General features: G+C 47.0%; 1 protein-coding gene across 3 annotated transcripts; it reads right to left on the bottom strand.

Annotated features, from left to right (window-relative positions):
• Positions 1-30,024: 30,024 nt before the first annotated feature.
• Fndc1 (fibronectin type III domain containing 1) lies at positions 30,025-106,413 on the bottom strand. Of its 3 annotated transcripts, XM_013126842.3 has the most exons (23): positions 106,129-106,413; positions 88,860-89,054; positions 85,582-85,668; positions 84,895-84,963; positions 73,521-73,727; positions 69,654-69,752; positions 67,308-67,425; positions 64,504-64,691; positions 63,439-63,546; positions 60,242-60,430; positions 56,252-58,690; positions 54,271-54,371; positions 52,080-52,191; positions 50,712-51,155; positions 44,980-45,048; positions 43,018-43,161; positions 40,469-40,699; positions 38,214-38,322; positions 35,769-35,848; positions 35,427-35,456; positions 34,161-34,322; positions 33,175-33,297; positions 30,025-30,762 (listed from the first exon to the last, which is right to left on the bottom strand). In XM_013126842.3, exons 1-23 carry the CDS (start codon positions 106,226-106,228, stop codon positions 30,647-30,649), a joined length of 5,520 nt encoding a protein of 1,839 aa, XP_012982296.2. In that variant the 5' UTR covers positions 106,229-106,413; the 3' UTR covers positions 30,025-30,646. The 3 variants fall into 3 exon arrangements, with proteins under 3 accessions (XP_012982296.2, XP_021080300.2, XP_040584034.1); XM_021224641.2 differs by lacking the exon at positions 60,242-60,430; XM_040728100.1 differs by lacking the exon at positions 69,654-69,752.
• Between the last annotated feature and the right edge of the window lie 37,766 nt (positions 106,414-144,179).

Genomic DNA, 144,179 nt, shown 5'->3' with positions numbered 1-144,179 from the left:
ACATGCAAATTAACAAAATCAGAAATTAAAAGAGGGACATAACAACCGACACTGAGGAAATCCAAAGAATCATCAGGTCATACTTTGAAAACCTGTACTCCACAAAATTTGAAAATCTAAAGGAAATAGACAATTTTCTGGATAGATATCACTTGCCAAAATTAAATCAAGAACAGATAAGCAATTTAAATAGATCTATAACCCCTAAGGAAATAGAAGCAGTCATCAAAAGTCTCCCAACCAAAAAAAAAAAAAAAGCCCAGGGCCAGTGGCCTCAGTGCAGAATTCTACCAGAAATTCAAAGTACAGCTTATACCAATTCTTCTCAAAGTACTCTATGCAATAGAAGCAGAAGGGTCTTTGCCAAACTCTTTCTACGAGGCTTCAATAACCTTGATACCCAAGCCACACAAAGACACAACTAAGAAAGAGAACTTCAGACCAGCATCCGTCATGAACACTGATGCAAAAATACTCAATAAAATACTGGCAAATCAAATCCAAGAACACATCAGAAAACTCATCCACCATGACCAAGTAGGCTTCATCCCAGGGATGCAGGGATGGTTCAACATAGGAAAATCCATCAAAGTAATACACCATATAAACAAGCTGAGAAACAAAAAGCCTTTGACAAAATCCAACACCCCTTCATGATAAAGGTCTTGGATGGATCCAGAATAACAGGAACTTACCTTAACATAATAAAACTATATACAGCAAACCAACAGCCAACATCAAACTAAATGGAGAGAAACTCAATATGATTCCTCTTAAATCAGGGACAAGACAAAGCTGTCCACCCTCTCCATACCTCTTCACTATTGTACTTGAATTTCTAGCTAGAGCAATACAACAAAAAGAGATCAAAGGGATACAAATTGGAAGGGAAGAGTTCAAACTTTCACTATTTGCAGATAATATGATAGTTTACGTGGTGACCTGAAAAACTCTACCAGGGAACTCCTACAGCTGATAAATATCTTCAGCAAAGTGGCAGACTACAAGATCAACTCAAGAAAATCAGTAGCCCTACTATATACAGACTATAAAAAGGCTGAGAAAGAAATCAGAGAAACATCACCCTTTACAATAGCCACAGACAACATAAAATACCTTGGGGTAACACTAACCAAACAAGTGAAAGACCTGTATCTCAAGAATTTTGAGTCTCTAAAGAAAGAAATTAAAGAAGACATCAGGAAATGGAAAGATCTCCCATGTTCTTGGATAGGTAGGATCAACAGAGTAAAAATGGCAATCTACCCGAAAGCAATACACAGATTTAATGCAATCCCCATTAAAATCCCAGCACATTCTTCACAGACCTTAAAAGAATAATTCTCAACTTTATATGGAAAAACAAAAGACCCAGGATAGCCAAAACAACCCTGTTCAACAAGGCAACATCCAGAGGCATCACCATCCCTGACTTCAAGCTGTATTACAGAGCTATAGTCCTGAAAACAGCTTTCTATTGGCACAAAAATAGACAGATAGACCAATGGAATCGAATTGAACACCCCAACATTAACCCATACACGTATGAACACCTGATCTTTGACAAAGAAGCTAAAATTATACAGTGGAAAAAAGAAAGCATCTTCAACAAATGGTGCTGGCATAATTGGAGGCTGACATGTAGAAGACTGCAGATAGATCCATGTCTTTAGCCATGCACAAAACTTAAATTCAAATGGTTCAAAAACCTCAACATAAATCCAGCCACACTGAACCTGTTAGAAGGGGAAGGCACCCTTGAAAGAATTGGTACAGGAGACTGCTTCCTGAACATAACTCCAGTAGCACAGACACCAAGATCGGCAATAAATGGGACCTCCTGAAACTGAGAAGCTTCTGTAAGGCAAAGGACACAGTCAGCAAGACAAAAAGGCAACCCGCAGATTGGGAAAAGATATTCACTAACCCCACATCTCATAGAGGGCTGATCTCCAAAATTTACAAAGAACTCAAGAAACAAGTCTCCAAAACACCAAAGGATTCAATCAAAAAGTGGGGTACAGGACTAAATAGAGAATTCTCAGTAGAGGAATCTAAATGGCTGAGAGACACTTAAGAAAGTGCTCAACATCCCTAGCAATCTGGGAAATGCAAATCAAACAACTCTAAGATACCATCTTACTCCTGTCAAAATGGTTAAAATAAAAAACTCCAATGACATTTTATGCTGGAGAGGATGTGGAAAAAAGGGAACACTCCTTCACTGCTGGTGGGAGTGTAATAGCCAGAACCTGGAAGCAACCTAGATGACCCTCAACTGAAGAGTGGATAGAGAAAATGTGGTACAGTTACACAATGGAGTACTATTCATTGGAAAAAATGGAATTTTGAAATTTACAGGCAAACGGATGGCACTAGAAGAAATCATCCTGAGTGAGGAAACCCAGTCAGAAAAAGACAAACATGGTATGTACTCACTCATTTAAAGACTTTAGACATGAATCAAGGGAGTGCCAGCATACAATTCGATTGCCAGAGAGTCTGGGAACAGAACCTTCATCCAGCGACTGATGGAAGCAGAGGCAGATGCCCACAGATAAACACTGAACTGAACTCCTGGAATCCAGTGTCAGAAAGAGAGAACTGATGGGCAAAGGAGTTAAGACTGGGCTGGTTTAACACACAGAAATAATAGTTGACCTGAACAAGGGAGAGCTCTTGGACCCCAGATGGTTGTGTGGAAAGCATGGGACTGACCCAGACCCCCTGAATGTGGGTGTCAATGAGGAGGCCTGGGTAATTTATGGGGCCTTGGGTAGCATTTATCCCTGGCGTACAAATAGACTTTGAGTGCCCATCCCACAATGAGGGATGCTCTCTCAGCTGGTATTCTTGGGGGAAGGCCTAGGCCCTACCCTGGATGACATGACAGACTCTGGAGATCCACCATGTAGGGCCTTGCCCTCTCTGGGGGATCGGAGTGTAGATTGGGTGGGGCACTGGGGGACCTGGTGGGGAGGGATGGGGAGGAGTAGAAGGAGAGGGAGCTGGGATTGACATGTGAAACAAGCTTGTTTCTAACTTAAATTTAAAAAAGGAAAAAATCAATTGTCAATAAATGGTTAACAGACTACCCACTCTCTACTTTAGCTATTAAAGCATATTAATGCTAACTTTGGTAACAACAGGAACAAGTGAATACTCTTAGACTCTTCATCTGGAGAGGCAGAAGTTTAGAGTGCGTTGTTACAGATGTGTTAACACAAAAACCAGGCTCTCTGTGAATCTACTGTGACAGACAGACATCTGGTCAAATAATTTCCCCACGTGTTTCTGTGAGGGTGCTTCTAGATGTGATGGAACAAGCTGACCCAGTAAAGATGGCCCACCTTGGTAGACTGTGCCCATCTGCCAAGGGCCTGAGCGGAATAAGTGAACTGACCATTCTTTGAGTTAGAAGGAAATACTCTTGTCTGGCTGAGTTGATCTGGAACCCATGCTCTTTTTGTCTTTGAAATCAAACAGAAATATCAGTTCTCCCTGGGTCTTGCACCTACTGCTCTTCAGATGGAACTGCAGATCCCATGGAACTTGTTAGCTTTCATGAAATCATGAGCCAATTCCATCCATATAGATTTATCTATGCATAGATATGTGTACTTCATATTTGTGTAGAAATAGAGAGATGATAGCCAGATATTAGGTAGATAGACAGATAGCAAGGTAGGTGGGTAGATGGATGGATGGATCATAGATAGGTATCTATTCGCTACTGAACTGATTCAATTTCCCTGAAGAACTCTGAATAATACAACCACCTGATTTGGAGAAAACTAAGAGAGTAAAAGATCTTGATGAGGGCTCCCTGAAAGGCACAGCTACTGAGCAGACTTGTAAATTATCTCCAGTATTTGCCATCTCAGCCAATGGCAATGGATATCTGAATGAATATATGACAAAGGCATACATGTCGAAGCTGTGATTGGCCTTTGAATAAGTTCCAGGGTACCTGAGTAATCAAATTTCCAGAGTTGTTTGTTGCAGGAACATCTAAGCAGACCGCACTTCTCCCTGACAACCCAGCAGTTACATTTCTTTTTTATATTTGCAAAATTACACTTTTAAGGAAATGTTCAATCCATCTCAAAGGTGCTTATTAAAGACACTGTAGAAGCTAAAGCATGCATTTTGAAATTCAAGGAGTCAGAAATCTCTCCTGCATGTTCTCTACCTCTCTGAACACGAGTGCGCACACACACACACACACACACACACACACATGTATAAAGAATATGAATGGCCTTTTGGAATTTCAGTTAAGATGAGCTACACTGTAAATTTCTGATTAAGATATGGCTTCAAAGGTAACAGATCTGAGAGAAACTTGTCAATATTTTGATGCATACACATTGCAGCTAATAATAAAGAATATATCAAAGATTAAAAAAAATAGCTAACAACTAGGGTTTCAGACCAAGTACAAACATCGCTTATGTTTCTAGAAGGAACTGATTTCCCCCACTGCTATCCCTTTTATAGACCCCCCATCATCGATATGTTTCTGCCTGTGAGTTTCTACTGTTATGTAGGTTTTGCCAATCAAAAATATTTTTCAAAGTTAAAACATTTGTTTTACCCTCTTGTATTTCAGCACCTCATATTTTAGTATGAAAACATTTTACAAGAATCTGACCATATGAGTTTACAGAGAATTACTAAATGCTCGTAAGGGAGGGGTGGTTGTTGAACTGTGCACAGTGCTGAGGCTGGTGGAAAGGGCTAGAAGCTGGCTCCCGAGAGTCTGACAGAGTTTGGAAGAACAGCAGCCTAGGGCACAGGACAATGAGGAAGAGGCCGCAGCTGGTCAAGAGACACAAGTTCTAAGCCCCTGCTCTGCCACTAATGATCTGTGCTGTGCCCTGTAGGTCAGGTGACGTCTGCAAGCCACAGTTTCCTGTGGTATGCGATCAGGACTGGATATGTGGCCTTGAGCTTTTCCTAAATACTGCGATATTGTAGGCGGGCAGGATGACGAAGACGTAAATTAGCATTTTAAAAGATCTCAGCTTCTGGAATCCCAGCTTAGATAACACTGCCCAGAGCTCCTTTGCTATGACTTGATTCTCAGCTGACTGTGATACAATGCCTGTCAGCCTTACCCATACTCCACCTAGACACCGCTTCCACAAACAAACACAGAGACACATAAGCACTCACGCTCACAGGGCTGACAGCAGCCGGGAACAGCCCCTTGATGACTCTTGATTCACCTGTCACGCCAGTGACACCTGTCCTCTCCTGGAATGCTCAAAATGCATTTAGACAGTGTTTCTAGAAACTTTAGGGACCCAAGGATTCAAGAGTTCCACCAGGGAAGGATCTCAGAGAAGGACCATCCTAGTACACACAATGTCCTCATGGGAATGACAGAAAGGCATTCCTGTGTAGATTATGAGAGTGTCACATCTACATGGGCGAACCAGGAAAAGACTTTCTGACAATTCAATCCTGGGACCAGAACTCTGAAGTTCCAGTCCACAGGCACATCTTCCTAGGGTGTCACCTGGCTGGCAGAGCAGCCCAAGACCCTACAGGCTCCTGTTCTCTCTCTCTCTCTCTCTCTCTCTCTCTCTCTCTCTCTCTCTCTCTCTCTCTCTCTCTCTCTCCCTCTCCTCTCTCCCTCTCCCTCTCTCCCTCTCCCTCTTCCTGTCCCTCCCCCTCCCTCTCCTTCCTTCCCAGAACATGGATAACAAACTGAAAATGATGAAATGATACAGAGTACCAAGGCAATGATTTAAAAGATAACAGTCCTGTGTTTCCTAACCGCGGGACACAGTCTCCAGTCTTACATAAGCGCCCTTTCATCTCAGAGCTATGACCAGGTTCTAGGGGCGGGAACATCTCTACATCAGGAGATGACTGTTTTCTCTCTGAAGGAAGCCTCTGGGAGCGCTGTATGTGTTCTTGAGTGTCCATTATCCCTGCCCTTAGATGGATTTGTTTTCTTCTCAAGGGACAGGGCAGGAGTACCTCTGCTTTACACCTGCTATCTGCCGTCTCGTCCACAGGTACATCCGGGGGCTGGGGGCTATCGGGGCCCGGCATGTCACATGCATGTCTTTTTTTCACGGCCCCGCGTCCCTCTCTGGTTGACCTTCCTGACAGCGGTGGAGAGGCAGCCGTCTGTACTTGGCTCTGAGCTCCTGCCTTGTCTCTTGCCATGCCGCAGCCATCCAGCCGAGTAATGGAAACTCAGCTGACGAGTGGAAGACTTCCAGTGTAAATTTCCCTTTTCCCCGCCACAGTTTTATAGGTCTTTGCAAAGGTGCACTGATCAGCACTTCCGCAAATCGAGCTGCACTCTGACAAGAGCCCAGCCTCGTCGGAGGCTCTAAGTGTTCCTGTTGTTTTTAACGGTTTGACCATTCACCAAGCACATGATGTCCTTGTAACCCTACCTCATGCCTCAGAAGGAGGTCAGAACACCCGGGCTTCAGGGAAATTGGTTTGTCACATCTACATTCTCCAACAGTGACTCTCTGTTAACATTGACTCTCTGGCTGACTGAGATCACACCTAAGGGACAGGACTGGGGTGTTCTGTTGAATCCCCTGGGCGGGCGAGCGCTCCACAGGCTCTTCATCACCTCAGGCCCCTCTTGAAAAGCAAACACGGTATGTAGGATTTTAACCTTGTTCTCTTCAGGTCAAACCTCAGAGCTCTCAGACGTGAACTGATTTCCTCCACTTGGTCTTAACCCTTCAGGATGAATCGGACACGGTGAATCTAGAAGGCACTAGAGTTGACACCAAGAATGGCTCTGATGGACTTCTTCTCAGTTACATGCTCTACCTTGACCAGGGAGACTGTTTTGATCTAGAGGTGTGTCTGGTCTTCTACAGTGTGACCTCTTTGTGGGCGAAGCCGGTGTGCAATTATCCAAAGGATGGGTTTTGTAACTGAGTAGAACCATATACTAAAGACTAGACAACCTCCCAACACCTCAGAGGCTGCGGCATTCTGTGCTCTGGCCTTAGCTCACATGACCGCCAATGCCACTGCTGCCTCATCTGCCAAGGCAACACCTTCTTCCATTCAAGGTGACCCCTTCCTGGGTTCTTTTCGTTCTCTGTATCCTCTGGAGTCCACTTCAACAAAACTGATCGTCTGCCCCACAGAAACACCACTGCATCTTGGGAAGTCTGACGCTGTAATTCACAACGCTTGACTGTACTTACATGTTCTCATGTGGATTCCATTTCTCAGTCTCTAAACTCATGGTAGGTTGGGCTAGAAATTTCTTTGTTGGGGAACTTGTCCTCAGATTACAAGGTATCTAGCAGCACTCGACCTCTTCTTGCTGCAAGCCCCTGGCTTGTGCCTCCCCAGGGATAGCTGGCATTCCTGGGGAGACAGATTTGTCCTAGAAGAGGAGCACTTCATGGTCTCGAACCTCGTTTGTTGGAGCTGGCTTCCAGCTTTCAGCTACCGGTCTCAGTCCCATGATCTCTCAGACATTCCCAAAGGAGCATGGGAGCTTTTCCCATCATACACTTCAACCACTACCTGTTTCTTCTCATCCCAGCTCGCTCTTGTCCCAGGGACGCTTGCTATGCCATTTCCTGAGTCTCGTGATTATATTGTTTGTGGCCAACATAGCAAAACGGAGAGATGAAAGGACCTGTTCTGACCGAACTGAGCCTGGGACCCTGAGCTACATAGACATCCAGTCTAACTGGCGATTTAAGGACCCAGCTGCTCTGGCGTTGTACTAACTCGGTTCAGGACAGGCTTCGGTGAGTAACACGCAGTCCTAAGTGGGCCATGACCTTGCTATAAATTTGTTATAAAATTGTTATCACCCCAAAGATTCCTCGGTAGCCATTGTCTCCTTCGAGACCTGTGGTAATATACGAAATAAATATGGGATCTCAGATGGGCAGCGTCCATCTCCTAATGACGTCAGCTGAACCAACCAGATTATTCCTGCTAAGCGCAGTGAGCCTTGACCAGACTCTTTGTAGTTGATCACCTTTTTGCATATTGCAAAGTTCGTCACCCATTCCTCCCTTTCCACTCCCTTTAGTCACCATAGCAACCTGTATCCCATAACATGATGGCCAATCTTAGTGGCCAACTTGGGAAGAGGAGTTGAGGGAGCTGTCGCCATCAGATTGCCCTGTGGGTATATTGGTGTGACATTTTTCTCAACTGCTGATCTACAGGCCAGGTGTATGTGATGTGTCACTGTGCAATGAGACAGGAAAACGCCAACCCTTCAGAACCCCCCTCGGGAGCCCTGCTTATGGTTCTGGTTCTCTCACGTTCCCCATTTGAAGGACTCCTATATCATAGAGAGCATTAATACTCCTCTGTCATAGAAAGCATCAATACTCCTGTCATAGAGAGCATTAATACTTCCACTCCTCTCACGTTCCCCATTTGAAGGACTCCTCTGTCATAGAGAGCATCGATACTCCTCTATCATAGAGAGCATCAATACTCCTCTGTCATAGAGAGCATTAATACTCCTCTGTCATAGAGAGCATCAATACTCCTCTGTCATAGAGAGCATCAATACTCCTCTGTCATAGAGAGCATCAATACTCCTCTGTCATAGAGAGCATCAATACTCCTCTGTCATAGAGAGCATCAATACTCCTCTGTCATAGAGAGCATCAATACTCCTCTGTCATAGAGAGCATTAATACTCCTCTGTCATAGAGAGCATCAATACTCCTCTGTCATAGAGAGCATCAATACTCCTCTGTCATAGAGAGCATCAATACTCCTCTGTCATAGAGAGCATCAATACTCCTCTGTCATAGAGAGCATTAATACTCCTGTCATAGAGAGCATTAATACTCCTCTGTCATAGAGAGCATTAATACTCCTGTCATAGAGAGCATTAATACTCCTGTCATAGAGAGCATCAATACTCCTCTGTCATAGAGAGCATCAATACTCCTCTGTCATAGAGAGCATTAATACTCCTCTGTCATAGAGAGCATCAATACTCCTCTGTCATAGAGAGCATCAATACTCCTCTGTCATAGAGAGCATCAATACTCCTCTGTCATAGAAAGCATCAATACTCCTCTGTCATAGAGAGCATTAATACTTCCACTCCTCTCACGTTCCCCATTTGAAGGACTCCTCTGTCATAGAGAGCATCGATACTCCTCTGTCATAGAGAGCATTAATACTCCTCTGTCATAGAGAGCATCAATACTCCTCTGTCATAGAGAGCATTAATACTCCTCTGTCATAGAGAGCATTAATACTCCTCTGTCATAGAGAGCATCAATACTCCTCTGTCATAGAGAGCATCAATACTCCTCTGTCATAGAGAGCATCAATACTCCTCTGTCATAGAGAGCATTAATACTCCTGTCATAGAGAGCATCAATACTCCTGTCATAGAGAGCATCAATACTCCTCTGTCATAGAGAGCATCAATACTCCTCTGTCATAGAGAGCATCAATACTCCTCTGTCATAGAGAGCATCAATACTCCTCTGTCATAGAGAGCATTAATACTCCTGTCATAGAGAGCATTAATACTCCTCTGTCATAGAGAGCATTAATACTCCTGTCATAGAGAGCATTAATACTCCTGTCATAGAGAGCATCAATACTCCTCTGTCATAGAGAGCATCAATACTCCTCTGTCATAGAGAGCATTAATACTCCTCTGTCATAGAGAGCATCAATACTCCTCTGTCATAGAGAGCATCAATACTCCTCTGTCATAGAAAGCATCAATACTCCTCTGTCATAGAGAGCATTAATACTTCTACTCCTCTCACGTTCCCCATTTGAAGGACTCCTCTGTCATAGAGAGCATCAATACTCCTCTGTCACAGAGAGCATCAATACTCCTCTGTCATAGAGAGCATCAATACTCCTCTGTCATAGAGAGCATCAATACTCCTCTGTCATAGAGAGCATTAATACTCCTCTGTCATAGAGAGCATTAATACTCCTCTGTCATAGAGAGCATCAATACTCCTCTGTCATAGAGAGCATCAATACTCCTCTGTCACAGAGAGCATCAATACTCCTCTGTCATAGAGAGCATTAATACTCCTGTCATAGAGAGCATTAATACTCCTCTGTCATAGAGAGCATTAATACTCCTGTCATAGAGAGCATTAATACTCCTGTCATAGAGAGCATCAATACTCCTCTGTCATAGAGAGCATCAATACTCCTCTGTCATAGAGAGCATTAATACTCCTCTGTCATAGAGAGCATCAATACTCCTCTGTCATAGAGAGCATCAATACTCCTCTGTCATAGAAAGCATCAATACTCCTCTGTCATAGAGAGCATTAATACTTCTACTCCTCTCACGTTCCCCATTTGAAGGACTCCTCTGTCATAGAAAGCATCAATACTCCTCTGTCATAGAGAGCATTAATACTTCTACTCCTCTCACGGTCCCCATTTGAAGGACTCCTCTGTCATAGAGAGCATCAATACTCCTCTGTCATAGAGAGCATCAATACTCCTCTGTCATAGAGAGCATCAATACTCCTCTGTCATAGAGAGCATCAATACTCCTCTGTCATAGAGAGCATCAATACTCCTCTGTCATAGAGAGCATCAATACTCCTCTGTCATAGAGAGCATCAATACTCCTCTGTCATAGAGAGCATCAATACTCCTCTGTCATAGAGAGCATCAATACTCCTCTGTCATAGAGAGCATCAATACTCCTCTGTCATAGAGAGCATCAATACTCCTCTGTCATAGAGAGCATCAATACTCCTCTGTCATAGAGAGCATCAATACTCCTCTGTCATAGAGAGCATCAATACTCCTCTGTCATAGAGAGCATCAATACTCCTCTGTCATAGAGAGCATCAATACTCCTCTGTCATAGAGAGCATCAATACTCCTCTGTCATAGAGAGCATCAATACTCCTCTGTCATAGAGAGCATCAATACTCCTCTGTCATAGAGAGCATCAATACTCCTCTGTCATAGAGAGCATCAATACTCCTCTGTCATAGAGAGCATCAATACTCCTCTGTCATAGAGAGCATCAATACTCCTCTGTCATAGAGAGCATCAATACTCCTCTGTCATAGAGAGCATCAATACTCCTCTGTCATAGAGAGCATCAATACTCCTCTGTCATAGAGAGCATCAATACTCCTCTGTCATAGAGAGCATCAATACTCCTCTGTCATAGAGAGCATCAATACTCCTCTGTCATAGAGAGCATCAATACTCCTCTGTCATAGAGAGCATCAATACTCCTCTGTCATAGAGAGCATCAATACTCCTCTGTCATAGAGAGCATTAATACTCCTCTGTCATAGAGAGCATCAATACTCCTCTGTCATAGAGAGCATCAATACTCCTCTGTCATAGAGAGCATCAATACTCCTCTGTCATAGAGAGCATTAATACTCCTCTGTCATAGAGAGCATTAATACTCCTGTCATAGAGAGCATCAATACTCTTCTGTCATAGAGAGCATTAATACTCATCTGTCATAGAGAGCATTAATACTTCCACTCCTCTGCTGCAGCCTTGGTTGAAGTTGGCGACAATGGCTTCCAGTGTTGTGAATCTTGGCCACGTCTATTTATCCTTGAGGTCTTTTGCTCCTTAGCAGGACTGTGACAAAGCCTGGATTACCCACAGCTGATCCAGCATCTTCAACACCCTCATGCTCAGAAAGCTCATTATGAAAACTGATCACAGAATAGGCTTTCCAGAGTTCTGTCGAGTTACTCAGCAGTGAGCCATCGCAGAGCAGGACCTTGTTAAATTATTGCCTTTTATCGTTTCACTACTCCAGTAGGCCTGAATCCCTAAGCTGTCTGGGTGAGGACCATGTAAAGGACTCCAGGGATCCCCAACACAGACTAGCACACGTGGGTCCACACCAAATACAACACCCAGCTGACAGGAGCCTGCCCTGCCCCCTATGCTTCTCCAAGATCAAAAACCGCTTCACCGTTACAGGCGCCAGATGAAATACATGTTCATCATACGGTGAGTTTTACGGGCTGGGTGTTTCAATGAAGCACAGGTCCCAGCGGATCATTCTCATGACAGCAACAACAATAAACTCGGGCCTTGAAAAGCTTTTAATGTGTTACTGAGCTGGTGTCAGGAAGAAAATGTCAAAACACTAAAAGCAGACTGAAGTTAAAAATCTGGCCTCTGCGCCCATCAGAAGTTTATCCATTCCTCACTGTATATATACAGAAGTGACCTCACACTGTCCCATGCTAGCGAGAATAAAGAAATGTGAAAATAATCATGCAGGCTGCACAGAAGTTCCCCCAACAGGACGTCAGCAGAGAGTGAGAAATGAGCCTATCTAAGCGTGATGAAGCACCTCGCTTTCTCTGCTTCAAAATTCCCCAAGAGAGGTCATTTCCAGGATGTGTTGTTGTTATTTTATTTTACTTCTGCAGCATTGGGCACGAAACCCAATACCTCCTCCATGCTAAGATCCAACACTGAGGTGCACCCCAGCCCCGGAACCTTGTTCTAGCAAAGACCTGTACAACTGTTCTGAGTCAGGTACAGCTGATTCATATTTGTTAACATGTGTTTGCTCAGCTGGGAGACGGCCAATGATTCTCCCACCTAGGGAGCTTCCAGATTTGGTCCTTTGGTCACAAATGCCTCTTGCATGTACTCCAGGAGGTTCCACAAGACCGATATAGGGGTCAAGGGGACGACTCTAACCATCAGATTCAAGCAGAACCATTGTATTTTCATCCGTTATTGATATTAGTGTGCTGGTTTGGGTCATTATGGAAAAAATGTTACTAAAATGTGACTCTCTCTTTCCCTGTCCTCATGATGAAGTTCAAATTCCCCAAGAAGTTGGTTATTGACCAAGATCACATCATTTGTTAGTGGCAGGATACAGTGGAATCTTATTCTTTTGGGTCTCTTCAGTTTGCAGATTTATCTAGATTTCAGATTTCAGAACGTTTTGATTAATCTCCCAAATGCTTCTTTGCATTGCTACATGACTTCAAGATGTGAGTTGACTGGGGGAAAATTCACTAAAGATTCATGGGCCTTGGATTCTTTCTCAGCCAGCAGATCTCATAATCACCAAGCTACTTTAGTTTCTCAAAGCACAGAGCCAACCAGAATTATTCAACTTGGAAACACTCTGAGCAGTTATGCAATCTATCCCAGAGGTGGATATGAGGCTTAATTAGCGTGCTGATCCTGATCAATTGGTGCTGACTGATGGAAAAGATCCCAGGACCACCCTGGCCACAGAGATCATGCAGCAATGATTAGTAATATCTGTCATGTATGGGAGGGGAGTATGGTGCGAGTCTTCTCATCCCTGGCATTCCTTAAGTACTAAATTTGGCTTACTAATTACCTTAGAATTGCTCTATTTTTTTCCCAATCAGACTGCTAGTTTTCAAAGTCAGGGATCATGCCTGAAATGCCTAGTAGATTGCTATACACAATTGTAGGCTCTAACAAATATTAATGATAGAACAATAGCTTATAGCTGAGTTGAAGCAAACCGAATAAAGTGTAATTTTGTTGACTTAAACAAGAACATTTGAGTAAATACTCAGCAGAGAATGTATGCCTGCTCAGAAGCCAAAAATGTTTTCATCAATACTTTAAAATAAAATTCATTCCAGATTGCATCTGAGACTATTTCCCAAAAACTTGCTTTTAGAATTGACACACACGGTTTCCAAAATGGATAATTTTATTTTGTTTTTTGTTTTTGTTTTTGTTTTTTTGGTCTGCAGGGTATCAAAGCATACAGCATAGATCAAGATGAAATCTAAACAGAATAAATGCAGTTATTCTGTGCCATTGTCGGGGGCTGACTTACCAGACATTGTGAAGAACGGGGGTGAAGATGGTGGAGAAAGAGATACTCCAACATTTCTAGGAGGAGATTAGAAGTGGGTGATATTAATCCATAACACTATATTTTATAATTGTACTTGAGATACTTAATTTCTTTTAGTGTGTGTGTGTGGTGTGTGTTGGCATGTATGTGCAGTACCTGCAGAAGCCATAAGATGGCGCTGGATCCTGTGGACTGCCAAACCTGCAGTTGTGAGCCTTTCAATGTGGGTGCTGGGAACTGAAGATGGATCTTCTGTAAGATGGCTATGAGCTCCTGACTTCTGAGCCACCTCTCGGGTCACATTTATGGTACCATTTTCTTTTTTTTTAGTCTTCCTATTTTTAGAATTTTGCTAGCTTCCTCTTCTAGCTTTTCTCTTCCTCTTCTCAACACAAATGGAGAGGGCCAGTTGGGGAAGGGTGTGAGAAGATACCGGGGCTTGGCTGGCTGGCTGAAGAACTGGCCCTTCCCCAACACTCTGGAAGAGGGGACGAGGAGAGGTCACTGACGGGGAGGGACACTGAGGCTGAGGTGCAACACCATTCTCCTTGTTTTGGTCAGCTTGGTGCCCAAAGGCTAAGGGACCTTTCCCTGGCCAGCTGCTGTGCATCTGTGAGGAGCTATGACTTCTGGGCCTTACTTCCAAGTGCAGTGTTTATTCTCTTCTCCAGCATGACAGCAAGTACACATCTCTGGGAAGAGTTATTTGTAACTCTCATCTCCTGATGTGAAGGAAAACAGACCTAACTTCAGCCACATCTCTACCCCATTGGTGGCACAGAGGGAACCTCGGAAACTTAGATCCCTCCTCTCTGTCTCTGGAGCTATAGCAAGATTCTACAGGGGTGTCTGTCCACCATCCTGTTCATCATGTGAGTGGGAGGGAGACTGGGGACAGCTGAGCCTCGGTGTGGCCTGTCTAGTGAACCTGTGTCTGATCTCTACTGTCCCGTCTCACTGTGGGAGGATTGTTTTTTCACTCTTTGGGGGACCACCACCCAGCTCCCAAATAAATACACGGAGCTTATTAGCTTGGCTTGTTTCCAGCCAGTGTTTCTAACTCAAATTATTTCATTTCTCTTTATGTTTCGCCTCTGGGCTTTTTTTTTAACCTTTCTGTATTCTACATATCTTTCTTTCCTTCTTACTCTGTGGCTGGCTGTGTGGCTGAGTGGCTGGCCCTGTCGTCCTCCTCTCCTCTTCTCACTCTGAGCCTAGATTTCTCCTCCTATTTATTCTCTTTGCCTGTCATTTCCTTGACCTAGCTATTGACTGTTCAGCTCTTTACTATGCCAATCGGGTATTTTAGACAGGCAAAGTAACGCAGCTTTACAGAGTTAAACGAACACAACATAAGGGAATGCAATGCTTCTTTGTATCATTAGACAAATGTTCTGCAGTATAAACAAATGTAACACATCTTAAACACAACACCCCACACCTGTGCTGTCAATCCTGACAACATGTATCCTTTGTCCTGAATCATAAGGGACCCAAAGGCAATACTGCAAACCAAGCTACACTTCTAACATCATGAAGGTCTCTCTAGAACAGCACCAAACCTGTCTGCTGAGGTGTAAGCCCAGGGCAACTCTGGAAGAAAGGGTTTCTTTAATCTTACAGCTCCCAGGTTACAGGCCATCATTGAGGGAAGTCAAGGGCAGGAACTTGGAAGCAAGAAACGAAGCCGTGGAGGATGCCGTTCACTGCCTCACTCACCATGGTTTGCTTTTAACCCGCTTTCTTTTCTTTTCTTTTTTTAAATTTCAGCTTTCTTTTTTTAAAAAAAAAAAGATTTATTTATTTATTATGACTACAACATCCTGCCTCCATGTCTTTCTGCAAGCAAGAAGAGGACACCAGATCTCATCACAGATGGCTGTGAGCCACCATGTGGTTGCTGGGAATTGAACTCGGGTCCTCTGGAAGGGCAGTCAGTGCTCTTAACCTCTGAGCCATCTCTCTAGCCCCTTAGCCTGCTTTCTTAGGCAACTCAGAACCGCTGGCCTCGGGGTAGCACTGCTCTGGCCCCTCACAAACATCAAGAAAATGCTCCCACAGAGTTGCTTGATCTGATGGAGGTCTTGCCTCGGGTTCTGTATGTTGCCCTGGTCATGGCGCCGTGTATCGCAGCTGTAGAAAAGCAACTGTGACAATACGTTTTCTATGCTCTGGACTCCAATACAACAGGAGACAGAAACAACAAGCACAGCTCCTCTAGCTCCAGGGGTGTTGGCACGGTGGGCAGAGCTCCATGCTAAGTCTCTGGGGCAATTAGCACCCGAGTAAATCATTGTCAGTCTGTAAGACTGTGCAAAATTTGTCCAAATTTCTCCAAATCAACGAAAGCCAACAAGAACAAGAGAGCTTTGTTCAGCACGGGTTTCATGTGAAACACGACTTTCGTGCTTTCTGAACAGAGTTTCTGAATAAAATAAGATTGTTGTTCCATTTGCTAAGAACAAAATTATACTCAAACTTGGACATTTTAGTCTCCTATGAGTCACTCACTTCTTAGGAGCATCTCAGCATTTTCCTAGTAATATTAATACTGGATAAAATACAATGTTGCTAAGCCAGACTTGAGGGCTTCTCAAGTCAAAATAAAAGTTATATACAGAGAAATTAAAACCGAGGGGGAAGCAAACATTCCACTTTGAGCAGCCATGAAAAATGGGCTCTACAAACAGAAATATAAAATGTATAAATTTAGAGGCTCATGCAGCACAGGGATAGGACCCTGTTCACTCAAGGCTAAAATCCAGCTGTAATTACAAAGACATCCATCCTTGTCTGGTTTTTCTTGAGGGACAATGAGAAGACCTAAATACAGGGCCCCATGCTCTAGAGTCATTTGCTAAAACCCTCTGCCCATCCAGTCTACCCTTTCAGCATCCTGACCCTGGTCCTCAACCCACTGACCACTGACTCCTGGTCGTCCCTGCCTCCTTCCCCAGCCCCTCACACCCTCCCACCTGTGTCACCTCTCACAGAACTGTCCTAACCAGCATCTAAGGGATGGGTAGGCTTGTGAATTCTTCCACCACCCATGTTTTCTCTAGGAGTTCATCGGGGCTGTCTCAGGTTTAAGTTTCAGAAGCCCAAGTACGACTGACTTACACCCAACAGCTACAGTGGACTCAGCCGATGTTTCCTGGAACCTGTTTCTCTTCTTCTTATGTGTTACCTTTGGTATCATCCAGCTACGGGGAGATCCCTGCAAGGAGCGTCAGATGCATGTCCCTCTAGCCTCTCCCGGCTGGGGAAGTGGCCCTTCTTCATGAATTGTGGCTGAGAGAGTGGTAGGCTAGGTGCTCATTGGCTTCCTTGCAGTTGTCGACATCCTGAATCCTAAAAGGGCTGAGTCTCTCGTGTGCCTGGCTCTTTTCACATGTCCACCCCACTCCTGAAGCTGGAGGACAGGGGGCTTCACCCACATCAGATGCACCGTGGAGAATCTACACGGCTCTCTGTAGGGAGATTTAACCTGAAAACATCAGACATCAGCCAAGACGAGCGAGTGACTCTGTGGTACCAAAGAACCACTAAGGGACAGGCGGACCACAGCAGAATATACACCTCTGCCTCAGCCACACACACACACACACACACACACACACACACACACACACACACACACACACAGCTGGCAGGATGGCGAAGGACCTGTTTTATCACTTACCCACAATCCCCACAGCAGGAAAGGTCGTGCTGGGATGCCTCAGGGATTGTGCCTGGGGACAGTGCACTTGGCTTCTGCTGGCAAGGAGAATCAGAACATGGGGAATGTTACCACAAAGTCCATTCATTGATGAAGATGGTGATGTTCGTCACAGGGGAGAACTCTGGTCACCAGGGGCCTTCCTGTACAGGTCATCACGTGGACCACCCTCATCCTGCGGATAGATACAGGTCATTTTTGCGGCTGTCAACCCAACCCTATGGAGATGGCACCATCCACGAGGCAAGGACTCCTACTTTTTTCTCTTTCCAAACGCAGCCTCCAGTGTCTCTAAAAGGATTCTCAGGATTGTTGTATCTGAATTTTTCCTCCTTTCAAAAGAGAAAGGAAGCCAAGAGCTGATGGGAGCTATGGTTTTCCTCGTGATGCCTGGGTCTGGAGGGGCCCGCATGCTGCTAAAACGGGTCCTGGCATCCGATCAGCAGATCAAACACGCAGTAGATAAAGGGGGGACATTTGTGTGACTTGGCGTGCACTTAATGAACAGACTTCCCTGCTGGTAAATATAAAAATGGACACTTCAATTACACTCCAAACTTGGTAACAGGTTTTGATTCTTTCAAATAGAAGTAAATTTACATTAACCAGAGACCTACCTCTTCGAAATTCCTTTTAAAAACAGGCCTTTACACACTATTGCTTACCAATGCACAGTGTTCATGAATAACTATGGCGGTTCAATCTACACATGCTTCAACAGCGTCTGCAAATGCCCACAGCAAGTACCATTGCATGGGCATGCCTGGAAGACACCTGTGATGCTCGGAGCTCACTGCACGCTGTTTACTGGGTTAAACAGTTGTGTAAACAACTCTCAGGAAGGAAGGGGCACCCAGGAGGGCACCCTCAGAAGCCACTCAATAGCCCATGCTGCTTTTCCATGGAGATACCAAGAAAGGTTTGCAATTTCTATCTTAAATGCATAGGTTTTATTTCGGTAAATAGGTCAAATTTCTAGGAAATTATATAACACGAATCGGGAAGTTCAAATATTTAAATAGAGTGATATCTTTTCATATGTTTGGAAACCTTCGAAGGCATAGGTGGTCTTTCAGGGCAGATGGATGGACATACTTGTTTGTATAGGTTGTCATAGCAGAAACTAGGACAAATAACTCTAAATATGGATCACTCATAGCTGGGGACCACACTCATTGGCCAAATTGACCAAACTAGTAAGGTTAGAATTTCAGACTGAATTAAGATTCTTGTTATTCTCACATTTAAAAAAAAGTATGACTGGCCATTTTGTTTTGTTGAGACACTTTCTCTGTGTAACCCAGGTTGGCCTTCACGGCAATCTTCCTGCCTCTGTTTCCAAAATGCTGGAAGGACAAGGAAGAGCCATCCAGCTGTCTCCCTTCCCAACAGGAAAGGACTGGAATGAATAAGGTTGATTGAACAGAACTAAGTTAATGAATCCCAGATGGCTGCCAGCATAGTATCGAATTTCTGTGACATATGGATGACATTCAAGATGGAGGAACAGGGGCAGCACAAATGCATTGGGGTTTAATTATATTCAAACATATGAGCAAAGCTTCTGTGTGATTAATGAGCCCATAATAGTGCTAGGATGCCACTATGATGCACAAGGCATGGGGGGGCGGGAAATACACTTGAGAGCAAATGTATGAGTGGATTTCAGAGCCTAGGTGGGGAAAGCTGTTCATCAAACAAAAATCTCTGCAATTAATGGAACACTTTCCATAGACTCCTAAACACTCTGAGGGCTTCTTCTTCAGCTGACGTGATGGTATCGCAGGGAACCATCTTGAATTCAACACCTGGTGCAGCGGAAGTTTTGGGAAAGTGGCTTCGACTCTTCTGGTTCCCTGTGTTATGGATGATTGTGGGTTGCCGTGTGGATGTTAGAAACTAAACCCTGGGTCTTTAGAAGAACATCTAGTGCTCTTAACCACCGAGCCATCTCTCCAGTCCCTCCAAGCTGTTTAAGGGTGGAGAAACTGAGCTCAGGGCAGCTAAGCAAGCAGATAAGCGTGACTGCATGTATTTCTCTCTGCTCTTGAAGGCAGATGTGACCTGAGTAGCTGTATTAAGCAGGACCACCCTGCAGCTGAGCTAAATAATCCCTTTCTTCCCTAAGCTGCATTCTTTCCAGGGTGTTTTATCACAATCTTCGCAATGAAAATAGGACAGATATTGTATCAGGGAAGCAGGACCATTGCTATGATAAACCTAGCTTGGCTTTTTAGGCTTTTTAGACTCTTATGTGGAAGAATTTGAAACACTGGGCTGGAAAAGCCACTGGATGCTACAAGCTGTTCTTGTGGGAGCTTGAAGACAGCCATGCAGCTTTCTACTTGTCACCTCCCCTGGCTACTCCACCCTGTCCTGTTGTCATTCTCTCAAGAAACTCGTGTGTGTTTACCCTGTGTGGGTTAGCCTAGAATGCTCATGTGTGGGCCCTGTGTGAGTTAGCTTAGAATGCTCCTGTATTTACTCTATGTGTGTTAGCCTAGAATGCTGATGTGTGTGCCCTGTGTGAGTTAGCCTAGAATGCTCCTGTATTTACTCTATGTGTGTTAGCCTAGAATGCTGATGTGTGTGCCCTGTGTGGGTTAGCCTGGTTAGTTTAAGGTTGAGTCCCATCTCTTCCTTGTCCATGGGCAATGGCTCGAATCTTACACTAAGCTTCCCAAATCTTTGCTCTGCTGCTGTGATTCTGCTGTGTGCAAGTAAAACTTTGTGCTGAACCTGACCTTTGCTGTGTGGCACTATTCCTGGGGAGATGTGAACAAGTCCCCTCACTCCAAACAGAGAACTGATGACAGACCACAGTACTGATGCCACCAAAGTGCATCTTGGCTAACCAGTGAGTTTACCCAAGCAACTGCTCAGACACATAAAAATAAACACTAAGTTTTACAATATGAAACTTTATCCTCTGTCTGCTCATATGCTTACTGCACCAAAGTATCATTAGTGAAATGTCTTTTTAAAAGTATTTTAGAGCCTAGAGACATGGCTTAGTTGTAAAAGGCACTGGCTGATCTTCCAGAGGACCTGGGTTCAATTCCCAGGACCCACATGGCAGCTCACAGCTATGTGTAACCCCAGTCCCATGGGATCCAGCACCTTCTTCTTCTGGCCTCAATGGTCATTGCATGAATGTGTCATGCAGACAGACAAAACATCCATACGCAGAAAATAATAAATATTTTAAATATTTTACCTACTTGTTTTAAATGGATATTTGTTTTCTAATAATTAAGTTGACTAAGTATTTAACATGGTATGGAAATACATTTTTTCCAGATGTATGATTAATATGTATTTTCTCCAAGTGCATGGCTTGGTTGTTTTATTTTATTCTTAATTATATCTTCTATACAGAAGGATTCTGGGAACAGATACTTACAGCAATTTTATTCATAATTTAAAAGAACAAATTCCTGCAGTTTAGAACAACACACAGGACTCTTAGGCACATTGAATGTATGATTTCTCTTCTACCACATCCTGAAAAAAACATGAATTATAGATTGGTGGTTGGAGGGCAGGAGATGGAGAAAGGGGGTTATTTGGGGCAGCAGAATTGCTCTGCTGTGAGTGGTTACATGACCTTGTGCATTTGTTAAAACTTACAGAAGTGTGCACTAAATTTATGGTGCATACGTTTCCAAATAGTACATGAACACAAGCGATACATCTGTGCTTCAAAGGGACTCTGTCACTCAGTAGGCAGTTTCTGAAGTGTGCTGTTACTGATATGTGGACAGATAGATGAATAATATTCTCCTTGTCATTTTCAAACTGTGAGCCAGGGCACAAACCATTTCAGCTCAATTATAATTTAGCTCAGAAATAGCCTAACTATAGATAAGGCAGGACCAAGAAAACCCTCTGGACTGACTAACAAGGTCTTGTGCCTCTCAGACCATAATTTGTTTCCCATTAACTACAGCATTCCCAGGGAATAAGCAGCATTTTTCAGAAGGGAGTCACAGTCACCAAATAAATATTTCCTAGATGATAAGGAAGCCTGAAAACATTGCAAGTGGGATCCAGAGAGCATCAAACAGCTGTGCTTCCCATCAGATTAGACCATTTGGGATTGCAGTGCCCAGACAATATCTTAAATCTCACATTTAGTCTTCATTTTCCAATCTAGAATGAAAAAAGTTTTTCCACTTGTCCTAGTTTAATTTATCGAATGTTGTAACCTCAGACTGTGTACTTGCCTGACTGTTCATTTTCACTCATGCTCCCAGCACTCATGGCAATATCGGTGTTTAAAGACAGGTGAGCTGAATTAAAGACAGGTTGCATAGACGCTGAACCAAAGAAAGCCTGACAATTTCCAGAAGCCAGGCATCTGTGGGTCAGTGTCACCCTACAGGTGAAGGCTGTTATTGTCACTCTAACCCAGAGACATCCTTACCTCTACCTACATTCCCCAGTGATCCTCATTTGACTGACTATTCACCTGTCTGGTCTGTTTCCTTAGCTACGAATGATGAAACCAGTGAAATGACTTCACACATTTTCCTGGCCATCTGACTCCCAGATGCTCTTGGCCATTGGGAAACATTAGCAGGAAGTAGGGGGTGTGTATGGAAGAGAAGGTAGGGAAGAGGGCAGGAATGAGGCAGTCCGGGTGTCTGCCCTGCAAGGATGCCCCTTGCAGCACAGTTCCTTGAGCAACATCACTGTTCCTTTAGAACTTATCTTCAAGATGCTTCTAGATTCTTCTACCCCTCCTTCCTCTGGCCCTTTTGACTTTAAACAGTAACATCTCACTGATGTGGTACTCACCCACACCTATACAAACGGTCCCTCTGCTATGTCTCCCTCAGTCAGCCTATTTAGAATCACTTTGCATTTATTGTTGGGATGTGGATTCACTATCACCATACCTTATGAAATGAGTGTTTGTCTGATGCATGAAATGCACACATGATCTGTGTCTGTTAGCTTAATATGGTCCTAGAATATTTGCAGGAGCCTGACCAAGGTTGTAGAGATCAAGGCCAGGAAGGAACTAGGCAAAACCTGAGGCTTCCATAGGACAGCAAATACCCCTGAATCAAATGAGGATGGACACTTATGTCCCTGTTAGAGTTTCCCCTGCTGTCTGAGCCTGTGTCTTGGAGTCATTGTGGAAATCCTGGTGGATATTACTATTCCATAGATGAATGACTGGATGGATGGATGGATGGATGGATGGATGGATGGATGCATGGATGCATGGATGCATGGATGCATGGATGCATGGATGCATGGATGGATAGGTGAGTGGAAGGATGGATGGCTGGGTGGGTGGATAGTTGGAAGGATGGATAGATGGGTATAAGAATAGATGTATGGGCAAATGGATGGATGGATGGATAGATGGATAGATGATAATCTACACAGCAATTCTCTTCCTTTTCCTCTCTTTCTTTGTATCACTCTATAGAGGCTACCTAGTAGGCCCATCTAGAGTGTCTCTACTGTGGGCATCTAGTCCTGGCATCATCTTATCTGGATAAGGGGAACTAACTGCTTTTGCTCCTTAACAAAACATCTCTCTCAGAAGACAAGGTGGAAGAGTAACTCTCTGGCACCCCACGAAGTCCTGGGCTGTCTAACACAAGTACCAACTGAGCACCCCAGACTCAGTACAAGTGACTCATTGGTACTTTCAATAATTGTCTATCCTTACCACCCTGTGCTTTCTAGGAATTCTGTTCTACTCTACTCTAGTCTACTCTACTCTACTCTTGATTCTTACTCTCTACACTCTATTCTACTCTATGCTACACTTGACTCTAATCTACTCTACTCTCTACTCTCTACACTATACTCTACTCTCTACCATACTCAACTCTACCATAACCCTATCTTGTTTGTTTGTCTAATAACAGAAAGTTGTAGAAAGACTGTTCTTAGTTGTCACTAAACTAACATTTAGCGTCAGGAGACATAGTCTTGGGAACATCTCAGATACAAAGAAAGACAGAACTTGTTGCAAACACAAGGCAGTGAAGTGAAGCTAAGCTGTCGTTTCACTGTGGATTAGGGAGTGCTTCTCAAACTTCCTTCTCTAAGTCTTCCATGAAGTAGAAACATCGGAGTCATTTAGTAAACCCTGGAATTCTCAACACATCCACAGTGAAGTCATTTTACAATGAGCATGGTCCTAATAAGATAACTCACTTTATTTCACTTTCATTCAACTGATTATCCACTCTAGAGAGACCAGGCATTGCCTTCTGTTCTCTAGTCAGCCTGTGTTATACAGCCCCAAGAGACCTGGCAACACATTACACAGCATCTCCTGTCCTGAGACTGTGACTCTGCATTGCCTTAGTCATTTACTAACCCTCTATGACACTGGGCTGTGTTTTCCCATAGCACCCCAAGTTCAGCCTAATCTGAAACTGGGGTTTTTCCCATAGCACCCTGAGTTCAGCCTAATCTGAGACTGGGGTATGATTTAGGATCTGAGCGAAATGTTTGGAAAGGTACTTTACATTATTTTAAAGAGCAAATCAAAAAAAGTAAATCAACCAAGCATGACACCTTACCAAAAAAAGATGTCTGCCTGTCTGTCTGCCTGTCTGTCTGCCTGTCTGTCTATCTGTCTGTCTATGTCTATGCCTGAGTGAGTTTATGGCCATCAAATACGTGCAGTGACTGCAGCGACCAGAAGAGGGAGTCAGAGCCTCTAGAACTGTAGTTATAAGCAGTTGTGAGCTGACAGATGTGGGCTCTGGAACTGAACCTGTCCTCTGAAAAATAGTTACTTTTTCTTTTCTTTGAGACAGTGTTTCTCTGAATAGCCCTGCTGCCCAGGAACTTGTTCTGTAGACTAGGCTGGCCTCAAACTCAGAGATTCTCCTGCCTCTGCCTCCCAAATGTTGGGGTTAAAGGCATCTGCACCACCACCCAGCGACAGTTACACCTTCAGGAGATGGTTGGGGGCACTGTATGAGAAGTCACAGGTCTGGGAACTGGAGAGATGCTCATTGGTTAAGCACACAGGCTGCTCTTGCAAAGGAGCCAGGCTTCCAGCACCCACATGGTAGCTCACAACTGTCTGTAACTCCAGTTCCAGGGGATCCAGTGCCCTCCAAAGACATGGACATATACTCAAGTAAAACACCCATTTACACAAAGTAAAACAATCACAGAGATAAAAAAAAGTTACAGGTCATAGCCTGGCTCTTGCAGTGGAACCGTTCTGTAATTACTCATAATGACTAAAAGATCTATTTTCCGTGCTGAGAGAGGCTAACCCACCCTAATGCCATTCTCCACCCTAATGCCATTCTCCTCACATCTCAGATTCCCCGCCCTACCACAACTAACCCAGATACATGGCTTGAATAGGTCAAAAGGGGGGAAAAAAGAAAACCAACACTCATTTGGAAAATGCTGCAAATTATGTCTTAAGTAAATGACCATGTTAAATGTGCATGAAGCTGCCTAAAGGGCATCGTCGTTCCCAAGATCACAACATAAGCAAAAGGCTTTCCAAGCTGGAAGCATGGGAACCCAGGACCCAGCCACCAAACACAGAACTCAGGGCACAGGGAGATGGTGGTCAGAAAATAAACCTATTTTAAGACAAAAGAGCTTAAATACATGAAACACTATAATCTAGTGTATGTGGGCACGTGAATATATGTGCAAGTGTGGTAGAAGTGTGTGCATGTATGGTATTGTTCCTCGGGAGGTATCCATGTTGGTACTCGTGTGTGCTGTTTGAGTGTGGTATTCTTGTTTGTGTTGACTGTGAGCGCTTGTGTGTGTGGTCTCTCCCTTAGGTAAAAACTTATTGACTCAGGTAGGCTGGTTGGCCCCAGTGCTGGGGCTACAGGCTATGCTGCCATGCCCAGCTTTGCATAACGGTGCTTAGAATTCTAGCTGGTCTTCATTCGTGTGTAGCAGGCCCTTTACCAAGTGAGCTTGGGACCTACCTTCGAGACAGGGTCTTAGAATTCATCTGAAACTCACTAGTTCTGTGAGGCTAGCCGGCCAGTGAAGTCCCAGGTTCCATTCGCCTCTGTTTGGGATTAAAAGAGCATGCCATGACACACGGGCTTTTTTAAAAATGTGTTTTGTTGGTGTTTGGCTGTTTAAGTTTGTTTTGTCTTTGTTTTATGTGGGATCAAATTCAAATCCCAGCCAGCACTTTACTGAGCTCTCTCCCCAGACTAGTGCATGTTACTTTTAAATTAGGACTTCAAACATTGAAAGCTCAAACTCGTGGCTATACAGACTTTTCCCCAAAAGACCACCAGATCATACTTTTTTTCAGGCCTCCCACTGTTTGAGGTCTCCGGCCCAGGCTACTGGCTGTTTGTTTACATCTTCTGTATCGTTTACAGCACTTTTTACAGACCACTGCGGATTTACAGGCCACATACAGCAGGGTGGGCATCGAGCCCAGGGATCGCCACCCTTGGTTGTGTTTCCTCTATGGAAGGGCAGCTCACCGCTTACAGAGACACTCGCTCACTCGAGGTTGGACTCCTCCAAAATGTGTTGTCACTCTGGCCAGTTTCCTTTCCCTGTAACCCCTTGGGTATCTGCTCTGACATGTGAATTGACAAGCATTCTCTTTCATCACAGGCTTCCAAGGAGGTAAAGTTTTCTCTTTAGACAAAGCATCTCAGTGGAGATCATTATAATATGGCCCCGCATTTCATACCTTCCTCTGTCTTCAATGTCACCTTGCTGTCAATGGCCTTTCTAAAGTGTCACACCCAGAATTTGCACTTCTAAAAATTAAAAATGACCACCAGAGATTTATTCCATGTGTTCTTTAATTTAATCGGAATGGAATGTCACTGACAGAAATTTGGGTATCTACTTGATTAGATCAAGAAATGCCTATAGAACCAATGGCATGCTAGAGAGATTGTCTGCACTGGTGTTCCCCATGGAAGCTGGCCTGTTACTCAGTGGACTGATGGAGAAAAGCCACCCTCGGTGTGGGTGGACATCTTTCAGTCAGCTTGGGTCTCCGGGAAAACAGAGACAGAGGAAAGACAGCATGCTTTCATTCTCTTGGAGCTGGGCATGCCCCTTCTGCAAAGAGAACTCTGTGGTCAGTAGCTCTGGATGCCATTGGACCAGACAGGTTCTCAGGCCTTTAGTCTTGGCATGACACTAACACCCTTGATGTTCTTGGATCTAGATCCTTCAGCCCTAAGCCCAGGTGTACTGCTAGCATTCCAGGCTCTCCAAATTTCAGACAGTTGTAGGACTTGTCATCCTCTATAACCATGTAAGCTAATTGCCCCAGCCAAGACCTTTGATAGTATCTATCTAATGTGTCTGTCTGTCTGTCTGTCTATCTATCCATCTATCTATCATCTACCATCTATTGTCTATCATATCTACCTATCTTTCTTTTTAAAATTTTTATGTGTGAAAAAAAGAAACATGGTATGTACTCACTCATTTATGGATTTTAGACATGACTCAGTGGAGTGCCATCATACAATCACACTGCCAGAGAGTCTGGGAAACAGAACCCTCATCCAGCGACTGATGAAAGCAGAGGCAGATGTCCACAGACAAATACTGAACTGAACTCCTGGAATCCAGTGTCAGAGAGAATTGATGGGCAAAGGAGTTAAGACTGGGCTGGTTTAACCCACAGAAACAGTTGACCTGAACAAGGGGGAGCTCTTAGACTCCAGATTGATGGCTGTGTGGAAAGCATGGGACTGACCCAGACCCCATGAATGTTTGTGTCAGTGAGGAGGCCTAGGTAATCTATGGGGCCTTGGGTAGTATCCCTGGTGTACAAATAGACTTTGAGTACCTATGCCACAATATGGGAGACTCTCTCAGCTGGGACTCTTGGAGAAGGGCCTAAGCCACGCCCTGGATGAAATGACAGTCACTGGAGATCCACCATGGAGGGGCTCACACTCCCTGGGGATCAGAGTGGAGATTGGGTGGGGGACTGGAGGACCTGGTGGGGAGGAATGGGGAGGAGGGGAGGGAGAGAGAGCTGGGATTGACATGTGAAACAAGATTGTTTCTAACCTAAATAAAATAATAATAATAATAATAATAATAATAATAATAATAATAATGAAGAAGAAAGGAACTCTGGAGCTGGAGCAATGGCTCAATGGTAAACAGCACTTTTCGCTCTCAGAGGCCCTGGGAGCGGTTCCTAGCTCCCACATGACAGCTTACAACTGTCTAAAACTACAGTCCCAGGGGAGGCTCTGCAGGCACTGCAGACACACATAGGCAAAACACCCATTAACAGAAAATAAAAACCATTAAAGAAAGGTACCCTGTTTCTTTGCTTTTAATATCATCTACACCTATCCTAAAAATATAACACTAGATCAGTAGTTATTTATTGGACTTTTAGATTAAAGGATTTTAGTTATGTGAAAAAAATTTTATGTGTGTGTCTTTGAGTAAAAGTTCATGTGTGGCTGGTCCCCATGGAGGCCAGGAGAGGGTGTCAGATCCCCTGGATCTGGAGTTATAGGAGGCTGTGAACCATCCTAGGTGGGTACTAGGAACAAACCTTAAGTCCTCTGTAAGAGTGTCAAGTGCTGGTAACTGCTGAGCCATCTCTCCAGCATGCCTGCCTGTGTCTGTCTCTCTGTCCATCTGTCTGTCTTATTGGTTAGATCACCCTGGATTTGCTGCCTATGCTTCAGTGTCTGGGTCTCCTGTCACTAGCCTTCTACTGGTGGCAGAGATGGATGCCAGATCACAGTCTCCATACTTTCTGAAAATGGTTTCTGGGTTACTCTCAATCTCGCACCATGAAGCACATTTGATGCTGGCCAGTGCGGAGACTAAGGCATCTTCTTCAACAATCTACCTATTATGTGTGAGAGCCTCCCAAAACTACTTAAAGATTCCTATGTGGTTAGCAAACTCAGATTGGATAAACATGTGATTTTTGTCTCTCTAAAGTGGGTGAATCTGATCTTTTGATACTGCAATGTGATTTTTATCATCCACAAAGTTCACATTTGAGAACTGTACATCAGACCTACAGAAAATGCAAAAAACTTTCACAATGTTATATCTATGCACATTTGGGGGGGTTGCCCCAATCATAGCTCCTCGGCAACATCCATCCCAGGGACTACAGGCTGTTTTGAGAAGTTCTAGCATTGCCTTTGCTGTTGCCACTGGGCAGCGGTCGTGCAGAAATGTCAGGAAGGTACCTGGCATCACAAGCTGGTCTCAAAGTTATGAAAAGGCAGCTGTGTCTTCGTAGGTTTTACCTTCAGAATGGCCGGCTACAGGAGGTGTTACCTCAGCCCAGTGCAGGGTCTGAAAGCCACCAGCCCCTGCTCTCCTGCACCCATGGTTTGTGTCAGGAGTGACCCTGCCACCCAGCAACACTTTCTTCCAGCTCATCTTCTCTGCTGCTGACACTTCGACGCAAGAAGACAGGGCTAGCCGGGGACCACAGGAAGGACAAACACATTTACACCGTGGAAACAAAGGGTCCAAAGGAACCAACCCTCTGTGCCACAATCCAGGAAGATGCTTCTATTTCAGGAATAGATGTAGAGACCGAAAGAAAGGAAGATTGAACTTTTAAAGACATGACTTCAAAACCACATTGAACATAAAGTATTCATTCATCTAGAAGCACATTAAAGAGGCTGATGAGAAAGAACCCAGTCAGGAAGGCACGCGTTGTGTAAGCATGGGGACCTGAGTTCAATACCCAGCATACACAGACACACACACACACAGACACACACACACACACATACACAAAGACACACACACAGACACACACACGAACACACACACACAGACAGATACATACACACACACAGACACACACACACACAACAGACACACACCAAAACAAAACAAACAAAAACAAAAATGGGTATGGTGTCACATCCTTGCAATGCTAGTACTGGGGATGGGCAGGGTTAAGAAATGGTAGATTCCTAGGGTTTACTGGCCAGCCAGCCTAGACTGTAAATCCCAGAGTGGTCAGAGACCACAGATCCCTAGGGCTCATGACCAGCCCAGCTTTCAGTGAGAAACCTTGTCTCAGCCAAAAGAGGGATAGCTCCTGGGGGCTGATATCTGAGCTGTCCATGGCTTCTACACACACATCCACATCCACACACAATTATGTACCCAAGTCTACACACACACACACACACACACACACACACACACACACACACACAGGGAGAGAGAGAGAGAGAGAGAGAGAGATGCTTCAGCAAAGGCGATAAAGTCATCTATTCCATGATATTCAAAGACTGGAGGAAGGCACCTGGGTTGCTAGTAGTGGTATTTCTCATCCACACCTCCATCATGGCCTGAGTTGAACGGCATCTACTGGAAGCATGCATACCATTTCACAGAATCCTTATTCTGCAGAGAACCTGCCCCCGGATACCTCAAAAAGCTATTAACCAACAGAACCTGTGTCCACAAAGTCTTCACACATTCATCTAAAGAACAAATATAAATTTAGCAACTTTAATCAGTATTCTCGATGAGTGTAGGTATGTATATGCATATATACACACACATATATATCAAAATTGAGAATTTACAGATAAGATTTGATGCACTTAGCCCAGTGGTAGATAAGTCTTTCGTACAAATCTCAAAGAGAATGTGTTTCCTTTGGTAATGTCAGCAATTAGAGTCTACTTCATACGGACAGGTGTGAGGCTTAAACTCAGCTGATTGGAAGACGAGAAAAGCAGAGGGCATTCTGAGAAGTAAACACAGCATGCCAGTGCTGTTCCTTGGAGATCCTGGAGTGTCCAAATTTTGTGCTGGAAGAGTCTGGAAGTCACACTGGATCCGCCGCTAGCTTGACGTCTCCAGAACGTGTGATTACAAATAAACAAAGCGCGGAGAAGTGAAGTTTCAGCAAAACTGAATTCTATTTATAGTCCAGACCAAGAAATGTGGCCAAATTCCAACTGAAGAGGACCAAATGCCCTGTGTCTACCCTGTGGCCTCCTGATACCCTGGGGCAGCGGGCTTGGAACACTGTCTTTCTCTCGCCCACAGTCCCTAGTGCAAGTTAGTCAAGCAGACCTGGAGGGTAGACTTGCAGCGAGCTGACCCTGCGGTCACCACTTTCCTGGAATGGAGACTCCACACTCGTACCAGCCCACATAGTAGTAGGGGGTTCCAAAACCAATGTTGCCAAAGCTGACAGGCTCCTGGCGGTACTGCCGATAGTAGCCTGGAAAGGCAATGGAAAAGAAAGGGAAAGAAGATGGGTCAACTTCACTGACGGGAAAGCATCTCATCCTGCAGTCTGCTTTCAGACTCCAGAGTGCTAAACATTACACTATGGAGCCAACACGCACTCTGCTTTCAGACAGAAGGCTCTGGCGAACATTTCCTGGATGCTGTGTGAGAATGCACTGGGCCAGTTTTATGTGTCTTCATCATCATCATAATAGGTCTACCCTAAGCATGTTTCATCCAGTCCTCCTCTCGCTCACCGCAAAAGAATGTGATTTTAGCCAGTCACTAGCGAGCACTCACTGAGGAGTGAGGCCTGAGCTATCTAAACCACACAGCACTCACTCCCCTTTTGTTCTCTGGGTTCAGAGCTTCCAGCTTCCCAGAGTCACCCAGCTCCAAGATTTAAGCTTCAGAACCTAGAGAAGACTTGTACATCTTTCCAGAAAATTAAATCCGCACAATGCCAACTTCTTGATGTAGAAGGAGGCTTCAGTAGCCTTAAAACGTTTGGGATGACTTGGTTGCTCTCACATTAAGCCTTATTTACTTTACCCTTGTCAAATAATGGCCAGTTGCCACTCGACCAGTGAGCACATGGTTAATCAGTCATGGTCAGGGCCATAACCTTAGCACACAGATGCACCGACATTAACCAGTCATGGTCGGTGTCACAACCTTAGCACACAGACACAGAAGAACACAGGTAACACAGGACCGTAACAGAAGCTGCAAGGGTTGAAAAGACATGGAGTGTATAGATGTTGTATATTTATTGTGATGAGCTGAGCTGGCTGACATATTTGACTCAGCGGTGCTCTAGATGATCCCAAGGAAGCACTGTTAGACTAAGTATGTTATCTCTTTAATGTGGCCCCACCCGATCAGGTAAAAATATCAACCAAAATCAGAAAGACTAGAGAGGAAGTGGAGGGAATTGTGCTGCTATCAGTCTCAGTCAGACTTGAAGAATAGCATGAAATCCTCCCTGCATCTTAGTTGGCTTGAAAATGCTCTACCCTCCCCAATCTACAGTCACCTGAAGCATCTTTCTATAACACATCTAAATAGATAAATACCATTGGTCTGAGGCATCTCTCTATAACACATCTAAATAGATAAATACCATTGGTCTGAGGCATCTCTCTATAACACATCTAAATAGATAAATACCATTAGTTCTTTATTCTAGATAAAAGGTTCTAAATACACTTTTTTATTGCCTGTGTATTTTAATTTTTATAAAATGGCAACTCATTGTGTTAGTATTTTTGTCAACTTGACACAGCTAGGGCCATCTGAGAAGAAGGAACTTCAGTTTAGAAGGTATTTCCATCAGACTGGCCTGTGGGACTTTTTTTAATTAACGATTGATGTGTGAGGGCCCAGCTCATTGCAGGAGGTGCTACTCCTGGGTAGGGGGTCCTGGGTGTGTAAGAAAGCAAGCTGAGCAAGACAACAAGCAGCAGTCTTCCATGGCCTCTGCTTCAGTTTCTGCCTCCAGGTTCCTGCCCTGCTTGACTTCCTGTCTTGGCTTCCCTCGATGATTGCCTATGATCAGGGTGTGTAAGCCGAGCAAACCCTTTCATCTCCACATTGCTTTTGGTCATGGTGTCTTATCACAGCAACAGAAACTAAGTCATGGCACTCATGTAAGGCACACACATATTTCTTCCACAATTAAGAAACTTGATAGATCAGCACATGACATACCCTGGAGCTGAGTGGATGGTGGGAAGATGCTGGACCACTTCCAGCTGCTGTTGGTTTGCAGGGAGGGCTGGGCTCATCTGTGACATGCCACAGCTGCTAGCTGCTGTGTTCTCACCTCATAAAGCTTCCTCGGAGGGCTAGTGCCCTGGCCCTGAAGCCACTCCTGAGGAGGGTCGTGCTTACCCTTCGCGCAAGCTGGGCCCTCTGGAAGGACTCTACTGTGCGCTGTTCATGTTCATCCTTATTATAAGAGGCAATTCATACTGACTCTCCTAGAAACCTCGAATTCATATGATCAAAGAACACAGTTCCTTGGCAAGAGGACAGCCAGGTGGCATAATCAGTTGCTATTTACACAACCTGTTGTCCATCATTATTCGCCTTTCACACAGTTGTTTTCTCTCCCTGGCGACAGAGCTTGTTTCCGAGAACAGGGATGGGTCTTATATATGCCTCTGTATTCCCAGCTTCTCGAGGCCAGCATAAGGTGGAAGTACTCTAACTCCTCAACTCCTTATTCTTACCCTTTATGATCCAAAGTGCTCCCAACATTAATCTCTGAATTTTATGTCAAAGGCAGAGCTACCATGCACTTTTCTCATTATAATAATTTTCCTCTCTCTCTCTCTCTCTCTCTCTCTCTCATACACACACACACACACACACAGAGGATAAAACACTAGCTTTTTCTTACCTTGAATGGTGGGGAGGGCTTCTACATAAGACTGAGGCCCTGTTCTTCCATCCAGGTGTGAATCCACAAACTGACAGTGGTCTTCACCTCTTCCCCAGCTGTCTCCAATGCTGTAGAATGTGTCTGCATAAGGGCACATCACAGGTCAGTGAATACTGGAGAGTGTCACAGTTGGCTTACAAGTTAGAACGAGCTTTGGAAACTGGATTGGGGACGTTATTTAGATCATATGTCCCTAGTTTCCACATCTGAAAAATGTTTGTAACGGCACAAATGTCATTAAGTGTTGTAAGAAGCCAGAGAGAACTTGTATACTAAATACCTAACACATGCTCAGTAGGAGAGGACTTTGGACAGTACAGGCAGCTCTACTCTGCAAATGATGGACATGCTATTCCCCGGCTTTCAAGACAGAATGGAGAAAGACGTGATAGAGGTAAGAAGCTAAGCAGGTCTGTGTAATTAGAGGAAACGATTTCCACACCAGAGGGGCTGGCACGAGGCGCTGTCCGTGGTGCTGAAGCATGACTGCAAAGTGGACCGACATTGTGTGTTCCCCACAGGGGACTCCCGAAGACGACTGCCCAATCTCTCCCAGAGATTTGATGAGAGAGAAAGTGAGTGGAAGAGATGGAAAGAGATGAGAGGAGGCACACAGAGATGGAGACGTGGGGAGGGGGCCGACTATCTAGTGATGAGATGAGGCTGATAAATCTCCAGAGATGGGGGTGGAAGACTTTGTTTTGACAAGCTGATCCTTTCTGGCAAGAAAAATAAGCAAATCAAAAGCTAGTCAGGCCAGCTGGTTTCAGATTTCATTCCTAAAGTGCAGTGGGTAGGTATATATAAAGCTAGCGATTCCAAAGCAGAGTCTACAACACTGGTTTGCACCCACGGTTCCAGGCCTCAGACGTGCCCTGAGGCACCCAGTTTTCGAGTCAGTACCCAGCCGAAGTTTACCACAGCCACCCCAGCACCAGACATACCTTTGAGGTTGTCACTGAGGTAGATCTTATACCTCAGTGAGTTACAGAGAACGACTCCCACAAACTTTTTGTACCATGTCCGCTTCACGTACTGCCGGCCGTGGCAGTCAGTGTAGCCAGGGTCGTGCTTGAAAGCAAATGGGATCCAGATGGGCTCACCACCTTGACGACACAAAACGCATGCTCTAAGATACGGCCGTTACAGGGGTCATTGTCTACGCAAATCATCAGGAAGGTGGGCGTTTCACATGGCCTGCCTTCCTCTTGGGGCTTCTCTGAGCAAATGTGCATGCATTTGTGTTCCCTTTCCTTTTCAAATACTAGAATAGAACTAAAGTATTATGGGTTGGATCTAAAAACATCCCCCAAAGGCTCATGTGTTAGAGGGTTGGTCCGCTCCTCTTGGGTTTGGAGAGATTAGTGGATCAAGAAGGTCCTAGGGTCATCATGGGTTAGCCCACTAATAGACTCATGCCTGAGTGAAGGAGGGGGCCGGGGAAGGAAACAGGTAACAGCATAGCTTGGAAGGGGTCCCCCTTCTTCCTCCCACCTGCCTGCCTGCTGTGAAGAACAGCTTTGCTACTGATGTCCTTCTGATATAATGTTATACCTTACCCCAGGCCTAGGATTGAGGGAGCCAAGTGACTGCTCTGAAATCCCCAAAACTATAAATCAAGGTCAACCCTTCTTCCCTGGTTTTCCCACATTTTTGTCATGGCAATGAAAAGCTAACTAGCATATTTGAAGGGGAGGGTGCTTTTTACCCTAGAATATTTATTTCAACAAAGGGTTCTCAAAGCTAATGAAAGATGTAAGTCTCAAGGGAAAGCAGCTATATTAGCCTATTAGTACATGCCACCAAGTCCCTACACCTAGAGCCCCACCCTTATGGTCACTCTTTGTTCCCGTCTTGAACTCAATATTCAGGGCATTGATGTTGGGGGGGGGTAAGATACCCTTGCACACTTGTTTCCATCACATTAAACTGCTCAAGAGCCACGTAAACAAAGCACCTATTGTATAGGTGTTGGATATCCTCCATCACGATTTTCCATAGATACCAACAGCCACAGCCCTCCCAAGGCATTTTCAAGTCATTCTCTTCCACAAAGAGAATGGAGGGTGGATGAACCAAAGTTGTCGGAGAAAATCACCCAGATGTTAAAATGCCCCCACCATCTCTTCTTGTGGGGCGGCACAGTGACCGTACGGCACATTACACCCACGTCAACCAGAGCATCAGAATCCTCAGGTTGAGAAACTCACCTGGTGGCCTCACAACGAGCAGAGGATTGTCTGTGGACGAAAAACATAAATGACTGATTTTGCAGCATACATCACAGTTGTGAAAGTGCTGAAATGCCGGCTGTAACTAAAAGAGCGAACCAAACTGGAGCAGGGAGAAATTGTTAGTTTTCTCCTAAACTAGCAGCGGTGGGGGGAGGTGAGGACTGGGGGGGAGGGGGATGCTCGCTTTATAAAGAGAAACCTGAACCCACCCAAACAGAAGACTTTTCTTGCCTTAATTTTTACTGTGTCAATAGCTGTCAATTCTACTTTTGTATTTCACTTTTCACAAAAGCAAAACAGAGATGAGTGAACTCGTACCCGATTCTGTAACAAACGAGACCGAAGGGCTGACAGGTCCATAGCCGTGAGGGTTTTTGGCTTGAACTTTGAAGTAGTATCTGAAATCGAAAGAAAATGTCTTTGTAAAGAGACTGATTTGCCTTCTGAGTTATGAGACAGATGAGACAGATTCCCAACTTCCCAAGCATGCCTCTGTAGTAACTCTGGAGTCGTGCTTGTCTGTTTTCACACACACACACACACACACACACACACACACACACACACACACACTCATCCGTATTCTTTCCCCCTGAACTTTCTCAGTTGTTTTGGTGATCCATTGAAATGGCAAAATTAACACAGCACAGACACATGGCTGACAGCTTCCCCAAGTGTTTCTCCTGGAGCATACAGGCTGGCATGCGGTAACTCTCCCAGTCCGTCTTTTAGAAACCTGATTAAGACTCAGCTGCCAACAGAAGCTCCAAGAGGGAGGAGCTGGTACAACAAAACAGAGTAGAACTCAAATGTTAAGTTAATCAACATCTCAGCCCCCATGGTGGATTCAACCATATTGTGACTCGGGACTAGCAGGAAAGGCAGGCTGGGGTGGCCTTCTCAGTGGCACTAACAAGACAGCCACATCTCGAGCTCCTGGACCTCCGGGAAAGAGAAGAATGCCCAGGAATATCAGGCAGAGGAAAGCTTTCCTGTGGGGCCACACTTTGTCTCAGAACAGAGCATACTCTGGAAAGCAGGGTTTGAATGTACCAGCTCATCTAGAAGGAAACGGAGTCCCCAAGCATCTTACTTTGCCAGCGATGGCTATGGAAGTCTGTATCTGTGTTGTTTTTCCTTTTTAGCATCTGCTCCCTCACACACACAACCACCACACAATAAACCCCACGAGGACAGCACTGCCCACTGTATGAGAGCTGCATCTGGCTCATCCCCTACGCCCTAAAACCTGGCTCAAAGTAAACAGGAAGAGGCGCTTGGATGAAGTTTGGACCCAGAGACACGGACCGTCACCTGACAGTCAAAATGGCAGAATCCAATATGGCAGCAAGAGTTGTGGAAAGAACACTGGACACAGACAGGGGAGATGGGGCAGGGAGAGGTCAGGAGCGTAAGATCCAACTTGTGTTGCCAGTGGCTGTGTAGCAAGCCCACTGGAAGCCGCCGCCCGGCGTTTTGATTTGTGTGGTGGCTGTGCTGTGGACGTAGGGTCCCTGCACACAGTGAAAAGGCCAGCCCCGTCTCACCTGTCTCTGTTGCTTTCATTCCCTCTGGTTAATTTTCATGACGGGTCAGCATTCACTCGTTAGGGGAGCACGAAGCACTTTCTCCCCTCCCTGACTTACTGCTTCGTTTCATTTGCCAAGCTCTGCGACTCATAACATTTGATGGAAGCTCGGTTCCAGTGAGCCTAAGTGGCGCATTGAGATGTCACAGGAAGTGCTCCCCAGCTTTGGGGAAGTCTCCTGGCAACAGGGCTCTGGCCAGATTCTGTCTGCCACCCCGCCCGCAGCCCGTATTTGAGTATCTTTGAGTCATTTGTTCCTGCCTTCCTCTGCTCCTCTGCCTGTGGCAGAGCTTTGAGCTCTTCCCTGCAAGCCTGGCTCTGTAAACACTGTGGTACTGTGCTATCTGGACAGCCTGCAGAAGCCAGTCATGAGTTATTTGGGGATCCTACAGGCCCATTGATATTGTGCAATTGGTCACAGCAGGACTACCTGAAGTACAGCCATTGAAAATGCTATAAACCAGGGGTTCCCCCTCCTCCCCCATGCCTAGCTACTCAGATGGTCAGTCTACCAGCACACCACTGCCTGACCAAGACCTGCTCAGTGGATCACTCATGGTTTACCCACCAGGCTACTTTCTGATAGCCATAACTCCCAAATCAGGCGATACAACCCAATAATGCAGTCAGGTACTCCGTGTGAGCCAGTTTTGCCAGTCTCTCACTGAGTGTCATAAACTTTGGCTTCCAGAACAGTGCTCTGTCAGCCAACCACTGCTTGGTGATGAACACACGCTGTAACCTTTACTAATGTGTGGAACACTCCTTTCTAGAATGTTCTGAACATTTACATCGCAAAGCTTAAATGTCAGTTAACTAGTACATATGACAAAATACTGTCCCACCGATGTTACATAGCAAGGTTGTGTTTTAAAAAATGAATCAATTCGCTCCCAATATACAGAACAATTTCCCTTCCCTTATGGAAGGCAATGTTTCTTGTTTCCCTAAACAAGGAACAAAAGCACTTGTTAAGTAACAACTGCAACACATGCAGTAATTTCTCTTAAGCAAAAGACATGGTACGTGATAAGCCTTCATTGGTATCCCATGAGGTAGACCCAGAACTCAAGGAAATGGTGAGGCTTTGATTAATCCTTTGTTCCTAGCCGAGTGATACCGTGACCGAGCTCGAAGGTCTGGCCATTTGTTTGTAAGTGACCACTGTGTCATACCTTGTGTTTGGCTTCAGGTTCTCAATGGGCAGGTGTGTCACTGATGAAGTCTGAGTTGACCACTTGTTCCTGATGAAGTCCTCGTAAGAGGCACTGTAGACCAGGTATCCTGGAAACAGGAAGGAGGGAAACCCTGGTGAGTATCAAGGGACTGTTCTAGTGTTTTCCTGATGCTGCAATAAACACCATTACCAACAGCAACTTGGGACAGGAAAGCGTTTATTTCACCTCTCACTTCCAGGTCATACTCCACCATTAAGAGGAGTCAGGGAATTTCTTAAGGCAGAAACCATAGAGGAATGCTGCTTACTGGCTTGCTTCCTCCTCTGGCTTGCTCAGCTACCCGTCATATGCAGCACACACCCACCTGCATAGGAACTGTGCCACCCACAGTGGGCTGGGCTCTCCCACATCAATTGTCAATCAAGAGAATGCCCCACAGCTGTCTCTATAGGCCAATCTGATAGAGACAACGCCCCAGTAGAGACGCCCTCAGATCTTTCTGGGCTGTGTCAAGTTGACAGCTGAAGCTAACGGAGAAACAGACCACAAGAAGTTATGATTGGGAGGGAGTAATGCATGCATACAGCTCTGTGAGACCCTCAAGGACAGCAAGTTTCACTTTGTGACAGAATGGTAGAATTCAGTGACTTCTGGTGAATTCAGGCAGGGACAGAAAACTCAAGTGCTTTCTGATGTCTCACGGGTTCCATTCTTCTCTTCCTTTTCTACCTCCCCCTCATTCCCTGGCCTCACTCAGATCATCAGGGCTAATTACATCTAATAATGACTTCATAGAGAATAAAGAAGCGAGAGAAAGAAGAACAGTGCTCTGCACTTAGCATTTGATAAGACAGACTCAGACAAATGTTCTGTTTTTCCTATTAGATGTGGAAGATAGACGATAGATAGATAGACAGATAGAGTTAGAAATAAATACATATGTGCATGCATAGATAATGATAATGGCAGATGATACATAGATAGACAGAGTTAGAAATAAATACATGTATACATGCATAGATAATGAAGATAATGGCAGATGATACATAGATAAATAGGTAGATAGATAGATACATATCATATATATGACATGAAAGTAGCAGAAAGGGAGATTAAAGGGGGAAGGTAGGGGGTGAATATGGTACATGATACACTGGAATGAAAATGTGATTCTGAAAACCGTCATTGTACAATGAACACATAAGTAAGAACTCAAAAGACAAGTTTCTTGGTAGCGACATACAGTTGTCCTGTACGTGAAATGAAGATTACTGTCGGTGACTCTCAGGCATGCAGGGGGGGGTGTGTGACTGAGGGACTCACAGTGATCCTCACTCATTCATCATAGCTCACCTATGACTTCCAGGTGCTGACTTTGACCTAGTTGTTTAGAGACAACAGTTGTAGGAGGGATCTGAAGCCAAACAGCATAAGACAAGATTTTTGATACGCTTTGTCCTGCGTGCTCACCCATTCGCCAGTCACAGCAGTGGGGATGGCGCAGAGGAAAGAGCATTTGTCATGCAAGCGCAAGGATCTGAGTTCAAATTCTCAGATACACTTAGAGAGCCGAGTGTGGGCACATGCCTTCTTATAGCCCTATTGCTGGGGCAGGGAGTGGAGGCCCTCCTATAACCCCACTGTTCGCAGAACACAGCGATTCCCTTTCTGTAAGAATTCATTTCAACAGACTCAGTCTCCATTGCCATCTCGGCAGGGTCACAGAAACTCACAAGCATCTCATAGGCCAAGACCCGGGGGAGAGGCTCCAGACACTTAGGGTTGTTTCATTTGTCTCAATGCCCACATAAGGGACTGGGAGGCATCCAGGTTGCCATGGGAGCAGCCAGAAGGCATGGAAGAAAGAGACTAAGTAACACTCCAGTAGAAACCTTTTCACCATCCTCTCCTACAGGATTTCAGCTGATGAGTGGTTGCCTGGATATTTTCAGAATAATAGAAGGTTAAAGATACAATGACGTTTTTTTCCTATGAGGAAACAAACCCCAAGCAAGGTGATGTATTGTTAGATCAAGGCCATACAAAACAATCTGAGATTATAATTCAGGACTCTGGCTTCCATCCAGCATTCTTTAACGACTCACAAGGCTCCCGAGGTAACTTGTGTTCCCCACGCCACTGAAGACGATGTCCACCTTCCTCGCTTTACCTGTCCATCTGTGCACCCACCCACTCCCTTCTCCTCCCTCTGACAGACCCCTGGGAATGCTGAGCATCTGCCTAGGACACACCTGTGACCACATCTCCGGGGATGGCCTTGTTCCAGTCCACAATGACAAATGAGTGGCAGCCTTCCATGGCAACCACGGTGATGTTGCGGGGCGCGTGCTGAGGAGGGAGGTCATTCTTCGTCAGGTCATTCGGAATGAGTTCATCCAGGCTCTCCACTTGGAAGTGATCCAGAGCATCAGTCAGGGAACATGGGGCCGATGGGTCTTTGCTGAGGTATGTCACATAAGGAGCTGGGAAGAGCAGAGATGCCTGGTTAGAGTTGGTTTGATGCTGTTGTTTTTTGAGGGGTGCAGGGGGGGGCAGAATCACAGCAATGTGTCTCATGGAATCAGATCCACAATTTAGCCTGTCCCTGCCAAGACTCCAGAGACACTCGATGCTAATTCCAGAGCACATCCTTGAGCTACAGAGACAGCTCTGTGAATAAAGCACACACTGTACCACAGTAAGGGCCTAAATTCAATCCGTAGCACCCATGTGACCATGGAGCAGGCATGACAGCCTCCTAGAACCCTGATACTTGAGAGGCTAAGACAAGGGAGCCCTGTGGTAAGCTAGACTACAATGAGTGGCAAGCTTTGTGTTCAGCAAACAACACTGCCTTAGTAAATAGTGAAGAATGAGCAAGGAAGATACCCAGCACCAGTCTCTGGCCTCTCCACACACGTGTGCCCACACACATGTGCCCCCACACATGCAAATATGCACACATAAACACACACACTATACACTTATAACATAAGCAAAATCAAAGGGCAATCCCTGTCTCATTAACAGATCCATGTACATAATAGCTTGAAATCTGATGGTTGCAAAAATGTCTCATTGCCCCCATCAAAGCTGATGACTATAACCTCAAAGTGATTTAGAAAGATCCTCTGGCTGCAATTTGATGTAATATAAGCCACCAGCATTCTTCCATTCCTGTGCCCTCAGATTTGGAAAACTGTGAGTCAGTCAGCTAGCGTCCTCTCATTACATTTCTTTTGTTCCCTCAGCATCCTGAGGTCACATAAACAGATGGCAGCCGCCATCTCTCTCCCTAGGTGGCCTCCTGTAGGCCTCACAACCCTCTTGGAAGTTCGGAGGTAATGCCAAGGGCTGTCTGCAACACTGTTGCTGAGTTTCTCATTCTCACGTATGGCACGCTGAAGTCCTTCCTACCCACATGACTTCTACAGGAGACTGGGAATATGCAGGTCATGACCTGGTCCCCCATTCCAGCTGAGCCTCCGGGGAGGAGAATGGGCTTGCCAGTCAGGGACAAACAGTAGGCTCTCTGCTCCCCAGCCCACAGCTATTGTGACTGTATCCCATTCCAAGAGAAGTTAAGGCTTTATATACCCAGGACCCTCAAGTGTTCTCAACTGAAGCAACCAGAAATTTCTGAAGACCCGTGGAAAGGTTAATGGTACCACTAAATGCCTCTCCCACTTTCCGTTGTGGTATAGCAGGGGGAGTGAGAGTTTGGTGTGGACTCTCCAGGCTACCCAGCACCAGGCAAACACTGGCTCTAGCCCCAGGAATGCTGCCTTGGACTAGTGGGTTTGCTCTTTAACTTGTACGCTAAGATGCCCAGTCACTGACTCTTGGCTGGCAAGACTTCTCTGCTCATGGCAAGACATTTGTTTTGGAAACTGAAAAGTGTGATATTAATTTAAGCTGTAGCTTGTCTCCACTCAGTAATGTATTAATCCAACTGTCTCATTAATGCAGTTCATCAAGGGCATGGGAAAACACGGCTTGGGAAGGGAATAGAGCATAGTTCAACTGCACAGAATTTTCAACTGAAACTGTTTTAACTGCTGAGAAAGAAGAGGGGGAAATGAATTTCTAGAACCCAACTCTCCGAGGATAGTGAAGTCAGAGAAGATAATAAGACAGAGAGCTTTGGTTTCTGCAACATTGTTATAACTAGTGGCAGTTTTCACCAAGCTGCACTGTTCAGAATTCAGGAAACTGTGCAAGCCAAGGTCCAACCACCAAATGTCTTCAAAAGACTAATTAACCACGGGGCAGGGAAGATGGCTCAGTGGGTAAGAACCCCTGTTGTGTAAGCCTGAGGGCCTACGTTTGGATCCCCCAAAGCCATGTAAAAACTGGACACAGCTGTGCTTTCTATAACCCAGGTATTGGGGTCTGGGGACAGACAGATCCTGCAGTCTCCCTGGCCAGCCAGCCGAACTGAAATGCCAAGCTTTGGCCACAGTGAGAGATGCCACCTCAGGGGAACAAAGTAGAGTGTGATGGAGAAAGACACCAGATGTCCTCTGGCCACCATGTGCACATGTGTGGGCACATGCATGGGTACACTCACATGTATACACTTGCTGAAGTCCTCTGTTGAGCACCAACAGTTCCCTGGTTAGTGCGGGCTTTCGCAAATTAATGTGCATCTAAGTAAAATGGGCTCACTAAATTACTCCAAATGGAAATTTCACCCCAGGGAAGTGTTTTCTTAAAATGCAACCACCTTAGCCAGACCAAGGCTCAGATACACTGACTTCAAAGGCAAAAGTTAACTTCTGATTAAGGATGTGACATTCACCAATAAATCGTTTCTTTCCAGCCAGATCAAATTCTTCCTCTGGGAAGGAGCTGACCGTGCCTTGCTCTGGGATGACCTTTGGTGTGGCAGCAGTGGTGGAAGGTATGACGGTGGTCGGTGGCCTCGTGACCTCCAACCCATAATCTGGAAAGATAGGAAGTATTTGTAATTGGGTGCTGTCAAAAGAAGCACTGGATACTTAAGATCCAACTGTAAACACACAAATACACATACTCACACACAGAAACACCCCACACACCATACCAGATTCACTCCCTATACCATAACCAACACACACACACATTTAGACATATATACATGCATATATACATATCACACCATACATAAGCTATACCACACACACATATAGACACCACCTACCGCCTCGACATCACATACACCATGCACACGTACACAGATATACACACACCACACATAGACATCCATATATCTATACAACACACACAGACACACACACACACACACATATCCTCCTCCTACATACATACACACACCCTAGAAAACAGAAAATGGGAGACCCTCAGAATTTTCCAGACCATGTTTGTGCCCAAAGTTAGTCCTTACTTGAATTTCTTTTCCTTTTAAAGCCATAAAAGATCACATCGGAGTGAGAGAGACGTCTCCGTGGCTAAAAGCACTCACTGCTCAAGCAAAGGACCTGGATTCAGTTCCTGGCACCCATGGCAGGTGGCTCACAACCTTCTACACCTGCAGTTCCAGGGACCTGACATCCTTTGGCCTACATAGGCACCTGCATGCATGTGGTGCATGTAAACTCACACGACATGCATATGTTCACATACATAATTCATGAAAAGTACAATATAAATCAATTTAAAAATCACATCAGAAAATAAGTTTAAATTAAACAGAAAGCCTTAGGACTGGAGAGATGGTTTAACCATTAATTAAGAGCCCTTAACTGCTCTTACAGAGGACTCAGGTTTGGTTCCCAGAACCCACATCTGACAGTTCACAACTGCCTGTAACTCCAGCTTCAGGTGACCTACCACCCTCTTCTGGCCTCCAGAGGCACTGCACTCATGTGGTGTACATACACACGCTCAGACACCACACACACACATAAAATTTAAGAAATGAAAAATATTTTTAAAAAATCTAGGTACAGACTTTTTTGGGGAAGATACTTGGATTAATGCTCTAAAAAGAACCTTTTAATATTTAAAAGAGAAAATGAAACTGATCTCCAATTGCTCAAAGATAGACAGTGAGAGTTTCCCAAGGTGCTGAGAAATCTTTCTGGGCTTCCTAACACCTAATGTTTCTGTTTAAGATCACTTCATTATGAATTCAAAAACAGCATCAACGACAACGTTGTTTACGGGATTGTGCCTGACACCAGCGAATAAGAGGAAGTTAACCTTAGCTTAGACGGCAAAGGTCCACACCAGGTAGGCACGTCTCCAAGGTGAACTTCTCAACGGTAGGGGCAATTACAGAGGAGACAATACGACCCCAGGGCCCTGAGACTAAAGCAGGTGCCACTTCCTCAGGGGCTACTGTAGCAGGGTCAGGGGCATTTTGCAATATTGAACTTAACCATTGAAAAGTTTCCATAACGAGAAATCAACACATCTGTGGCCACATCTATGTTATTTAGTTAGGAAAGAGTGAGGAAGAACAGAGCCCAACTAAGAGGCTCTGAGCTGATTTAAGCCACGTGGCTTTGCCAATTGAGACGCTGATGAAGGGAAGGCTGGGCAGTGAGTGGCAGCACCAGGACTGCTTCAGCAGTAAGGGGGTTGGAAGGGACTTGCTGCTTTCCTTTTGATCAAATACGAATTTGGGAGTGACCCGGGAGAGGGGGTAGTTAACCCTCGCCCCGCCCCATCCCAGAGAAAAACGCTGTCAAACGCTTAAAATTGAAATGGGATCTTGAGGTCAGAAAACCAAGTGTGTGCTTTGGGATCAGCTCCGTACCGTCATCATACACGGCATAGTCCTCCTCTATGGGTGCTGCTGTGTCAGCCTCCAGCCCCGAGAAGTCATCTAGGGAGGAAGAGAGATGAGGACAGGTCATCACAGGCCCGTGGCTCTTCCCAGTGCTGTCTCAGAAGCCTGGCGACTCTTTCATCCTGAGTGGTGACCAGAAACCAGCTGCTGATCCCAGTATCTCCCCCACGTTAGCACAGGGAATGCCATCGGAACCCCAGAACTCTCTGGGCACAATGCCCCTTGAAAGGGGTGACTCCCTGATGCTTGATGGGCTCTGGGTGCTCTCAGGGTATGCTGTGTGAGTCAATCCCGTCACACCATATCCTTTGGATAACGGTGTTTATCACGCCCACTTCCCAGGCTCCACACTAGGTTCTGAGAGGACTTGTAGCGGCCCGAAGCTACGCAGGTGCTGAACAGGGAGCTCGAGGTTCTCCCTCTGAGCTCGAGGTTCTCCCTCTGGCTCGGAGACTACGTACTTTATATTCCATCACACAGCCTCTACTTTTCAGAAGCTGAACCAGCCAATCCAACTGTGTCTAAACCTGTGTTGTTTGACTCAACATTTCTCAGTGAAACGAAAGGGGAGCACAAGTATATAAACTCCCATCTCCAGGAAACTGCATTATTTTAGCATCAGATCTAACTTACACAGCAATGTTTCATTATATAACATACAGTGCCAAGGTGAGATCCCATAGTGGAGGGTGGGAGCAGTCTGCTGTCACCTGCTCATCCCTTCTGAACACAGCAGCAGGACACTCACAGCTACCCTCAGCTGCTCAAGACAGGCTCCAGCGTCCTTGCGCATCACCTTAGGGTGACAACCTGTGCTAACAGTGTCCTTAATAAGGCCAGTTCCAGATTATCCACCCTTCAGGGACAGGATGATCATCTTGTGAAACAAATCCCAAGCATGGTTATTAATATATATTATTAATATACATTATTATTATCCACAGGCTAGGGCAACATCAGTATGCCTGTATCCAAGACAGAATCACTTCTAAGTCTATTCAAATCTGTTTCCAGGTTCACAGTGCCTTAACCTTGGGTTTATCTTGCGGACACTGTGGTTCTTGACCACCATTTTACTCTCCTCTGAGAGTTTAGCTTTTTAGGAGTGCAGTGTGACTTTCCCGCTGATCATTTCCATTCCGTTTTCATTATATCTCCAGGCTTACAAAGAAATGAACAAGATGCGCAGTTTTTTCACTGTCCCGGGACAAACATGAACAGGGAGAAGCAGAGCTGTCTTTGTGGGTTCCCGGGTTTGTGGTCACTCCTTCAGCTGCTGAAGTAGCTGGTGCCTTGCAGGATGTCACAGGTGCCAACTTAGATCACCCCTTGCGATGACCAACACAAGGCTTCTGGTATGAGTGAACACCCCACCAAGTAATTTAGCCCATTTCTAGACCCAAATAAAATGGATTTGTTTCTGAGATACCACCATTTTCTCTCCAAGGAAATGCATCTTCTGTGTGCAATGACTGTATATCCACAATATCGTCAGAACTGATGACCATCCAACTGCCACACAAGACCATCTAGAACTCTGTAAAACTGGATGTCCTATAGCCCAGCCCAACCCCCACCCCACCCCGTCAAAAGTCTGATCTTCATCTAAAAGCAGCTTCCAGTCATCGACAGGTTGGTGTTGACAAGGCTTTTCAGTACCTCACCTGTGTTCACGTAAAAAAAAAAAATGAATGCATGATGTCTCCAAGGAATTAGGGCCTCAGCTCCAGAGACATTACAGTTTTCTTTTAAAGTTTGTTCTCCGTAGAAATTTAGAGAAAGGAAGAAAACACCAGCCTTGGGGTCTCGGGCACATTCTCACACGGTATGGCGGGCCCACTGCAAGTACATTCTGATTTTCTCTTGGAAATTTCTGTCAAGAGGGCGAACGTGGGAGGTTGGAACTGTTTTCTCTAATGATGAGTGTGTCTCTCCAACACGCGATGAGGTCACATTATAAATTCTTGAATGTTCGGTTGGCTTAGGGCACTTCCAAATGTGTGCCATTGCACCCAATCTACTGCAGAGAGAGCCTAGAAAACAAAGATCATTGGCTTTTACTTCCCAGCTAGGAAACCCAGAACGCCTGCATCTTAAGAATTTAGCTGCCTAAAGACGATAAGGTGGTACCCTGACAAGTTAGAGCCAGGACAGAGCCTACTATCCCTCAGCTCTTCCGGGGTTCATTCTGAGCAGAGAAGTCAATTCTAGCTAAAAAAAAAAATGAAAACGAAAACCATTGTCCTTGCGCGCATGCATGCACGCACACGTGTGTGTGTGTGTGTGTGTACATGGATATGTATGTGTGTTTTCACATGTGTGTATACACATGGATATGTATGTGTTCACGTGTGTGTATATATTGATGTGTGTGTATACACATGAATATGTATGTGTGTATTCATGTGTATGTGTGTATTGATGTGTGTGTATACATGAATATGTATGTATGTGTTCATGTGTATGTGTGTATTGATGTGTGTGTGCACATTGATATGTATGTGTGTATTGATGTGTGTGTATGTACACATGGATATGTATTGTGTGTTCATGTGTATGTGTGTATTGATGTGTGTGTGTGTGCGTGTCTGTAAAAAGAGAGGAACAAATGCAGTAATACACAGGGAACAAGCATGTAATGGGCATCTATGGTTATGGGGAAGTACAGCATCCGTAACAAATGAGGACGTATCCACAAATAACAGAGTTGCTGGCATGACTGAATGGCCCAAGGTTATTCCTAGAACATTTCTTGAAAGCAATTTTGAAAGGAAAAGAGGAGGAGGCGTGATTTAACCAAGGCAGCCAAAACTCGGATGTTTGAAAAGATGTTTTGAAAGCTGGAGAGCTGCAACAAAACACCAGGACTTTATAGAAGGGATGGAATGTCCCCTGGTCAGCTGAAGGGGGTGAGGAGAGGGGTTTGGAAAAGCCCCTCATTGGTGTCCTTCACAACCACCGTGCAGGTTCCCAGTCACAACCACAGCAGCAGAAAACACTCAGGCACCTAGGCTTGGGAGTGCAGCAGCCAGGATGGTGTCTGGCTGCTTTTAGCTGTGTACAGAGGGAGCCACGGTGTATGCACAGAGAGTGCATGTTCAAAACGGAACACCGCTTAGCACAACAAAGGCGGTAATGTGAAGGGAACACGACCGTGGAAGGCAAAGCCAGGGCGTAGGTGAGGCCCAGGAGCTCCTGTGGGGTCTGTGGGGAGCCAAGGAACAGGCCTTCTTCCTCTGGCGCTGGGGCCTGACAGGGACCACCCCTGCTCCAAGTGCCATTACAATGATTATAGCACATTCGCAATTGAGGCCATTACACGTGCTCAGTCAACAAAAAAAAAAAAAGGTGTGTGATATATAGTTGGTGAGCAGGCTTTCTAGAACAATCTGACTCTGCTGTTTTCAAATCTCCAGCCATCTTTGGGATGAAATTCCTTCACAAGAGGCAAGCAAGTACTGTGCCTGGCTTGTGGCCATATTTGATAATGCCATGTTAAACTGGAAACCAGTGGACAGGAAGCCATTTGGATCCCACTGTAAGTAACTCAGGAAGTAATAACCTGTGAGTGCTAGGTCAGTGGACCAGCTTAGTGACACAGAAGAAAAGCAACTCTTGGACGTGAGATGGAGGGAAAAAATAAAAAGAATCATCATAAGGGAGAGGACTCGGAGGGGTGGTGGACATGTCTGTGGTCTTGATGGCCCGATGTGTACACAAGCCTTCTCACCCAAACTCCTCAGACTGCGTCAACACGCACGACTCTTTATACGTCAACCACAACCCAGTGAGGGGGGGGGGTTTAATTAAGATATTAAGTAACTACAACTATAATAAAAGCAAGGAATAGAACATTGAAATTCTAGAAACAGATGATCTAGAATGCAGAGTTCACTGAAGGGTTCTAAAAATAAGGCGCAGGTCATAAAAAAAAATGGCAAGGAGACATGCCACTCTCACAGAGTTTAACTTTCTTTCATCGGACTTTGTGTCTATTTGTAGTTGATCTTAAAATGCTGCCTAGGGGTCCGTTAGCCTGTGGGTTGGACCAAAGAGTTAGAAGAGGGTTTGCAAGTGACATGAGCACTGTGCATTGTGACCAGCAAAGAAAAGTGTGAGCACAGATGCTAAGGAAAATCTACTGAATTTCATGCCAAATCAAAGTCTGGAATAGAAGAGTAGAAATGGAATAACATCCACAGGGCCTTCGAGATGCAGACCAAATAAAATGCAAACCAGCAGTGATGAAAGCCAAATCCTAGGCAATCATTCTTTTGTTTACAACCCGTATTAATTACTGAGCAATTTATCCATAGTTACAGTTTTACTTTCAGAAACAAACATATAAACATATGCAGAAGGAAGAAGAAATCACTTTAATGCTAAAAAGTTAAAGGTAAAATCCATGGGCCAGCGAGACAACTCAGCAGATAAAGTCACTTGCCTGATGACCTGAGTCGCCTCTCTGGAGCACACATGGGGAAGAAGAGAACTGACTCTCCCAAGTTGTCCTCTGACCTCCATACACAAACTCTGGTGCATGTGTACCCAACACGCCCCTCCCATAAACAAGTAAGTAAATAAATGTAAAAAAAGGGGGGGGATTCAGATTTGTACTCACCAAGAGAACATTACAAGGGTTCTCTCCCCCTGGTTTGCGCTTCCTTGCTCTCCGCGTGGACTCTCCAGTGTGTCTGGTTTTCCCATGAATTGTGCACCTTTCCATGCAAACAGTGCCCTCAGTCTGAACACGGCGTCCATGCTCCGGTTCCTCAGGGCTCCTCATAGGCAGCAACGCTCTGTGAGAATTCCTGGCTGGCAAATGTGTCCTAGGAGGAAGGGTCTTTGCCACCTTAGACTAACAAAAGATGCAGGCTTTACAGCCTGTGTGTGTCATTTCAGACCCAAGGGAAGGGCGTGTGTCTGTCCCGTCTGTGTCAGGGCAGAGCTCCGTCCGGGACAATCTGAACGGAAGCCTGAGAAGAGAGGCTGATGACGAGCTCTTTCCACCATGACCTGCACCTTCTCGGTTCCCGTTCTTCAGTGGAAAGACAGGCAGATGTCGGTAGTGACCAGAGAGCCCAGATCATCCACGGCAAAGCAGAAGTAGTGTGTTCTTCAGATGGAAACCCCATACTCTCAGGAGAAGCCTCATCGCTTGACAAGGGCATTCTTCAAAAGGAAGGCTGATCACTAGGCTTTGCTGCCTGGTGAATTGCTGGCTTTCCTGACAACCTACCAATATGTCTCTCTCTCTCTCTCTCTCTCTCTCTCTCTCTCTGTCTCTGTCTCTGTCTCTGTCTCTGTCTCTCTCTCCCTCTCCCTCTCTCTCTCACTCACTCACACACACACACACACACACACACACACACACACACACAACTCACAGTAGAAAGCACCTAGGGAAACACAGCCCAAACCAATAATATTAAATTTCAATTGTTAGATAAACAAAAGGCACCCTGAATTTTTAGATGGATGACAAATGTATGTACGCATACACCTACACTGTATATGCATCTCACACTGTATTTCTTAGTTACTGAACCTGACAACCCTGAATGTATCCCAAGATTCCTCTGCCTGACTGCCATTCTGCCCTGCCCAGCACTCACCCTGTCTGGCGGGCTCTGAAACCCGTTTCTGACTTGCAGTGTACTAGTCAAGTAAGCTGTCTACATTAGAGCAAAGTTTGTTACCTTCCTCAGGGTAGCACTCTGGGATCCCATTTGAGCCCATTATAAGGTTGCCGGCTTCATCCTGATGTTCCAGGGTCCCTGGGGGACAGGTAGGAGAAGGGGTGGTAGGTTCCGGGGTGGTGGTAGTGGTAGTTGTCCTCCGGGTAGCTCGGATTGTAGTCGTGGGACGTCTGGTGGTGGTTGTGCGGCGGGTGGTGGTGGTGGTGGTCCGGCGGGTGGTGGTGGTCGTTTGGGGTTGAAGGGTGGTGGTGGTCGTTTGGGGTTGAAGGGTGGTGGTGGTGGTAGGCACGGTGGTGGTTGTTTTGATGACCTCCAAACCCACCAAGGGCTTCCCTCCAAGACTCAAGATGGGTTTATCCTGGGCACTGGCCAGAGGTTTGCCATGTCTCCCCTGCCCAAAGAGAGGGAGGCCATCGGGACTCACCATAGGAGTTCCTCCCAGATCTGAAATAAAATCAAGCAAGAGACACACAACAAGGTGAAACAATCTTGGGACAGAAAACACAATGAGAAAGTGTCTTCTCAAAGCTCATGTATGCCCATGCTCTACCAGCAAAAGGCAGAGGAGTAACGGTGTCTGTCTGAGGTGGTGATATCTGGTGCTATTCAGAGAGACGGGCTTAGGAGATTGCCCATCACGCCTGCTATAGAACTATATAAACTCCTAAGGCAGTGTGCACCATTACCAGAGAAAACTGCATCTGTTGAGGGAAGCGGTCCTTTGCTCTTTGTTTCTACTTCTAGGGGAGGAAACATCTCAGGTTGGGCCAGGGGTCACAAACATTTCCACTAAAGTCCAGAGAGTAAGTATTTTAAACTTTGCGGGCCAGATGGAGCTGTTCAAATCGGTCCTCGTAGCACAAAACACACAGCAGACAATGCATAAGCAATTCATAAGCAATGAGGTAGATGATACATAAATGAGTGTTCCTGTATTCCAACAAAGCTTCTGCATATAGACGAGGAAATGTGAATTTTATAAAATTCCATGTTATTTTACCATATGTCACAAGACATTCTTCTTTTGGGGCAAGGGGAAGAATCATTTTAAAATGTAAGAACTGTTCTCACGGCCTTCCAGATCAGGCAGTGCAGGGGTTGGGCCTGTGGGCTCTACTCTTCTGACCTGAGCTCTAACTGGCTAAGTTCAACAAACTAGAGGACATTTCCAGAGGGGCAGTCTGCAGAAATAATGGTGATTAAAACCATAAGGAAAATGCTGTGTTCTGACCCCATTTGAGGACCTTCTTCCCACATAGCTAAGAGTGACAAGACCATGGGCAACCATTAGAAACAAGGGGTGTGGTGAAGACCAAAGCTGTCCCACAGCTCCCTCCACTTTTGCTCCTAGGAGTCAGTCTCACTCACCCACAATGGTGCGACCATCTCCCCCGAGTCTCACCCGGAGAGGATTGCCATGTGAGTCTTGGAGATATCTCCCTTCGGCATTGAAGACCAACCCACGATCCAGGTCCACAACCTAAGCCAAGACAACACAGATGGAAAGAGTTGCCGGGGATGCCCAAATGTTCACATCTCCACCTATGTGTACAGACAGGTGAGCAGCCACAAAAGGGAAAAGGAAGTGGGAGGGAAGTACTCTTGGCACTATTGTTTGCAAAGCTTGCAAAATCAGGGGCAATTACATCTTGTATTGTATTGCTTGCCTGTATCACTGCTTACCTACATGACACATAAACTGTTTTGCTTCCCAAATATGCAAAAGACATTCCAAGTATCTATTTTTAACCATTTAGTACATTGTAAACAGGAATGAACCTCGGGATTCACCAACTCATGGAAGAGCTTAAATAAACAAAGGCCCATCAGCAGCCAATAGAGCAATGTGTGAATCTTGTATTCACTGATCTAACTTTATGCACACCCAGGTAACAGGACTGATAACTCTGCAAAGAAACCAATGCGCATTATACATAAGTTTGAAAATGTCAAAGACACATGCTCTGGAAGACTGTTCACCAAGATGTCCCCAAGGGGTCACTTCTGAGAAGCAGTTTGGAGTAAACAATGTTTCCTTTTTCTTGTATTCCTTGTACTTAATGACTGAATGAACAGATATCACCAGTTACTTAAACACATGAAATGTTTTCATTGAGCTACTTATGTTAAAAATAAGATAAAATTTTGATTATTGAATTAAAAATATTTAATTTATAGAAATATTATAAAATATAGAATAAAAACAGGAATTTCTTATTCTAAGAAATGATAAAGCTTGAAAACGTATTCTTTTCCCTCTGAGGAAGAATGTCATGCTCTTCCCTGATAGTCAACTCTGATGGCCTCTCAGCCATAGCTTGGATGGAGTGTAGTGTCAAGATCTTTTCAATTCAGAACTACTTATAAGGCAATTATGTTCTGATTGACAAGGCTCTCATCTTTAGGTCATCTCTGATAAAATTTTCAGAAACTCTCGGTATATTTTTTAAACCTTTTCATTGTAAAGACTGGTAATTCCACAGTGAGATATTATTTTATTCTTTCAAAGAATATTTTCAGTCCTTGAATACTGTTTTTTATTCACTGTACTCAACCCACAAAAATCCCCTAAACATTTATCTTAGCTCCAGACAGGAGTTTAGCATATTTGTCTAAACAAAAAGCACTATGACATATTTTCAATTTCAGTCAGACACAGATCAGATCCCAAGGGATTAACTGATAAAACTGTCTACTTGGTTTAGAAATTTTTGTTTGGATTTAGTATTTCTTATACAAAGGATTTGAGACAACTAACAAAATACATGCAATATCTAATTATACACTAAGTGAAAAATTAAATACAGGGAGGAACATAGGAAAGGCCATTCTTAGACTCTAGGTAACTGCTGTGGTGGGTCCAGGAATTTCTTCTGTCTTCCTGACAATAAAAAAAAAATATGGATAACCCCACCCAGTGAGTTTTTCCAAGCCAGGCCTCACTGATCACCGAAGACTTTCTAGAAATTCAAAGTGATTATATTTAAGGTAGTTAAAACTAAAGATGAAAAAGAAAAAAGAGAAAGTTTCTATTGTGGAGTGACTGTCATATTTGCTAAACATGAGACATATCCTAAGTTTACCGAGTAGAAATGTGTGACTTTTCCTCTTTCTTAGGCTGTTAAATTCTTAGGTAGACAGGATGGGGCTCCTCAACCCCAAAGCAAGAGAGGCTATGAAGCAGGAGGATCTCAAGATTGAGGGCAGCTTGAGTACACTGAAAATTTATCAGGAAGAGAGGAGAAAGGATGGGAGAGGAGGAGAAGGAGAGGGAAGGGGAGAAGAGGGGAGGGGAAGAGGGAAAAGGAGAGGGGAGGAGAGAAAAGAGTAAGAGAGGGGAGAGTAGGGGAGGACAAGGGAAGGGAAGGGAGGAGAGGGCAGGGAAGAGGAGGGGAGGGGAAGGGAGGAGAAGGGGAGAAGGGGAGGGGAAGAGGAAGAGAGATGAGGGGAGGAGGGAGGGGAGGGGGGCAGACTGCTGGGTTATTGGCACACAGTACCCTTGGTTTTCTCTTCTTGACAGTATGAGAACACCTTGTGTGTGTAAAGAAGTTTACCTTACCCACTTTGTTCCTTGAGGACCATTTATAATTCTCTGTCCATTCGGTTTTCCAATACTACCAGGAGGTATGTTCTCTTCTACATTTGGTCTTCCATTATAGCCTACACAGCAGGGAAAAGAAAAAAGATGTTCCTAGTAAATTCAACCATCCTAGACCATTGACTTCATCAAACTGTAAGTGCACACACGTCGTCTCCAACACATACAAAAAGTGTTTCAACCAAGAGCATCTGCGTATTAGCTATTAAGATGTCGAGTGACAGTCTGGCAATGCTGGGGACTGAGGATGTGTCTTAGAAGTACCTTAGTAGTTCTAGTTTCATTTTCACTGGAAGAACCGGAAGGCACTGGAACAATGGAGATAATGTCTAAAGAGTTTTAAATGCCATCAAACAGGACAGCCATTTCCAGCTGACTCCTGTCCCAGGTGTCAGTCGTCATGTGGCGTTGTCCCAGCATGCTGGTCTCCACAGTACAGCTTGAGAAATATTTACTGAGTTGCTTCCAACCAGCTCTAGGGGACAGGCGGCCTTTATTCTAAACTGGGAGCCTCTGTGGCCCAGCCTGACTTCAGGAGAAGTGTCATGGCTTCTGACAACGCTGCTGGGCAGACTTGGTTCATGCCTTCCGTTGTATAGCAAGCAAGTCCGATTACATTGGGTTCTATTACAAGCATTAGTAAACTCTACACTTATCAGTGTGGTTGTCACTTAAAACAGTCATAGAGGAAAAACTATCCTCACATGGGACAATGCACCAAGCAAATTAGCATGCTGCTGGGCATGGTGACTCTTGCCTGCAGGCTCAGCACTCAGGGGGCTAAATCAAGAGAAATGCTGTAAGTTTGAAGGCAACAGCAGCTATTCAGTAAGTGCCAGGCCAGTCTGGACTACAGAGTGAGGCACTGTCTCAAGCATGAATCAATAAATAATACCACCAGATTCTAACACATTTGCTGAAGATGGTCTAAGAAACCCCAGTGAGGGAAGTACAAGTTCAACTGAATGCAAATCTATCGTAAATGCCTCGGACCCTGCTCTGCCGGTTCACGTGGACCCTAGTTCACAGCTGTCTACTTTTCATTGGCTGTTACAGAATTCAGGGCATATATCAGCCTGACCCAATGTCAGGCTATGATGATTTTACCATGTGCTTTCTGCAAGTTGTAGATAGCACTTGGTGAAAGAAATGTCTAAGCAATTCCTACATAAGACGTTTGCAATTGAGCTAGGGTTTATTTGGTTGAGTTATATATGCAAAGGATAAGGATGAAACAAGCAGAAGACAAGCCAGTACACACACACACACACACACACACAAATACACACATACATATATACACACACATACAAATACATGCATATACACACACACAAACACACATGCACACACACAAATACACACATACATATATACACACACATACAAATACACACATATACACACATACACACAAACACACATATACACACATATAAACACATACACACAAACACACACATACATGAATATAAGCACATGCATACACACAAACACATATATACACACATGTATGTACATATATATATATGCATATCTTATTACTTGTTGGTTCCTTAAATATGTTCTGCCAAGTGAATAACTGAAAATAACATCTGGCTATGACACATCTTCACAGATGAAGGGGCAGTTTGGAGGGTGACAGGATACTGGGCTTCATGTTAGGAGCCCAAGTGGAGCTCCGACATCTCCAGTCAATGTGACTTGAAGCCGGCAGCTCTGGCCTCTGAGGGTCAAACCCATCTAAAAGCTGAGGCCACTGTGCAAGCCAATCCCCGCTCCCAACACACAACCAGAGGCGTGAGAGCCTGCTTGGTTATTGTGGATGCTTAGTAATACAAAATAGATCTAAAACATACAGACAAAACCCCACTTTCAACCAGTAAGCACTTTTTAGAAAGAAACAGAAAAGGTTCGGTGGCTACAGCGTGTCACAAGTTACCTTGTGCGAGCACGGGTCTCGAGGGGGGCTGGCGCGAGACCGGGGTCCGGAATCTCCGCTGCATCCGTTGGCGCAAGGAAAGCATGGGCGTGGTGGAGGAGTAGCTGGGAGGGGCGCGGGTGGTATACCTTGGCCAGGAGTGGGTGCCGGTGGTGGGACTTGCAGTGGCAGGGGTTCGAGGCTGGTACCGGAGAGGTGGGTGCGAGGCCACTGGAGGACTGCCTGGGAGTCGCCTTCCGGTGTTCTCTTCCTGCACAAGGCTCCCTCCTTGGGGAGCCAGCCCAGCGGCAGCCCTGTCCTTGTCAAAGTTTCTGTCTGCATATTTGTTATTCCTGTGGGGGGAGGAAGGAGGCCACTTTGAAATTGAGGTAGTCAGAGAGTCTTCCTTGCCTTTTACAATTCCTTCCTTTTCCTCTTCCTCTTCATCCTCCTCAGTGAAGACTGACTGCTGAGATTCAGGTGGTAGCTTGGAAGGCGAGATCTTCTTCACTGGTGTGGTCTGGACCCCAGCCCTGCTGGAAACCTGAGCCTGGTGATAGGGGCTGCCAGGCCCCCTGGGTCTCACGTGGCTGGGCTGAGGGTTGTTATCACCGTTCCCCAGCTGGGAGCCCGCCTGCCGAAATCTGAAAGCGGAAAGAGTGGCGTCCTTGGCACGAGCTGAGTGGGTGAGAGCCCGGGAATCCGGGGCCTCCATTTCAGAGCTGTTGTCTTCATAGCTGCTCTGGGAATCCTCATCCTGACTCTGGGAAGCCGAGGGGAGCATCCCACGGGAGTTGAGTGTGTGTGAGCGGCCATGCCCTGTGCGATCAAGCAACAGCTTGGGTTGGGAAAGTGACCTGTCATTGTCGGTACTCTGAGAACTAGAAACCTCTGAGCTGCGGCCAGGTGCCAGTCTTCTGGGGACAGTGGACCCAGGGAAGGCCTGCGATCTCGATGCTGGAAGCCGAGCAGGGGACAACTGGCGGCTGGAGGACCCTGGGGATGTTCGGTGAGCATCCTCGTGGGTACTCTGCTGCAAGTCCTGTGTCTTGGAGGACACAGGGGATTTGCGCCCAGGATGTACATCTGCTCCAGCAGTCTTGGGGTTTTCTGGAATGGGCTCCTTCCTATACAAGCTGGCTCCTCTCTGGGGGCCTCTTCTCAGGGTGTCCCAGCCCCCAGAGGCTGGGTGCCTGGAGGAGGAAGGTGTAGGATCGGTGACCACAGTGGCTGGAAGAGGCTCTTCATCCTCGCCATCTCCGTAGACATCGGAGCCAGGCCTGGCGTGGGACGCCGTCTGGGAAGGAGTCCTGCTGAGGACTTTCGAAGCTGAAGTAGCCTGAGGAGACACAGAGGGCTGCGGCCTCAGTCCCCGGACCCTGGGGGATCTGTTTGGAGTTCTGCTGTGGGTAGCGAAGGGCTTATTCCGTGTCAAGCTGAAGTGTCCCAAGGCAGGCCGGGTCTGTTGGGTGTGAGCGGTGGCCTCAGCCTGCCTTCTGGTGTCTCCTGCGTCTCTGTCACCAACTCCCCCACCATCAGAAGTGCCCTCCTCCTCCAAGCCTCCTGTCAGGGAAAGGGGGTGAGAAGAGACAGTGGGTGACACGGTCGTCCGGGAAAGCATGTGGGAACCAGAGGCAGGGACGCCCTGGCGGTCCTTCCAGCCCCTAGAAAGCTGGGATCTGGAGTGTGGTCGGGAGGACCCTCTGTGCAGGGGGAAATGCCCTGAGGGCGGGGCTGCGGCACTGGAGTCCTCCTCGCTGGTTGAGGAATGGGAATTCCGAGAAGCCGATGACTCAGCTTTTGCACCTGGGAGCAGGCGACTTTTGTCCCTGAGCATGTTGGAAGCCACATGGCGGCTAGGGGTCGGGGTGGGTTTGGACCCGACTGGATTATTAGGTGACTGGGAAGAAGCAGCTGTAGCATCAGGCGAGCCTCCTTGATCATCTTCATTTTGGTTCACAGAATCATTGTCTGTGATGGGAGGCGTAGAAGAGGCCGTCACTGAAGGCTCAGCCCCTGGACGAGGGTGGGGAGCCATGGAGGGACCCCGCCTATCCATCCCTTCCTTGCGGGGCAGCACTGGCAGGCCAGCCCTTGCTGGAGTCCTGCCAGGAGCTGGAACCCAATGACCAGATCTACTCGGTATCCTCAGCGGTCGCCTCTGGTCTAGGGTCTCCGATCGTGGCGGACGAGGATCTTCAAGGGAGTCCAGTTCCTCTTCACCAGTGACTTCCTGGGGATCCAGCGCTCCCATTTTAGAGTGAAGCTGGGGTTTCCTGGGCGGCCCGCCATTAGCCAGGATTTTGTTCTTTAAGTCAAGGAGGACATCCTTGGCATTTTTGGCTGGGGAGGTGTGTTCTGAAGAAGTAGTGGCTTTGGGAGCCAGGGAAGAAGGCTGAGGTCTCTCAGGTTTCCAGCTGTTTCCCCCATCCTGGTGTGCCTTGGCCTCCGTGGAACCGGCTGGAACAGATTTTTAAAGGTGGGTGTCAGAGGAGGGTTAGGAGTCACCACCATCCTGTGTGTAAGAGTTCCAAACGTCTCACTGCAACTGACCACTTCTAATCCCTTAGAACACGAAAACATGCCCATCCCCAGCTATCACATTCTTTTTGTTGCTGTTCTATTTTACTTTACACAGCAGAGTTCTAGAACCTAGGTGTGGACTGAATCAGGACGTGCCACAATTTATCATTTGAAGAAATTCTAGAATGAAATGAGTGCTTACATATACAGTCAGCCCTCTGCAGCCCCAGATTCGGCCAATCTTACCTCAAAAATGTTTGAGGGGGAAAAATGTGTCTGTACTCATCATGTATAGAGTCATCTCCCCCTAAATAACGTGTGTTCACACAGCATTTCCCTATATTGTGTAAGAGAGGGGGAAATGTGTGTGCAGGTTCTGTGCAAACACTTCTACTTCAGAAAAAGGACTTAAATGTCTGCAGAGTTGGTAGCATTGGGGTGTGGGAACCCACCCCCAAAATACTGGGGGATAACTATGAGTCACTGGTTTTTGTGAGTGCCAGATCTTAAGCAGGACTTTCTTAAGCTAATCATCAGTGTGTTACCAATGTAGCACGGCTGTTCTTAATTAAGGTCACGTGACCTACGTTCAGCGCTACAGTGGAAAGATATACGGAACTTGCTAGTAACCGGTGTGAATACCAGGCTTTACACCCCGAAGCACCACAAGGGACCCCCGCTTCCCCTCCGCACACTTTCCCTTGCTCCCTCTCTCTGACTTAAAGTTTCTCTCATAACAGGTGACGTTGTATCCCCCAAATAAGGCTTAAACTTATGAGGCAAAACAGTATCTTAAACATGTCCTATGATTCATTCTGTGTTGACGGGAGAGCTGACTGAGGGAAGGGAAGGTTGTATTGGAAAGGAATTATACAGCAACAGGGGGACCTAGAGGGGACAAACATTTTTTCAGTGTCTCCCAGCATGAAACTGTGGGTCTTCTCAGCACACAGTGGAGAAAGCTATGCATGTCCAGAACAAAGATCAAGGAGCAACACAGGAAGCCTGATCCACAAACAGTCCACCCCACCTCTGGATCTTTGTGGACTTGTTGGTTTTAATGCTGATCAGACAAGCCAGACTATTGAAAGTCTTCTGAGAAATGCTGCACCACAAAATAGAGGACAAAGCGAACCCTCTAGTCCTTTCAGCAGGAGGCTAACAAAATGCCAGGTTAAGCTTACAAACACGTTCCTTCCCTCCCAATACAAGCCCCGAATGAGACACTAATACTAAAGTAATCATATGATTAATATATTGATAATACTGCAAACAAATGATTAGTATCAGTAGTAACATTTTAGCCTTTGGAAAGATCGACTTCAAAGGGGACTACAAAATATTTTAGAAACAGCTCTGCAGACAGACAACCCAGAAAAATCATCCGCAGAGCATCTCTTAAACCCAAAAGCATGATTCAGAGAACACAAAACAAATGGCAGGGGTGAAAGGAGAGAGAGAGGAAGAGCACAAACACAGGATGCTTACTTGTTGGCACAGTGACAATGAAGGCTTTGGAGTGGGGCCCCTGGCCTCTCCGGTTTGTGGCCCGGATTTTGAACAGATAGCGTTCCCCAGGCTGCAGACCATCCACCATGGCAGAAGTAGTGTGTCCAGAGAAGGTGAGGGACTTTGCTCCAAATGGCTTGAGAGCCGGGGCATATGAGAGAATGTATTCTGAAATGATTTGGCAGACGGTTGGAAGGAAGAAAATGAAAACAGTCCTGTATTCGGCAGACAGACTGTGTGGGCAGAATGGATTAGAACACACATTGTTGACGCTAACACCTTGGCGTTGCACACCTGGTCAACAGATGCAGCAGCAGAATGGGACGCAAGGGAAGTTCACACTCGTTAGAGCCCTCGGGGATTACAAGCAGGCAACTTGCTATTTAAGGAAGCACACGGGGAGGGGGCAGTTACACTTGATCACACAGACACACACACACACACACTAGTTTAGAGGGTTCTGTCTATTTACAAACTTTCTATAGTGGCATTATCATACTCCAATGTAAGAAACCAAGGGGCCCCAAAAGTGTCAACTCCCAGAAACTGATTCTGAGTAACTACTCACATCAAATTTCATTTACCAAGTGGAGTGGCTTTGAGTACATTAACTCAGAAAAGAATTCCATATTTGGCATAAAGCTTCCTTCTTGTAAGAATTACAAAAGTTCTTATTAACTGTATGTGGCTGAGATTATTTCATAGTATTTAAACCTGTGAAGAATCATCACTCATAGAGTGTGGTCCCTAATGTTTCCACTTTTATTGGCTTGTCTATAAGCACAGAATGCTCTTGGAGTTTGAAACCCATGGACAGTCCTGTATAAGGAACTGTTTCTTTTATTACAAGTGAATTTGCTTATATCTATATTTTTAAACTTGTTCTTTATTTTATATCTTTGAAATTTAAAAATATTGCATCATTTTCCCTCTCCCCCCTCCTGCCCTTCCCAAGCCAGCCATGAAATCATGTACATGCATATAACATTTGATAGGCTGAGAAGTTTGTATCTATATATTTAGAAATATGTACACGCATATATGCAACAATAAAGGCAAAGGCATATTTCACAGTATGATTTTAATGTTCAACAAAGAATTGTCCTTGCCTATTCTCTCAATGATTTAAAATTCAAATAACTTACCAAGCTAACAAGAGAATAGCCTCAGAAAAATCATGGGAATCACAGGAAAATAAAACAATTGCTCGAGTATGGAGGAATCTTCACTTTTTTCTAAAGTCTGAGCTTTTAAAAGTACACTAAATCTTTCAACTAGAAATGTCTTTGCACTGTCTGTTGGGCAAACAGCATTCTTTTCTCATAGAACTAGTCATTTGTAGTGACAAAGAGTGAGATATAAGATAGTCCCCATGCTACAAAACATTACAATTATGATTCCTTGGTGGATTAAGTACATTTAGAAAATGCTTAACCATGTCAGAATGTTACTGTCTTACTATATTTTATGTTTCCCAGACACAGAAAATGTCCCCCAATTAACTATGAATTTTAATCTCACAATTATACCCACAGGGAAACTAAACCAGGGTTAAGAAACACAAATCTTGCTTCTTCAAGAACTCAGTAGCTATTTTTTTCCAAGATTTGGCTGGTGACAGGTGGCTTCCCTCACGATTAGTTGTGATACACTCTAAGACATGAGAGAAAGAATGAGTGTTCTGAAAATAAATCCACTAGATGGCCAGTAACTGCTGTTGTCAAAAACTAAACATCTAGTCAGCCGAAAAGTTGTCTTGACTTCCTTTGAGAGGCCTGTCTGGCATCACAGTCCTTATACACAGTAAGCAAAAATCACCACTTAAAGGAACCAGTTAAATATATGTTCTCTTCATTTGTTCCTGTGTGGGATGGGGACAAGTTAAAAGAATAAAAATCTATTCTTTCTGAAAGGTGAAAAGGAGATAAGTATAGAAAATGTCATGCTCGCTGTCTTCCTGGAGCCCCATTGTCCTATGAAAAGGCACACTTCTTGTGAGCCAAGTCATCGTACGGTTGGATGGGGAAAAAAAAAAAAAAAGAACCATTCAATAGTTTCCATCAGGAAATTCTCAAAGGAAACCAGTCATGGTTTTCTGTGTTTCTCTAAGCCTAAACAAACTGCTCAGAGCTTTTGGATGTTTCAGAATTAAATTTGCCTCTCCCAAATCTAATGTGGTAGTTTGAATGTAATTGACTCCCATAATGTCATAGGGAGTGGTTCTATTAGGAGGTGTGGCTTTCTGGGAGTAGGCGTGGCCTTGTTGGAAGAAGTGAGTCACTATGGTGGCAGGCTTTGAGATCTTCTATACCCAAGATATCGTCCGGTGTCTCAGTTCACTTCCTGTTGCCCGCCCAAGCTGTAGAACTCTCAGCTCCCTGTCTGCCTCTCTGTCCCACCATGAAGATAATGGACTGAACCTCTGAAACTGTAAGCCAGCCCCAAATAAATGCTTCCTTTATAAGAGGTCTTGATGTCTCTTCACAGCATCCGAGACCCTAACTAAGCCACCTAGTAACGATAAAAAGGATTCCTTTCACTAAATAAAGATTCCTTCTTCCCTACCATGAGGCTATACTCATCAGTAAAGTCAGGCATAATCCAATGTGAGTCTTTAAAATATCTCCAGATTTCTGAAACTTTTACACTGAAATGAAAAGCTCTGTTTTCTTAACAGTCCCAACAGACTATTTTATAACTTCACTAGCTGTACACATCTCATTTTATTTTTATTCTTTTAAAACGCTGATAATCTTTTTCTCTATTTTTTTATCCTTTCCTTGACCCAAATAAATCAATATAGACTGAAATTTAGGGAACAAATCCACTTTCTGGAAGTCATGACTTAAGGTTTTCAGCCCCATTAAAACTATTTACGATCTCGCTAAAGATCTTTATGGTTCCAGCAGATCCCTGCCGGCTTCTCCTTTCAGGGTCTCTCAGGCACGATGGAAAACTCTAGATTTAGTATGGGGTGTAAAGGTTATGATAGCACTCAGTGCAGCCAAAAAACGTCTCCAGGGTGGCTATCCTGAAGTGCCTGCCTACAGGAAGATGAGAGGACTAACTGGCAGGTGATGACGTACCCCTGCACGATGCCTCCGGGTACCCCTGGTTAGCACCTAAAGGAGCATTGCTCATAAAAGCCTCTCAGAGAGCAAGGAGGGGACACCTACCTTTCACTCTCCCCTCAGTCTCTGGCAGTGCGTCCCAGGACACAGTGACAGCTGTGGGCTTGCCGCTGACTGGCCAGACCTTCAGGTTCTCAGGCGCTATGGTGGGAGCTAGAAGAAGATGACAGGGAATCGGGCATTTCACAAGGCCCTCGTGCACCTCCTGAATGGAAGTAGCGACAGGCCCCTCACAAGCTAGTCACTGAAGAGATGGTGTGTTCCCACTGATGGCACGCAAGAGATGATTCTACACTCCTTCTTGTAAAGTGACTTAATGTCACTTTCCACAAACTCAAGCAGTGAGTTTAGAGACATCTAGAAACAGGCTTTTAGGAATTCCAGTTTTCTCTTTTGGATCAGTATTACAGCATTATAAGTTCAAAATCTGCAACATCCTTTTGGTACAACTTTTGTTTTTTTCTGACAGGGACTCTCATTATGCTGCCCTGGCTGACCTGGAACTTGTTATGTAGACAAGACTAGCCTTGGATTCACATAGAGCTACCTGCTTCTGCGACCCAAGTGCTAGGATAAAATTCATGCCACCGTATCCAGCCTAGTACAACCTTTAAACATGTAGTTCTGGCTGTTGTTGAATTATAGCCTTGGTTATAGAAAAGATTTTTCCCCAAACTCAAATATAACCCCAGCCTCAGGAAGATCATACAGCAAAAGCTATGCCACCCAGGGACATCTATGGCCACAATAGCAACTTACATAAGCTATACACTGGAGCTTGGTAGTTTCAACACGCCAGAAGAACATGTTGGTGGAAATCCGCTATCAGAGTATAAAGCATGGACCCAACAAAGATGCTCCTCAACGTCTTTCATCTCTCTCTCTCTCTCTCTCTCTCTCTCTCCATCCCCTCCTCTCAATAGTTCTAAACCCAAACACTCTTAACTCTAATTCTAACTATACATACAAACTCTACTAGGAAGATTTACAGTTAGTGAGGTTTAAAAACTGCAGTGTCTCCCTGTGTCACCACTGACTTCTGGAACTGCACTAGGTCTCAGTTCAGGAGTGGCCCTCAGTTGAAACACCAAGGCCATTTCAGATACAAACCAGATTCCGGCGTTCTCTGGAAGATGGATGCACTCCACTTGCCGTCTCGTTCGCCTTGTGAAATCCGGACTGCGAACTCATACACAGTGTCTGGGAGCAGGCTGTCCACCAGTGCACGCCTGTTAGACACTTGCTTGTAATCCCACCTGGCCGACTCCCCCTTCTCTCGGTAGCGTACAGTGTACTGTCTACGAGACAAGAACATAACCCTCAGGCTGGGGCCCAGTCTTTGAAGCTGATTTCCAGCCTCTTTCCTGTTTGTTTCTCCCCAGTGACTTTTGGGAGTAAGCAGGGAGATATGAGGAGAAAAATCTAAACTTTCAACTGTAGATGAGGTCCCTGAAGCAGACTAAGAAATACAGTGTACTGTTGTCCAAGACTAAAAATGTCCCATTATTCCAAAGATCAAACAGGGAAGACAAAAGGAAGGGATAAAGGGAGGCAGGCGGAATTTATGAGCAACTAATTTCTCGGTGATGTGTGTGCTCGTCCACTGAAGGGTGGGACACGTGAGAACCCCAAGAGCCGGAACTAACTCCAGGTAGCACGCACACGCACACACACACACATGCATGAGCACAAGAAACCTCATTTCATGCTCAGTTGTACATGTTCTACAGACTCAGGAGAACAGGGAGCATGTGGTCTTGATAGACTTGCTGCTGTGAAATGGAACAAAAATCTGTAACAGAGCAGGACACAGTGGCTTAGAGAGGTGTGTATGATCTTAGAGAGGAGTGCATGATCTTAGAGAGGTGCATATGATCTTAGAGTGGTATGTATGATCTTAGAGAGGAGTGCATGATCTTAGAGAGGTGTGTATGATCTTAGAGAGGTGTGTATGATCTTAGAGAGGTGTGTATGATCTTAGAGAGGAGTGCATGATCTTAGAGAGGTATGCATGATCTTAGAGAGGTGTGTATGATCTTAGAGAGGAGTGTATGATCTTAGAGAGGAGTGTATGGTCTTAGAGAGGTGTGTATGGTCTTTGAGAGGTGTGTATGATCTTAGAGAGGTGTGTATGATCTTGGAGAGGTCGGGTATGATCTGCATGGGGAGACATATCAAATGTACTGATTCTCAAAAACCCCAGACAGCAGACATCCATGACACTCTGGGGGCAGCACGCCCTGAAGACTGGACCTCTTCTAATGGAGCTTTTCTCCATGGCTTCTTCCCAGTAGAAAGCCTTTGAGGCACTAAGAGTGTTTGTCTATTGAGGGATCAGGAGAGAGAGCTCAGTTGGTGAAGTGCTTGCAAGGCAAGTGCAAGACCAGAGTCTGAGTCACAAACGCCATGTTAAAAAAGGCCAGATGTGGGGTACATGCTGGCAACTCCAGTTGTTGGGAGGCAGAGACAGGGAGAGCCCCAGGGGCTTGCTGACCAGCCAGCCTAGCCCACTTGGCAAGCTTCATGCCAGTGATAGGCCCTCCCTCAAGACCATAAGCAAAAAGAAGACAAAGGACACCTGAGGAACGACACCTAAGGCTGACCTCTGGCTTCTGCATGCATATGTAGATGTGCGCACACATACACACACACACACACATACACACGCACGTGTTATTGATTATATATAGAAGGCAAGAGAAGGCACCAGCTGCAGACATGGTGCAGCAATTAGCAAAGTCGCCTTGCTAAGGAGAGCCTCGCTTCCTCTGGTTTTCAGCAAGATGTTAGGAACTACAGCCCAGAAGCAATCCTGAGCACTTCCTGTTGTGGGGAGTACATGGACAGAGAAACACAGTGGCTCTTCTGAGTCCCTCAGTAGAAACGTGTCATTCTACCAGCAGACACTCAAGGCTGCACTGTGCCTACTATGGATCACAGTGTATACACACAATCTGAGCATTATGTTTCTTTTATTTCAAAGTATGTCCCACTTTTCTGCTGTAGATAGGTTCAAAACTCAGTATGTAATAACCAGGCCATGAATCTTTGGCTTCTTCTTGGTTGTATAAACTATCAAGTCTTGGAACACAGAAAAAAAACTTTTACCCATATTCAGGGGGTTTCTCTGCAATGTGGCAAACCATAGAGCTGGCATAAAGATTATTCTAACTTGATAAATTGTCTTTGTCTGTTGCTACTACAGATGTGGATGAAAGACAGAGCAGCACAACATCACAAGCTAAGAGAAAATGATCTCTTGGTTACACGCAACAAGCAGGACTTGACACACTTCGGAGATCAGCGAATGTCTACTGAGGAGTCACGTGTTAGCATTAGACAAACATCCACCACTCTACATAAAAACCTGTCCCGCCTTTTCTCCAAGAAAACTCCTCTCACAGTGAATACTGCACAGAGGGAAACTGAGGCAGAGCAACAACAAACATAGGAGAATTCCACACATGAGACACAATGGAGCCAGTGAAATGTGAATTCTGTCCTGTGAATCACACACCCAGGCCCTGCTTGGCTTGCAGGAAATGGATTGCCACAGAGTACTAGACCATTCAGCAGCAAAAGAGGGGTCATCCCCCACAGGGGAAAGACAATAAAATCGGGCAGGAGAGGTGCCTCGGAGGTTAAGAGCACCGGGCTCTTCCGCAGGACCCGGGTTTGGCTCTCAGCACCTTCATCTCTAACACCAGCTCCAGAATATTTGATGCCCTCTTCCTCCTCTGTGGGCAGCAACCATGAACATGGCACACATACATACATGCTAGCAAAACATTCGTGTAAAAAAAGTGGAAATAAATACATCTTCACAGAGCTAAACAAAGAAAACTACTGAATTCATTCAAAGGCCAGAGAAGCCGTATTTCGCGTACATAAACACACGAAGCAAGCCTGTGTACCTGGATGCGGCAACTCTCTTCTGCTTTTCCACGAGAGGATCCACCCAGGCCACGAGCACAGACTGGGATGAGATGACCCGGACACTGATATCTTCAGGTAGGTCCAGCTCACTGTCTTCTGAAATGACAGTGGGCACACAAAACGTCTCCTCTCACCATCGGCTCCACACTGACTTCTTCCGGCCAAGCCCAGCCTAACTTTTAGTTGCTGGAGCTTCATTTAGGTAAAATGAGATGAACAGGTTACGTGATTGTTTTGTCTATATAGAGGGGATGCGATGGTTTGAAAGAAAACGGCCCACAAAGGGAGTGGCACTATTAGGAGGTGTGGCCTTGCTGAAGTAGGTGTGGCCTTGTTGGGGGAAGCGTGCCACTGTGGGGGCGGGCTTTGAGATCTCTTTTGCACAAGTTTCTCTCATTCATGACACTCACACAGTCTCCTTCCTGTTGACGGAAAGATGTGGGGCTCTCAGCTACTTCTCCAGTGTCACGCCATGATGATAATGGTCCGAGACTCTGAACTGTAAGTCACCACCCCAGTTAAATGTTTTCCTTTATAAGAGTTGCTGTGGTCATGGTGTCTCTCCACAGCATTAGAACCCTTAACTAAGACAGCGGGGAAATGTCTCTACTCTTTCTTTTCTTAGCCATTGTCTGGGAAGCAAGTAGTTCGCTACAAAAGCTGCCGAACCAATCAGCATGCAGAAGTGGTTCGCTACAAAAGCTGCCGAACCAATCAGCATGCAGAAGAGGTAAAGGGGCTGCTACCCCTTGGTAGAAAACCCTGCAGGGAGCTCAGTGCTTGCTTGTTACGCGCTGTAAATTTCTCAGAAACAACAAAACCTGCATGAGCGCATGCATGTGGGGCAGGAGGAGTTCCCTTTGTTATTCCTTAGAGACCGTGATGTGAAGTAAAACTTCTGCTTTAAACGGGGTTATGAATCTCACGGGAGTCCATGTTCTTCGCATTTTAGGTTATGTGGTTGCAAGGCAGATTAAATGTTATATTCAGATATAAGGTAGAGGTGCATTTGCCAATTTCTTACTGGGACTTATTTTTGTCACCAAAACTATAGCCACAAAGTTCACTGTCTTAGTTCAGTCTCTAACTAATGAAGATTCCCAAGGTGTCTTCAACTTTGCTTGTAACTCTCTTTTGTTTTGGTTTTCTTTATATGGGTCTTTTTTTTTTCAAAAGAATACAGATTTTACCTAAGTGGGGCGAGTTGGAATGGACTGTTAGAAAATGTGTCTGTCCCCTGTGATGGTAATCAGGGAATGATACAAATGAATCAGGGTTTACATGGGACAACTCTATGCACCATGTGAAGGCATAGTAGTTTCATTTTACACCGTCACCCCACTAAGGGACTGTGCCAGGGTTTTCCCTTTCCTGCTTAGTTTTTGTCAACCTGACACAACCTAGCGTCATCTGGAAGAGAGAGCCTCACTAAAGAACTGCCCTGATCAGACTGGTGTGTGGCCATGTCGATAAGAGATTATCTTGACTGATGACTGATGTTGGAGGACCAGCTGGGATCCACCCCCAGGGAGGTGGACCTATGCTGTGTAAGAAAGCTAGCTGGGTGTGGGCCAGTGGGGGACCAGAACCAGCATTCCTCCACAGCTTCTGCTTCAGTTCCTGTGTCACTGTCTGCCCTGACTTCCCTCAATGATTGACTGTCACCAAAAGGGCAATATGATGTTAACCCTTTCCTCTCCTGAGCTGCTTCTGGTCATGGTGTTTATCCCAGCAACAGAAAGGGATGAGAACACCTTAAATTGAGGTTCATGGCCAGAGAAGGTTTGAGCGTAATTTGTTGATATTATTAGTGATGTAACAAATACTCATCAATGGATGTGAGGAAAAATGTACTTCAATAAGTGCACAACGCTTGGGCTATCAGGGAACCCCAACTGTGTATTTCCAGATACTCTCCATGCCATGGCTTCTGCATACAGTGAGCTACGATGGCCTGTGTGTCTCCACGCTGCACCAGCAGGCCAGCCCTCTCTCTTGCTTGGTTCAGGGTCTCACTAGGGACAGTTAACAGAGGGACTAAGCTGTGTCTTTCCATGAAGTGATGTCTCACTCCCTCTAGCACTGCAAAGCAACTGTGCTAGGAAGTTATCCATACTCCTCAGTGAAGCAGACGTTACCAAAAGAATTCTCCTGTCTCTACGCATGAAGGAAACGTGTTCATTCCTCTGGCAGTCTGCCCTACAGGTCCCTTCTTCATTCCCTGTGAGACCCACCAGCTCATCATCCCACCACAGCCAGCATCACGTAGAAAGCAGCATTCACACCCGACCATGGTTTCACCAATTGCATCCTTGGAAACATACCTGAATTCTTGCGTTTTGTGAGGGCAGCCCTATAGACTGGCTGACTCTGCCCCTGGGAGTTGGTGGACTGCAGGGAGACCACATACACCGACTCAGAGGCTGTGGACCAAAGAGCAGGACATGGGACAGTGCCCTCATTCCTCAGGAACCTATCTGCCCTAACAGCTTCTAGGCCCTCCCCTCACCGGCCCCTACCACAACATGCTAAACATTTCATATGTCAGTCTTCATTTAGTCCTTATTATTCCCTGCAAAGAAGCCCCTATCACTGTCCTTACTTCACAGGACAGGATAGGATCAGAGGGGTAAGGTGACTGCCAACGTCATAGAGTAGTTGGGCCTTCTAACAGGTTCTACACGATTTTGGGGCCCTGGTTCTTATCAGCTTCAGATGAGGTAGGAGCAGGCCCGAGGCAGCTGTCACAGAGATACAGCAGAAAGTACCCAACACTAGAAGCACACTTCTCTCTGTGCCTTGGTTATTGAATACTGGGTGGAAATACAACCTCCAAACTGACACCAACATCACCACCCAAAGACCCCAGGGGAACCCCACATACACCCCATCAGTGCAATCCTTGGCTGGCTCATTTCTCAGCCTCTGTTGCATGAGAGCAAACTATCGTGCTTCACTTCCCAAGTCTCCCGTCTGGCATTTTCCTGAAGGTCTTCAAACTTGCGTGTCCTCCATCATTCACCACGGCTGGGGCCAGATGCTGCCGTCCTCTCCCTTCTGTGGTCCTGAGGCCCTCTGCCTGCAGGGCCTGCTCCATCCCCTTCCATGTGGCGCCTCCTTTGACTATCGCTTCGGCATTGCTACGTCTCCCAGGGATTTCACTGACACAGAAGACCACCCATAAAATGTGTTTAGGTTGTCTAGGGGTGAGATGCACCGCTGACAAGACTTCAGTCCAGTCTCCAAGGTTCCCCCGTGCGTGTCCACTTCCTGTAATGGCCCCTGGCCGGTGGCATCTCTGGGGCGAACAGTGTCAAAGTGTTTCTCGGAATCGATCACGAAGTCGGGCACAGCAGACCCTGGAGAATTCACCTCTCCCTCACCCCACCCTGCCCTGAAGCAAGCTTCTGGTAAGGCCTTCTCTTCACACAAACCCACCAGGAGAAGTCCAATCTGTTGATGGGATGATGACTCAAAAGCCAACACATTGTAGAACCCTTAGAGGGGCCGACCCTGTGAGATTACACTGGGCTTAGAGCTCGCGTGAACCTTAGGTCCAGATCTGCTCGAGCTGAGGCAGCAAAAGAGCAAGCTCTCATCATCTTCAGGTGAGCAGGGGTGTATGACTGCCAAGACGAAAAACTGGCAGGACCAGCCGTGAAGGACAGGGCGATGCCAAATCACGTTTGAGTGTCTGATGGGAGTGAGGCGAGCGTTCATGGGAAGCGCTCCACGGGAACAGCACTCTCCCACAGTATTAGACGTGCAGAGTGTCTCTTCACAGAGCACAACCAGCCTGGATTCTCCTGCTACCTTGGCTCTCTCCACATTTCTTGGAGCATTGGTGAAGAGAGCCAGTCGGTGTCTTTAGATGGCTCAGGGGTTCTGTGTGGCTCAGAAGGACTTGTGCCTCCTTGTGGGAACCATGTGGACACAAAGAATACCACACAGTTGTCTCATGCTGGAAGCACCCAAGAGGCCTGACAGACACTCTCCCGCAGTGTCCAGCAGGAGGCTGAGCATAGCATCTGATAAAACAGATTTCTGGGATGCTTCAGAAAGAGATGCATAGCCATCTGCCCAGGGTCTTCCTGAGTTCAAATCTGAGCTGCTCACACTGCAGCATGGTCCAGGGAGCCAGGACTGGGAGTCCTGGATACTAGCAGACTGTCTGCCTAGGCTACCTAAGGATCTATACTTATGCCCTTAGCAGATGAGCCCTCAGAGCAAACCAGGCCAGAACTCTGTGCCCAGGAAGCTGCTCTCACCTGAGCTCAGATCATTGTGCACCACGGCTTGGCTGTGAGTCTCTCTCTCTGTCTCTCTCTCTCTGTCTCTCTCTCTCTATCTCTCTCTGTCTCTCTGTCTCTCTCTGTCTGTCTGTTTCCTACATATCCTGACTTCACTCCCTCTTCCTGTCATCTGCATGCTCCTCACCTGTCTTGGAGAAGAACTCATCCTTATGATGGAGGTGCCGAGCAAGATGCGCTGTACCCCCTTCCCCGAGTTACCCTCTTGCACCCCACAGGCCTGTGGGTGCCTCTTTTCCTCCTTCCACCCCAGTCTCTGTTCCCTACGCTGCCACCCTCCACCTCCAGCCTGCACACCCCTGAGTGACGTGAGCCTTCATCTCCACTGTCTACACCATCAAGTTTGTGAGAGCCTGAGAGCTGCCTGACTACACTTGAGTGAAGAGATCAGATGTTTTTCTAGAATCTTCTGAGTGGGCCCAGGAAGCCATAGCCTCTCCCTTGCTTGGCCTTGGCCCCTTGAGAAATAAAAGAAGCATGAACCATGGGGGCTAAAATACTTATCACCGGTAAAAGAGCAAATGGGAGAGCATGTGATGGGGGAAATCCTTCTGTGTATGTGTCAATAAAGCACTGTTGGCCAATAAGGAAACAAGATAGGTGGGACTAGGAGTCGAGGAGGATTCTGGGAAAGAGAGGCATAGTCAGTCATGATGTAGGATGCTGGAGAAGTAACATGCCCGGACCCTTCCTCCGGAAATACTTAGATTAGCAATTATGGGTTAAATACTTAAGTCAGAGCTAGCCAGTAAGAAACCAATAAAGCGGCCAACAGCTTATAACTAATATAGCGTCCTGTGTGTTATTTGGGGGCTGAGACAGCAGCGGGACCCAAGTGGCTGGTGGGAAGACTACACATTATGCCCACGAGCCAAGGGGCTTTCCACCGTGAGTTCTAGCACAAGACGGTTGTGCTGCCAGGGCTGCCCTGCACCCTCGAGTCTCTGTATCTTGGCTTCCCTGGGAAGAGAGTGTAAAGGAGTCCAGAATGACAAGAGGGCAGGGCCAAGGACAACAGTGACGGGGCCGTTGGTCCTTCCTCCAGGTGCAGCATCCGCAGGGGCTACAGCATCTTCTCAGAACATCGCTTGTGCCCCTGTCTAGCTTGCTAGCAAAGGTTCTGACCTATTAAGATGGACCACCCAGTGTCCTCTGATCCCAGCAAATGTGCCCACCAGCACTCCTGGCAGGCTTCACTCGGCTGTCCTAGGGCCCAATCTCAATGGGACTCAGGGTTCAGGGTCTTGGGATTTGAAGAAGAAGCTGCAAAGAACAAAGTAATGAGAACAGGACCGCATTTTCCCTCCCCACCACTCTTCACCACTAGCCAAGTGCCCTGGCTCAAGGCATCTGTGTGTAGAAACAACTGAGGAGAAGGGCAGCCCTGCCACTGAGTAAAGGCTAATATGACAGAGGACACGGCAGGACGGGACAAAGAGGTGTTGTGGTTTGAGTGGGAACTGTCCCCATGGGCTTATGAGTTTCAGCACTTGGCCGCAAGCTGGTGGCACTGTCTCAGGAGGTGGCAGACCCTTCACAGGGTGAGGCTTGCTGGAGGAAGTGTGTTACCAGAGGCAAGCCCTGTAAGTTTTGTAGCTGGCCCCTGCTTCCTGTTCACTCTGCTTCTTGTTCTGCCAAGATTTGAGAAGTCCCCGCTGCACACTCCTGTACCCAGACAGCCACCTGCCTCCATGACTTTTCCTCTGTGTGGGGGTCCATCCCCTCAGCTGTGAACCAAAAGAACCCTATCTTGTCACAGCAGGGGGCAAAGCAACCTCAGATAATCATCATGGCGGAAGACGTACCCAGCTAAGACAGTGTTCTGTCTTGAACGAGCTTATGAATACTGAAGTGATAGACGTACTGGAATTTCAAACTCACCGAGCTTTTTAATTTCATGTGACCTCTCATCTCTGGTCAGTGGGACATAATTCATCTTCCGGCCACTTTCCCCATAGCCCAGAAGAAAACCTCGAGATCTGCGTGGACTCTTGGCTCCAGACAGGCGTGGCGCCTTCCATGCAACGGACAGCCTGTCGTCTGAGGCTCGGACGCGCAGACGTACAGGCTTGTTGGGCACTTCCTTTTCTTAAAAAGGACATGACATAGAAACGATTAAATGATGCAGCACATGGAGTTTACATATGTATGTGAAATCTCTGCACACATTGAGCCTCATCCAATAATTAATTGCTGGGCTTAAAGCACTCATTTGGGGTAGCCTGTTCCATTAGGTTCAAGTCTCCACACGGACTTCTGCTTCTTGTCGAGAGGTCTCCTGAACTTAAAATGAAAACAGAGCTTGGAGACGTTATGATGTTCCTTTTCCTCTACTTCCTCTCACCCCTTTAGGCCAGACAAGCTACATACTCTTTGGCGAGAGCTAGCAGTAGATATTAAGATACAGCAGAGTGGTTAGGTGCTGTTAATTACTAGTCTCCAGGAGGCTTTTTCTCTGTCATGCTGAGAAGGTGGCTTTCCTTGCTTTAATGAGCTAGATTAGCCCATTTCGACCTGCAGTCTCTATTCCCACCCCCATGTAAGCCCTGCCCCGTGACAAACCTTGGCTCTGCCCACCACTGCCGATATTGTCTGGCATTCTTATGAACAAGTTAGCCAGTTTCTAAAAATCTTGAACTGACTTGAAATGTTCCCATTGTTAACGCTCTCAAAGCAATGTGTCGTGGGGACACTAGTGAGTGTTGAGAGCTTTGCATGGGCACTGAGAAAGAACCAGTGTGTTGAGGGCTTTGCATGGGCACCGAGCGAGAACCAGTGTGTTGAGGGACAAAGGTTTGTGCGTCATGTGACCACCATGTCTGCCCACCGCTAAGTTTGATTACCTTCTGGCCCTCATCTGAGGATGCTGCTAAGTGAAGGAGCACCTCTCTGATCGCATCAGGCAGTGCTCCCGAGCATCCTCCCTTCACCATCTACATTAGCTCCAGCACCAATTCTGGCTAATTCTATTAGACCAGGAATTCCAAGCGCAGATAGAATCTGAAGACTGCCGTATGTTAGTTGTGATGGTTAGCACGCTTCACCAACACATGTGAACAGCCATTTCAGACAGTTACTCTGAACCGGCCATCCCCAATGCTGTCCTTCTAGGCAGAAGACCATGCTTTTGTGGGGTGCCTGGGGCTGCTTCATGAACCGCTGGTTACCCCCCCTTAAAGGCATCTGAGAACAGTGTATAAGTTATAGCCAAAGTTTCCTTCAATATACAAAAGTTTAAACTTTTTGTAACACAGCAAAATGGGATGAACATGGGACCTTGTAAGTCCAGGGGATGCACTCGCTGCTGCGCAGGTCCAACATTCTCAGCCTGCACTTGTTTTTCATCCGAGGAGACCTGGTGTCCCCTGGACTATTCTATGCTGACCCGTGATAAGCCAAAGACCCTTGAATTCTATAGGCATGGGATCAACAGAGAGGAAAGAATGAAGTTCCCAGAGCAGTGGGCTTCGTCAAGACCACCCAAGCTTCTTGGCTGTGGTGTGCATCCTGGAACTCCAATGTATGGAGTTCAGGCATTAACCACACGACTCTGTGGAAGAGACAAAAGCTGTCCTAATGGACTGTGAGGCTCCTGCCACCAGCAGCTGCCAATCTTCCTCCCAGGACCCTAGAATGTGGCCAGGCCCACAGAACAGCTGATAACCCAACACAACAGCCTAGGTTGGACGGAACCTTTAAGTCAGAACAGCCACTCCCATCTGTGTCCTGGTTGTCCACACCATGCCTCGGAGTCAGGAGGAAAGTCATTCGTGTCCAGAAACAAGCAGATAAAGTCACAGGGCCACTTAGTGTCAAGCAGGGGCGTGAGTCCACGTATTCATATCCCATCTGTTTAAACTCGTGACTAACTCCACATACCCTCCCACTAGCCACCTGGTCCCTACTGCTCTCAAGCGTGAAACAAGAGCTCAGTCTAGACGAGTTCCCCGAGGAATGGGCACACTATGCGCTGCCCAGCTGACTCTAAACAAATCGAACTGCAGTCTCCCTGCGGAGAAGACAAGAGAGAGTTTGGCCCAAGGCTGTTCTCAGGACAACAGGAGTGTGGGTAAAAGTCACAAAGAGAGGGCCCACAAAGAGAAGGGATGCAGTCACTTCTCCAAGGGCTTGATTCGATTCTCACGCACTTTGAAGCTTTCTTTTCCTTAGTATCTCAGCTTCTGTGCACTGTCAACCACCTTTCCCAGACCATCCCCAGAGCCTGCTTCCTACAGCAGACGCCAGCATCAGGAGAACATCCCATATGGTCAGAGTTCATTTGCAATTAAATTATTTATTTTCTCTACTCTGTGGTGCAGTAGGCTCACAAAAGCCCTCTGAAATTTTCTAATAAATTCTGTAGATCATTTATCTCGGAAACGGGAAGTCACAACTGCCAAGAGCAATCAGGCTCACAACCACCAGGGCAGAGCGTATTCATTTCAGAGTTGGCAGGGCATATTCCCCCATCAGCCTTAGCGAAACAGAGCCAGGTAAGTCACAGTTAGAGCTGGTGGGTCACAGAAGACCAGTGACAGCTACAGACCTGCCAGGCACAGAACGAAACAAGCACCCCCTGGCTGGAGACCAGGAGGCCAGGCAGGGCTGGGCTGTTCCCTCCTGATTTGTGTCATCAGCTTTGCAAGTCAGCCCATTTCTGAAGTTGTAGGGACTCCAACTTTTTTCACCATGATAGGAAAGAACAAAGGCAAACAGTCCTTCCAATGCTTTCCCAGATATAACTCCATGCCAGGTAAATATGGCAGGTTTTAAATTAGGATTACCAGACTCTAGATTCAGGGTCTACATCAAATCTACTACTTATGAAGGAACTCCTGGAACACTCTCTGACTACATCAGTTTCTTGTTCTGTGAGACTTTACATAGCAGCAGGGTATAGAGCTTATGTCTGTAAGCCCAGCACTTGGGAGCTGAAGTGAACTGAAAGCCAGCCTGGGTTATAGAATGAGCTCTGGGATAGCTTTGGCTCCAGCAATTGCCTCACCAGCTTATATCCTTCACAAAGCCATTCTTCCTGGGCAAATTCTGACACACAGACTCCTAAATCATCTCTGAATGGATTCACAAAACTCAACACAATCAGTATTTACAAATCAGTCATGTGTCACTAACAACCGAAACACGCCCTGGGAAATGCATTATCAGGTGATTCTGCCGTGTCGATGTTCTATGCCCACTTAGGTGATCATGACATCACTGAGTGACATAATTTCCAGGGCCTTGGTTGTATACGCAGCCCACAGTGATGCAGTGAGTGGCTGTACATACTTGAAAATCTCTTTAATGGCAGCATCCTCTCCACTAAATAACCTTGATACTTTTATTTCTTTACTAAATGAGTTTTGGAGTGATACTTAAATAAGATCAACTATTTAATAATTATAAAAAAGGGCTCTGAAATCTTTATTTTTGGGAAGGAACTATGAGGATATCATGCATCAGGAATTTATCTCTCCAATAACCACAGATGAAGAAACTGAGAGACAAACATGAGTGGAACCTTGCAGAGCTGGGTGGCAACAGGCACTGAGCAGGAATTACAGCCCTGTATTGTTGGAACTGTAGTCCTAGCTCACTGTGCTGTAACACATACCCAGAAGCTCCTGGCTGCTGCACTGTGAACATCCCTGTAGCCACACTAGCTTAAACACAGCAACCACTCCGGGAGAAGACCATGGTGCCTCCTGAATGCTTCAGGTGCAGTGGGAGTCCCTTCCCATTGTACACACACACACACACACACACACACACACACACACACACACACACTGTTGGTGAGATTCACAAGGTGTAGTTCTCTATCAAGAAGTCAGCCAGTGACATTCTGTCCCATTGAGGTCTACACATTGCCCTATTCCTTTCCAACTTAGAGGTGTACCAACTGATCCAAGTCTTGCTGGATGAAGTTCTTAGTCAACCATGTCAACAGATCCATTGGCTGACTTGTCCAAGGAGTCACTCAGAACCCGAAGTAGAGAAAGACAGCACACAGACATCCTGGCAGTCTCAGAGACACCAGAACAGTGTCTCTTGTCCAGTGCCTGGAGATGGGAAAGCATTTTCAGGAGGGGAAGAAAGATGCAGTCTAAAAAGCAAAACAGGGTAAAAAGGTTGAGAAAAGAACCTTGACATTCTCCAGGCTCATTGATGCCAGATAAGACATTATAGGTAACAGCAGCCAAAGAGCCTTCATGAAGGACATGAAACTAACTTCAGACACCCCCCACGGGGCCCTTCATTCAAGTCCAGCTCACTGGGTCTGTGGAATATGTCAGGAGACCCTGCCTTCCTGCTTCCTCAAATGAGGAAGCTACCAGAAGCCTGCCCATAACAAGGACAGAAAGCTATGCTGTAGTCAGAAGTGATCCCACAGGCCATTACCAAGGCGCCAGCTTCTACACCCAACAACTGGCTCCAACCAGAATAAAGGCAAACAACTTGAGCTATCCGGGAGCTACTCGGGATACAGCACTTGATCCCTTAAAACTTTTCCTCAAGGTTATCACAGGACAGCAGAGGAAACTGTCTCAGTCCCCCAAAGCCTGGGGTTACTGCGTATGCACAATCTGTCTTATCTCAAAATTCTCAAGATCACATTTGAATGTCGTAGACCACACCGCCAAGTGTTGGTGTTCACTTTACAATTGAAAACAGCATTTTTAGAGCCTAATCATTGAGAAGGGACTCCCTCTGGAGGTGGTCAGTTTTTCTCGTGCCTTTGATGGCTCCTGATCCTCAGATCCCTGGAGGCCTCAGTTTGAGTGACTCCATACATCGCAGCCAGGATGGCATTCTGTCAGTCGGCAGGTGGCTTTGCCATTGACCCCACCAGAGTCAACCATCAGAGGCTTTATCAATGCCAGCGTCTGTCTCACCATGTGGAAGCGAGGCCCGCTGTGCTGCAAGATGCCGACTCACCCACAAGTTATGGTGTGTTGACAGCAGACGACTCTGCACAGGTCTGTGGAGAAGTCCTTGCCAGGACGGCAAGAATCAAGAGCCTCTACAACTGCCTGTACAGATGTGTCTGTGTTTTCCTGAGTCACAGGTCTTCCCTGGGACTCTCACTTAGTAGGCAAGGCTAATGTCTGTGCCTATTTAGTGACAGCGCTTATCCATAGGCCCAAAAAACCAATATCTGATGCTAATATCCATGTCATTTTGATGGCATCTCACTTGTAAAAGGAGCTCAGGGTTAGCTCTTGCCAAGTCCAGTCTACTGGATTCCATTTCTGGCCTGGATTCCCATGAACACAGATAAAGGGTGATCTAGATTCTCAGCATAGCCAGATGTGAAGTCCCCCTATGCTCCTACTAGGTGTGTCAGACCCCACAGCTGCCCTAGATCCATCCGGTAGTGTGTTAGTTTCCAGGCACACTTCCTGACAGCTCACAGGGGCCACCAAAAGCAAAGAGAGCAATAATTCTTTCCTGACTTTAATAGATGATGCTTCTGGGCCCCTCAGGAGAGCCCAGGAGCAGCCTCCTAGACTATGAGGTCTAAGAGGGACCTCTGTGAAATATTCTAGGGAAAACCATGTCTCCTTTCAAAGGTTTGGTTTGGTTTTCTCTGGAATGGTTTTAATGGGAGTCTTCTTGCATTTGCTTCATCTAGGGGTCAAATGGAGAACCAGGTGTTCTGAAAATGAGAGGCCTGGTCTTGTTGGATGGATGCTTGGTTTCTTCAGCCTGTTGCCTTTAGCTGGTCCACCCTTTGCAATAAAATCCAACTGCAACTTATGAATAGCTTGATAAGAAGGAGGCATGTCTTTCTCATTTTTCAGGGTCCTAGAAAACATACACCAGGCTACCCCTCCCTGGAGCATGGCAGTATCAAACTCACATTTCTTTTTCACTTCTAGACTTTGAAAGTCAGATAGCAGCATATGGCCTCACAGATGTTGACCTCTGAACAAAGGTTGGCTTTTATTAAACAATGGTGGTCTTTCTAGAACATCTGTTCAAGGCTGCACCAGCAAGGACAGCCCAATCTCTCCAGCTTTCGGGCATGCTGGCCCTGGCCTAAGCACAGCCACTCACATGGCAAGAGCCACAAGCCCAAACAGACCTCCTTTCTTCATAACTTTTCTAGCCTCGGGCATTCCGCTTTAGCCACAACAGAAACAACCAACTAAGCAAGACAGCAAGAAGAGGCTACACTGGTTTTTCATGATTTCATGGTTAAGTCATTTCAGTGTCAAGGTATGTGTGCAACAGTACATGTGAACTTCCGAGCCAGGCATTGGGAAGGGTGATGAAGGGAAGGCTCCAAAGAGGAATCCAACCCCATATTTGCCCAGGGGTCTCATTGTGGTTTAAAGACACTCTGTGAAGGAAGCCAGTCTTCAACAGAAGGGGTGCCCCAGCCTTCCCCAAAGCAGGGAGAAGGGGAGATGGAAGTCCCCTAAGGAAGATAAGGAATGTTGTCTAATCACCTTTACCCACAGGAGAGCAGGAAGCAAGAGCACCTGATAGAAGGGAGAAGAACACAGGCCGGGAAGAGAAGCTGATAAAAATGGCTACCTTTTGCAACAGCCATCTTGGAAGAGCAAAATGTAACTATTGAAGGACAGACAGATTCTCAGAAGCAGCACTCAGACTGAGAAGCACAGCTGTGATGGTTGAAACAACACAGGTTGATTTAGCTCTTTGTTTCTCTCCCCTGGTCCAGCTATTAGAGGCCAAAGAGGTAGCACCAAGCAGCTGGGTGGTCCTGGTGGGACCAGTGAAGGCAGTTCAGAGAGAAGAGACAGTCTGAGTGCATGTCTGGGTTGAAACAGAGAAGAAACAAGCCTATGGAGGCCTCGGGACTCTACTGAGGGGAAAGGCCTGTAGAGCCGGGGCCTGACAAGGTCTGGAAGCAAGTTCATGGTGTGAGGGATAGAAGAAACAAGGTATCCAGTGTAGAAGAAACAAGGTATCCAGTGTAGAAGAAACAATGTATCCGGGATAGAAGAAACAAGGTATCCTGGATAGAAGAAACAAGGTATCTGGGGTAGAAGAAATAAGGTATCTTGGATAGAAGAAACAAGGTATCTGGGGTAGAAGAAATAAGGTATCTTGGATAGAAGAAACAAGGTATCCGGGATAGAAGAAACAAGGTATCCGGGATAGAGGAAACAAGGTATCTGGGATAGAAGAAACAAGGTATCCGGGATAGAGGAAACAAGGTATCTGGGATAGAAGAAACAAGGTATCCGGGATAGAAGAAACAAGGTATCCGGGATAGAAGAAACAAGGTATCCAGGATAGAAGAAACAAGGTATCCAGGATAGAAGAAACAAGGTATCCAGGATAGAAGAAACAAGGTATCTGGGATAGAAGAAACAATGTATCCGGGATAGAAGAAACAATGTATCCGGGATAGAAGAAACAAGGTATCCGGGGTAGAAGAAACAAGGTATCCAGGGTAGAAGAAACAAGGTATCCTGGATAGAAGAAACAAGGTATCTATCCCTACAACAGACGAGGAGTTCAGAACTCCAGCTCCAGCAAGGACCAACTTTAGCCTAACCCTGGATCTATGACAAGACATAGCAGTTAGAAACTAGGAGGTGGGGCTAGCAAATAAGCCATCATCATGGAGACTGATATGGCCCAGGATGCCTGGTATGTAATACTTACTACTAGATATACGTCCACATGTTCCTGCATTGGGGGAGCAGCTGAAAGGCCAGTGACTATAACCAAAGGGAATGTCTGGGCCACAGTGCTGGCAGCAATGACCAGAAAGGAATGGTGCACACCACACCCAACTTAGATCAAACTATCATGAACTACTGAAAGCATAAGCCACCTTCATAACTAAAATGCAATGCAAAGTTGTCATGAAGCAAAACCCAGACTTTGTTTCAGTTCTGGATCCAATTCAGCTCCACAACTTGAGGGGAAAGCACAGAAGACTGGATTTGTCAAAAGCCATAAAAGTTACTAAAATAGATACGAGCATACTCTGTGCTAAAATTAGCTAGGATGTAGCATGGTTTTCCAAGGTGAAATTTGGCAAATGAAGAGTAACTGGCCCAGCCACATCTGTGGACTGCTTAATATCAAAGTTGGGACATGGCACAGTCATGACCCCAGGGGCCTGCCTCTATGTGACCTGGTCACCCTGGAGTCATTTGGTACAGTCATGACCCCAGAGGCCTGCCTATATGTGACTTGGTCACTCTGGAGCCAGAAGTGAAGAATTCTGAAATAAATGATAGGCACCAGTATTCTAGAAAACAAACCGTGACATTGCTTCTCTGGGATGTGAAGAAGGTGAGACAGACTGACATCCCAGAAAGTGAATTCGGTACAAAGAACAGAGAAAACACTCAGATGCATGGGAAGAAGCCAGGCCTGTTGCCCAGGAACTGTGTTTTTTGCTTAGTCTATCATTTCTAAGTTCAAATTTTTCATATTTGTATGAATGACCAGACTCAGTCTCTTAAGTCCTATCCAACCTCCAGGACTCTCTAGGACATTATTCCTCCTCCTCCTTCTCCTTCTCCTCCTCCTGCCCCTCCTCCTCTTTCTCCTCCCTCCTCCTCCTATTACTTCACCATCTGGGCTTGATGATATCATCTTATCACCAGGCTTCCCTAATCTGCTTATTCAAGATTAGGATATAGTTTATTTCTTTAATAATTTGTGATTATTTCATTCTGTCCTCTCAAAATTCATATATTGATGTCCTAACCACACAACCTCAGAATGGGGCTATATTGGGATATAGGGTCCTTAAAGAGATAATCAAGTTTAAATGAGGATATCAGGTGTGCCCTCATCCAACCCAACTGTTGTCCTTTCAGAAGGAAGAGATATAGACCCACAGATGCTTGCCTTCTCTGGTGTGAGGTAGAAGAAATTCTGGGTGAATACAGAAAGATGAGACCATCTGCAAACACAGGGAATTCTTGGGGTTCAATCCCATTCACACTTTATACTCCAGAACCATTGGAAACATGTTTTGTTGTGCAAACCCTCCCCGCCCCCATTGGCGGCAGCCAGAGCCAACACTAGTCTGATGCATTGTGGTTCACTTGGCCTCCCTCTGGTTTTATTTCCCATTAGTGTGTACATTTCATGCCAATGAGCTCTTCTTGTCCCCCAGGCTAGAGACCTCTGTCCTATGCCTGCAAAACCGCAGGCACTGAAGGAATAGATTAACAACTTAAGTTCTATTTTTACATAAAGACTATTTGCATCTGATAGATCTAAGCCAGTAAAAGGAGGCCTTCTGGAATTTGAATTGAAATCCTTGTTTTCAACAGAATAAAGAATGGATTCTCCCTTGATTTCAAACAGAGCACTGGTGGAATTCCAGACACTGTCAACCAAAGCACCAACCAACTCCTGCAAGGCCTCTTGCCGAGTGCTGGTGCTGAGGTTGCATTATCTATTTCTGTTTTAAAGGCAAATGCCTTCCTGTGCACACAGACCTGCACCATTCTGAATGTCCCTTTTTTTTGTTTGTTTGTTTTGTTTTGTTTTTCGAGACAGGGTTTCTCTGTATTGTTTTGGAGGCTATCGGTCCAGTCCAGCCTCGAACTCACAGAGATCCGCCTGCCTCTGCCTCCCCAGTGCTGGGATTAAAGGCGTGTGCCACCACCGCCCGGCCTGAATGTCCCTTTTATTTGTCTGAATTATTATCCACTTAACCATTGCTCTGAACAAGAAATTGCTATTTTTTAAGTCTCAAAAGCAAAATATAAATAAAACCTTCATCCAGTGTATCTACTGTATACATGCTACCCCCTTGTTAATTACCTAGCAACTTTCTGAGTCATTAAATTGGCCCTTGCAAATATCTGGGTCCTTTTGTTCTAGTAACATCTCCTTACACATAGTATCCTACGATTAGTATCACCATGCCTAATTTATGTTACTTTATCTAGTCACCTGCACATTGTATCAGCTCATATTCCTACCCAGAGAAGAAGAATAAATAAAATACAGCAGGTTATTCTAAGAGGGATAGGAGAGGGCTGCCACATTCACGTTACTGCTATTATACATGGTTAAAACTTTTGTATTTATTATAGTTAGTGTTAAAGTCTTATTCTACCTAACTTCCAATTTCTAAATGACCATAAGTATGTAAATAGAGGGGAAAGCATGATGTATATAGAACCTGATACTATCTGTGAGTTCAGTTTCTGCTTGGATCCTGGAACACGCTCCCTGTAGATAAAGGGACTTTCTGTATTGCCAGTGTGCTAAATTTGGTCCATGGTTCCTAGTCTTCTCTCTCATGATCCTTTCCTACCCATACTATACTCTTTGTAATTCAATTCTCACTCTGTAGAATAACCTCCAAAACCATTTCTAACTCCTGTTCCCTCTTCCAGCTTTCAGCCCCTCATCTCTACCCAGCTCCGAATGCAACACCCCATAGTTGCCTCCAGCCCAACACACCTCAGCAAGAGCACATTGACTCCCCCGTAGCCAGCTTCTTTAGCTCGCTGTTTTGTTCTCCCCCACCCTTTTCCTGTATAAAAGACCTTGACAACTGTGTGCACCGGAAATACTGATGTGAGAAACCTATCATGGTCGTCAGCTTCAGCATATACTCACCTTTCTCTGGAAAACACCACCAGGTCAGTGGTGCACGAAAATAAAGCTTAGCTCTTTGCCCTGTTGCATTCGGGCTGTCGCCCAACTGCACCCTGAAATAACTACATTCCTGTGCACTATTTCTTTTTTACCATCAATTAGATGTCTTTAGGTAACATCTCATAACTACTCCTCTCTAAGTAAAACAGTATGATCAGACAATATCAGTGTCCACACAGCGACACACACACACATAGGCAAATTATGGGGCAGAGATGGAAGGCAGGGATTTGGCATATCACAGAATATTCCGGAGTATTCCAAGAAAAGTGCAAGACTGGAGGACACCGGGTGGCCAATGAGAGCCATTGTTTTTAAGGGTCTCAGTCAATCACGCTGCTCACAGACAAAAGGCTACAAAATTTCCAGCTGGACCAGTTCTACCATCTCGGCCACCACATTTGCTTCTTAGCAGGTGACAATCTCCAGATGTAAATGCAGACGCCGCCCACATGGGGACAGGAAGGCACAGGAAGCCACAAACAACACAGGCTGCAGTCTGGGCCACCAGCATGTGCATTAGTTTAGCGATGGGGACGAGATGAAGGCTTGTGAGCACATGTGTGTGACGGAAGCACAGCCCTCTGGGGAGATGTGGCTTCAGTGAAGACATGAGCGTGTGAGCACAAAGTACCTGTGGCGGTCTCATTAAATGGTCCCGGACCCTTAATGGGAAAACCATCAGTCTTGATCCATTCACCTCCTAAATTGGGGAAATGCAACTGGAAAGTTAGAAACAAGGTCTGAGGGCTTCTCGGACGTTCAGAGCATCCTCGGCGACTAGTCAAATACGTGGACTTTCGGGAGGGTGTACTCAGGCTGCCAACAACTCCACACCTAAGCTTTAGGGGCAACACAATTAGCTGTAGGGTCAGCACATGGCTCGTTGAGCCACGGTGAGAAACATCGGACAAAACGTTTGTACACTGTACCAAAAGTATTCCCAAAATGGGGGGGGGAAAGCAAAAACGCACACACAAAAGACCCCTCTCCCAATTTTCTGTGTTTCATCTTGCCATACGAGCTTACACGGTATGGATTGTTCAGGAATCACTTAGTCATCCTAATTTTAATTTTTATTTCTGTTTATTGACTGGGGTGTGGTCAGGGCACTATTTACAGAGGTCAGTTCTCTCCTCCCACTGTGAGGGCTCTGGGGGATGGAACTCAGGTCATCAGTCTTGGTGGCATATGCCACCTTCACTCACAGAACCATCTCACCAGTCCAACCATTCTGTTCTTATTGGTGTGGAGAAACAAGGAGGGAGGGCTCCCCAGTCTGATCAGCGAATCACAGCCTCCCGTTCCAGGTCAGACTTACCGGGTGGGCTCTCGGCTCTGTAAACGGGGCGGCTGACTCCACTGTGGTTCTCTGCGGTTACCAGCACAAAGTACACCACCCCCGGCTCTGAAACACACGGTTCACATCAAACCTCCCGAAACACACACTTCATTCATTAACCATCTCACTTACACCGCTCATAACCGAATACAAAAGCCCAAATACAGTAGCGAGCTCTTTGGTTTTACTAAAAATCGCCAGCATTCTCCCCCCGCAGCAGAGACATGGCTGGCCCTAGGAACATCATTAATGCAAAGTGCAGGCAAGTGGGACCAACCTGGGTTCCTACGCCATTGGTCACAGAAAGCGTGAGGTTTCTGATGTGAACTCAGGGGGAGGAATTAGGACTCACTGATCACGTGGAATCTGAACACAGTGTCACAAATTACTAGCACTGCACATGGAAGCTCCAAATGTGGAAAGATCCAGAAAAAATAATAATAAATAAATATCAATGAAACTCATAAAATCTTTATTGCTCTACATAAAGCTTCATGGAATTTTTCTTTTTCACAGTAAAATGTTCCCCAGGCTATGTCTGCATGTGGTTTTTGACTACTAAAAAAAAAAAAAGAGCTAGAAAAGTATTTCCTGGAATTCTGAAAATGATAATCTTGAAATAATTAGGCTCTGCCTTTTTACTTTGCTCTCAGGGTCAAGGCAAGTAGCAGAGGTCTCCTTAGCTGAAGCCCTGAAGCTTCCGGGATTCAAAGGAAACTGACAGGGCCAGAACACAAAGAGGACACACCCCGGACTTAGAGTGCTCAAAGCCAGAACTGAACAACACCAGTTTTCCTCAAAATGAATGGTTGTCTCTTGACAGGGGAGCAGTTCCTTAGAGAGGCTACAGTCTGTGAGCATGGGCAGAGATGAGGGCTGGGGAGAGGGCCGTTTGCCCTGTTGAAAACAAGAGTGGTCCTGGCATCTCTCAAAGTCAGGGGCATTCTTCTAAACAAAACCTCATTCAGTCCTTCAGCCAGAAGCTCCAGGTCATCTGGGACACCTGCTGTGCTCAGGCCTGCCTTTTGTTTCTCTATGGCAGGAGCTGATGGCTTTTAGGGTCTGGCACAACCTGCCAAGCCAATGGGAAAGTGTTCCAGGCCCCAAAGGAACACAGAGTTGTGCTTTGCCAGGCTCTCTGCACTCCGGACTCATCTGAATTCCCCAGCAATGGAGGCCACATGTCTCTGACTCCCGTCCAGTCAACTCGCGATTTACTTTGGAGACACTGTTTAGTGGGTGGTACAACTCTCTGTTGGGTATTTTTCTTCTCCACAGCAATCACAACAACCCAGCATTTAGGCAAATATGGCCCTGCTCGTGCCTTTGGCCTGTTAGGATCTACACTCAACCGCACAGCTGGACTGGGGGGGGCACAGTGTTTCAGAGGACTGTGTGTTTAGCTGGAGGCAGGCAGGAGGGAAGCTGGACACCTCGATGTCTGTTTATACACTTTCTGTCCAGTTCCCCCTAAGACTACAGTGGTCCCCAGCAGAAGGTGGAGAAGGAGTAAGTCCAGAGACTTAGCCAGGGGTGATATAGAGTTCATGCCATCATCTAACATGGCACGAGGGATGCCAGTGTTCTCCAACTAGCTCGGGGGCATCCTCGTGCCCGCTCTCAAAGTTGTAACCTAGCACGATGGTATGAATCTTAGCAGAAGAAAGGAGGGTTCAGAGGCAGCATCCCAAAGCCAGAGTCCAGAGCCCCTAGACCTGTAAAACAAGCACACTGAGGCAATTAAAATGTTCCCAATTGACAGAATCAACTGAAAATAAAGTTTCAGTTTCGTCAAAGGTTATACTGTCCACATGCCTGATCTTTTACATGCCTTCATTGGGACATGATTCCGAAGATGTTGGACAGCTCGGGAGCTGGGGTTCCCAACACCGTGCAGGTGAACACTTGCAAATAATAACTCTGTCCCTCCCAAAATCATAGCTACTAAGAGCTTGCTGCTGCCCGGGAGCCTCCTGGACAACAGGAATCAGGTGATACCTATGCCCATATCATATGTATCATATTGAACGAATGGCAAATCAGAGTGACAAGTTATAATTTTTTTTTACTGAGATGCATGATTTACTGGGGAGATGGGCTGCTCAGAGGCAAGGGTAGGTGACATCATTAGCGTTCATTTTCTGCAGTCATGATTTAATACTGCAGCTTTGTTTATACATCTCTCAAAGACAAGACAAGGGGTACCGTCCTAGCATCTTTGCTGTTGCTGTAATGATACACTTTGACCCAAAGCAACCTAGAGGTTGAAAGGGTTTACTCGTTTTTACACTTCCTGGTCACACTCCATCATTGAGGGAAGTCAGGACAGGAACTCAAGCAGACACTCAAAGCAGAAATGCTGCTTGCTGGTTCACTCTGTGGTTCACTCTGCAGGGCTGAGCTTTTTTACATGGCTCAAGATCACCTGCCTAGGGATTGTTGCTGCCCACAGTGGGCTGGGCCCTTAACAATTAATGCCCAAGACAATCTCCCATAGGCATGCCTACAGGCCAAGATGACCGTGGCAACTTCTCAGTCAAGGCTCTCCTCTAGACTGTGTCATGGCTTCTCCTCTTAGAGATTCTAGGCTGTGTCATGTTGATGGTTAAGGCTGAAACAGGTGCTACATGTGGCTCTCAGTGTTTAAACAGATGTGTATATTACATTATAGTAGCAGATGATAATGCAGAGTCGTTTACCTATTTTATACATTTTGACACAGTCAACCTTTTCATGATATAAGGAGGGTTTGCAGTTCCCCAATTGTCACAAATCCCCCCCACCAATCCACATATGAGCAGACCCACACAGTTCAAACCAAAGTTGTTCAAGGGTCAGCGTTGCCTAATTATTAATGGCTGATGGATGGAAAATGTTCACATTAGGCTATTAAACCATCAATAGTGAGGTTTCCACAAGACAAAATAGATAGATAGGTAGATAGATAGATAGATAGATAGATAAAGGAGCAGTGTGTTTCGCAAAGCACTTATGAAAACTGAAACTTTCTATTTCGTTTTGAGGTTAGGAACACTTGAGTTAAGTGTGTGGGCGAGAAGCCAGCGGTGAAAGCAGGAAGCCTTATGGCGAAGCCTCGGAGAGTAACCTTACGATGAGTCTCAGAACTTGGCTTCCTGTTTCCAAAGAGTCTGGGTTAACTTGGGCCAGCCGCACTCTGTCTTGGAGACAGTTAATCCTAAGAACAAAGCTGCGAATGTCGACGCACAGTCAGCCGTGAAGAGCGCCGTGTCACTTACCCACGTCCTCAATAAGGAAGGAGTTTGTCTCTGCATTCACCTTGATGTACTTAAGACTTTTCAGTGACTTCCCATAGGCAATGTTGTAATGCTCCACAGGTCTACTGGTAGCATCTTTGGGTGGGTCCCATGTGACCTTCAGGCCCATTTTAGTGGACAGCAGTTTCACGTGTCTCGGCTTCAGTGGGTGGTCAACTATACAAATAGTGCAACTATCAACTTCACAGCAACGGCAGGCTGGGAGAATAATTGTCTGAATGTTCCCTGATATTGCTAGCAAGAACGTAAATGACATTTGACCTGTATGATCCTAAAGATGTGAGTGCAGTCATGTTTGTACGTCATCACAGCATGACAGAGAAACAAACATGCCAATCCCACACGGGGTTCTGTATTTTGGATGACTGTGGGTGGTAAATTAAACAGGAAGAAAATCAAAATAAACCCTTGGCCTTCCTTGTCTTGATTGTGCAGACATGCCAGGGCAAGCAAAACAAATGAGTAATCTCACATATTCTGTACCTGGTGTCTCTCGTGTTAAGTTGAACAAACTTAACATGCTTTAAGCTTTGGAACACCTCAAAGAAGGCATTACGGCCAGGGTTAGGAAGAATATCCACCATATTCAAAATGAGGAGACAAAAGTGTTCGTTTCCACAAAGAAAACAAAACAAGGTTAAGGGGGATGTAAGACTCTGATTTTATCCATATGCACTTTATTTTTAAATTGTTCCATGTAGGAGTGAACCCCACAAAGCTATCCGCCCAACAGGGCGGGGTCAAGGTAGAGATAAAAGGAAGTGAAAGGAAAAGGGGCTTCCCTTTTTCTCCTGGAAGCCATCCAAGCTTCTAACTCCTGGTCTGTGCGACTCTCTCTCTTTCTCTCTGGTAAATAAATACATTGTTTTCCCTATATAGCTTCGAATATCGTTATAGTTCCATATTTTCCCAGAAGCGAAAATTAATAAGTCATTAAGAAGGACCATTGTGAAGACTGAGTGATGACTCAGTGCTTCTGAGCACTGGCTGCCTTTGCAGAGGATAAATGTAGGTTCCCAGCACCCAGATGGCACACGATCATCTGTAACCCCAGCTTCAAAGGACCCAACACCCACTTCCGGTCTCCACAGGCACGGTATGATCAGGGTGCACTTGCATAAATGCAAACAAAACGGTTACACACATAAAATAATTTTTAAAAGTACCTCTTCAACAATGAGGTCTTGGAACTTTCTTCATTTTCAAAGTTGTCAGGCTAATACCTAATATTTTACCTAACAAAACCTCTCAGTTCGCTGCATAACTGGAACTGGAGGGCAAGATTGTAACAGCACAAGCTAGATATCCACATGGCGATCGCAACAGCCAAAGGAATTTTCAGTTAATTAGGATGTAACATGAGGCACTCTCAGAAAAGACTAAAAATAAAAAGCAACCAGGTGTGGGGGGTCCTCAATTTTAATAACATTAAGAAAATGGGCTTGGAATCTCATAGAGGAAGGGGAAGACATTTTCATGAGGACACATACACGGGGTTAGCATGTGACTTTGATACCAGGGAAACCTCTGGACAGAACAACACAGGTGACTGTAACATTCAACACTCATCCTCCCACTGAACATTGCCCCACGGCCTCTGGAGGAAAGTCTGTGGGGAGAATTCACAACACGAGTAAAGAGATGGATTTGGTGCCTTTTGAATCGTTAGAGGAAGAACATTCAGTCTGGGAACAAAAAACAAGATGTTAGATGATATTCATTGACCACAACCCACAGAGGACCCCTCCCAACTCCAGATATTAAGCTCCCAAAACACCATGAGGGGGACGTCACGGGTAAACCTTCTTCGAACCATAGGGACATAACGTCAGTTACTTCCTGGGCATGAGAAACTAGCCAGACTTGCTTCTCCCAATTCAGAAAACACATCATCATTGCCGTCTAGAAAGAGAGCCACCTGCAAACGTTCACCTTGCTTCCCTGCTGTGCCTCTGGTTAACCAACTCTGGTGTTGGGCTTATAAAACATCAGAAAGAATCAACTTTGAAACGGGAGGGCCTTCTCTTGATCATGGTTTTAGAAGTGTCCATGACTGATAGTTCCCAGCACCCTAGGGTCTGTGGTAAGGCGGCCATAGTGGTGGGATCATCTGGTATAACAAAGCAGCCTGACTCATGGTAACCAGGAAGCAAAGGAGATAGGTCCCAGTGTCCCCTCCCATTAGGCCCCACCACAGATTCCACAGCCTCCCAGCGCGTCCATGAGCTAGAGAGCACACCTGTAACACAGAACCTCTAGCGACTCTCTAAGCCACAGAAGCCTTGTAACTTAGCCCTCACACAATAACCAACCCTTTTTCAAACCAAAGTTGGCCAAGGCCTCCTCCCTACTTTCTGAGAGGAAAGCAGGAACTGAGCCTTCATCTGCTCTTGGGAACCTAACCAGAGAAATAGTTTTCTAGGCCTTAGAGTGTCACTGGTAGAAGTCACTTGAGCATAAAGTCTTGGGGGCACCCTGAAGTATGTGTCAGGGGCAGCCGTAGGATCAGTCTGGAACTAAGGTTTTTCAAAACTTGCTAGGTCAGCACTCCACCTCCCCTTCCTCGAAGCACATGCTGAGCCAGTGAAATGGAGTCTTTGACCTGATTACATGTTCTCATTTCCCAGGTTTCCATCAGCTTTGATACTTAAGACTGCCATCAGTTCCAGCACCTCCCGGTAAACATGGATAACTAAGAGGGCTGGCAGACAAGAGGATGAGGTGGTGAACAAGAGCAACCTCGTGGACCACACCCGGCACAACCGCCTCCTCCATCAACGCCTGGGTACCAACCCAGCATGACTGCTTCCTCCATCGATGTCTGGGTACCAACCTAGTATGACCGCCTCCTCCATCGATGTCTGGGTACCAACCTAGTATGACCGCCTCCTCCATCGATGTCTGGGTACCAACCTAGTATGACCACCTCCTCCATCAATGTCTGAGTACCAGCCCAGTATGCAGCAGGGTCAGCCCTTCTAGCAAGTGCACACTAGATTTGGGTGCAGTAAGCTTGTACTTCAACTAGAAACATGACAGCATAGCCCGCCTCTTTCTCGTTATCATTCTGAAGGGCTGTAACTCTAATCTCAGAGTATGAAGTAAAGCCACATGGAGAAAGTGGTTTCTGGAATTCAAGGCTAGATTTCAGACTATGGGTGAGAAATGAGTGTTCTGATAGCATGAAGCTGAACTACCACACAGAGACCCTTATTTGTCTATTTGTCTAAATGTGCATTTATTTATGGCACCAGGGATCAAATCTAGGGTCTGCACATCTCGGCAAGTGTTGCAGAATATTAGTTTAAGGTGTGATACATTTGTTTACGCTCTGGAACGTTTGTTTAATGATGTAAAGATGTGTTGCTTTTGTTTATGCTGTAACTCTGTGAAGCTGTGATCCTTTGCCTGTCTAAAGCATCTGGTGGTCCCAACAAAGAGCTGAACGGCCAATAGCGAGGCAGAAGCAAGGATAGGCGGGGCTGGCGGGCAGACAGAACAAAGAGAAGGAGAAATCTGAAAGGAACAGGAGATAGTAGGAAGGACACTAGGTAGGGGCCAGCTACCCAGTCACACAGCCAGCAGTAGAGTAAGAGTGAAAGTAAGATATACAGAAGTAAGAAAAGGAAAAAGCCCAGGGGCAAAAGGTAGTCAGGATAATTTAAGAAAAGCTGGCAAGAAACAAGCCAAGCTAAAGCTGGGCATTTATAAGTAAGAATAGGTCTCCATGTGTGATTTATTTGGGAGCTGGACCCCCAAAAGACCAAAGAATAAAGAGTAAACAACAACAAAAACCCAAAAGAGAACAACAAAACAAATAAACAGAAAACCAACTACAGGCAAGTGCTCTACCATTGAGTTATATTTGCAGCATATGCATACACACACACACACACACACACACACACACACACACACACGCACGCATGCACGCACGCACGCATACATGCATGCATACATACATACATACATGACATTTTATTTGCACACAGGTTCTTCTAAGCTTCCTTTGATCTCCTGCCTCAGCCTCCCAGTAGAGCAGCCGGCTGGGCCCCTCTCTGGTTCCTGCCCTGATGCATCTTGGCATCCATCACTAGCCACGCACTGGCAATGGGTGAAGGAAGGGTGTGTGATAATCACATCAACCCAGAGGTCTCCTACCAAAGGGCCAGGAAGGTGTACAAAGGACACCTGTGGACTCCGGGGTCACAGTCTAGCTTCAGGCACGTGTTGACAGTGCAGACCTCAGGCTCCAGACTGGCAGGCTCTCAGGGGCCCTTTCCTAAGAGGACGGAAATCATTTCCACTCTTACTGCACTTTGTTTACTTTGGGGGAAAGACACAGGCACATACATACACGCGGCGGGGCACGTGTCAAGGTCAGGGGGCAATCTACAGGGGTCAGGTCTCGCCTTCCACCTTTAGTCAGGCTTTACAGCAGACAGCTTTACCCACTGAACTGTCTTACCAGCTCCAAGACAGAAACCTTAGTTTTGGGTTAAATATCTCAATTGTATGCTTACTAGCAACTAATTCCACTTTTAAAAGCCTTGTGGGAACACACACACACACACACACACACACACACGCACACACGCACGCACGCACGCGCACGCACGCACACACACGCACACACACACGCACGCGCACACACACTCACACGCACACACTCACACACATGCACGCACGCGCACACACACTCACACGCACACACACTCACACACACATGCACACACGCACACACACGCACACACACACGCGCACACATACACACGCACGCACACACACACGTCAGTAGGCCAGGCCAGGCTCACTGGTGGCTGCTGAGCAACCTCTACCTTGACCCAAGGAGAGATCCTCTAGTTGCTGACCTCGACAACCTCCCAGCATCCTTTGCAGCACAGAGATGCCTCTGTGGGTACGGGTCCATGAGGAAAGACAACAGGGGATGAGAATTAAAGGATGGAGAGGTTGGCAGAACTCCCCACCTGTGATAGGGATGTACAGACCGGCCCATTTATCCCATTCCACTCCAGACATCCCTCCCTTCTGGGGGGATCTGGAGATGCCTTGACCTGGGCTCTAAAAGTTAACGGAGATGGAGGGCAGGGTAGCGGGGAGAGAGGGTGGACACAATCTGCACATTAAACAACATCCTGGTTCCTCTTCCAAGTATCAACCTCAAGGCTTCAAAGGAGGGCTTATCACAGTTGACACTGGTTCTCTGGAGCTCTGACTCGGGGACTGTGAAGTATGCCCTCATGAAACGCCACGGGGAGTCTGGCATGGTGGCACACGCCTTTAATCCCAGCCATGGGGAGGCAGAGGCAGGTGGATCTCTGTGAGGTCAAGGCCAGCAGGGGCTACATAGTGAGACCCTGGCTTGAAAAACCCAAAATAAATAAATAAGGCAGATGGTGGCGGCACACGCTTTTAATCCCAGCCCTGGGGAGGCAGAAGCAAGTGGATCTATCTCTGTGTGTTCCAGGCCAGCCTGGTCTACAGAGATCCAGGACAATCAGGACTACATAGTGAGACCCTGCCTTGAAAAACCCAAAACAAACAAATAAATAAAGGCAGGAAGTTGACAAAGCCTCACTCAGGAAAAAGTCTGACCCCACCACAGGGAAGCCATGTCAGATTTTTGCAATGAGAAACATCAAGACGAGCAGATGTCCTGGGTCCCCTACAAAGACACTGACAGCCAAGGCAACAGCAGCCTGGGAGTTCAGACTTCTTCCTGGTTGATGGCCCCCAGAAGCCAATCATTTTCCACACAGTGCTACGTAGCAGATTCTGCTTCTGGGCGGCACTGTGCTCGGCCGCACTTGCGCAGTAAAAGAGCCATACACAACGAGTGCCAGCTTGAGAGACCCGGAATTACCTGGGCAGCCCCTGGCCCGTGGTTGCAGGAACCCCGGGCTGCAGCATCCCTGGCTACTGTCAGCGCTCACCGATACACACGGAAGCCAGTTGGACCCTCAGGATCGCGTCACAACCACTTCTGCTAAACTTGAATTCCTTGTGGTGGTCCCCTCCCCGTAGCCCAGCCCCCCTCGCCAGCCTTTTGACAACAAAGCGTCACTTTATTCAGAACAGAAGGCTTCTGCCCCCTGCGTGTTGCCAAAGCGCGCATGACATCTTCGAGCAGACTCTGAATACAATTGTGAATCACATTTTTTTTTCTTCATCAGCCCCAAGAAGCCAAATGGTGACACTGTTCAAATCTCACTTGCTAACCCTTACACAGAGTTTGCTGCAGCCCACTCGTTATGTGAGCACCACCGGTCTGCACTCCTCTCTGTGGAAAGCGGGCCACCTCAGTGGGTTCACACATGGCTGTAGGAACTGCACCCAACACCATGTCTGTCGCCTGGAGATCTGTATGGGTGCTTGCACTCAAGCTGGTCACATGCAGGCCACCACATACTGCTGTTGGGAATGGTCCTGAGCAGGAGCCCCAATCTCCATGCAAGACTGTCTGCATGATGAAGATGCTGGCTCACAATCACACATGCTCACACTCCCTGGGGTTAGCAGCTCCTGACAGACAGCGGTAGCACAGACTATCCTTGATTCGTGTCCAAGGGAAGCTGAGTGGCAAGAAGGTGCCCTCACTAGTGAAGCTCTCTCCATTGCTCCCCTCCCTTGCCTTCCTGATTCACTTCTCCATCCTCTGTAACTGGGGGAAGGGCTCAAAAGCAGAGAAACGCAAAATGGAGCAGTAAAAAGACACATCCGTGCTGGAGAGGTGGCTGGGTGGTTGTGAGCGCTCATTGTACAATCCTGAGAATCTAAGTTCAGATCCCAGCACCCAAGTAATGAGCAAAACAAACACCTGAAACTCCAGTTCCAAGAGAGCCTTCTTTTGGCCTTGGCACACACACTTACACGTTCATGTGTACATACTAGCATGCAGATACACACAAATAAAATAAAGCTTTGGTTTAAAACAGTTCAGGTTATCCTGAACTACATAGTTCAAGGCCAGACTGGAATGTCCTGTTTCAAAGTTTAAAATAATAATAACAACAGTAATAATAGCTAAGAAGTTACCAAGGAATTCTTTTATTTTTTTTAAAGAAGCAACAAATGACAAAATTCAAATCAATAACACCCAAATTAGTAGAGACTGGTGATGTGTCCAAGGATACTCTTAAAATAAGCCTGCCTTATCTCTGAAGATGTCTCCTGTTGGATTTTTTATCAGTCCTATTCATTTTTCCTAAGTAATTTATAACAGTTTAGCAGCTTGATAGAACCTGAAGCTGCCAAGATAAACACTGCCTGTGGGCCACTTCTCTGTCCCCAAGGCCATTCCCCACTTCTCTGTCCCTTGCTTTCACCTGCCGGACAGCTAGGGTGCCAAACACTCGGCAGCCCTCACTCTCCGCTTCCCTTGCAGCTAGGATGCACTTACAAGTGAGCCTGGCCCATGACACTGACGAGAGAATGTGCTGCCACTTACGGAAAAGGGGACCTAATGTGCTCATGTCCTCTTTCAGCTTCTCCTTTTCTCACCTCCTGGGATGTCATGCATCGTCCCCAGACAGGCAACAGCCATGCAGCGACAGGAAGTGACAAGTGGGAGATGATGACATGACCAGCAATAGCAGAGTGGAAACCTGGGTCCTGTTGGCCTCACTGAACCCCAGAACCTCTCCCAGGCTCTCTGCTCCCAAGTTTACAACTGAAGAGATAAACAGCCCCTCATCTGTTTGCCCACTGATATCACAAAGGATCTGGGGTCAGCCACACTGTTGCTTGTGGATTCAGTACGTCCAATCACTTCTGACTTACGAGTGAGAACTGCTTTCACTGTAACTTGTTCCTGTTGATTTCAGGGGTTCACTATGGAAATATCATCTTGTCAATGTCCCGGTCCTTTTGTCAGAATGCCATTGACTATATCTGTCCCCAGAACAATGAAACCAGAAAACAAGGGCAAATTTAACCAATTGCACTGGCAAAGTGTGACCATCAGGATTTAAAATTTTAAAGCTCTTGGGTGTTTTGTTTAGAAAGTAGCATAAACAAAAGCTACTGTACTGTTTGGGGTAAAATAAGGTGAACACCCCCACCCCTGGTCTACACCATTAGCTTTCTGGAATGTATTAGAAAGAGAAGTTGGGAGGGATTCCATGCCTATCGTCCTTGTAACAGCTGCGAGAAGACACGCACTGCGGAGAGCAAATGCTGGGAGCCGTGGAGCCAGCATGGTGCCGTGCCTGCTGACAACATTGCCACGGGCTCACCGGACATCAGGACTTTCCAGGTTTTTACAGGATCTTTTGCACATTCTTCAAATTCAATTTGCAACCAAGAAATGATTTATTAAAGAGTTGCCATTGTTCCCCGGCCCAAGTCAGACTCAGCCCACTACAAACTGCTTGGCATGCCAGCCAAAACACACACGCAAAAAAACTCTCTCCAAAAATTTACTTCTTTCTCCAAAATATGAAAGTCATTGTCTAACTATGTTAAACACTCAGGCATTCCTGTGTCCCTGGTCACCACTCAGATAGCCCTGAAAGCTCCCTGGAAAATTCCCTTAGACAATGTGCCAGGCAGGGGCTTGGGGTAGGGCTCAGGTGGTGAGCGCTTGCCTGGTGTGCATGAAACCTCGAATTCAATCCCCAGAACCACGGTAACGAAGAATAGTGGTGTATGCTTTCGATCCCAGCATATGGAGGCAGAAGGGACAGAAATTCACGGTCATCTTTGGTCCTAGGGCCAGCCTGGGACACAAAGAAAAACATTAACAAGAGAAGCCAGACAAGTGTTATGGGAAGGTAGGACAGAGAGAGAGAGAGAGAGAGAGAGAGAGAGAGGTGACCAGTGACAGTCCAGATTTCTAGTGAATAGTTTTTAAAGATGTTTAAATCACTTAGTGGTCATTAATGGGAATAGACAAATAATCTATTAATAAAGGGGTAATATAAACCACAAAAGTGTGTGTGTGTGTGTGTGTAAAATATTAAAGAAGGAAGGAAATGAACATTGGTTAAACAGATGCCTCGAGACAGACATGTTATTTGCCCAACAACATTAAGTGTCAGAGTCTAAGTGAGGCACTGGGCTACAGAATTGACTAGAGAGACGTCCACTTGTGGCAGCCATTTTCTCTCTGATCCCATTGCACAGCCAGTCAGGGACACTGATCAAACCCAGATCTGGCTGAGGTCATAGAACATGCTTCAAAGTTTCTACAGGTAGACAACAACGTGGGGTGCCCGGTGCGCACGTGCTTTGGTGGTGAGCATGTGGAGTTAATCTATGAAGGGGTTAACGATGGGATTAGACACACAAGTGTGGTCTTGAAATGCTGGTGGGGCAAGTTTACCTTGTTCGTAGCCACACCCCTGGTCGATTTTGCGAGAGGTACCAGCCTCGCAACACCTGCTTCTTCAGGGAAGCCCCACCTGAGCTCAGCCTACCACAGTGTGATGGAGCCACTTCTTGTGAGCTAACCACAGTAGAAGAGACCCACAGAGGATGCTGTTCTAGTTTCATCTCTTCAGCTTACAGCTCTAGTTTGCAGTCTGTCATGTAGGGAAGTTGAGGCAGCACCATATCCATCTAGAGAAGTGAATGCTTGAGCTCTTGCCTATTGACTTGCTCCCGGCTAACTTTCTTATCCTGTTTAGGACCCACTGCCTAGGGAATGGCGCCACTCGCCATGGGCTGGGTCTTCCTATACCAGTTAACAACCAGGGCAATCCCCACAGTCGTGACCACAGACCAGCCCAATCTAAATAATCCCAGCTCAGACTCTTGTCAGGTGATTCTGTATTGCATTTCTTTTTTTTTTAATTTTTTTTATTTTAATTTTAAATAGCTTGTTTTACATGTCAATCCCAGTTCCCTCTCCCTCCCCTCCTCCCGCACTCCCCTTCCACCCTCCCTCCCACCCTATTGCCAAATCCTTCCACATAGGGGATATCTAGAGTCTATCATTTTACTCTTGGTAGGGTCAAGGCACTCCCCTAAGAGTCCAGGCTGAGAGAGCATCTCTCTTTGTGCTATAGGCACATGAAGACAGATTGTATACCAGGGATAGACACTGATCCACAGCTCAGGGCCCCATAGGTTGCCCAGGCCTTCTCACTGACACTCACATTTGGGGGGGTCCAGATCTGATCTGGATCTGTATTGCATTTCAGTGACAGTTAAAAAATAACCACCGGTAAGAGCAGCTCAGAATGCCTGCACTCGAGTTTACATGTAGCCTAGGGAAGAAAATTAGAGTAGCTGTTAATTCCCAGACATGCAACCTCAGATAGCCTGCAGGGAAGGATTGTAGGATTTCTGGGTCCAAATCCTAGGACAAGTATGTACTAGATTATGCCTTCCGGGACAACAAGCTCAAGTTAACAGCTTGTAAAACAGCTCCCACAGGAAGATGAGTATCACCAAGTTCACATGGTGACCGTGGAGACTCAAGTGTAAGAACACACTGGGAAGATCCAGTTATGAACAGGAAATAGAGAAGTCTACCTACACCACAAGGGTGAAACTCATGCCTGCAGCTTGTGTTTTATTGCTTGCTCTGATGTCTCAGTAGAAAGCTCCAATGTTGTCTTTTTAAATCAGCATTTATAGCTCTCCAGTTAGGTTGTGTCTTAGGGTTTCTACTGCTGTGAAGAGAGACCATGACCATGGAAATTCTTATAAAGGAAAACTGATAGGAGATGCCATTCTGTGTGTATGTCTCTCTTATTGGTTAATGAATAAAGCACTGTTGGCCGATAGGGACACAAGATAGGCGGTACTAGGAGAGAAGGAGGATTCTGGGAAAGGTAGTCAAGAGTAGGGAGTCACCAGGTGATCCTGGGGAAGAGAGGACAAGTCAGGATGCCGTTCTCTGAAAGATAAAACCTTATAAAAATATATATTAGTAATTATGGGTTAATAATTAAGTCAGAGCTAGCCAATGAGAAACCATAGCAAATGGGCAACAGTTTCATAATTAATATAGCATCCTGTGCATTCATTTGGGACTGATGTGACTCTGGGACCGGGCTGGCAGGAAGAAAGCTCACTACAGAAAACATTTAATTGGAGTGGCTTACAGTTCAGAGGTTTAGTCCATTACCATCATGGTGGGACACGGTGGCATGCAGGCAGACGTGGTGCTGGAGAAGGAGCTGAGAGTCCTGCATCTTGCAGCTGAGAGGAAGTGGTCAGTCTCTCTGGACCCGGCTTGAGCATATATGAGCCTTCAAAGCCCGCCTCCACAGTGACACACTTCCTCCAGCAAGACCACACCTCCCAGTAGTGACATTCCCTTTGGGGATTGTTTTCTTTTAAATCACCACAGGTTGTTACACTTACTTTTAGGTGTAGCATGATACATGATATATTCTCATTATTATAATTAGAATAATTTACAATAGTCTCCCTAGGTACAAAAGTGAAGCTTGAAGATGAAAAAGAGAAAAAAGAGAAGAGAGATAGACAGAGAGAGAGAGAGAGAGAGAGAGAGAGAGAGAGAGAGAGAGAGAGAGAGAGAGAGAGAGGAGATAGACAGAGAGAGAGAGATAGACAGAGAGAGAGGGAGAGAGGGAGAGAGAGAGAGAGAGAGAGGGAGAGAGAGAGAGAGAGAGAGAGAGAGAGAGAGAGAGAGAGAGAGGGGGGAGAATAGCTACCATGACCCCCACACCCCATGTTCCTTATTCTCCTCTGTGGCCCAGCTGCTTCAGCTTTAGCCTGGGCCTACAAAGGTACCAAGGGTGCCCCAACAGCTAAAGGTTGCAAACTCCAGCTTTAGTCTTAGGCTTCAAATTCCCTTTTTTTTAATATTTAATTGGCAACTGTTAATGTACATTCATATCGACCATTAATGAGTAATTTGACCTTCCCAACTTAATATTTCAAGTAAGTTCCAACCAGGCATTAAAGGAAAAAGCAGATAACTGGACGCTTGTGGTCCAGCCGCCAATAAATACCTTTTTAAAAACTCCACGGTAGATGGAGCCGCCTCGGGAAGGCCGGGAGCGCCCTCTATGGGCCACAGAGCGGAAGCGCGGCCAAGCTCTGGATGCAGGGATGAAGAAGGCAAGTCTTAAAGGGGAAGGCAGGATTTCTAGAAGGAAGGATGCTAGGGTGCTGGTTAATGTGACTAACCAGTTGCCCCACCGGCCCATTAAGGCCTCCTGGCCTCCAATACTGTATTATAACAAATTCTTGTCGCTTTGAGCCAGGAGGGGTGTGGTCATTCCTCACAGCAACCCTTCCCTTCCGTAGACAAGGGATGGGTCATCATGACCTAAGTACAGATAGGACCTGTTGGTATCTTGGGGAACCCTCTAGTGATGGCTTCCTGGGGACATAAATTCTCCTTCTGCAACCCCACTACACCCTCTAATCTCACAATAATGAATCCTGTGCCCACTAAGGTGGGTGCTGCTGACCATCCTTCTGCTAGGCTCCAAAGCACAAGCTAAAACACCTGGGGTGTCCTGCTTGCAAAGACAGGCATAGAAAGAAATGCTAGAGAGCTGGGTCATGGAAAAGTTTCCAAGGCTTCTAAAGATCTCGCTGACAAAGTCACTGCAAATGAAGACAGACTGCAGACGTCACAGTGGCGCTGACTCTGACCCACCATCCTGTCCTCTACATACATTCCATTCAGCTGTGTATCCCCGAAGCTTTGAAACTGTGTGGCCTCTGGATTCCTTTCTACCCTTAAACTTATAAAATTCCCATAAGACTTATGCATGAGTGGGGTTTCCTCTACCCTCTCCTACTGTACTAGGAAATATACTAGTTTAAAAATTAGTTTATAATGGAGGTGTAGCTCAGTGGCAGTATTTACCTAACATGTATAAGGAAGGCCCTGTGTTTGACCCACAGTGGCAGACAAAAATACTAAGATATGCACTTACTGATTCGTTTTTAAAAAGTAACTGTGGTAGAATATTATTTTAAGTTGTGTGATTTTTTATGCTGCATTTGTTTAACTCTGTGCAGCTGTGTTACTTTGCCTGTCTAAAACGTTTGATGGTCTAATAAAGAGCTGAACAGCCAATAGCAAGGCAGGAGCAAGGATAGGTAGGGCTGACCGAAAGAGAATAAATAGAAGGAGAACCAAGGAGAGGAGGGCATGAGGGGTCAGCCACCCAGCCACCCAGCCACCCAGCCACCCAGCCACCCAGCCACCCAGCCACCCAGCCACCCAGCAATCCAGAGTAAGAGTAAGATTTACAGAAGTAAGAGAACAGGAAAAACCCAGAGACAAAAGGTAGATGGGATAATTTTTAAAAAGATGGCTAGCAATAAGCCAACCTAAGGCCGGGCATTTATAAGTAATAACAAGACTCTGTGTGTGATTTATTTGGGGTGGAGGACCCCCCAAAAGACTAAAGAGCCAAAAGAGAAATAAAACATCTTACAACATATAACCATGGAGCTGGAGGGATGGCTCCGTTCTTAGGAGAGATCACTGCTCTTGCAGAGGACTCAGGTTTGGTTCCCAGCACCCACGTGGTGGCTCACACCATCTGTAACTCCAGTTCCAGGAGATCCAATGTTTTCATCCTGGTTCCCACAGGCACCAAGCGCTCACATCCATACACGCATACAAACATTCGTACACATAGAAAATTTTAACCTTTAAATTGTTAGATAAGATATGAAACCCTTACATGCTGGCCTAAGGCGAAGCTTTGTAGCAATAACTATGCTTTCCAAACAAAGAAGGCAAAGGAAGAAGGGCTGCGACGCTTGTATTTTGACAAATCACCCTAGCAGAAGGTAGCTAGCCCTCTAAGCTGTTTACTCACTCAATCCACTGTGATACATTGTTTTTATTATTATTATTAAAGAAAACCTGGCCTGCTACAGATACATAGTGGGGAAGCGTTTCCCCAACCTTCATGAATAACTTTGGAAAATATTCCAAACTGCACCAAACGCTCCATAGAGCTTCTCTAAAGGTTGGTTGCACTGTAGAATCTGAAGCTATAGAAAGAAATTTCACATTTATGGTACACTAAAAACTCATCCCTCTAGAACAGGGGTATACCTCGGTGGTACAGGGTTTACCTGGAAAGCATAGGGTCCTGTGTTCAATTCTCAACAAGATAAAATGTTACATGGGCAAAAGATTCATAGTTCTAAATAGACAATAGATCTCATTCGTGTGTGTGTGTGTGTGTGTGTGGTGTGTGTGTACTCACATGTGCTCTGGCAATGTGCACACATGAATGCACACTTGCACACAGAACATGACTTTTGGAAGTCTGCTCTCACCTTGTACCTCCTTGGGGCAGAGTCTCTCTTGTTTATGCAGCTGTGCTGCGCACTCCTGGCCAACTGACTCACAACTGTGAGCGATTTCCAGTGGTTCTCCCATCTCCTCCTCCCCCCCAACTACAGGAGCGCTGGCATTACAAATACATGCCACCACATTGGGCCCCTGCCTGTGTAATATTTTGTATGGCAGCCATTTGGACTTACCCTGTTTCATCATGTGACATTTCAAAATCACACTCCTCTCATTGCTATTAAAACCGCATTCACTCACATCACCACTGCCCTAAGAAAGGTTTCAAATACAGAGAAGCACCTGCCTATCAGAGAAACAGCTTAGCAACATTCAGATTTCAACTTAAGAAACTCAAGTTGTATCACTGGCAAGAAATACTTGCAACTAATTTACTAGAAGCAGCAAGCTCACTTTGTTCATTTTCTAAAGAAAAAAGATTGTGTTGGAGCTACCCAAGTCAGTAACTACAGCTTGTTTGTAGCCATTTATTAAAAAAAAAAAAAAAAAGCAAATACATCATTCCACTTAGAAAACAAGTTACCCAACTGCTGACAGGTGTTTCTCCTTGGGGTGAGTTAATACTTTTACTAAAAATCATAACAAGGATACTCTTTACCTAAATTAGTACATATTCTCAGTCTCCCCCCCCCGCACAAAGACCTGGAAAATTCAGCACTGTTCCTGTTTTCAGTATCCCTGCCTTGCCTTATTATCAGCTACCATTTATCACACCAACAAGCTTTTGTACCATCCGTGTGAATGTCGACGCAGAAAAGAGACAAAGAGAGTTCTCATATTACTTTGAGAATAAGTTCGACCTTGAGGATTTATTGAAAAGATCTTTAGCTTGAAATAAAAGACACCCCTAGCCATCCCTGGAAGTCCACTGTAAATGCATGCATGATTTCAGGAAAATGTGTCCTACAGACTGGAGAGCACCCCCATTATTTTAACGTTTGCATGATAGCCTATTGTAGTAGTGGATGCAGTGGGGGAGGGGCATTGCTCGCTTGCTTACTGTTTTGTTTCAATCAATCCAAACTCTCAGGGCTCATTGGGATCTTCCGTGTTGCAAGGAAAACCCCTGTAGCGGTATAAATAGTCTGCTACTGTCAGCATAGCTCTGGGTAATTTGCCTTACAGAGACGCTGGACCCAAACGAGAATGGATGGGGCTGACAGCAGCCGCTTGCTTGCAGGAAGCATGAATTAAGTCTGCCCATGGCCTTCCCCATCAGACACAAATCCAGGCAGCTGCTGCAACTGTGAATGGCAAGACAGACAGGAAGGCTCCTCGAGGAGCCCATAGAATAAATTACATGCTGCTTCGTGATCTCTTCCCCAGCACGGGAGCCATCTCCGGGCTGCTGTGCCCACTCCTCTCCTTCACTAATTGAACTTAAGTATGGTAAATAGGCACTTTGAAATGTGCTTGTCTTCTTTGTCCATTTCTAGTCTGGTCATCATTTTACTGCAAATCCCACGTCAACACAGGAAAGAGGAGTGCCAACAAGCCTCCCAGCTCCAACATTCCACAGTGCAGTGGCTTGCAGAGCAGAGGGCATGAGGAAGAGTGACCGCCTGCCGGCAACACTGTAGAAGCAACCCTGGAGGATCCCAGCATCTCTGCCTTCCCACACTCACAAGCAGAACCCAACCTGCAGCTGGCCGTGGAATCGGGAAGGAGGGAGGCTGGAACCACCACCGAGTTCCCTTCCTAGCGATTCCGCTTTCCCATTGCTTTCTGTAACAGGAAAACGCTTTCAACACTCAGAAAACTTAGAAACCGGGAAGCCTTGGGGCTGTAGGTGGGGAAGTTGGAAGACTAGAATAGGGTTTATTCTGCCAGGCATTGTGTAAAATATGAAATGAATGCTTGCCTCAAGATCATGCACAGGAGAGAAAAGACCCCCCTGCTGCCTGTAGACCCCTTTTATGAAAAAGGAACAACTGGGCATCAGAGTATGTGGCGAACAATGCCACCAAACAATATGCATGATAGAGGTAACAGAGCACTGTCTCCCTTTATACTTGTGGGCAGAGCGACTCAGTCAACAAAGCAAGTAGCCCTTGCTGGAAAAGAAACTTAAAAAAAAAAAAACAACTTTTTTTTTTCAGTCCTGCTGGGACAGGGGAAAAATGTCTGTGTCTTAGTTTTCTACAAATTGATGATATAAATAAAACCCATACTTTTATGGAAATGCATGCACGGAGACGAAAGCCCACTACAAGTTTCTTTCTTTCTCTCTCTCTTCCTGGGTAAAACACACAAGAAAACGGAGCACCAGCCACACGCCTCTGCTTGCAAAGCAAGTGTCCATCCAGGCTGCAGCCTGAGCTTAGGAGAGGGAGAAGTTCTCCGGGACTCACTGGCTGTCCGGGTCCCTATCCCTCCTCCAAACACAAGCGTCTTCTTCCAGCTGCAAAGTTCTGGGGCCAGAAGCCCTGGGCTTTGGCTGACGCTGGTCCCGGAATACAGTCCTGCCTCCCTGCCTCTCTGCCTCGCTCTGGGCTTCCCAGTGACCCTACCCTACCTCGAGACAGGTGAAACCAGGTCGACCACCCACACCCCCAGGGAGAGCCTAAGCAAAGAACGTGTTCCCCCCACACACCTCCTACGCCCCGCGCGATGCCCAAAGTCACTTTTCCTTTCCTCTGCCTGGATCTCCAGGGCCCTTAGACAAGTTCCAGTACCCGGATCCCTGGACGTTCTAGGACGCAGGTTAAAGCACCCTAGTTCTCCTGTGCTGCAGGTGTCCCCGAGCCCATCTCCCACACGCGGGGTGTCCAGTGCCCACACCCAGCGCGCCCTGACTCGTCCCCACGAGGATGCACAAGTTAGTGACAAGACGGGGACACAGGCAACACAGGGTCAGAGCTGGGCAGTGGTCCCCCAGAGCGACAAGCGGGCGGGAAGAGAAAAAGGCATCCGACCGACCGGGGGAGTCCGGCTTGTGCCTACCTGGGGACCCCGCAGAGGAGGCCACAGGGAGCAGCGCCGCCAGGAGCAACAGCGCTGCCCAAGGCAGCGGGCGCGGGGACGCCCCGGCCACGGGGGCCATCGGGAGCCCGGGATGCGCGGGTTCCCGAGCGCGGGTGGCCGGCAGGGCGCGGGCCGGAGTGAGGGGCGAGCAGAGGCAACGCCGTCGGGTGCCCGTCGCCGGGCGTCCTGTGTCCTGTGCGGGCAGCGCCGCAGCCCTCGGCGATCGCTCCTGGCCACGCACGGCCGCCGCGCTCCGCCACTGAGGCCACCCGCGGCCCGCCGCGCCTTTTAGACACACTCGGGCGCCCCCTACCGGGCGCGCGCTCGCAACGGGGGCTCCCACAAGGCGGGCGGGGCGCCCGGTGAGTTCCGGAACCCCACTTGGCTTTCGTAAAATTAATAGAAAATAACAATAAAGCAGTCTGTAGACCAGAAACTTTAAAAAGTAACAAGAAAGTCCCTCTCTTGTCTAATTCTTCTACTTTCTGGCCCGGAAAGTGACCCATCGATTGCAACCAAGGCGGTGCCAAGGCCGGAGGTGAGCTTTATCCCCTAGACCCCTGGACCCCTCTGTGTGTTTTCAACTCCGGGGACCACCCTTTCCCGCACGCGGCAGTGGTCTGCGGGTTCGCAGTACCCTCGCGCAGCCAGAGCGCTTGGGAAAGGGTGGTGAACCGTACGAGACAGGGCTGCTCCTGGCTGTCATTTCGCTGGAGCGCGTGATTTCCAGTTGAAACGGAAGCAGGCTTTAAGCAAGCCGCGGCAGCCCAGCCAAGAACTCATTTGACCTCCCTTTCTGCAATTTAAACACTGCCTTGGGGTCCCGCTGTGCGGGATAACTGCCCGGGTTTTTGGTCCACTCCCGGCTGAGACACCAGCAGCGGAATAGGAGCGCCCCTAGAGGCGACAAAGATGAACGTCAGCGAGCGGAGCCCGGCTCTCCGCAAACCTAGCCGCTGAGGCTGCAAAGCGACAAAACTTGGAATGGGCTCGCCGCCGCCGCCCACACGGCAACCCCAAACTTGACAGGATTTGTTTCAGTCCGCAGGAGGGAAAGCACCTTAAACAAAGTGTGGGATGATGGCAGTAGGACACGGAAACCTATACTGAAACAAAATGGCAAAATCAAGACGTCCACAATCTGAGCCTAGGCTGGCACCTCTTGCCTAACTGCAGCCTGCAGTGAAGTCTCCAAGTTCTCCAAGGAGGGCGCTCCATCGAGCCCCTCTTTAGAGTTTGGGAGCATTCTACTGTCACCCCTTAGGACGCTAGGTCCTCCACATGCCACTTAGTGACACGCTGGCTTTTGTCACACCCTGTGTGTGATACTCTGTTTTAGTGGTCAGAGAAGCCTAATGTGGTAGCCAAAACGAGCTGTGGCCCTGGCTCCACGGGATGTAACTGGAGAGAAGGGGACCTCCCACAGAAAACCGTCAAATAGGAGAATAGGAGCGGAAGGGTCGCGGGAGTGCTGGACTCAGAACTCTAAGCAGGGGAGAGACTGGAAATAGACCCTCCTAACCCAGAGAAGACTGAACAACCAGCCTGACTCCATCTTAGGCTTAAAAGCCAACTTATAGTAAAGACAAATTAGGTTCATTCCTGTTTGTGATTAAGCTGCTTCTCAAGGGTTGGGCTATGACCTATAACCTTAACTACAAATGGTTCTGCACTGCATGTTCCAGGAATGGCCATCGTTTCAAGAAGTTGCTTATAGCCGCCACGAAGCCCTAACTTTGTTTCAAAAGGTTATATGACTACCTAGGACTACCTTATTTTGACCACCTATTACAGCCTGCTCTTGTAACCCCACCTATTCCCCCCACCATCTGGAAATTCCTACCCCTGAGCTGTAAAAACCCTGTCTTCCTCACATGCAAGGATGACCTCTCCAACCCCCTTAGGGGGAGGCAGCCCGTGTACAAGAATAAAAAAGCTTGCTTTAGTTCATTGCTTGTTTTAATTAATCTAGCCATGATGATTCGGGTCAGCGGTCTCCTCCCATCTTTGGGATTAACAAAGAGCAGGGCACACCACGACAGCGGTGGAGCAGGAGAGCTAGGGACATCCCAGGGGCATCTTGAGAGGGTGGCTAGGATGACTCCGTACTGAGCAGCCGTGGATAAGAGACTGTCAGTGCACATAGACTGTCCTCAGCCTGCCCTTTGGGACTTTTGTAATTCCAAGGCTTCACTCCTCGGTTTAGACTCAATAAAATTATCCAATGCGACAAATATGCAGTAACTCAGAAGACAGCATGTCCCTTCTTTTACACACACACACACACACACACACACACACACACACCCCTCCCACCCCAGAAGGTGTCTTGTTAGAGTAACTTTCTCATGTGGACAGCACAGGACAAATCAACTTCCAATGTTAGACTTCTGGCAGTCAGACCAGAAGTCAGCTGAGGGCTGTGGACACTCAGTGAAGTAACCGGCATTTACAAGTCCTGATTCAGACTCAGTACGAATTTTGACCCAGGTGTACACGCCCTTAACCCGCCCTTAACCCCAGCACCTGGAAGGCAGCCACAGGTGGATCAATTCGAGTTGGAGTCCAGCTTGTAAAAGAGATTCCTAAGGTATCATAACTTTCAGGTAGGGTGTGTGTGTGTGTGTGTGTGTGTGTGTGTGTGTGTGTGTGTGTTGGCCAGAGGTGGTTGACATCAGTGTCCTCATCAGTCACTCATTACACATTTTTCCAGACAGGTCCTCTCACAGAAGCCAAAGCTGACTCCTTTAGCTGGACTGTGAGCCAGTGACCCCCAGAGATCCTCCCGTCTGGACTCCCCGGTGCTGGGCTCTAATGACCACAGCTGGCATTCTCATGGATGCTGCAGATCCGAACTGGTCCTCATGCTTTCACAGAAGCATTTTACCAGCTGAGCCACCTCCCCGTCCCAGCTTTTAGGTTCAAGACACACAAGGGGAGACATTAAACTGTCTTGCATGGGGCCATATCAGAAATACAGGCATGCTGACATTTTCCTTGTTTGCCTTCCAGACAGGGTCTCATTTATTCCAGGCTGGCCTGGAACTCGACACATGGTGAGGATGACCTTGAACTTCTGCTGTCCCTGCCACTATCTGCTAAGTGCTGGGATTGCAGGTGTGTGTCACCACCACACCAGGCGCATGTGGGGCAAGGGTTAGATAACAGGGATTCTGTGTGCTAGAATACTCGACCGCCTACCTGCATCTTCATCTTTGTAATCATTATTTCTTTAGCTAACATTCACAGTAATGTTTTTCAACATGGCATTTTCCTATGCGTGTGCCATATATGCACATATATACATATATATTGTTCATATCACACACACACACACCTTGTTCTAATTTGACTCTCTCCATCATTGTTCTGCCCCTCTGGCTAGTTCCCTTCCCTCTCCCAGTGCCCCCTTCTGCTTTAATTCTGAGTGAACTCAGCCACCAAAGCTGCCCTAACACATTTTATTATCTTTTCACGCGCTTTCGTAATCTCCTAACACATTTTATTATCTTTTCACACGCTTTCTTAATCTCCTAACACATTTTATTATCTTTTCACGCGCTTTCGTAATCTCCTGATTGGTGCTTTGAGTTCACTCATCATAGTAAATCAAAACCTGGGCTTTGTGGCACAGGACTAAAATTTCAGCACTTGGGAATCGGAAGCAAGAAGATCAAGAGTTCCAGGTCAGCCATGGCTCCATGAGATCCTGTCTCCTAAAATAAACTAAGGATTGCCTCCAAAAGTGAAGGGAGGGAGGAAGGAAGGCAGAAAGACAGACAGATAGACAGAAAGGAAGAAAGAAAGAAAGAAAGAAAGAAGGACAGAAGGAGGAAAGAAAGACAGATAGACAGAAAGGAAGAAAGAAAGAAAGGAAGGAAGGAGGAAAGAAAGACAGACAGAAAGAAAGAAGGAAGGGAGGGAGGGAAGAAGGAGGAAAGAAAGACAGATAGACAGAAAGAAAGAAAGAAAGAAAGAAAGAAAGAAAGGAGGGAGGGAGGGAGGGAGGGAGGGAGGGAAGGAGGGAGAAAGGAAGGAAGGAAGGAAGGGAGGGAGGGAGGGAGGGAGGGAGGGAGGGAGGGGGGAGGGAGGGAGGGAGGGAGGCAGGGAGGGAGGGAGGGAGGAAGGAAGGAAGGAAGGAAGGAAGGAAGGAAGGAAGGAAGGAAGGAAGGAGGTTTCTCTGTGGTTGGATAGTCTGACCCTCTGCCAGCCTGTCTCCAACTCCGTTCTATGGTTTATTTTCAGCTTCACGCATCAGGCTGTGTCCACATACACTGTCTCTGGTTCTAGTTATGTTCTAAATAACCATACATCAAAAGAGTTCAGCACTCTCCCTACACATTGTCATGGCATTCCTATGTGACAGGGCAGGGATTAAAGTGCTGTTCTCAAGCTCCAGATGGGTAAATGGGAACCAAGTCCACATGGCCATCCAGAGCGGCTGGAGCAGGGGTTTGAAAGTGTCATCTTGTCCCTTTCCTAGGACATCCAGTCCTGTGCAGTCTTGGGTCTGCTCTATAGACCCTCTGGAAACACCGCCTTTGCAGATGGACCTCGTCATGGCAACGCAGATACTGTGGAACCCATTGCACAATGGCAGTGTGCATACAGTCTTTAAAGGTTATGCAGAAGAGGAGAGCGTACTTACATGCTTAGGGTGAGTGGAGTCAAAACAATTTCATCATGACATATCAGGAGGAAAGCAGGCTTCTCTAGGGTTTAGAAAACAAATGGAAAAGGCAGAAAAAAATAGAAGTTGGTAGTATACTCATTCATTCCTCTGGATTCTGTTGATATGGGGCGGGGGAACTTGCTTTTATCTGGCAGTAAAAGGATGCTTTGCAACCTTTTCCTTGAGCTGTGTTCATTTGTCCTTGAAAGAGTCTCATCGGTGTCACTAAGCTTTTATAGAGAGATCAATGATCCGGGGTATCTGGCATGTCCTGGGTCCTCAGACCAGTGGGCATGACAGCCCAGCCAAGCTTCAACTCCAAGCTCAGGTCTTTCTCCACCACAGATGACAACTTGGAATGTGATCAAGGCAGAGGGTGCAAATAAAAGTCTATTTAACTTGCCCCAAGTACCTCTATAGATTTGAGAGAATATTCTGGTAGCATCCAAATGGAGCCCGGCCCTCTCTAGGATGCAATTATGCAAGAGCTGGGTGTTAGGCCAGTCATCTTCTCAGAGTTTGGAAGGGACAGGGAGCAATGGTGTCTGGGGTCAGGGGAGTGTCCCGCTGCTCAGTCACTGCCCACATCGGGTTCTTGAGCACAGAAGTTCTGACTTGCTTCCACCACAAGGCAGTGACAAGAAAGTTACCTTCCTTAGTATTAAAATATCAGATGCCCAGTCTAGCATGGGTATCCTTAGGAGCTCTAGATGAGCCTGCTTTTGTTGGCCCAACATAAAGCCATAGACCGCTCCGTTGACAAAATGTTTGCCATACAAGCAGGAAGACCAGGTAAGATCCCTAGAACCCATGCAAAAAAAAGTGGGGGTCTCTTTACAATCCAGCCCTGGAGGGTAAGGCAAGGTGGACAGCTGTAGAGGAACAACACCTGGTGTTGATCTCTGGCTTCCAGGTACACATCAAGAACACACACACACACATACACAGATACACACACACACACACACACACACACAAAGAGACAGAGAGAGACAGAGACAGAGAGACACACACAGAGACACAGAGAGAGACAGAGACAGAGACACAGAGAGAGAGACGCAGAGAGAGACAGAGTCAGAGAGAGACAGAGACAGAGATACACACAGAGAAAGACAGAGACACAGAGAGAGAGACAGAGGCACAGAGACAGAGAGACACAGAGAGACAGAGACACAGAGAGAAAGACACAGAGACAGAGAGACAGAGACAGAGGAGAGAAATACAGAGAGAGAGAGAGAGAGAGAGAGAGAGAGAGAGAGAGCCCACAGATCTGCAGAAAGCCACAGACTTGGCTTGTACCCTTCTGCTTGATGTCCCAGGTCAGTTGAGCACATATATCTCAAAAAGAAGCTGACCATGCAGCTCTGTCACCCACCCTCCTTACTGGGACCTGGGCTGGGACTCTGTAAAGAGAGATCGCACACTCCCTACTGAGCATCTATTCTTGTTCCATGAATAAAATTTGATCAAGACCAATCATCCTTGCCTCAAATGCAGTGAACCAATTGGTCAATCAAAACCAAACTACAGCCCAGTGCTATGAACGCTGCTTTGTACGAGGCCACGGAGTTCAAAGGACATTTTCCACACATCTCCTACCTCCTTCACTCTGTCTCCTCCACGAGGAGGTGTCTGACCCCATGTGTACAGCACCATGTGTGTACTTCAGGTCAGTGGTCCTCGCCCTTCCTAGTGCTGGGAACTTTTAATGCAGTTCCTCCTGCCATGGTGACCCCCAACCATAAACTTTTTTTTTTGCTACTTCATAACTGTATTTTTGCTACTGTTACGAATCGTGGTGTAAATATTCTTGGAGGTAGAGGTTTGCCAAAGGGGTCTCAGTCCAGGGGTTGAGAACTGCTACTGTAGATAGACACGGTCGCAGCCACTTTAATCCTAAGGAATTAACGGGAGCACGGCACGGGTGGGAGGCACCGGCAAATCTGGGTAGAAGGAGGATTCAAAATGTACAGTTCTCAAGTTGCGGTCACAGCTTTAAAAGTTGGCCCAGGCACCGTAGTAGGGAAACATATGTCTGGCCACCTTCCCAGGCTGCATTTCACTGACTCCCAGCCCTCGCCGAGAGCAGCATACACCCGTGAAGCAACTGCCACAGCCGAGCTGTCCACACAATCCTAAGATGCTAGGTCATCCAGAGCGTGTCCCGAGCCCCATACCCTGCAAGTCCTGCATGCCTCAGACGGTGTGAGGACAGACAGCCACTTCTCCTCGGACTGGGGAAGCTAATTATTGGTTCATTAGTCATGTGATGAGTCCTAACTGTGTACCTGGCCCACAGGGAAGGCCAGGGCCTGTGGTCATCTATGAAATGACATCAGAAGTGGCTGGAAGTTGATTGGGAACTCGGCTGTCACCACCCCAGTGAGCTGCCCCATAGGAAAGGCCAAACAAGACCCTCAAACCCTGGTGGAATAAATAATCCTTCCCTCCAAAATCTCACCCAACCTGATGGGAGGTAACCACCTCTTTCTGACTGAGCTGTGAATGGCCAGGAAGCCTTCAAGTGTTCTCTATACACACGTGGCACTTGGCAGCTCGGGAAGCCCGGTCCTCCATGCTCGCCAATGTCAATGGAGACGTTTTGCAGAGATAGAAACTAAGGGTCTGTAGCCAACTCATTTTTACTCCGTCAGTAAACAGCAGTCAGGGGAAGTCAACCTGATCCCCTGTGGATAAGCTCGGTGATCTTCGCACCGTCCCAGAACTGAAAGAGTGATGTTCTAACATGGTATTAACAGAAATGGAATATTGGCTGGGACGCATCAGGGCAGGGCCTCTTTTCTTTCTCCTTGAGGTATTTCTAACCTCAGCAAAGGGGCCATTTTCCACATCTGAGTTTTAACCAGCTCGCTTAGACATGGAGGCTGCCTTCCTTTATGGTTCTCCACACTATTTTTGAGACAGGGCTTCTCACTAAACCTGAAGCTCAGTGATTAGCTAGACTGGCTGGTCAGCAAGCCCCAGAGATCCTGTCTTCCACAGCACTGGAATTACAGACATGCTCTGGCATGCCCAGGTTTTACATGGATGCTAAGGACTTGACTCAGGTCTCCACGTCTGTGGAGCAAGCACTTTGCTCACAGGGGTGTCTCATCAGCACCGTTCTGTGGTTTTTGTGTCATCTGAGTTAAAGTGCCCCTCTAACACAGCTCACAATGATTCTTCATTCTTACTTACACGATGCTCTGGGGAAGAAAGGGAACACATGCGCTCCTCTCTAGTCTCTTCCATCAGGGAAGGACCTGTCTGCTCTGCCTTTGTCACAGTCATGCGTGTTACAGGCTTTCTTTGGGGCCACAAGCCAGCTCCCAGATCATGACACAGAAGACTTATTATTAGTTAAGAGTGCTCGGCCTTATCTTGTGCTCTTTCATTTCTAGCACTTATAACTTAATCTGTTTCTCTCCATCTGTGTTTTGCCTAGAGGGGTTAGCTGGCTGACAGATGCCTGCCTGGTGGCTGGCCCCTGACAACACCCTTTCTTTCTCCCTCATTCTCTCCTCTTCTTCTCTCTTGAGCCTAGATTCCTCCTATTTATTCTCTCTGCCCAATAGACCCCATCCCTTTATTGCCTACCCATTGGCCACTCAACTTTTTATTAAAAAGTAGCTTCTAAGATTTTGAACGTATAGACATGAACGTATAGACATGCACATGCGCACACAGGAATTTAAAAAACAGATGGCATATAGCTTTAGAGTTTGAATATGAGAGAAATATGTGACTTTAAAATCTTGTGTTTAAATATATGAGAAACAGAGAAATTTAGAGAACGCACAGATGAAGACTAACAGATTGTTAAAAGCAAACAACCATAAGGCAGTAGATACTAAAAAGAGTAATTCTGAATTGTCATGATTATTTTACCTGACTAAAAGGGCTCTACCAAATCTGTTGGTAAACTTGAAGCATTATATAAAATAAGAAAGTTCCTGAGCTGGGCATGCTGGTGCACACCTGCAGTCCTGGCACCCAGGGCACTGAGGTATGACATCAAGACCAGCCCAAGCTACACAGCAAGATCCTATATGGAAAAACCAATGGCTGGGGGTGTGATCTGGTGGTAGACCATTTACCTAGAGTTCACAAGGCCCTGGACTCTATCCCTGGCACTCAATAATAAACAAAAAGCTCCCAGAAATGATAGTTTCTAAATTTCACCCCAGAAGAAAGGAAGTGCTGAACGGTCCTATAATCAGACTTGAAAGCAAAACTAGACAAAGATAATACCATAGGAAATTAGGAATTAACTGATGAGCTTTGATACAAATATCATTTTAAAAATTAACAAGTCAAATCCAGGTTAATTTTAAGAAAATGAAAGCATATCCAAATTTCCCTCTGCCCTGGGAGTTCGGAGGACATTTAACATTAGAGTGAACGTAATTTACCACCTTCGGGAGAATAACCATATGGTCTTTTGACTCAGAAAGTATTCGTTAAGACTCCACATCTCCTCATGTTGAAGAAAATGAAGTGATTCTTACTAAACTCGTGACCCAAGGGAGATCCACAGACTGATGGATAGTCTCAACCAGGATTCTCCTTCGAACCATCCTGAATTGAGAAACGCAGGAAACAGGGGATGTTCGTGGTCATCAGTCCTACCCAAGCTACACCAGAGCTTTGGCACGGGACACTTTATCTCTTCCAGGCACTTGGAAATTTCCCCTGATGCCAGTTGCGTGTCTTGGCACATGGAAGCCAATCTTTCCACATGTCTTAGCAACAGAACAACACGCCTCTATTTACTTAATCAATCCTCCTTACAGGGGAGCCCATGAAGCACGTGCTGGGCATTGAGTTCATCTTGCTTGATACATTCATTTACACGATTAGGATGTGTCTCAGATTTTGTGAATGGCACTCTTGCTGTTAGGAGAAGTGTGACAACACTCTAGCACCTGCTATGTGAATCCCTCTCTGAATATTTTCCATTGTCTTTAAAAGTCTGGACAAACGTAAGTAGCATTAGGAAAATGGACACATGTCACCTCTCATGAAATATTGTGAGGGGTTTCTGGGCAGGGACTCACTTCTTCACACTCTTCCCAGGGCACATGGTCCCTACTGTGGTTCACCTTCATATAGAGCTCACTTTTTGCATGAGTCACCTGGAAGTGTCTCTTTACCTAACACAGGAAACCCTATATACATGATTTGTAAACAGAATGATAGTTCTGGCCCAATTGGTGACTCTCAACTGCTTTCATATACTGTCAACCCAAATGACAAAATGTTCTCCTTTTACACTTGTGTTTTTCTGATGTATACTTAAAGTAAGGATATAGTAACTGATAAATATGTTAATTGAAGAAATTCTTGATATTGTGCTAGGCTATCCTTTTTTGCCAGTATTTGTTGATTATGTCATTGTTCATAGCCTCTAAGGTGATTGTGTAAGAATGCTGTGTCCAGTTTTGTGGCTTAGCATCCTTGTGAATCATCCCACCTAACAGCAATAAATTAACTCGGCACTAGATCATTTCATTAACAGTGCCTCCAGCAAGTTAATTCAAACCAGTTGTACTATGGCAGCAACAAATGAGTTATTTGTTGGCCAGTCCAAAGCCATCATCATTGTAGTAATAGATAAAACAACTAACAAGAAATCAAAGTTGCCGCGGGGGTTGGAGTGCTGGCTCAGTGGTTAAGAATGTTTGTTCTACACCTGAGTTCTTTTCCAAGCACTCATACTGGGCAGCTCACAGCCACCTGTAACTCCAGCTCCAGGGGATCTGATGCCCTCTCTGGACCTCCTCTGGGCACTCACACACGTTTCCAGACAACACAAACATATACACATAAATAAAAATAGATAATTAAAAATAATAGTCATATTATGTAGGAAAACTGAGTAAGAGAAGATTCTCTTACCACAGAATTGTTGAAAGTAAATCAAAACAAAACAAAGCTCAGATTCTTCTAGATGTTGCTAGAAGTTTTCATCCCACCTCAGAGTGGGGGGGCGGGGGGCAATAAGGGTACTTGTTAAAATAGTAAGTGAACATAACTCTTAGTGTTGTTGGCCAAGAATTGAGAAATTAACTAAGCTTTTAAAGAGCGTTAGAAGGATAAGTCACTCTGGGTTAATGAAAAAGCCAAATCACCTCTCTCTCTCTCTCTCTCTCTCTCTCTCTCTCTCTCTCTCTCTCTCTCTCTCTGTCTGTCTGTCTGTCTTTCTCTCTGTCTCTCTACTCTCTCTCTGTCTCTGTCTCTCTGTCTCTCCCTCCCTCCCTCCCTCCCTCCCTCTCTCTCTCTCTGTCTTTCTGTCTGTCTTTCTCTCTGTCTCTCTACTCTCTCTCTCTCTCTGTCTTTCTCTCTGTCTCTTTCTGTCTCTCTCCTATCATTTCCAACTTTTCTATTAGCTTGTCCAAGATTCGTGTTCCCAGGAAGGAGCATATGATAGGCTTAATTGAATCACGTGACTCCTTCTTTCTGCAAGAGTGTGGGAAGCAAGGCTCTCTTCCTTAGAAGGATGGGAAGGTTAGGGGGTGCTGGCTAGTTTTATGTCATTTGACAAATGCTATAGTCACCAAAGAGGAGAAAGCCTCAAATTGAGAAGATGCTTGCATAAGATTACGCTGTAGGCAGGCCTGTAGGGCATTTTCTTAGTGATTGATGGAGGAGGGCCCAGCCCTTTTTTGGAGGGGGGGACTGCCATCCCTGGGCTTCTGGTCCTGGGTTCTATAAGAAAGCAGGCTAAGCAAGCCATTGAGAGCAAGCCAGGAAGCAGCGCCTCCATGGCCTCTGTATCAGCTCCGGTCTCCAGGCACCCGCTTGAGTCCCGTCCTGACTTCCTCTGAAGATGAACGGTGATGTGGGCGTGTGAACCACATGAACCTTTCCCTCCCTGGGTTGCTTTGGTCATGGTGTTTCATCGCAGCAACAGAAACCGGAGCTAAGACCAGAGCGACAGCCATTGCTTGAGAGGAGCAGTAAGCAAAGGCAGCAGAGCTTCCTTATTATAGTTCCACCGGGGAAGGGGCGCTGATATCAGAGTGAGGGGAAGGGAGGCAGAGATCAAACAACTTCTGCTCGCTCCCATATTGAGAGCGCCATCCATCCATGTCACGCACTTGGTGGACAAGGTGGCACGGAGCCCACTGCAGAATCCTCAGCTGGTGTTGCAGTGAGACCTCTGATACCCTAAGCAATCAACCCTGCTTAGGAGAACAGTGTGAAAGGGGTACACGGAGCAGGCAACACCCTGGGGTGCACTCGCTCGACAGGGAACGCCCTGGGGCGCACTCGCTTGACAGGGAACGCCCTGGGGCGCACTCGCTCCACAGGGAACGCCCTGGGGCGCACTCGCTCCACAGGGAACACGCTTAAGCTCAGTAGGAATCTACTACTCTTGCAAGTACATTCATTAGATAAAGTCTTCTGCCTCCGAGGGAAACTCAGACAAGTCTAACTCCTGAGGTTGCTAAACACCAAACAAGTCTACTTTTCTGTCAAGCCGCAAACAGTGTCAATTCAGCAACCAAAATTATCTAATTGAAATGACATAAAACCGTATTTTTTTCTTTTGTTTTTCGAAACAGGATTTCTCTTTGTAGCTCTGTAGACCAGGCTGCCCTCGAACTCACGGAGATCCACCTGCCTCTGCCTCCCGAGTGCTGGGATTAAAGGCGTGCACCACCTATGCCCGGCACAAAACCACATTTTGTTTATCCTCGCCGCACCTGGAAGTGTGCAAACTGTGGAGTCTTTCTTCCACAGCTGTTTCCAGCTGGATGGTTTCTGACCTTTTGGAGAGAGGGACCCAAACGGGAATCCCTGCCCAAGAATGACATAAAAATCCCACTTTTGAAGATGCTGGCTGGATGTTTCTGGTTTGGTTCTCTGGGTGACTGATGACATGCTGCTGCGTCTCCAGGAATTTCCTCTATGTAGACATCGAGTTAGAATTAAGATCTGCCTGACTCCGTTTGCACTTCTGGTCCCCCAGATCGGCTGGACAATAAAAGTGTGGTCCTCGCTGCCGTACCAGTAGCACACACACCCTGTGCCACCCCCAGCTCCTGCCTCTAGGTAAGGAGCGTGGGGGCTGCGTTCTGGCCAGTAAAGTGCTGTGAAGTCCTCTGCCATTGTCAAGTCCTGGCCCCTGAAAACACCCGCGCCTTTCTCGCCCCCTGGTGGTCAACCTGTAGAAAAACCAGCAGAAGTTTCAGGACCCTTCCAAATAGGGAGTCCCCAAATGACTGTTGGCCTGACTGCTTTCCACACCGCTGTGAACAAGAAACGGACCTTATTATGTGTGGTGAGTCACTAAAATCTTGGGGTTGTTTAAACGGTGTGATGGCGAGTCACCATCGGCAATCTGACTCTATCTAGACTCATCTAGGAGACCTGTGGGTGCATTTCCAGAGAGATTTCGCTGAGGAGGGAAGGTCCACCTTCAATGTGGGCAACACCATCCCATTGGTTGGCATGCTAGACTGGATAAAAAGGGGGCCGTGATCTGAGCACCAGCATCCACTCCGGACTGCATGCAATGAGGCGTAGCCTCCGGTTCCTGCAATCACACCTTGCCTGCCATAGGACCGAAGCCTCAAACTGAGCCAAAACCAGCCGTCCACCCTGAAGCTGCTTCTGATCGGGTATTTGATCATAGCATTGTGCAAGCACCTAATCCAGACGACTAGTGCGAAGCTACTACGGCTAGCACAATTCTGCTTAAGAGGTTAAGAAATACATAAGAAAGAATTCCAGTTGAGCTTGACCCAACCACTTTACAGCAGTTCGTGTCCAAGTTTACTTCCCAGTGACAAATATTTACAAGCTGATGGGCACATGGACTCCAAAGCCTCAGGCTTTGGAGCTAAGAGGCAAACAGTGCTCGATGTCTCATTCACCCCGTGTTCTTGGGCAAGGACAATGATCCCATTATCCTGGTTCCAATGTTCTGGTCAACCTATTTCATGACACCTATTTATTCATGACACTTATTTATTCATAGCACTCCAGGGGTGGTTTCTGGACACATGAAGAGTGGTGAGAACTTTGAATCTCCACCTAGCATGTTCCAGCAGAGAGCCAACAAAGGAACCGTCAGAATTCTTGCCTCAGCGCTCGCTCAATAAACATGAACCACTGTTCACATTCTCTTCCCCTCGTTGGTGAGGTCTCTGCATCAAGTGATCCCCAGGTATAATGCTGAAGGCCAGCTCTCCCAAACGCAAGAGCTCCTAAATGTGTTAGAGATGGTTCCTGTAGCCAGAGTATATGCTGTGGGTCATCATGAACTCTCTGGTGGTGAGTGGACAACCTACATTAAACAAAGAGTCTTTAAAAAGAAATACCCATTTTAAAGCAAGCCATGCAGGGCTAGAGAGGCAACTCAGCTGATAAAGTGCTTGCTGTGTAAGAGTTGGCTCCCCACGCTGTAAAATCTGGGCATGGTCTTGCGCATCAATAACCCTAGCACTAACCAACTGCTGAGCTCTGGATTCAGCGAAGGACCCTGTCTCAAAAGATAAGATGAAGAGAAATAGTGGAAGGTTCCTAGTCCCTGCCTACACACACACACAACATTCAGAGAGAGGGGAGAGAACGATCATGGATTCACTGGCTGATGAAAATGCTTTACTAAACACTCACAGGAATGTAACCCTGTGTTTCCTCACAGGGTAGCCCCTCAGGACTTGCTAATGCAATGTTCATAGCAAATCCACTGATCGTAATTACCATGGAAAATGAAATTTTTCTTTTGTTGACAGTTTGCAATCAGAGAAAAGATGGCCAGCCTACCCTGGCTTGTTTTCAAACTTAAACTAAAGGAAAGTTCCTGGGAATCCTCCTACTTCAAAGCTTCGTCTTCAGCCCGTGCGAAGATGGGTGAGTGTTCCAGCCTCTGAGAGCACAGCCCTCCCCTCTCTGACTTCCTCCTGGGCATTTCCACTCAAATATTCTGCTGTCGTATCAACATTCAAATGAAAGGCACCATATATAATTTTTATGTCATCTCCCAAACCCTGCCCTACAACCATTAACTCCTCCTCCTGCCAGTGGTCTCCACTCTAGAAGTCTCTCAGACACAAAAGCTTAGGCACGATCTTGCCCTCCTTAGCCAGCCTGTTCTGTACTTCAAGATAAGATCTGATGTCCTACAACACCCCTCCCAAATGTCATGCACCCCCTGCAAATGTCATGCCCCACTCCCAGTGCCCTACAGCTGATCAAATGTGTGTTTCCACTAGCTTGCCTTTGTTTGAATTTCTCGTCCAATCCTGACTTTTACAGACAATTTGTTGTTCCTATCTGGGTGTCTTGTGGGTCTTTCAAATCCACCACTTTTAAACCAACTCCGTTACCTACTGCTCCTATTTTCCCCACATCCCTGAGTGGACATGCTCAACTACCCAACACGCTTCTACCAATGAATACGGGAAGAACGTTTTTTAAAGTTCTATGAGGTGTTTGTGGGTAAGGGTTAACTTTAGATGTGCCATCACTTAGGACCACTGTCTACCAGAAACCAGCAATAACTGGTGATGCGGTTGCTTTCCAGCAATAACTGGTGATGCAGTTGCTTTAGCTGTTAAGACGCTGTTGCTGCGTTTGCAATTCATGACAGGCCTGTGAAGTTCCATCAATATCTCCGTTGTTCAGGTGACGAAGCTGAGACAATGACACTGTCCATTTTAATGCTGTCGTTTCCAGCTGCCAATAAATTGAGTCAATCTAATCGTAATAGATTTCGGGGGTCCTTCGGAGACTAAAAGTGTCTCAGGAACTGGTAATAATGAAGATTTTGTGGAGAGATGTAGTACGGCAGTCTAGTAGAGTCATGATGAGGTATTTATTCTGGCTCCTGTGCCGTATCTCTAGTAACCTAGAAACAATCAACTTTAAACCAGAAGCAAGCTGGCCTTAGCAGGAAAGAGCATAGGCTACCTGGCTTCCTGAGTCAGCATTGCGGATTGTCATTGACACACCTAGCCCAGCTCCCAAAACTGCAGAGTCTCAAATCTCTGTGACCAAGTCCTTAATGTGTATGTGCCCCTCTGTCTGGGGACTCTGTAAATATGATACATTCCTGTTCATGAAAAACTAAACTCCTGAGTCTTTTGCTTCTGAACCGCTGGCCTGCCTTGGCTTTGTTAAGGAAGCTGCTCTGATTAGCTCTACCCAGCCTTGGGTTGGGGATTACAGGGCCTCAAGGCAAGCTTAAAGTGAAGCAGGCCAAATCAAAGCACAAGAAGAGGTGTGATTTTTGCACAGGATTTTTTTCTTTATTAACTTAACCAACGCTTTTTTTTTCTTTTAAAACCTCCCTAAGGGCCCAAAACGTCAGGGATTTCATGCAAGAATACACATGCATGCTGGCACCTTCCTGAACCATGAAAGTTTAATATGACAACCATCACAGGGTGCATTCTTGTAGCCCTCGCTGTTCCCATGCGTCCTGTGCGGCTAGGGGCAGGTGTCACAGCCCCCAAGCAAAGCTTTGCTTCCTGAGCCTCTCTTAGTTTTCATTCTAACAGGATGAGGGCAGCACACGCCCGCTCCTTACCATGGAGAGTTTCTAAGTTCCAGGATGCCTTGATGGTGGAGGCTTTGCTTCACCTTTTAGTCCTCTCTCATCTGCTCCCCTGAGTCCCCCATGGTCCTTGACCTTCTTGCTTGACAGTGTCTTCCACGAGTTCTGGGACAAACCTAAGGGCTCCCGGGGCCCATTTGGTGGTTTGAGCACCCTACAGGTGTGCTAGGCTCAGAACCAGCCTGCTGCCTGCCTAAACAGTCTTTGGGGTGGGGCAGGGGGAGGAAACAGTTGAAAGGAGGAAGTAACGGACTTTAGACAGTGTCCTGCCCTCCGTGACATTCAGCTCCATCTCCTCTGTGTTTGTCATCTTCCAGGCAAGGTTGTGACTTATCACTGTCTAGCAGAGCACTCTGCAGGATCCTGGCATTGCTGGGAATAATCCCTTCATAAGTCCCTTAGTTTCCACTATATCCTAAATCACACTCCATAGAAGCATATCCTACAATGAAGGGTTTGTGCATAGGCAAATTATTGCTATGAGTCTGGTACTCCCAGGAATGAACAAAAAGGAGGTAAAGAGAGAGCAGGCTAGACTAAGGTCAAGCTCACAGAAAAGCCCTATGGAGGCAGCCCAGCCTGAGAAGCCCAAGGAGCCCTGTAGGATAGATGGATGCCCCACGGGGTGCTCCCATGGCCGTCTCGGGGCATCTGGGTCATAGGCTGCTCCCACACCATGAGTAAGGATCAAGAAATGGGGGAAGGAGTTCCCGAGGACACCAGGCAGAGCCTGAGCATTGACAAATGTGCCCAGTACCCTCCACCAGACAGGCCAGATGAAGTGGAAAAAGCTTTGACGCAGGGAGGGAGGGGCCTGCAATCCAAGGCTGGGGGTTGGGGACGGGAGGGAGGCTATGGGTGAACAACCAAAGCTAGGAGAAGAAAGAGCTGCTGCAGACTTCAAACGAGGTGTGCACGCCCCCGGTTCATTGAGATTCTTCAAGGTGTGGTGTCAACCATGGTGTGACTTTGTGAGTAATGGCTTCAGGCCAAGAACTGATCAAATGAAAAAAAAATCACACAATGTAAAGAGGGACTGTGGACAGACACAAACATCATTTGCCACATACCAGGATTCGGGGAAGAGAAGGGATTTTAGCTGAAATTCAGTTCATAGGTATTAGGAGTCTACTTTATGTTTATTCTTGTTTGTGTGTCACCTACTTTAAGGGGAAATATTACCTCAGAGAACCTGAGGCCAGGGAGATGGTTTAAGTGTAACCATCCCTGCACTGTGGCCACAATGACTCAGGGTACCCACCCCTGCATGTAAGCACAGGGACCTGAGTTCAGATCCAGAACACCCACACAGAGAGCCGGCCCCTGCAGCAAGACCCCGTAGCCCAGCTCTGGAGGAGGGCAAGCAAAGACCAGCAAGTGTCTAGAACTTTCTGGCAGGTCAGCTTCGCCAGTCTGCAGGCTCCAGGTTCAATGAGCCAGACCATCTCAAAATAAGAAAGAAGATGCCCAGTGTGGATCTCTGGGCTTCACACACGCATGAACACGCTCTGGGCTTCACACACGCATGAACACGCGCAAACACACTCAGGAATTCTTTCACGTTGTTTTGGGTGTTGTAAAAGGAACGCTGCTTCTAGACAATCTGGATGAATGAGGGCAGGAAAGAGATGGGGAGAAGGAGGAGGGGAGGGGCTAGACATGGGAGAAGAGAAGAGAAGAGAAGAGAAGAGAAGAGAAGAGAAGAGAAGAGAGAGAAGAGAAGAGAAGAGAAGAGAAGAGAAGAGAAGAGAAGAGAAGAGAAGAGAAGAGAAGAGAAGAGAGAGAGGACCAGAGAGCTGTGGAGGGAAGGGGGGGGACAATAAACCTGGGTGGTGGTCTAGGTTCACAGGCCGCACCCTAGCCCCTCCCACCACGCCGCAGACCTCACCGCCTGCTCCGTGTCCCCTCTGCTCCTCTGTGGTGAGGCTTCTGAGCCGTCTTCCCTGAACCTCCCATCTAATAGGGCCCAGGGTTGACAGCTCTAACACTGGGTCACAGGAACTGCTTATTAATCCTCACTCTGCTTCCAGCTCTGACTCTGAGCCCTGTGAGGGGGACCCTGTCCTAATCTTTCCTAGGACTCAAAGTAGGTTCTTGGGGTCTCCCTACATCCCTCTCCCTGGCCATTGTGCATTGTGACTTGGCACCAGCTCCAGACAAGAGGTATAAATCCACCCCTTCCATCGCTATAAAACTAGGTTTGGTTGTGTGCGTCTGGTCCAGTGGGACACAGCAAAGACGGTAGCTGAGGCAGCCTGGTTTGAGCAGTGTGACAGAGCCCAGGCGGGCACCAGAGGACAGGTCATGCCCCAGCACACACCAGACACAGTAGAGGAGCCATCCTGAACCACATAGAAAAGACCAGCAACTCAGTGCCTGTGGGGGGTGGGAATCAGCAGTGCCCGTGGATGGGGGGAACCAGCAGTGCCCATGGGGGGCAACCAGCAGTGCCCGTGGGAGGGATCATCAGTGCCCGTGGATGTGGGAATCATCAGTGCCCGTGGATGGGTGGGATCAGCAGTGCCCGTGGATGGGTGGGGATCAGCAGTGTGGGGGGGGAATCAGCAGTGCCCGTGGGGGGGATCAGCAGTGCCCGTGTGGGGGATCAGCAGTGTGTGGTGGGGATCAGCAGTGCCTGTGGGGGGGATCAGCAGTGTGGGGGGGATCAGCAGTGCCCGTGGATGGGTGGGGATCAGCAGTGTGTGGGGGGGATCAGCAGTGCCCGTGGGGGGATCAGCAGTGCCCGTGGGGGGGATCAGCAGTGTGGGGGGGGAGCAGCAGTGCCCGTGGGGGGGATCAGCAGTGCCCGTGGGGGGATCAGCAGTGTGTGTGGGGGATCAGCAGTGCCCGTGGGGGGATCAGCAGTGTGTGGGGGGATCAGCAGGAAGCTCAGGCTGGGTGAGTGGATGGCTTCAGGGTAGCAGGAGCAGGGCAGGCGCCATCTTTGTTTTCACGAGCTCCATGGCCTTTGCCCCATGTGCTTTCCCTTCTGTTGTAGGCATGGGTTCTGCTGGATCAAGATTAATGGAGACAATGTGAAAATAAGAGAGAGAGAGAAGCCAGACTTCTACAGAACAGTGTTGGCAACAGTCTCTCTTCAGGAGTGGAGACTGTACATCGAGATGCATGCATGCATGTGTGCATGAGAGAGAGAGGGGGGGGAGAGAGGGAGGGGGAGAGAGGAGGGAGGAGGGTTTATAGGGCAGAAAAGGGAACTTTGGGTGTGAAAGATTCCATCTGCAGATCCCATCTGCTGTCCCCTGCAGCGTCAAAGCTGTAAATACCAATGGAGGTTGGTATGTTGATTTGGGAGCTGCACATGCTAACTGCCTGCAGAAGATGGTATCGGCACGTCAACTTTCCTGCCAGAGTTTCTCAGCTCACCTGAGGCTTTCCGGTCATTAGTCCTTCATGTCTACCTCTGTAGGCTCCGAGACTTGACTTCAAAGGACACTCTGCAGATTCAGACAGGACAGCCCTGAGTTAGGATGCACCAGAGGCCTGGGTTTGGAGGTGGGACAGGAGGCACCTAAAGTCTCGGGGCCCAAACAGAGCCAGGAATACCCAGTCCTATCCAAGGAGCCCAGATGAATGTTGTTCATGATCTGGAAAACCTGTGTTATGCACACAGCTGCCCCCGCCGCACTGGCATCCGGTGTGTGTGCGTACGTGCATGCGTGCACACACCTGTGCACACTAGCAGGCATTCCCGAGCAGGTGCAGGCTTGTGCAGCCAAAGCACTGTTGGCGAGCGCACTCGCCAGGGACCAGCACCCACCAGGGACCAGCACCCACCAGGGACCAGCACCCTGGTTGAGTACCACGGAGGCAGACTCAGAGGGACAAGCTGGGCTACACTTGCTCCTCCTTGGGGTCCTCACGCACAAGACCCTCAGGCAGAGTGTTTGTGAGATGTCCTCCTCCTGAGGCTTCTAGAAGATGGGCAGATCCCAATCTAGAGACTGGGAATTGCTCATCTCCCTGCAGGGCTCTGGAATACAATGAAAGTGGTGACAAAAGGTGGCACTCTATAGACTGTTTGTCTGCTGCCTTGCCTTGCCACACTATTCCTGGGGCTCAAGGGAGGACACCCCTATGTGTGACAGATACCTTGAGATGCTAAGCTACATAGTCAGCCTTGGGTCTCTCTGCCTCCAGCTTCTAGATGTTACTCCTTCAGAAGATCAGCTCCGGGGAAGAAAACCAGAGATGACGGCACGCCCACACCGGGACCTTTGACCTCCACGCTAACGGGTCCATTCACCAGTCCTAGCATCATTTCCGCTCCTCCGTTTGGAGTCCTAGCCCTGCTCTACACGAAGAAGGGATCTCTTGGCTCTGGCTATCTGAACCTCTTGGAGTTTTCTTACTTTGCGTGACCGCCATTCGTCCGAGTGTTAATATAATTGTCTTTCCCCTGTGTCTATTGTCAGTTCATTTTGACAAATTAAATTACCCAAGCGTCAAAGGGGAGAGAAAAGTCCCCTTCCACAATCACTGTTAGCTACTGCTCCGTGCATCAGAACATTTACAAGGCCTAACATGTAATTATACCCTCTTCCTGAGCAAGAGCTCATTATCCATTTTATGCTGTTGAGCAAAGTGGCGTTGGACTTGAATTCACATGGTGGATTATTTCACTTTTACCCTAATAACACATAAGACATAATTAGGGGCTGGAGAGGTGGCTCACAGACTAAGAGCATGTGTTGTTCTTGCAGAGGACTCCGTTTTTGTTCCCAGTGAGCACGTGGCCAGCCACTCACCAACATCTGTAACTCCAGTTCCCAGGCATCCGACGGGTGCCATCTTCTGGCATCCTCGGGTACTGCATCTGCAAAATGCAGCCACGTGCATAAAGTAAAAATAAACGAATCTTAAAAATACACAATTGGGCTGAAGAGATGGCTCAGGTATTAAGAGGACTTGTCCTCACGGAGGACTTTGGTTTGAGTCCCACCACCCACATGGGAACTCACAACTATCCATAATTCCAGTTCCCGGGGATCAGATTCCCTGACTGGGCACCAGGCACACGCATGGTACACATACACACATGCAGAAAAAACACCTACATGCACAAAATAAACAATTCTAGGAAAATTTAATACACAATTAAAAATAAATGTTAAACAATTCAGGCTTGTAGCACATAAGGAAACACAGTAGATCCCTTTCTCTGAAGCCTCAGGTTATAGCAATATACACAAGCCAAAACATTATTACAGGGCTGGGGGTGTAGCTCAGCCGGTAGAATGCTGGCCTAGGATGCACAATGTCCCAAGTTCAATCCCCAGCTTTGGAAGTATATCCCTCCAGTCCCACCACCACGGAGGTGGAGGCAGAAATTCAAACTCATTCTTGTCCATAAAGTACATTCAAGGCCAGCCTGCAACACCCAAGATCCTGTCTTATCCAGGCATGGTAGCTTATTCTTGTAATTAAATACTTGAGAGGATGAGGCAGGGGGGGATTGCTACAAGTTTGAGGCTAACTTGGGCTACGAAGTGTGATCCAGGTTTATCTGGGCCAAAGTGAAACCCTGTCTCAAAAGGAAAGAAGGGGGGGGGGGGTGGACGGGACTCCTGAAGCACCATGGGGAGCTGGGGGATCTGAGGGAGACCGTGGTCACACGCATTTTAACACAGCACGCCATTAAATCTACTGTGTTTCATTATTGCTTACTGTTCTTAGTTTCCTGACCTACCTAACTTATGAACGCAAGTACAGGTGTGTGAACAGCCTCACCTGCAGTTAGGAATCGGGCGCTTCCACAGTACAAAATCTGTTTCTCCTTGCCAGATGGCCACACCAGACCTCAGACGATATTCAGATTTTCCCAAATTTATTACAGAGGTCAGCTGGAAAAAGAATACTCTAACCAGAGACCTCTGAAGATCCTTCCTAGCGAGCCTGTTTGTTGGTGCCTCAGAAATGTCCAGTGCAGTTCAGGGATTGGCCACCAGAGGGAAACAGAGTTCCAACCTGACCTACTCCCTGGCTGCTGGAGTTGAGACTGTCCAACCGACTGATGCGTGTGGTGGGTGGAGAGCACTAGAAGCTCCTTCATTTGCTTAAATAAGAGAGGTTTTGTTTTATTTATGTTTATTGAACAAACTTCGAGTGTCTGCCATGCACAAGAAAAAGGCAAACTTGCTAAATCCCCGAGGCTGGGGCTGTACACAGAATTCTCTTGGGAGTCTGCATTTGCTCGTAAGCACACATCATTATTTCAACAATGAAACAACTGCCTGCCTATAAAATCCAGGCACCTTCCTAAGTCCAAAGCTGCAGAGAGGAATCCACACAGCCAGTACCCTGTAAAAACTTACGCTCTTTGCACTGGAAGCAGGCAGAGGCCAAAGAGCCACAGAGTAGCGGGGTCCCAGGAAGTCCCAGTAGGACTGAGAGGGAGGGGTGTCCCCAGGTCACACGCCTAGTAGTTAGGGGGGATGGGAAAGTCACAGCAGCAAAGAATGGTGGGTAGCAGCTGCTCTGGATACCAAAGGCAAAGACCTCGAATCAGATGCAGGGATAACCAAAGATGCCCCAGCTTCTAGGGAAAGACAGGCCGGCACAGAGCGGAACAGGGTGAGCCAGTTCTTCAGAGTCCCGTGGCCAAAACATCCAAGCTCCTGAGTCCAGAAATCCAGAGTCGAGGTGTTGGCTGCATTGATTTCTTGAGAGCTTCTCTCCCTTTGGCTTGTAGAAGGCAACTCGTGCCCGCGTCTGCCTGCCACTGAGTTTGCACACACAGTCTCCGTCCTGTGGGTGAGGGCTCCCCGTGTGGCCACATTTTAATCCCCCAAAAACCCTGCTAAGGTGTGGACACAGTCCAGGCACCCAGGATTCCTCTGTAGGAGGTCCACTCACCCTCTCTAACCCTCCTCTAGAATATGCCTCCCCTCCCCCACCTCCACCAGCACAAAGGCCGCCTTCCAGGCCGCCTCACCTTAGGCTGGAACTCCTGTTTCCTCCCTGCCCTCCCGCGGCAGCCATAGCACTCTTCCAGAACATTCTCCCCCAGTTCTAGTTACTTGTATACAAGAGTCTTCCCACTGATACCACACTGTGAGTTACTGTAACTGTTACTTGTAAGGCTGGCTTTCTTTCTTTGGTAACCTCACAGGAGATTGCAAACAATAACTAACATGGGTTAGTCAGCCAGCCATTCCCAAAGAGTCTATGCTATGACCAGTTGTACTCGCTTACCTTGATTCCTGGCTGTGTGGTCTTGGGCACATTCCTACCCTCTCTGTGCTTTGGTTTCTTCGTGGATAACATGAGAATAAGAACAATACTGACCTCCTGGAGTTCTGTAAGCAAACAAGTTAGCATATGTGCGTGGTCTCTAGGAAACTGTCTAACGCTTGATAAATTATCAGCATTATTCCCTCTGAAGGCAGATTTCTAGCCGGCTCTTAACTGCCCAAGTCTAGGAAAGGGACATTAGATGCCGTAATTACTGCCTCTGGCCAGCAGGGGGCGCGTGGTGCGCGGAGATTGTGATCAAATCTTCACTCTGGAGGCCAGTGAGAGGGGCGGTGAGAACAGAGGCGCCCTCATAAACATCAAGAAAGACTGCAAATATAAAGGTCACCCTAAGGCCCTTCTGCAAGAGAAGTTCTCCACCTACCACTGTTCAGAAAGAGCGAGGGGCCACCGTGGTGGAGAGGAGGAGAGCGGGAGGAGGCACCGGGAAGGGGAGGAGGGGAAAGAGTCTGAAGCTGGGACCCAAACATCCCTGATCCCCACCCCACTGCCGTCTCTGGGCCTTCTCCCAGTGGGCTTCCTCCGGGAAGCCTTTCCAGACCTCTCTAGACCACTCTCAGTGGCCTCTCTACAGTCAGCTACCCTCTCCAACCGTAAGGCCGACGTAGAGCACAGAGCCCGCATGACTCCAAAGTGCGCTGTGAGCCGAGCTAATCACACACCCACTCTGTCCATTCGTAGTCGGAAACTGCCTGCATTAAAAACAAAAACAAACAACTGCTCTGTGCCAGGCTGGCTCTGGAAGCCACAGAAGAGGGCACCGCCCCGCCCTTGTGGGACACACTAGCGGGGTAAGCACGCCAGTATGGCTTTGGCAACAGCACCGCCCACACACGTCCATAAGCAAAGAAGCAGAGATACTTGGAGTCCCGAGAAAGGGACAATTACCCTTCACCCGCCTGCCTAAATTGTCCCCCAACTGGTCTCTGAGAGTTTCGCTCTTGCGAAAATAAGAAGTTTCCCAGAAGCTGTGGTTCAGAAAATTGGTTATCTCGGAGAGGAGCAGGAGCGTGCACGGGAGAACACACGAACGGGAGCCGGGAGCTCCGAAGCATGGGCTGAGTAAGGACAGCAGGTGGCCACACTCTTGCTGGGACCCCAGGAGAGGAGTGACAATGGCGATGACACCACCAAGCCGTCACCTGACCACTCTGAGGGGCTCACCAGCAGAAAACTCACACTGCCCTGGGGGCTGCGATCCAGCATGGCCCACTGCTCCCCATGGCTCGCTCTCGTCGCTGTCCATCAGTCCGTCCATCCATCCATCTGCCCGTCCATCCGGCTCCATCGGCAGATGCCTCTGCAGCCCCACCTCCAGGGTCTGTGCGACTAAACTAGCTGATGTCCGACCACACACCTCCAGGGTCTGTGCGACTAAACTAGCTGATGTCCAACCACACACCTCCAGGGTCTGTGCGACTAAACTAGCTGATGTCCGACCACACACCTCCAGGGTCTGTGCGACTAAACTAGCTGATGTCCGACCACACACCTCCAGGGTCTGTGCGACTAAACTAGCTGATGTCCGACCACACACCTCCAGGGTCTGTGCGACTAAACTAGCTGATGTCCGACCACACACCTCCAGGGTCTGTGCGACTAAACTAGCTGATGTCCGGCCACACACCTCCAGGGTCTGTGCGACTAAACTAGCTGATGTCCGACCACACACCTCCAGGGTCTGTGCGACTAAACTAGCTGATGTCCGACCACACACCTCCAGGGTCTGTGCGACTAAACTAGCTGATGTCCGACCACACACCTCCAGGGTCTGTGCGACTAAACTAGCTGATGTCCGACCACACACCTCCAGGGTCTGTGCGACTAAACTAGCTGATGTCCGACCACACAACGGCTTTGTTCCCCTGTGTCAGCAACGTGCCTCGCCCTCGGCAAGCCTCCTCAGCCCTCCCTGACCTGCACATCGACACACAGGCGCTGTGTGCCGTGGAATATGTGTTCTGAGTCCGTATGAGTATTTAAGACCTGAATCAAAGATCCTGTGGTGGCCAGTGGCTAGCTATCATGGGAAACGAGGATCTTGGTAAATCGTAGCCAAGGAAACTGACATAGCTTATTAATCTGTTGTTACGGACGCTTCTGACATGGTACATTCATGACAGTTCTCCGTCTACCCCCTACTGCTCCTGCAAGCAGACGCCGCTGACCCTAACCGCATCACTGGTCCAACATGTTTATTCTGATTTGGGCTAACTCCTTGCTGGCTGTGTAGCAGGACAAAGAGTATGGGAAATCTTTGTAGGCGTTGTTTGAGACACACTTTGCATGGATCTCATGGGGTTATTCACCGAGTTACCTGGGTACTTATGGTACCGTGAGGACGTAGTCCAAAAAGGAACCATCAAACATAAGCAAAAGCATCTCAAAAGCAACGAGGAGTCGACCTGAGAGGGTTGTTTAAATTCTCAACAGATCGACCTAACAGTGTTCACAGCTCCAAGCAGGACAAACGTTTGCCGGACCTCCAAGCCTTAAGCACAGGCAGGCCAGATGCAGCCCACCTCACGAAGCTCATTCTTTCTCCAGAGCTCACCTTGGGCGGGGATGCATTGGCTACTACCCCAGTGAGGCCCTGGACAGCGGGTCACTCAGACGGTGAGACACTCGGGGATCCCAGACCTGGTGTCGGCATCACCAAAGCCTCTGCTTTTGCCTGAAACCCTTTGCATGGAGTGGAGTTAGATGACGTGAAAACAGCACCGATGTGAGACCAAGAAGAACACAGATGCTGCCCCGGGCAGTGGAGAGCGCTGAGAAAACCAGCGTGGCTTCAGAGAGTGGGGATTCCTAGGATTACGCTGCAACCCTCCCTACCCCGGGACCTCTCTCAACGCACCTTTCCAGGCTGCTTTGAACACCTGCTCATGTCTACACCGGCAGAGCGCAGAAATCCGCTGCTCTGGAGGTCCAGCAGAACCCACTGCTGCCTGTAGGGGGCAACCTTGTTCTCTCCCGCTCGGGGGCTGCAGGACTCCCCGCTGCAAGGACCTCCTTCCCAGTCTTGGGCGGCCCTGGCAGTCTAGACCGTTCTGCTTCTGCACAGCTGTTGGGAGTCCTTACAGGAAAAGCCACCGCAGTGTGGAGCAGAGACAGTTGCCTTCGCGCCCCCCCCCTCCTGTTGGAATTAAGGTCATGCAGTTGTGAAGCCCCCGCATCCCAGCAGACTCTGAGTCATTGCTAACACCGCGACGTCTATGCAGGGGTCGTAGAAGAAAGACCTAGGGAATTGCATGCACAGCCCAGATCTCTGTGGCAGAAGTCCCTTGGCACGTGGCTTCTGGTAGCTGAGCCAGGATGGGATGTCAGGACACAGAGGAAGGGAGGGGAGAGGATGGGAGGGGAGAGGAAGGGAGGGGAGAGGAGCGTCAGAGAACAGAGACAGGGCTTTTAGGGATCTATTTGAAGCTTCATGACTGCGGTCAGAGGAGCTGAGGAATACAAAGAGGATGTGAAAGATGGTGTCGGATTCTCTGGGACAGTGACAGGAACTCACTCCCCTCCGCCAGCGTTTGTACGCCATGTTCCCAAGCTCCACAAACAGCAGAGAAACTTGAGCAAAAGGCCTAATGAGCTAGTGACACCTCCAAGAAGGTGAGTGTGTCTGTCTGGGATCACAGTGTCCCCGAGCAGCGTTTGAGAGCCGGGAACACCGCTCTTCTGCATCTCGGGGGGACCACGGCGAGTCCAGAAACTGGGGAGCCGGGGAGATGGCTCAGGAGTTAAGAGCATGTACTATTCTCAAAGAGGACCCCAGTTTGGTTCCCACCCCCGAAGACCACAGACACCTGTAATTTTGGGGATCTGGTGTACATATGATTAAGAAATAATTAAAAAGTAATAAACGGTTTCAAAAAAGATACGGCGATTAAGGTTTGTTTCAATTCACTAGCAAGGAGCCAAATACTTGAATCTAAATACCATGATGTTCCAGGGTGTCTAACCCTCAGGTCAAGACAGCTATAAATGTGGGCCAATACAAAATCATAAACTGTACATAAGATACTGTGAGGAGGATGGGGGTTTTGGCAATTTTTAAAATAACTGGATTGTGTGTTTCTTGAACTTGAGTGTTGTACATGACAACATGGCCAGAGAAGCTAAGGTTGGACATCTTTAATGTTCAAACTTCAAAGGCTCCCAGGTGTCTCTCAATGCTAAAACCATGTCACCAACTCTTGTGAGGGTCCCTTCCCTGTGTAGACACAAATAACACCCATGTCCACGTCCACATCCACCCACCCCTCCTCACGAGGTCCTAACAACACACCAAAGTACAATTCCACCAAAGTCCACCCGGGTCAGCTAAAACGTAGGCTGGGCTTCCTCACAGAGCGTGGGTGAGGGGCTACCACAGCCACATAAGAAGTCTTCACCCAGAGTGGACGATGGTTTCCCCACAGCTGCCTAGATGTAAGCCCTCCCCAGCCTAAAAGTTTATCACCTCCCAAGATCACAGTGCCACTTGCAGTTAAAGCAGAATGGCATACAAGTGACTGCTGGACTCTGAGGTGAGAGCCACTGACTCTCCCCACCTGGGAGGGAATGTCAGCAGCCAACAAGCACTCTCCTCATGGATTCTTCCAAGCAGGCACAGTGGATAAACCAGCGTCTCGGCAGGGAGGAAGGGAACCGAGAAGTCCCCTGATGTCCAAGAAGCCAGGTGACACTAAAATTATCCAACTGCTGTTTCTGGAAGTGGGACTCAGTGCCTATCCCCCCTAGCAAGACTCAGCGCGCCCAAGCATTGTCAGGTGCTGTCTGTAATTGGCCAGTAGAGGCTCGCAGATGCTTCTTGTTTATTATCTAAAGATGCCTGCAAAGAAACCTGTCTTTTGCCAGGTAGTTTGTGTGTTTACTCCAAGCACACGCAGTGCTCTGAGCATCCAAGCACAAAATTCTGCAGGCTTGGACTAGAGGAACTCAAGCTGAAGACCTTAAGTGTCCTCTGGCTTAAACCCAGCTGTGCTGGCTGGTTTTGTGTGACAACGACACAAGCTGGAGTCATCAGGGAGGAAGGGGCCTCAGTTAAGCTCCATGAGATCCAGCTGTAAGGCTTTGTCGCAATTAGTGATCAGTGATGGAGGGCCCAGCCCATGGTGGGTGGTGCCATTCCTGGGATGGCTGAGCAAACCATGAGGAGCAAGCTGGTAAGCAGCACCCTCATGGCCTCTGCATCAGCTCCTGCCTGCAGGTTCCTGTCCTGTTTGAGCTCCTGTCCTGACTTACTTCGGTGGTAAGCAGGGATGTGGAAGTGTGAGACAAATAAACCCTTTCCTCCCCAACTTGCTTTATTTGGTCATGGTGTTTCCTCAAGCAATAGAAACCCTAAGACACCAACCAAATGGCATTCCTGCATCTCCTGGAGGGGCGGATGGTGCCACTATCCTCTATTTAAAAAAATGCTCCAAACCCAGTGATTGACTGAAGATTCTACTGTTCGCTTCAGTGACCACACGGCCCAGATGTCAGCAGTGACCTTTAGTGCCATTCAAGGAGTCTGTGTGACTCCTTATCTTTGCATCCTGACCCCAATCAGCTGAGATTTGGTTTCATAGTTGTACCTAATGGTCTGACGTCCCCACGATGCTCCTCAGAGAATCCTGCTGTGTGCCTGGCGCAGAAATTGATGCTTAGGAAGTAAAAATGGATATGGCAAGGGCCCCACTCCAGAAGTGCCCCATATAGAGACAGGTAAACAGGTCACCAAAAGACAGGAAACAAGGCCCGGGCACCTGCATAGGAGTCTGTGCCGGTCTAGCCTGTGCAGATAGACGCTGGGCATGGGTGGGATGAGCACTGTGACATTTTACTCTTCCTATCACATCCTTTGGTGGAAAATACTTGTGATGCTTTGGAGGGTGGTTACTGGGCAAGCTAAGAGTAAGGTGCCAGGTGAGATCTGAGAAGTCTGAGAGGCTCCACCCCTCGGTGGAATTGAGTTGCACTCTGATACACCGCTCAGAGACTGCCACTGTACAAGGTTTCTCCCAGCAGAGAGGGGCCCTGTCCTAAGAATCATGATGCTTTAAAGAACGCCAGTAGATGCTGTTTGAGTTGCTGTGTCCCCAGAGGAGGATGAAGACATTCCTATCTTGGATGCAGCATTTTATACATCCGTGAGAGTCCTATAAAAATGGCAAATCTTAAAATACAGAGTAGGGCATATTTGAGAGTCAGTTAAAAACACACACACAAGCTCTGCTCTTCTGCCTCTGCCAGCATCCTATCCAAAGCCAGACGAAAGTTTGCTGCCTGTATGTGCAGCCCTCCTCGGCCTCCCCACTTGGCTTCTCCTCCAAAGCACCACAAGTATTTTCCACCAAAGGATGTGATGGGAAGAATAAAATGTCACAGTGCTCAGCCCACCCATGCCCAGCATCTATCTGCACGGGCTAGACCCGCACAGACTCCTATGCAGCCCCCCCCCCCCCGCCTCGTTTCCTGTCATTCACAGGTGTGTGGGTGTCTTCCAGCCCAGAGGTATTTTCCCTGAGGCAACTCACCCCACAGCGAATGAATAGGGTGTGCAAATAGAACATTCCACTGGCCTTAACATGAGTGGGAGGCTTTGCTGGTGACAGCATGCTGAGACCAACAGCTGGTTTCTCAGACTTGTCAGGTTCAGTGCGCAGTCCGGACTGAGCCTCGCCCTGCCCTTGGCTCGCTCTGCTGCCCTCTTCTCTGAGCTTCTTTGCTGTCCCTAAACAAAGCTGAGAGATTTCTGTCCCGTTCCAGAGAACGATGAAAACTAAAACTGGTAAGGAGCAAGGGAAAAAGTGCTTTGAACTCTGAACCTCCTAAAAACCCCGTGAGCGTTATTATCACAGAAAACCCTATTACGGAACAGGTAGCATCTTAGGGCAGGAGAGGGGACAGCACTCGACGCTAATACAAGATCAAAATACCAGCAGAGTAACACATTTTCAAGCTACACATCCCGTCCAGGGTGTCCGCTGCCGTTTATGGTAACGTCAGTGCGTTTGTCTTTGTGGTCCCCAGACTATATCACCATGGCAAATACCCAAGGGGAATCATTGAAAAGAAGCAAAGGTTCATTTTGGCTCCCAGTCTCAGAGGTTTTGGTCAATGGTCAGCTGAATCCGTTGTCCTCAGGCCTGTGGTGAGGCAAGAGCAGCATGGCCAAGAGGAAAGAGATGCTGTCATCATGGTAACCAGTGGGGGAACGGGCCGGAGACACACCCCCAATGATGCCCTCCTCAAGGCCTCTCCTTCCACTGGCCCTCTATAGTGTCACAAAGTCGTAAGTTCACTGAGGAAGTCGAATCCCCATGGTGACTGGGTCCGTCAGCTAGTAACCAAGGCTTCAGCACATGAGCCCTTGGGGGACACGTTACACTGCAGTTACAGCACGCGTCACAGAATTTCAGAACAGAAAGAATAGGACCTTCCCCCTTCCATACACTTGTGGGGTGAAAGCTACGCCCTTTCAGCTTTCATCAAATCTGGTTCTCTGGCCGGTACCCAGCGGTTGTTCAGCAAACATCCCCTTCTGTCCAAGCGTGTTTCGACACTGAAAAGACAGTGGCGGTGAACGTGAGCCCAGGCAGGCCACGCAGGACAGCAGTTGCTCTAGGGCAGGACCTGGGTGGGTCCCTGCCATTCTCTTGGCTCCCCCCACCAGCTGTCCTGCCCGTCCTCACACAGTGCGCTCGATGAGGGGAGAGGGGAGTGGCTATGGAAACGAGTGAGCCTGTGACAGAGGAGAAGCAGGCTCGCAGGACAATGGGGTCATGGGGCTGCAAACAGTCTGGAGGGGGGATCCCATGGAGAAGGAAAAGCCCTGCCAGACAGATTCTGATTCCAGACCCTCCGTCCCCTTGATAGCTGTGGGGTCGGCAGGCTGCTTAGCATCATCAGTTTCTTTATCCGCAAGTGGGGCTGATTCTACAGGACTGTTTTGAGGACTTAAAAGTAATGAGAGTGAAGAGGTTAGCCGGGGGCACACCAAGCAGGCTTATAGTAAATTTAGCCCTCTGAGGAAAGAGCTTGAAAGGAACGGGCTTGGTTGCTCGTGTCTACACTCCCAGCTACGAGAGAGCTTGATGCTGGAGGATCAGAAGCTCATAACCCTGACCAGAGTGAGTTCACGTGCCTAAGAGCCTGTCTCAAAATAAAAAGTAACACAGGCTGGACTGTAGGTCAGTGGGAGAGCTCTTATCTAGCATGTGTGAGGTTCAAAACATGAGTATATATGTACACATGCACACACACACACACACACACACACACACACACACACACACCGTTTGAAAATGGATAGTAAGAGAGAAAGATCCAGCAAAGTTCGGAGGCTCTGGACTTGTATCATGTAGGATGACACTTGCAAAGAAGCCTGAGGGGGAAATGCAGAGAGGGAATAGGAACTTTGGAGATCTGAGGGCACTATGCTTTTCACAGAGGGTCTCCACATGCAGGGAACCCCAAATCCTTCAGAACACTAGAGCCACACCTGTGTGACCTCCAGCCCTAGCCCCCAAGAAGGGGGCTCTTTCTATTCAGTCTTCAGACAACCAAAGACAGTTTTTAATTATGCTTCTTTCGTTTTGCAAAGATACCAGGCCCTCAGGACCTAGCACACTGAATCACTGTTTATGTCAAGCCTTCAGTGGGATGACAGCAGTCCAGACGCTCTGGGTGTCACCCTCTGCCCCTGTACCCCTGCCACAGATGCCTCTGACACTTGCCTCTCCCCCCTCCAATGCCTTCCCAAAGTTCACACAGCCCTGGTTGCTGGCCACGCACCAAATCACTTCCCGTGGCTTGGGAGAGTGAGAAAGCCACCAGCCCAACCCACTGACGCTGGAAATTTGTCGCTGGTGGAGAGACCACGGGCAGAGTTGTTTCCGTAGAGCAGGTGTTTGCTACATCACGCATTTCCTACTTCAATGACTCTTAAAATTTCCCCTCCAGTGAGAGCACTGGGGCCTTTGTTGTGAAACATGGTTAACACAGGTGCTGGGGTTGGGGTTTTCTTTTCTTTTTTTTCTTTGGGTGACATCACTCGCTTTAGGTCTCTGCATGTGTCAGAAAAGTAAATCCCCTGTGAGTGCACAGTTCTTCTGGGATCTCGGAGGGATGAAGAGAAAGGGGTGGGAGGGTTTGGGGACGGGGACGAAATAACAGGGGTTAGAAGAGAGACAGGGTAGAGCCCTCCCAGCTGTCTAGTGAGTTCCTGGCAGAGCGAAGTGCTCAAGGGATGAAGCCTTCCTCGTTTCCCTTCTCCTCTTCCTCTCCTCTCCTGGGCGTGGTTTTCTGTGTGCACACACTCTCTCCAGTCATACGCACATGCATCTGGCAGGTGTACATCTGTCACCCTCAGTTTGGTTTATAACCTCGCATAGAAACATTCAGCTCTTTCGCCAATGTCACTAGCAGCCCTACGGCAGCTGGATGTTTTCATATTCATCGTAGCACAATAAATAAAAGACCCAGAGACAGATATTGGGGTTCAAGCTTCCAGCTGAAGATCAGAGAAGCAAAGTAGCCAAGCCAGTAGATCTCCCCTCTGCCCAGCTGAAATGGCAATCCTGTCTCCACGAATCCTCAGAGGCAAAAGGCTCTGAATTCCTGCGTCCTTCTCCTTCTATTCCTTTCTTCACCCAACCATATCCCCCTGTCTCCACCTCCCTAGTGCTGGGATTAAAGGCATGTGATTTCCAAGTGCTCCTTTGTGTGAGCTGTTTCTTTTAGGACTGGATCAATTTTGTGTAGTTGGTGTGGCCTTGAACTAACAGAGATTTGTCTACCTCTTAATCCTGAGTCCTGGGATTAAAGGTGTTTGCCGCCACCGCCTAGCTCTATGACTGCTGGGAATAAAGGTGAGTGCCACCACTGCCTGATCCCTATAGCTTGAGGCTGGCTTTGCTTTCTGGATCCTCAGGCAAGCTTTAATAAATCATAAATAATATATCACCACACACAGTCTTCATAACCACGGGAGACTGGGATGAGCTGGACCAGGGATTGAAGCTTGCCCCACCAAGACATTGTTTTCAAGTATTTATTTAAGGTGACACCCATTGCCACGGCACTGGATGGAGTCTCAGCTTGCTGGCTTTGTAAACAATGGGCAAGAACCCTGGGCTGGAGTTCCTGCTTGTGCTTTTGGATGCAGGGAAACTTCTGGCAGCTCCTACAGTCCTTCATCATTGCGCCCTCAGGAACTGGCCATGTGTGGATTAGGTGACATGGCAGGCTCTGAGGGGTGTATTGAAAAGACCAAGTATTCCTCCCTAGCGGGGAGTTATTTAGCCTTCAGATTAAAAAAAAAGAAGGAAGGAAGGAAGAGAAAGAAAGAAGAAGGAAGGAAGGAGGGAAGGAAGGAGGGAAGGAAGGAGGGAAGGAAGAAAGGAAGGAAGGAAGGAAGGAAATCAGTCATTTCCCCCAGTTGAATTCTGGAAAAGTGGAAGACCACTAATGCAGAGCTGGGAATCCAAATGTAGCCAGTAAAGGCAAACTCCTAAGAATGTGCCATCGCCACCCTTCCCTTTGTTTTCCGCTAAGACTTTACCATGCAAGTGGAGCATGCTGGGAAGCATTCCCGCCCATCAGTTCAGTCTCTTAAAACGTGCTCCCTAACCTCGGGTCAAGCACGCCCACAACACGCATCCACTGTCTTAAACCACGACCTTAAACTGGTCACGCTCAAGGATATGGCCCCTAAACTGAACAAGCTCGGGAATGGGCCAACCCCAGGGAGAGGACGTCAAGGCTCGCGGGATAAAATCGCCAGCTTCCTCTGTTGGAGGGCACAGGTGTGGCTTTGGGGATAACTGCCCTGCTCTTGCCGGCTGTGCGACATAAACCCCCTCCCCCACTCTCCAGGCGTGGCTCTCTCGTTTGGACTTTACATTCACCACTGTCCCGGCTGCACCTCTCCTGTTCCCTCCTTGGTGGCTCGGTAACCTTCAGCAAGCGCTGAAACCCCACTCACAGCCCGCCCAGGCTTTCCTCTGGGCTGTGTCATTTATGGCCAGCGCTGGGCTCTGAGGCAGTGGGAGGTGTCTGGTGGGTGGAAAGGCCAAAGAACGCTTTCAGAGAGAGCCGTGAGCTGTCGCGAGTGGGGGGGGGGCAACACAAAGACTCACGATGGATGAGATTGCCAGTGTGTGCTTTTTGAATAAATAATAGGCATGCGTCCTTAGGACCCAAAATAGCAGTATTGGATGTTACATTTGAATAAAACACAAGTTTTTCTGTGTGAAAGATTTGCCTCATTTTTGCCACCATTAGGATGGAAGAACTTCTGGAAGAACAAGGCAATGGGTAGCCATCCCCATTTCCCCTCCCTAGACACACACACACACACACACACAAATACACACAGAGAGGCATACACACACGTGAACATGTGTGCACACTCCAATATGCACACAGTCATGAGCTCACAAGCACACATGCTCACAGACACACACATGTATACACACACACAGAGGCATGCACACACACATGAGCTCTCACACTTATGTCCATGTGCAAACGTGAATATGCACACACAGTCATGAACTCGCAAGCACACATGCTCACAGACACACACACAGGTACATACATACATACATTCATACACACACATACACATGAACTCATGCCCCTTTACACACATGAAAATGCACACACAACACACAGTCATGAACTCACAAGCACGCATGCTCACAGACACACCACCAGCTGGCATGACCATCCTCTACCAGAGATGAGTAAAAGTCTGTGATTGGGGCTGATCCAAGACCAGCAGAAGCTCGGAAAGCCTGGTCCACGAGGACGGATCCCGGAGTCAGCTCGTGAATTGTGACCACTAAAGCATCGTCACAGATAACATGAGCTCTGCACTGCAGCTGGGGAAGCAGCCGCGGAACAGAGCTACTGAGTGAGGGTCATTTGTTCAGAGTTCACAGCAGGCTAACGCTGGCCCTTTCAACCTTTCAGGGAACTGTTTACTAATGAAACAGGTAGCCTTGTCTCAGGATTGATCTTCCCAATTGAGAGTCTTTCTGAGGAGGGCTTGGGTCAGCTACCTGCTGCTTCTGTTTACCTCACGGTGCGATGTGAACGCTACCGCAGTCATGTGTGGATGGTGTGAGGAAGTATTGGGAAAGTATTGCCTTTGGCTGAGTCTCACGTTATGTCATTCAGAGCCCTTCCTGGAAAACACACCAAAAAGTCTCAGTTCCATTACACACACACACACACACACACACACACACACACACAGGTGAGCGTGCGAAAGTGTTTCTATCCCCTTAAAAAATGTGTGCAAGAAACTCTTAGCATGGTCTTGAGGAGCACTTCTGACCCATCCCCCAGAGTAGGTTTAGCAACAGTTGCTTTGCTCAGCTTTGAAGTCTGCACCGGGAGCAAACAGTGTGTGTTCCAGCCTCTGGGACAGCAAAGGAGGCTGTAGAAGCTGCCTATCCCACCTGCCTGCTCTCCTCTCCTCTCTTCCTCCCTAACGACCTAGAGGCCTGAAGGAAATGAACACCAGCCTCATAACTGAGCCGCCTCTCCCAGGATTCCATCTACCTTTCAGATAAAACGCATTGCCTTATAGGATGTGTGCCAGCCTTCCGAAAATTCCGCACCGGAAGGCGAGCACGGAGTGGAGGGGGTGTTTAGCAGAGGCACATGGAAGTGGGTGTTTAGGGTCACAGTCAAATGAAGCCCAGATTTGGGGAAAAGAATCATCCTATGTGGATGATTCGACCTAGGGAAGGGGGGCCTGAAACTATAAAACTTCCTTTTTTATAGAAAGAAGAGTATTTACATATTTTATACTTTCATTCAATTTCCCTTGAAAAGCTCTAATTTAAGCTCAGGGGAAAACGTGCCACACTTTAAAGGCTTCTCACACCTACCCACCAGGATTATTTTTTGAAGATACTCAGAGATTTCAAAGAATTCAGACCCGATCTGCCCCGCCCCCCTGTATCCCAGCCAGGATGTGTTGTTTTGAGAGGGCTAAGAAAGCCCCGGGGAGGCCAGCAGCTGCCGGGGAAATCCTGCCCCTGTGAGAGTGACAGGGCCTCTAGCTGCCTGCCCGCCACAGCTACACAGCACACGGGGCAGCTCAAGTGCACTTGGCTTCCTGCTCATCGCCCATACATGGGAGCACTCACGAGCAATTGCTCATGTGCACCTGAAGTCAAGGGGAGAGGAAGGATAGAGGGCGGGGTGTTCCTCCCGTGGCCGTATCTTCCCTATAGGATACGTAAGTCACAGAGCAATGAGTCAAAGCTCCATATGCTGTCAGTGGTGCTCCATATGCTAATTATCAGTGGTGCTCCATATACTGTCAGTGGTGCTCCATATGCTAATTATCAGTGGTGCTCCATATACTGTCAGTGGTGCTCCATATGCTGTCAGTGGTGCTCCATATGCTGTCAGTGATGCTCCATATGCTAATTTTCAGTGGTGCTCCACATGCTGTCAGTGGTGCTCCATATGCTAATTGTCAGTGATGATCCATATGCTGTCAGTGGTGCTCCATATGCTGTCAGTGGTGCTCCATATGCTAATTGTCAGTGATGATCCATATGCTGGCAGTGGTGCTCCATATACTGTCAGTGGTGCTCCACATGCTGGCAGTGGTGCTCCATAACATACTGTCAGTGGCTCTCCATATACTCAGTGGTACTCCAAGGGCCTCCAGCTCCTTATCTGTGACCTGGGTAAAACCTGGCCGTCTTAAGCGGGATGAGAGCGAGGGCTGACAGAACCATTACAATTAGTCTTTGGAGTGGGACTCCATGTAGGGTTTTTGCTATGGAATGGAGAAAAATTCTGTTGTGCTTTCCAGGCAGGCAGGCTCGGGGGCCCTGTCATAACTCAAAAAAGGGCAACGGGGAGACGCTTCAGTCCTTTCTACTAACCTGAATTTAAAGTTCTTAGCTCATCACAAGTGGGGTGAGTTGAAGGGTCTGTCTGTTCCACCCTGGCTGAGTCAGACACCAAGCTCGTGGTGGGTCTAATAAGACAATAGAAATGTTGAAGTCTACCAGCCTTGACAGACAAGAGAGGGCATGAGTCTGACTCCAGACAGACAGACAACAGACAGTCAGACAGACAGACAGACAGAGAGTATGTGTTTAGCCAAACTGCTACATGTTTGAGAAATGTAACCATTTTATCTAATTTTAATTAAAGTTGAATTTTCTGTTATATATTTTCAAGTTATACATGAAAACATTCAGATTTGTAGCCCAGTGAGTAAGAACTACCCTCAAGGAGTTTTATTGTATGTTTACAGACTTATAGGCGCAATTTTTAAAAAGGACATGGAAGATGACACATGAGGCTATTTTTAGATCTGTATGAAAAAAACAATCTAAAATAGCCTGTAAAATTCATTGACAGGACTGCCACACCCTTTGCCTCCATGGCCAAAGGGAACTGTTTCGGGTGCTTTTTACTATAAATAATACGAGGTATAAGAAAGCATGTGGTAACTTTTCCCCAACGGTTTTGAAACATCCCTTTACC

Source organism: Mesocricetus auratus, unplaced genomic scaffold, assembly GCF_017639785.1.
Source record: "Mesocricetus auratus isolate SY011 unplaced genomic scaffold, BCM_Maur_2.0 Super-Scaffold_100018, whole genome shotgun sequence".
NCBI lineage: Eukaryota > Metazoa > Chordata > Mammalia > Rodentia > Cricetidae > Mesocricetus > Mesocricetus auratus.
Note: the sequence above shows the minus strand (reverse complement) of the source record. Positions and strands in the feature narration are given on the sequence as shown.

Excerpts from the sequence above, each read along its gene's own strand:
- Fndc1 (XM_013126842.3), bottom strand. The coding sequence starts at position 106,228 with ATGGCCCCCGTGGCCGGGGCGTCCCCGCGCCCGCTGCCTTGGGCAGCG. Across the intron at positions 52,192-54,270 it reads GTCCTCAAGGAACAAAGTGG|GTTGTGGACCTGGATCGTGG; the intron begins GTAAGGTAAACT and ends GTCTTGGCTTAG. Across the intron at positions 34,323-35,426 it reads GCTCGTTGTGAGGCCACCAG|GTGGTGAGCCCATCTGGATC; the intron begins GTGAGTTTCTCA and ends TGTGTCGTCAAG.